The sequence below is a fragment of the Engystomops pustulosus genome, chromosome 4, assembly GCF_040894005.1.
Source record: "Engystomops pustulosus chromosome 4, aEngPut4.maternal, whole genome shotgun sequence".
Taxonomy (NCBI): domain Eukaryota; kingdom Metazoa; phylum Chordata; class Amphibia; order Anura; family Leptodactylidae; genus Engystomops; species Engystomops pustulosus.
This window is the reverse complement of record NC_092414.1, coordinates 225,374,820-225,490,090: the sequence shown is the minus strand read 5'-3', so window position 1 is coordinate 225,490,090 and position 115,271 is coordinate 225,374,820. Positions and strand designations below refer to the sequence as shown.

At 47.8% G+C, this 115,271-nt stretch overlaps 1 protein-coding gene across 6 annotated transcripts; it reads right to left on the bottom strand.

Moving 5' to 3' along the window:
• Positions 1-18,692: 18,692 nt before the first annotated feature.
• On the bottom strand, positions 18,693-105,667 carry TFR2 (transferrin receptor 2). 6 transcript variants are annotated; one of them, XR_011855141.1, is made up of 21 exons: positions 105,590-105,667; positions 100,451-100,491; positions 100,150-100,324; positions 99,884-100,070; positions 76,153-76,293; positions 75,969-76,077; positions 49,997-50,119; positions 48,530-48,607; positions 47,901-48,040; positions 47,077-47,252; positions 46,878-46,997; positions 46,724-46,806; positions 46,583-46,646; positions 45,206-45,273; positions 35,738-35,814; positions 35,452-35,536; positions 30,524-30,751; positions 29,689-29,829; positions 19,447-20,090; positions 19,323-19,405; positions 18,693-19,251 (listed from the first exon to the last, which is right to left on the bottom strand). XR_011855141.1 is itself a non-coding variant. In XM_072150059.1 (19 exons), the coding sequence occupies exons 2-19, from the start codon at positions 100,481-100,483 to the stop codon at positions 19,857-19,859; spliced, it is 2,262 nt and encodes a 753-aa protein (XP_072006160.1). In that variant the 5' UTR covers positions 100,484-100,491; positions 105,590-105,667; the 3' UTR covers positions 18,693-19,856. The 6 variants fall into 6 exon arrangements, 2 of the variants coding, with proteins under 2 accessions (XP_072006160.1, XP_072006161.1); XR_011855138.1 differs by having other exon boundaries at positions 18,693-19,180; positions 19,252-20,090; XR_011855139.1 differs by having other exon boundaries at positions 19,323-20,090.
• Between the last annotated feature and the right edge of the window lie 9,604 nt (positions 105,668-115,271).

The following is a 115,271-nucleotide window of genomic DNA, read 5'->3' as shown; positions in this document are numbered from 1 at the left end:
AGAGAGAGCAATGTATACACCCTGCCCTTATATACAGAGACATGTATATACACCCTGCCCTTATATACAGAGACATGTATACACCCTGCCCTTATATACAGAGACATGTATACACCCTGCCCTTATATACAGAGACATGTATATACACCTTGCCCTTATATACAGAGACATGTATACACCCTGCCCTTATATACAGAGAGCCATGTATACACCCTGCCCTTATATACAGAGAGCCATGTATACACCCTGCCCTTATATACAGAGAGCCATGTATACACCCTGCCCTTATATACAGAGAGCCATGTATACACCCTGCCCTTATATACAGAGAGCCATGTATACACCCTGCCCTTATATACAGAGACATTATACACCCTGCCCTTATATACAGAGACGTGTATACACCCTGCCCTTATATACAGAGAGACATGTATACACCCTGCCCTTATATACAGAGAGCCATGTATACACCCTGCCCTTATATACAGAGAGCCATGTATACACCCTGCCCTTATATACAGAGACATTATACACCCTGCCCTTATATACAGAGACGTGTATACACCCTGCCCTTATATACAGAGAGCCATGTATACACCCTGCCCTTATATACAGAGAGACGTGTATACACCCTGCCCTTATATACAGAGAGACGTGTATACACCCTGCCCTTATATACAGAGAGACGTGTATACACCCTGCCCTTATATACAGAGAGACGTGTATACACCCTGCCCTTATATACAGAGAGCCATGTATACACCCTGCCCTTATATACAGAGAGACGTGTATACACCCTGCCCTTATATACAGAGAGCCATGTATACACCCTGCCCTTATATACAGAGACGTGTATACACCCTGCCCTTATATACAGAGAGACATGTATACACCCTGCCCTTATATACAGAGAGCCATGTATACACCCTGCCCTTATATACAGAGAGCCATGTATACACCCTGCCCTTATATACAGAGAGCCATGTATACACCCTGCCCTTATATACAGAGACATTATACACCCTGCCCTTATATACAGAGAGACGTGTATACACCCTGCCCTTATATACAGAGAGACGTGTATACACCCTGCCCTTATATACAGAGAGCCATGTATACACCCTGCCCTTATATACAGAGAGACGTGTATACACCCTGCCCTTATATACAGAGAGCCATGTATACACCCTGCCCTTATATACAGAGAGACGTGTATACACCCTGCCCTTATATACAGAGAGACGTGTATACACCCTGCCCTTATATACAGAGAGACATGTATACACCCTGCCCTTATATACAGAGAGAGCAATGTATACACCCTGCCCTTATATACAGAGAGACATGTATACACCCTGCCCTTATATACAGAGACATGTATACACCCTGCCCTTATATACAGAGAGCAATGTATACACCCTGCCCTTATATACAGAGAGAGCAATGTATACACCCTGCCCTTATATACAGAGAGACGTGTATACACCCTGCCCTTATATACAGAGAGAGCAATGTATACTCCCTGCCCTTATATACAGAGAGACATGTATACACCCTGCCCTTATACACAGAGAGAGCAATGTATACACCCTGCTCTTATATACAGAGAGCAATGTATACACCCTGCCCTTATATACAGAGAGAGCAATGTATACACCCTGCCCTTATATACAGAGAGAGCAATGTATACACCCTGCCCTTATATACAGAGAGCAATGTATACACCCTGCCCTTATATACAGAGACATGTATATACACCCTGCCCTTATATACAGAGACATGTATACACCCTGCCCTTATATACAGAGACATGTATACACCCTGCCCTTATATACAGAGACATGTATATACACCTTGCCCTTATATACAGAGACATGTATACACCCTGCCCTTATATACAGAGAGCAATGTATACACCCTGCCCTTATATACAGAGAGAGCAATGTATACACCCTGCCCTTATATACAGAGAGAGCAATGTATACACCCTGCCCTTATATACAGAGAGAGCAATGTATACTCCCTGCCCTTATATACAGAGAGACATGTATACACCCTGCCCTTATATTCAGAGAGCAATGTATACACCCTGCCCTTATATACAGAGAGCAATGTATACACCCTGCCCTTATATACAGAGACGTGTATACACCCTGCCCTTATATACAGAGAGACGTGTATACACCCTGCCCTTATATACAGAGAGCCATGTATACACCCTGCCCTTATATACAGAGAGACGTGTATACACCCTGCCCTTATATACAGAGAGACGTGTATACACCCTGCCCTTATATACAGAGAGACGTGTATACACCCTGCCCTTATATACAGAGAGACGTGTATACACCCTGCCCTTATATACAGAGAGCCATGTATACACCCTGCCCTTATATACAGAGAGACGTGTATACACCCTGCCCTTATATACAGAGAGCCATGTATACACCCTGCCCTTATATACAGAGACGTGTATACACCCTGCCCTTATATACAGAGAGACATGTATACACCCTGCCCTTATATACAGAGAGCCATGTATACACCCTGCCCTTATATACAGAGAGCCATGTATACACCCTGCCCTTATATACAGAGAGCCATGTATACACCCTGCCCTTATATACAGAGACATTATACACCCTGCCCTTATATACAGAGAGACGTGTATACACCCTGCCCTTATATACAGAGAGACGTGTATACACCCTGCCCTTATATACAGAGAGCCATGTATACACCCTGCCCTTATATACAGAGAGACGTGTATACACCCTGCCCTTATATACAGAGAGCCATGTATACACCCTGCCCTTATATACAGAGAGACGTGTATACACCCTGCCCTTATATACAGAGAGACGTGTATACACCCTGCCCTTATATACAGAGAGACATGTATACACCCTGCCCTTATATACAGAGAGAGCAATGTATACACCCTGCCCTTATATACAGAGAGACATGTATACACCCTGCCCTTATATACAGAGACATGTATACACCCTGCCCTTATATACAGAGAGCAATGTATACACCCTGCCCTTATATACAGAGAGAGCAATGTATACACCCTGCCCTTATATACAGAGAGACGTGTATACACCCTGCCCTTATATACAGAGAGAGCAATGTATACTCCCTGCCCTTATATACAGAGAGACATGTATACACCCTGCCCTTATACACAGAGAGAGCAATGTATACACCCTGCTCTTATATACAGAGAGCAATGTATACACCCTGCCCTTATATACAGAGAGAGCAATGTATACACCCTGCCCTTATATACAGAGAGAGCAATGTATACACCCTGCCCTTATATACAGAGAGCAATGTATACACCCTGCCCTTATATACAGAGACATGTATATACACCCTGCCCTTATATACAGAGACATGTATACACCCTGCCCTTATATACAGAGACATGTATACACCCTGCCCTTATATACAGAGACATGTATATACACCTTGCCCTTATATACAGAGACATGTATACACCCTGCCCTTATATACAGAGAGCAATGTATACACCCTGCCCTTATATACAGAGAGAGCAATGTATACACCCTGCCCTTATATACAGAGAGAGCAATGTATACACCCTGCCCTTATATACAGAGAGAGCAATGTATACTCCCTGCCCTTATATACAGAGAGACATGTATACACCCTGCCCTTATATTCAGAGAGCAATGTATACACCCTGCCCTTATATACAGAGAGCAATGTATACACCCTGCCCTTATATACAGAGACGTGTATACACCCTGCCCTTATATACAGAGAGCCATGTATACACCCTGCCCTTATATACAGAGAGCCATGTATACACCCTGCCCTTATATACAGAGAGCAATGTATACACCCTGCCCTTATATACAGAGAGCCGTGTATACACCCTGCCCTTATATACAGAGAGACATGTATACACCCTGCCCTTATATACAGAGAGACGTGTATACACCCTGCCCTTATATACAGAGAGCCATGTATACACCCTGCCCTTATATACAGAGAGCCGTGTATACACCCTGCCCTTATATACAGAGAGACGTGTATACACCCTGACCTTATATACAGAGAGAGCAATGTATACTCCCTGCCCTTACATACAGAGAGACATACACTATGAGCGGCCCCTACGGCTTACACTATGAGTGGCCCCTACGGCTTACACTATGAGCGGCCCCTACGGCTTATACTATGAGTGGCCCCTACGGCTTACACTATGAGCGGCCCCTACGGCTTATACTATGAGCGGCCCCTACGGCTTATACTATGAGCGGCCCCTACGGCTTATACTATGAGCGGCCCCTACGGCTTATACTATGAGCGGCCCCTACGGCTTACACTATGAGTGGCCCCTACGGCTTATACTATGAGCGGCCCCTACGGCTTATACTATGAGTGGCCCCTACGGCTTATACTATGAGGGGCCCCTACGGCTTATACTATGAGCGGCCCCTACGGCTTATACTATGAGCGGCCCCTACGGCTTATACTATGAGCGGCCCCTACGGCTTATACTATGAGCGGCCCCTACGGCTTATACTATGAGCGGCCCCTACGGCTTACACTATGAGCGGCCCCTACGGCTTATACTATGAGCGGCCCCTACGGCTTATACTATGAGCGGCCCCTACGGCTTACACTATGAGTGGCCCCTACGGCTTATACTATGAGTGGCCCCTACGGCTTACACTATGAGCGGCCCCTACGGCTTATACTATGAGCGGCCCCTACGGCTTATACTATGAGCGGCCCCTACGGCTTATACTATGAGCGGCCCCTACGGCTTATACTATGAGCGGCCCCTACGGCTTACACTATGAGCGGCCCCTACGGCTTATACTATGAGCGGCCCCTACGGCTTATACTATGAGTGGCCCCTACGGCTTATACTATGAGTGGCCCCTACGGCTTACACTATGAGCGGCCCCTACGGCTTATACTATGAGCGGCCCCTACGGCTTATACTATGAGCGGCCCCTACGGCTTATACTATGAGCGGCCCCTACGGCTTATACTATGAGCGGCCCCTACGGCTTACACTATGAGCGGCCCCTACGGCTTATACTATGAGCGGCCCCTACGGCTTATACTATGAGCGGCCCCTACGGCTTATACTATGAGCGGCCCCTACGGCTTATACTATGAGCGGCCCCTACGGCTTACACTATGAGCGGCCCCTACGGCTTACACTATGAGCGGCCCCTACGGCTTATACTATGAGCGGCCCTACGGCTTATACTATGAGCGGCCCCTACGGCTTATACTATGAGCGGCCCCTACGGCTTACACTATGAGCGGCCCCTACGGCTTACACTATGAGCGGCCCCTACGGCTTATACTATGAGTGGCCCCTACGGCTTATACTATGAGCGGCCCCTACGGCTTACACTATGAGCGGCCCCTACGGCTTATACTATGAGCGGCCCCTACGGCTTACACTATGAGCGGCCCCTACGGCTTATACTATGAGCGGCCCCTACGGCTTACACTATGAGCGGCCCCTACGGCTTATACTATGAGCGGCCCCTACGGCTTACACTATGAGCGGCCCCTACGGCTTATACTATGAGCGGCCCCTACGGCTTATACTATGAGCGGCCCCTACGGCTTATACTATGAGCGGCCCCTACGGCTTACACTATGAGCGGCCCCTACGGCTTATACTATGAGCGGCCCCTACGGCTTACACTATGAGCGGCCCCTACGGCTTACACTATGAGCGGCCCCTACGGCTTATACTATGAGCGGCCCCTACGGCTTACACTATGAGCGGCCCCTACGGCTTACACTATGAGCGGCCCCTACGGCTTATACTATGAGCGGCCCCTACGGCTTATACTATGAGCGGCCCCTACGGCTTATACTATGAGCGGCCCCTACGGCTTATACTATGAGCGGCCCCTACGGCTTACACTATGAGCGGCCCCTACGGCTTATACTATGAGCGGCCCCTACGGCTTACACTATGAGCGGCCCCTACGGCTTATACTATGAGCGGCCCCTACGGCTTATACTATGAGCGGCCCCTACGGCTTATACTATGAGCGGCCCCTACGGCTTATACTATGAGCGGCCCCTACGGCTTATACTATGAGCGGCCCCTACGGCTTATACTATGAGCGGCCCCTACGGCTTACACTATGAGCGGCCCCTACGGCTTATACTATGAGCGGCCCCTACGGCTTATACTATGAGCGGCCCCTACGGCTTATACTATGAGCGGCCCCTACGGCTTACACTATGAGCGGCCCCTACGGCTTACACTATGAGCGGCCCCTACGGCTTATACTATGAGCGGCCCCTACGGCTTATACTATGAGCGGCCTCTCCGGCTTATACTATGAGCGGCCCCTACGGCTTATACTATGAGCGGCCCCTACGGCTTATACTATGAGCGGCCCCTACGGCTTATACTATGAGCGGCCTCTCCGGCTTATACTATGAGCGGCCCCTACGGCTTATACTATGAGCGGCCCCTACGGCTTATACTATGAGCGGCCCCTCCGGCTTATACTATGAGCGGCCCCTACGGCTTACACTATGAGCGGCCCCTACGGCTTACACTATGAGCGGCCCCTACGGCTTATACTATGAGCGGCCCCTACGGCTTATACTATGAGCGGCCCCTACGGCTTATACTATGAGCGGCCCCTCCGGCTTATACTATGAGCGGCCCCTACGGCTTATACTATGAGCGGCCCCTACGGCTTATACTATGAGTGGCCCCTACGGCTTATACTATGAGCGGCCCCTACGGCTTACACTATGAGCGGCCCCTACGGCTTACACTATGAGCGGCCCCTACGGCTTATACTATGAGTGGCCCCTACGGCTTATACTATGAGTGGCCCCTACGGCTTACACTATGAGCGGCCCCTACGGCTTACACTATGAGCGGCCCCTACGGCTTACACTATGAGCGGCCCCTACGGCTTATACTATGAGTGGCCCCTACGGCTTATACTATGAGTGGATCCTACGGCTTATACTATGAGCGGCCCCTACGGCTTACACTATGAGCGGCCCCTACGGCTCATACTATGAGCGGCCCCTACGGCTTATACTATGAGCGGCCCCTACGGCTTATACTATGAGCGGCCCCTACGGCTTATACTATGAGCGGCCCCTACGGCTTATACTATGAGCGGCCCCTACGGCTTACACTATGAGCGGCCCCTACGGCTTATACTATGAGCGGCCCCTACGGCTTACACTATGAGCGGCCCCTACGGCTTATACTATGAGCGGCCCCTACGGCTTATACTATGAGCGGCCCTACGGCTTATACTATGAGTGGCCCCTACGGCTTATACTATGAGTGGCCCCTACGGCTTATACTATGAGTGGCCCCTACGGCTTATACTATGAGTGGCCCCTACGGCTTACACTATGAGCGGCCCCTACACTCTCCGAGCCTCCTCTCCTTACAGGGACACGGTAAGACTATGAAGCTCCTCTAGGCAATTTATATGCATCCCAGCAGGTCTAAATGGGAACAAACTCTCAGATGAACCCAGTGATCCCCTGATGAGCCCCATGGGGCGAAGCAATCCTTGTCGGGATTTGGGATTCATACTCCATTCAGGACATGCATCTTATAACACAGAAGCCACAACTCCCCTTGTGACACCTCTATGACCCCATAACCTGACCTTACCTGCTGAATAGGTCTATAACGGGGCCAGCTATTGCAGGGTCAGGTGCCAGACGGGCCGGTGGCTGAATAGGAGCGCAGTCCCTAGGCTGGACTACCAGGGCCTATGTTCCATTTCACCCTCTCCTTTACGTATTCGGATCTCCCTACGGATCATTTATCTACCCCACTGTGACCATAAACTGCCTGACATTACTCTCACAGATACCACACTTGGAAGTTTTGGAGACGTACGCAGTGACGGAGCTGAGTCCATTTTTATTGTATTATATTGTATTCTATTTCATGTTTAGATCGCGCACCGGTGCCGAGGACTTGAATGCGTCAAGTAAAAGACCTCGACACACGTTTTGTAGTAATAAGTTGTAAATAAGCCCCATCATATCATCACATCAGGAGTTGTACCTTCCTCTATTGACATTTTCGTGATTTTCTGGGCTATCTTCGTAGAACCCCTGAGAAACACAACGCACGTTTTTTCCCGAGTCAATAAATAAACTTAGATACTCACCTTCCAGCGTTCCCTGACGCTCCTGTCCCTGCGGCTCCTCTTCTTTCTTCTCCCTGCTGTATTAGCCGACATGTGTTCTGCCGGCCGGCGCACACTACGATGGAATCAGCAGCGACACCTCCACATTGTAGCGTGTGACAGCTAATACAGCAGGGAGAAGAAAGAAGAGGAGCCGCAGGGACAGGAGCTTCGGGGGCACCGGAAGGTGAGTATGTAATTTTATTTATGTGCCGGGCAAACTGGGGGATGGCTGCGTACTACAGGGGGCTAGCAGGCTGCGTACTACAGGGGGCTAGCAGGCTGCGTACTACAGGGGGCTAGCAGGCTGCGTACTACAGGGGGCTAGCAGGCTGCGTACTACAGGGGGCTAGCAGGCTGCGTACTACAGGGGGCTAGCAGGCTGCGTACTACAGGGGGCTAGCAGGCTGCGTACTACAGGGGGCTAGCAGGCTGCGTACTACAGGGGGCTAGCAGGCTGCGTACTACAGGGGGCTAGCAGGCTGCGTACTAAAGGGGGCTAGCAGGCTGCGTACTACAGGGGGCTAGCAGGCTGCGTACTACAGGGGGCTAGCAGGCTGCGTACTACAGGGGGCTAGCAGGCTGCGTACTACAGGGGGCTAGCAGGCTGTGTATTACAGGGGGCTAGCAGGCTGTGTACTACAGGGGGCTAGCAGGCTGTGTACTACAGGGGGCTGGCAGGCTGTGTACTACAGGGGGCTAGCAGGCTGTGTACTACAGGGGGCTGGCAGGCTATACACCCCAGGGGGCTGGCAGGCTATACACCCCAGGGGACTTGCTGGCAGGCTATACATTACAGGGGACTTGCTGGCAGGCTATACATTACAGGGGACATGCTGGCAGGCTATACATTACAGGGGACTTGCTGGCAGGCTATACATTACAGGGGACTTGCTGGCAGGCTATACATTACAGGGGACTTGCTGGCTATACACTACAAGGGGCTGGCAGGCTATAAACTACAGGGGGCTGGCAGGCTATACACTACAGGGGGGTGGCAGACTATACACCAAAGGGGGCTGGCAGGCTATACACCCCAGGGGGCTGGCAGGCTATACACCCCAGGGGGCTGGCTGGCTATGTACCCCAGGGGGCTGGCTGGCTATGTACCCCAGGGGGCTGGCTGGCTATACACCCCAGGGGGCTGGCTGGCTATACACCCCAGGGGGCTGGCTTGCTATACACCCCAGGGGGCTGGCTTGCTATACACCCCAGGGGGCTGGCTTGCTATACACCCCAGGGGGCTGGCAGGCTATACACCCCAGGGGGCTGGCAGGCTATACACCCCAGGGGGCTGGCAGGCTATACACCCCAGGGGGCTGGCAGGCTATACACTACAGGGGACTTGCTGGCAGGCTATACATTACAGGGGACTTGCTGGCAGGCTATACATTACAGGGGACTTGCTGGCAGGCTATACATTACAGGGGACTTGCTGGCTATACACTACAAGGGGCTAGCAGGCTATACACCCTAGGGGGCTGGCTGGCTATAAACTACAGGGGGCTGGCAGGCTATACACTACAGGGGGCTGGCAGGCTATACACTACAGGGGGGTGGCAGACTATACACCAAAGGGGGCTGGCAGGCTATACACCCCAGGGGGCTTGCTGGCAGGCTATACACTACAGGGGACTTGCTGGCAGGCTTTACATTACAGGGGACTTGCTGGCAGGCTATACATTACAGGGGACTTGCTGGCAGGCTATACACTACAGGGGACTTGCTGGCAGGCTATACACTACAGGGGACTTGCTGGCAGGCTATACATTACAGGGGACTTGCTGGCTATACATTACAAGGGGCTGGCAGGCTATAAACTACAGGGGGCTGGCAGGCTATACACTACAGGGGGCTGGCAGACTATACACCAAAGGGGGCTGGCAGGCTATACACCCCAGGGGGCTGGCACGCTATACACCCCAGGGGGCTGGCAGGCTATACACCCCAGGGGGCTGGCTGGCTATGTACCCCAGGGGGCTGGCTGGCTATGTACCCCAGGGGGCTGGCTGGCTATGTACCCCAGGGGGCTGGCTGGCTATGTACCCCAGGGGGCTGGCTGGCTATGTACCCCAGGGGGCTGGCTGGCTATACACCCCAGGGGGCTGGCTGGCTATACACCCCAGGGGGCTGGCTGGCTATACACCCCAGGGGGCTGGCTTGCTATACACCCCTAGGGGCTGGCTTGCTATACACCCCAGGGGGCTGGCTTGCTATACACCCCAGGGGGCTGGCTTGCTATACACCCCAGGGGGCTGGCAGGCTATACACCCCAGGGGGCTGGCAGGCTATACACCCCAGGGGGCTGGCAGGCTATACACCCCAGGGGGCTGGCAGGCTATACACCCCAGGGGGCTGGCAGGCTATACACTACAGGGGACTTGCTGGCAGGCTATACATTACAGGGGACTTGCTGGCTATACACTACAAGGGGCTAGCAGGCTATACACCCTAGGGGGCTGGCTGGCTATAAACTACAGGGGGCTGGCAGGCTATACACTACAGGGGGGTGGCAGACTATACACCAAAGGGGGCTGGCAGGCTATACACCCCAGGGGGCTGGCAGGCTATACACCCCAGGGGGCTGGCTGGCTATGTACCCCAGGGGGCTGGCTGGCTATGTACCCCAGGGGGCTGGCAGGCTATACACCCCAGGGGGCTGGCAGGCTGTAAGTCAGACAAAACAAATTTATATATTTTTTATCTCATTTTAATTACAGGCGGTCCCCTACTTAAGAACACTCGACTTACATACGACCCCTAGTTACAAACGGACCTCTGGATAATGGTAATTTCTTGTACATTAGTCCTAGGCTACAATAATCAGCTGTAACAGTTATCACAGGCGTCTGTAATGAAGATTTAGTGTTAATATTGATTCTTATGACAACCCAACATTTTTAAAATCCAATTGTCACAGAGACCAAAAGAATTCTGTCTGGGATTACAGTGATAAAATATACAGTTCCGACTTACATACAAATTCAACTTAAGAACAAACCTACAGACCCTATCTTGTATGTAACCCGGGGACTGCCTGTATTTGGTTTTGTCTGACTTATATATTAGGCTTCTGAGTTTTTTTAACAATACCACTGCCGAGGTGCGCTCCATACCAGATCTTGTGCGCATGCGCAGGCAGAGCGGTGAACAGAGCGGAGGTGTTGCCTTGTGTCTGGCACCTCGTAACCCTGGGGACCCCCATGCTCGCCAGATCTCGGGCGTGCGCGGCACTTCCGGTTCTCGGAGCCGGATCTTGTCCTTGTTCGCATGCGCCACAAAACAGCGGCACGCTATTCTTCTGACACTCACCACCTGGCAGGTATCTTTCTATTAGCTTGTTACATGTACTTATATAACACCCGGGTCAGCCTTACATCACCCCCAGATGACGGCTTGACAGCTGAAACGTGCGTCGGGGTCAGCGTGGGGCTCATTCTCATTATGGGTGAGGACACTTGTACTCTGGATATTCTATGACTCCCAGTAGCACATGTTTATCTGTATACTCGCACGTACTTTTGTCCCTGTGTACTTTGTGTATGATGCCATATACTTTGGTTTTGTATTTATCTTTTACCCATGATTGCATGACAACATTGGGGGTCACTTACTAAGGGCCCGATTCGCGTTTTCCCGACGTGTTACTCGAATATTTCCGATTTGCGCCGATTTTCCCTGTATTGCCCCGGGATTTTGGCGCACGCGATCGGATTGTGGCGCATCGCACTGGCATGCACGCGATGGAAATCGGGGGGCGTGGCCGAACGAAATCCCGACGGATTCGGAAAAACCGCCGCATTTAAAAAAAAAAAAAGTGTCGCGGGACACGCGCTTACCTGCACCCGGCCCGGCTTGGTGAACTCCAGTGCATTCAGCGCAGCAGCGACACCTGGTGGACGTCGGAGGAACTACCTTAGTGAATCGCCGGAAGACCCGAATCCACCACAGAGAACGCGCCGCTGGATCGCGAATGCGCCGGGTAAGTAAATCTGCCCCCACGTGTTATTACTCTCATCCTGCAGCTTGGATGTTACCACGGTGTAAAATGATGCACATGGCTTCAGTCCACGCTGTTCAGAGCCGGGGCACATCCTTCCTGTGCACACTTGTCCATTAATAGTACGTATTTGACTACTTTTATGGGGGAGTCCCCCTTTTTTGGTTAGAGTGCTCTCTGTACATTCCTTCTATAACTCCAGCATTTCTATAGCAAGAATCTCTTTGTTTGGTTACAATGTATCATTGTTGTACTTCCTCTGTGTTGATCAGGATGTCGTCAACGTACTGGGCCCAGAATATGACCCGAATGGATGGGTGTATGAGGGTGCACAAGACACCCCGTGGCCCCGGAGCTGCAGGGAGAAGGACCCGTTTCATGCACATCGGGTCCATTTGGATCATGACGTGATATATTCTTCATGGTAATTTAGGGGCATGTAACACGGGATTGTGTATAAATACTCCACGGCTTCCGCTACTTCTCTTGTATCATCGGGGGGGAACTCCTCCCGTGTCCCATCACCTGTGGATTCCGAGCAATTTTTATCATATTTTTAAGGATAAAAATTGTATTTTCTATAAATGATTATAATGGACATTTCTTTGACTCTTTCATCCCATCATTTTAAATGATATAGGGTGTACCATGTGCAGGGGGGTGTACTATGTGCAGGAGGGGGTGTACCATGTGCAGGAGGGGGTGTACTATGTGCAGGGGGGTGTACTATGTGCAGGAGAGGGTGTACTATGTGCAGGAGGGGGTGTACCATGTGCAGGAGGGGGTGTACTATGTGCAGGGGGGTGTACTATGTGCAGGAGAGGGTGTACTATGTGCAGGAGAGGGTGTACTATGTGCAGGAGAGGGTGTACTATGTGCAGGAGGGGGTGTACCATGTGCAGGAGGGGGTGTACTATGTGCAGGGGGGTGTACTATGTGCAGGAGGGGGTGTACTATGTGCAGGGGGGTGTACTATGTGCAGGAGGGGGTGTACTATGTGCAGGAGGGGGTGTACCATGTGCAGGAGGGGGTGTACTATGTGCAGGGGGGTGTACTATGTGCAGGGGGGGTGTGTACTATGTGCAGGAGGGTGTGTACTATGTGCAGGGGGTGTACTATGTGCAGGAGAGGGTGTACTATGTGCAGGAGGGGGTGTACTATGTGCAGGAGGGGGTGTACTATGTGCAGGGGGTGTACTATGTGCAGGAGAGGGTGTACTATGTGCAGGAGAGGGTGTACTATGTGCAGGAGAGGGTGTACTATGTGCAGGAGGGGGTGTACTATGTGCAGGAGGGGGTGTACCAGGTGCAGGGGGGGTGTACCAGGTGCAGGGGGGGTGTACCAGGTGCAGGGGGGGTGTACTATGTGCAGGAGGGTGTGTACTATGTGCAGGAGGGTGTGTACTATGTGCAGGAGAGGGTGTACTATGTGCAGGAGAGGGTGTACCATGTGCAGGGGGGTGTACTATGTGCAGGGGGTGTACCATGTGCAGGAGGGGGTGTACTATGTGCAGGAGGGGGTGTACTATGTGCAGGAGGGGGTGTACTATGTGCAGGAGAGGGTGTACTATGTGCAGGAGAGGGTGTACTATGTGCAGGGGGGTGTACTATGTGCAGGGGGGTGTACTATGTGCAGGAGGGGGTGTACTATGTGCAGGAGGGGGTGTACTATGTGCAGGAGAGGGTGTACTATGTGCAGTGTGTACTATGTGCAGGGGGGTGTACTATGTGCAGGGGGGTGTACTATGTGCAGGGGGGTGTACTATGTGCAGGAGGGGGTGTACTATGTGCAGGAGAGGGTGTACTATGTGCACTATGTGCAGGGGGGTGTACTATGTGCAGGGGGGTGTACTATGTGCAGGAGGGGGTGTACTATGTGCAGGAGAGGGTGTACTATGTGCACTATGTGCAGGGGGTGTGTGCTATGTGCAGGGGGTGTGTACTGTGTGCAGTTACCTGTGTACTATGTGCAGGGGGTGTACCAGGTGCAGGGGGGGTGTACTATGTGCAGGGGGTGTGTACTATGTGCAGGGGGTGTGTACTATGTGCAGGGGGTGTGTACTATGTGCAGGAGGGGGTGTACTATGTGCAGGAGGGGGTGTACTATGTGCAGGAGGGGGTGTACTATGTGCAGGGGGTGTGTACTATGTGCAGGAGGGGGTGTACTATGTGCAGGAGAGGGTGTACTATGTGCAGGAGGGGGTGTACTATGTGCAGGAGGGGGTGTACTATGTGCAGGAGAGGGTGTACTATGTGCAGGAGGGGGTGTACTATGTGCAGGAGGGGGTGTACCAGGTGCAGGAGAGGGTGTACTATGTGCAGGAGAGGGTGTACTATGTGCAGGAGGGGGTGTACTATGTGCAGGAGGGAGTGTACTATGTGCAGGAGAGGGTGTACTATGTGCAGGGGGGATGTACTATGTGCAGTGTGTACTATGTGCAGGAGGGGGTGTACTATGTGCAGGAGGGGGTGTACTATGTGCAGGAGAGGGTGTACTATGTGCAGGAGAGGGTGTACTATGTGCAGGAGGGGGTGTACTATGTGCAGGAGGGGGTGTACTATGTGCAGGAGAGGGTGTACTGTGTGCAGGAGGGGGTGTACCAGGTGCAGGGGGTGTGTACTATGTGCAGGGGGTGTACCATGTGCAGGGGGGTGTGTACTATGTGCAGGGGTGTGTACCATGTGCAGGAGGGGGTGTACCAGGTGCAGGGGGGGGTGTACTATGTGCAGGGGGTGTGCTATGTGCAGGGGGTGTGTACTATGTGCAGTTACCTGTGTACTATGTGCAGGGGGTGTACCAGGTGCAGGGGGGGTGTACTATGTGCAGGGGGTGTGTACTATGTGCAGGGGGTGTGTACTATGTGCAGGAGGGGGTGTACTATGTGCAGGAGGGGGTGTACTATGTGCAGGAGGGGGTGTACTATGTGCAGGGGGTGTGTACTATGTGCGGGGGGGATGTACTATGTGCAGTGTGTACTATGTGCAGGAGAGGGTGTACTATGTGCAGGAGAGGGTGTACTATGTGCAGGAGAGGGTGTACTATGTGCAGGAGGGGGTGTACTATGTGCAGGAGGGGGTGTACTATGTGCAGGAGGGGGTGTACTATGTGCAGGAGAGGGTGTACTATGTGCAGGAGGGGGTGTACTATGTGCAGGAGGGGGTGTACCAGGTGCAGGAGAGGGTGTACTATGTGCAGGAGGGGGTGTACCAGGTGCAGGGGGCGTGTACTATGTGCAGGAGAGGGTGTACTATGTGCAGGAGGGGGTGTACTATGTGCAGGAGAGGGTGTACTATGTGCAGGAGGGGGTGTACTATGTGCAGTGTGTACTATGTGCAGGAGGGGGTGTACTATGTGCAGGAGGGGGTGTACTATGTGCAGGAGAGGGTGTACTATGTGCAGGAGGGGGTGTACTATGTGCAGGAGGGGGTGTACTATGTGCAGGAGAGGGTGTACTATGTGCAGGAGGGGGTGTACTATGTGCAGGAGGGGGTGTACCAGGTGCAGGGGGGGGGGTACCAGGTGCAGGAGGGGGTGTACCAGGTGGAGGGGGGGTGTACTATGTGCAGGGGGTGTACCATGTGCAGGGGGGTGTGTACTATGTGCAGGGGTGTGTACCATGTGCAGGAGGGGGTGTACCAGGTGCAGGGGGTGTACCATGTGCAGGGGGGTGTGTACTATGTGCAGGGGTGTGTACCATGTGCAGGAGGGGGTGTACCAGGTGCAGGGGGGTGTACTATGTGCAGGGGGTGTGTACTATGTGCAGGGGGTGTGTACCATGTGCAGGGGTGTGTACCATGTGCAGGAGGGGGTGTACCATGTGCAGGAGGGGGTGTACCAATTGCAGCGGGGGTGTACCATGTACATTGTTCTCTAATTTTGATCTCCAGTGAATAGTATCTGTCTATAGCTCATATATATATATATACATACAGTACTAGCTGTAGCTCCTGGCGTTGCCTGGGATAGAAAATAACTGCTCTTGGCTACAACAAAATCGAATGGCTTAACAAAAAATATATTAAATGTATCTATAGACTGTCTCTTACTGTCTGTGTGGCCGGCAGTCTCTTTCAGTGACTGTCTGTCTGTCTGTGTGGCCGGCAGTCTCTTTCAGTGACTGTCTGTCTGTCTGTCTGTCGCCGGCAGTCTCTTTCAGTGACTGTCTGTCTGTCTGTCTGTCGCCGGCAGTCTCTTTCAGTGACTGTCTGTCTGTCGCTGAGAGTCTCAGGAGTTTAATTTTCCCCTCAGATGTTTATAAAATGACAGCTGATCTCTGATTGGTTTCCATGGGGGGAACAATTTAACCACAGACATTTTTGATAAATCTCCCCCTATCCCCCTATCTTACACTCATTGCCTGTAGTAGCCAATCACAGCTCATATTTATGACCTGTGGCAGAACAGCAACCAATCACGGTTCAGCTTCCAAATGCCACAGCAGCAGCAGACAATGGCTCCTGTATATGGTTGGTAATAAGTCGGTTTTGGAAAGTGTGGGGTAAAACTGTGAAGATTCTTTTAGCGGACATTCAACACACACACACACAAACACACACACACACACACACATACATATACATATACACACATACACATACATATACATACACATACACACACACACATACATACATACATATACATACACACATATACATACACACACACAGGGCCGCATCTGCCATGAGGCGAGATGAAAATCTCGCATCAGGCGGCAGATGCCCGAGCCCTGATTAGAGCGGCACCCTGGGCGCTGCCCGGATCACCCACCATGAAATTAATTGCGTCTGTTTCTGTAAGAACACAGACGCGATTAATATACACAGCGGCGATGGGTTGGGATTGTGTGGTGCGTATGTACGCTGTGACCTGACAGCGTGCACTGAAAGCATCTCCCGCTTCCTGACAGGTTCTCCTGTCCTACCAGCCTCCATGTGCAGCTCACAGCAGTGAGGAGCCATGATTGAAGGTCCCGCTCTCCGGACCTTGTGCAGGGAGAGCGGAGGACAGGAGGAGCAGCAGGAGACTGCAGGTGGAGGAGCCCAGGACTGTGCCGAGTCTCAGGACCTGAAGAGTCACTGGATCGCAGCACACGTGCAGGCCGGGTGTCGGGTGTCACAGGTTTACAGACAGGAGCCGCTGAGTGAGGGGGGAGTCACTGAAATGCTGACTGTAACCCCTGCTCTGCCAGAGAGCAGTAAAGAACAGAGCTCAGGTACTGAGGGGCTGGAACTGTATGTGCTCCAATATCAGGTTGTTAACCCCTTGGTGTTTGCTTACCTACTGATTTTTGTTCAGCTTTGTATAGATAATTCAGCTACAAATAGTATACTTCATATACTGAACTAATCTGGTATCCACTATTGTATATTCCAGCTGTATAGAAACTATGTAGCCCCATGTGCATAAAGTGAACAAATTCTCTACCAAATACTGTATATTCCACCTGCATAGACTAAACTAATCCTTTATCAGCTACAAATAGTATTTTCAATTTGTAGCGACTGAACTAATCTGTGTCCACTGTATATTCTATCGGTATAGCAGTATGCTTCACATGCATAAGATCTTTTTATCAACTACAGGCGGTCCCCTATTTAACACCCGACTTACAGACGATCCCTAGTTACAAACGGACCTCTGGATGTTGGTAATTTATTGTACTTTAGCCTTAGACTACAATAATGAGCTATAACAGTTATCACAGGTGTCTGCAACTAAGCTTTATTGTTACTCCTGGTTCTTATGACAACCCAAAATTTTTAAAATGGGGGTTCGGGGGGGGGGGGCAGCATTTTCAATTTTCGCCTCGGGCAGCAAAAAAGCTAGAATCGGCCCTGCACACACACACACATATGCATACATACATACATACATATACACACAAATACATACACACACACACAAATACACACATACATACATACACATTCATACATATACATACGTACACACATACACATTCATACATATACATATGTACACATACACATACATACATATACATATGTACACATACATACACACATGCATACATATACATACGTACACACACACACATATAAACACACACACACACACATACATATACATACATACATACACACACACACACACACACACATACACACACACACATACATACACACACACACACACACACATACATACATGCATACACATACATACATACACATTCAAACACATACATGCATAAATACACACACACACACATACATACATACGTACACACACATACATACACACACACACATACATACATTGGTGACCACCACATAGAACTAGAACTGAGGTAATCTGGGTTTTGAACCTCAGAATTAGGTGAAGACCACTTGGCTTAATAGACCAGTCATCTCCAGCTGCCTCCATATTCGTTGGGTTCAGAATCTTAGCCAGAACCTTGTAGAATCCATGGCAAGAACAATTTTGACTGGTGAGAGAAATATCGAGGTATAATTCAGAGACCATACTGAGTTCTCAAAGCTCTCAACTTTTATTGGAAAGTAAGCCTTCAGATAAAAACCTGTGAACACGGAGGACATCAGCCACACAACAAGGTACAGTTCTACTGAGCACTGTCAGTGACAAACCGTCACGGCTGACCGAGGACATCACAAAGCGGCAGCGTGCAAGCAACAGGGGATCCTCCCACGTAGACATGACTTATTCACCATGATGGCAGGACCTTCACCATCTCCCACCATGATGGCAGGACCTTCACCATCTCCCACCATGATGGCAGGACCTTCACCATCTCCCACCATGATGGCAGGACCTTCACCATCTCCCACCATGATGGCAGGACCTTCACCATCTCCCACCATGATGGCAGGACCTTCACCATCTCCCACCATGATGGAAGCAATAAGACAGGACCTTCACCATCTCCCACCATGATGGAAGCAATAAGACAGGACCTTCACCATCTCCCACCATGATGGAAGCAATAAGACAGGACCTTCACCATCTCCCACCATGATGGAAGCAATAAGACAGGACCTTCACCATCTCCCACCATGATGGCAGGACCTTCACCATCTCCCACCATGATGGCAGGACCTTCACCATCTCCCACCATGATGGAAGCAATAAGACGGGACCTTCACCATCTCCCACCATGATGGCAAGCAATAAGACAGGACCTTCACCATCTCCCACCATGATGGAAGCAATAAGACGGGACCTTCACCATCTCCCACCATGATGGTAGCAATAAGACGGGACCTTCACCATCTCCTACCATGATGGCTGGACCTTCACCATCTGCCACCATGATGGAAGCAATAAGACGGGACCTTCACCATCTCCCACCATGATGGCTGGACCTTCACCATCTCCCACCATGATGGGCTGTTTAGCTCCATCGAAAGCCCAAACCTTACAGTTCCTGCTCCAAGAACTCCACCACTTAGCCCATTCTCGTGAACCTGAGTGTCAGAGATTTCCAAGCAGAACTTAAGGAATCAACATGTGTAGGACCCCCAGAAGAAAGGCATGGACATAGACACCAGACAATGAAGTAGTAACAGTAATTATAGCGAGCACTGTCGCTGATAGGTGATCTCTTCATAGCACAAACATATCAATAATACAAGAGGCTAAAGGTTCTTCATCATTGGGCCAATATCCGAGATCTAGAAACTTCTTTGGACCTCCCACACTTCCCCGCTCAAGGCGTTTGCTGCCCCCTCCACGGTCCATGTAAAGAGGGCGATCTGCTTCCTCAGCTCACTGTCATCTATAGCTCCCTGCTCGCGACTGAGGTGCTCCATCAACGTGTCCAGGGTGTGATCGCCCCGGCCGAGGAGGACATGGCGGTACGGAGAAATGATGGCGGATACATACTGAGACAAGAAGTAAAACTCCACCTGTGCAAGAGAAGAAGAAGACAAGTTCAGAGACAGACTGGCAACAAATCCCACCCAAGTAGTAGACTTAGGACCTGATCACAAGAGCTTACAGTCTATGAGGATGAGGGGGTGACACAAGAGCTTACAGTCTATGAGGATGAGGGGGTGACACAAGAGCTTACAGTCTATGAGGATGAGGAGGTGACAAAAGAGCTTACAGTCTATGAGGATGAGGGGGTGACACAAGAGCTTACAGTCTATGAGGATGAGGGGGTGACAAAAGAGCTTATAGTCTATGAGGATGAGGAGGTGACAAAAGAGCTTACAGTCTATGAGGATGAGGGGGTGACAAAAGAGCTTATAGTCTATGAGGATGAGGAGGTGACAAAAGAGCTTACAGTCTATGAGGATGAGGGGGTGACACAGGAGCTTACAGTCTATGAGGATGAGGAGAGGACACAAGAGCTTACAGTCTATGAGGATGAGGGGAGGACACAAGAGCTTACAGTCTATGAGGATGAGGGAGGACACAAGAGCTTACAGTCTATGAGGATGAGGGGGGACACAAGAGCTTATAGTCTATGAGGATGAGGGGGTGACACAAGAGCTTATAGTCTATGAGGATGAGGAGGTGACAAAAGAGCTTACAGTCTATGAGGATGAGGGGGTGACACAGGAGCTTACAGTCTATGAGGATGAGGGGAGGACACAAGAGCTTACAGTCTATGAGGATGAGGGGAGGACACAAGAGCTTACAGTCTATGAGGATGAGGGGGTGACACAAGAGCTTACAGTCTATGAGGATGTGGGGGTGACACAAGAGCTTACAGTCTATGAGGATGAGGGAGGACACAAGAGCTTACAGTCTATGAGGATGAGGGGGGACACAAGAGCTTATAGTCTATGAGGATGAGGGAGGACACAAGAGCTTACAGTCTATGAGGATGAGGGGGGACACAAGAGCTTATAGTCTATGAGGATGAGGGGGTGACACAAGAGCTTATAGTCTATGAGGATGAGGGGGTGACACAAGAGCTTACAGTCTATGAGGATGAGGGGGTGACACAAGAGCTTACAGTCTATGAGGATGAGGGGGTGACACAAGAGCTTACAGTCTATGAGGATGAGGGGGTGAAACAAGCGCTTACAGTCTATGAGGATGAGGGGGTGACACAAGAGCTTACAGTCTATGAGGATGAGGGGGTGACACAAGAACTTACAGTCTATGAGGATGAGGGGGTGACACAAGAGCTTACAGTCTATGAGGATGAGGGGGTGACACAAGAGCTTACAGTCTATATGGATTATGGGAGGACACAAGAGCTTACAGTCTATGAGGATTAGGGGGACACAAGAGCTTACAGTCTATGAGGATGAGGGGTGACACAAGAGCTTACAGTCTATGAGGATGAGGGGGGACACAAGAGCTTACAGTCTATGAGGATGAGGGGGGACACAAGAGCTTATAGTCTATGAGGATGAGGAGGACACAAGAGCTTACAGTCTATGAGGATGAGGGGAACACAAGAGCTTACAGTCTATGAGGATGAGGGAGGACACAAGAGCTTACAGTCTATGAGGATGAGGGGTGACACAAGAGCTTACAGTCTATGTGGATGATGGGGGACACAAGAGCTTACAGTCTATGAGGATGAGGGAGGACACAAGAGCTTACAGTCTATGAGGATGAGGGGTGACACAAGAGTTTACAGTCTATGTGGATGATGGGGGACACAAGAGGTAAAGAGCTTGGGGGGGGAACAGTATAAAATAATTTAATAAATAAAAATTCTGCTGCTTGAACCAGTCATCAGCCACATCTTACATACAAGGTCCAAGGTGAAAGTGGCTGCAGAGAAGCCTGGAACTTGGTGTCTGGTGGTTGTCGGATAACAGACGGGAGATTGGAGATAGGATGGATTAGTAAAGAGAGTTGACATTTCATGCAGTTAGCGAGTGCTATAGATCTGCCTAAAGAGATGGGTTTGAAGCTTTGAGCACGTTTGAAGCTTTGGGGTTGGGTATTTGTCTGATAGTCTGGGGAAGGGCATTCCAGAGATTTGCTGAAGCTCAGGAAAAGTCCTGGAGACGTACAGGAGAGATTCAAATTAAGGTGGAGAATAATCTAATATCACTGGCAGATCGAAGAGCACGGGAAGGGCGATAGACTGAGATGAGAGAAGAGAGATAGGGAGGGGTGCAGCATTGTGCAGAGCTTTGTGGATGAGGGTTATTATTTTAAACTGAATTCTGAAGGAGACTGGAGTCTGGTCGAGAGTGAATCAGCGCAACAATTACCATTTTAGTAGTTTCAATTGTCAGAAATGGTCGATTCTGGAGATGTTTCTGAGATGAGGCAAGAGCAAGCAAGACATTGAATATACGGTGAAAAGGAGAGGTCAGAGTCCAGGACATCCCCAAGACAGCGGCCTGTGCCCCAGTGCTATAGTCATCCCACAGACTGAGATGGAGAGGTCAGGGTTGGGTGTGTTAGTAGATGGTAGAAAACTATGGAGTTCAGTCTTAGATTGAGTTTCAAGAAGATCGAGGACAGAGAGACAGTCACTAGTGTTCTGGTTTAAGGCCGCGGTGATGTTACATACAGAAGTATATAGCTGGGGGACATCAGCAGAGAGATGATACTGGAAACCAAATCTGCTGATGGTTTGTCCAATGTGAGCAGTATAGAGGGAGAAGAGTAGAGGACCCAGGACTGAGCCCTGAGGACCCCGACACTGAGAGGAAGAGGAGAAGAGGACCCAGGTCTGAGCCCTGAGGACCCCGACACAGAGAGGAAGAGGAGAAGAGAAAGATCCAGAAAAGGAGACACTGAAAGTGCGGTGAGAGAGATGGGAAGAAAACCAAGAGAGCGCAGGGTCCTTCAGGCCAATGGAGAGAAGCCCCTGAGGAGGAGCTGGTGGTCCACAGTATCAGACGCTGCCGAGAGATCCAGGAGAATGAGGAGAGAAGAGTCACCTCTGGATTTAGCAGTGGGGAGATCATTGGAGACTTTATTAAGAGCAGTTTCAGTAGAGTGCACAGTACAAAAACCAGGTAGGGGAACGAGGAGGGAGTTAGCTGAGAGATAGCGGGTATAGAGAATAGACCGGGTGTTCCAGGAGTTTGGAGATGAAAGGGAGATTAGAGACTGGTCGGGAGGGAAGGGGATTGGAGGGGTGAGTGGATTGGGAAATTATTTCCTGTTGAATGCAATCAATTTTATCCTTAAAGTGCGCTGGATCTTCAGCCCCAAGATCTGTGACCGGTGGCTGCACCTTTGGTGTTGGGAGTGAAGAGTATCAAAGAGCCTTTTGGGGTTGTTAGAGATATGGCAGAGTTATAGGTTTTTAGCATAAATGTGAAGTGTAGAAAGCGCAGATTTGCACGATTTCCTCCACAGACGTTCGCCAATCCTGGAGCACTGCCGAAGGAGACAAGTTTGTTCGGTGTGCCAAGGTTATTCCAGATAGTGAGTGGTGCCATCTCATCTAGGGACAAGGGGAGAGGGGAGATGTGGGACAGGGGGAGAGAGGAGATGGGGGACAGGGGGAGAGGAGGTGGGGGACAGGGGAGGACAGGGGAGAGAGGAGATGGGGGACAGGTGAGGACAGGGGAGAAAGGAGATGGGGGACAGGTGAGGACGGGGAGAGAGGAGATGGGGGACAGGGGGAGAGAGGAGATGGGGGACAGGGGGAGAGAGGAGATGGGGGACAGGGGGAGAGAGGAGATGGGGGACAGGGGGAGACGAGATGGGGGACAGGGGGAGAGGAGATGGGGGACAGGTGAGGACAGGGGAGAAAGGAGATGGGGGACAGGTGAGGACAGGGGAGAAAGGAGATGGGGGACAGGTGAGGACGGGGAGAGAGGAGATGGGGGACAGGGGGAGAGAGGAGATGGGGGACAGGGGGAGAGAGGAGATGGGGGACAGGGGGAGAGAGGAGATGGGGGACAGGGGGAGAGAGGAGATGGGGGACAGGGGGAGAGAGGAGATGGGGGGCAGGGGAGAGGAGGAGATGGGGGGCAGGGGAGAGGAGGAGATGGGGGAGAGGAGGAGATGGGGGACGGGGGAGAGGAGGAGATGGGGGACAGGGGAGAGGAGGAGATGGGGGACAGGGGAGAGAGGAGATGGGGGACAGGGGGAGAGAGGAGATGGGGGACAGGGGGAGAGAGGAGATGGGGGACAGGGGGAGAGAGGAGATGGGGGACAGGGGGAGAGGAGGAGATGGGGGACAGGGGGAGAGAGGAGATGGGGGACAGGGGAGAGAGGAGATGGGGGACAGGGGGAGAGAGGAGATGGGGGACAGGGGGAGAGAGGAGATGGGGGACAGGGGGAGAGAGGAGATGGGGGGCAGGGGAGAGGAGGAGATGGGGGGCAGGGGAGAGGAGGAGATGGGGGGCAGGGGAGAGGAGGAGATGGGGGAGAGGAGGAGATGGGGGAGAGGAGGAGATGGGGGACAGGGGAGAGGAGGAGATGGGGGACAGGGGAGAGGAGGAGATGGGGGACAGGGGAGAGAGGAGATGGGGGACAGGGGGAGAGAGGAGATGGGGGACAGGGGGAGAGAGGAGATGGGGGACAGGGGGAGAGAGGAGATGGGGGACAGGGGGAGAGGAGGAGATGGGGGACAGGGGGAGAGAGGAGATGGGGGACAGGGGAGAGAGGAGATGGGGGACAGGGGGAGAGAGGAGATGGGGGACAGGGGAGAGAGGAGATGGGGGACAGGGGGAGAGAGGAGATGGGGGACAGGGGGAGAGAGGAGATGGGGGACAGGGGGAGAGAGGAGATGGGGGGCAGGGGAGAGGAGGAGATGGGGGGCAGGGGAGAGGAGGAGATGGGGGGCAGGGGAGAGGAGGAGATGGGGGGCAGGGGAGAGGAGGAGATGGGGGGCAGGGGAGAGGAGGAGATGGGGGGCAGGGGAGAGGAGGAGAGGGGAGAGGAGGAGATGGGGGACAGGGGAGAGGAGGAGATGGGGGACAGGGGAGAGGAGGAGATGGGGGACAGGGGAGAGGAGATGGGGGACAGGTGAGAGGAGGAGATGGGGGAGAGAGGAGATGGAGGACAGGTGAGAGGAGGAGATGGGGGACAGGGGAGAACGGGTGAGAGAGGAGATGGGGGACAGTGCAAACTGTAAGGTGTCTGTGAGGTATCTATTGCACTTGGGTTCCAATATGGGCGATGGGTGGTAGGATTCAGGAAAGATGAAGAATTATTGAAAGTATTATCTGAAAGTGGAAAGGAGGAATTGGTAAAATTAGATATTGCAGAAAGTCGGAAGAAGACCAAGTCTAAGATGTTTCCATCATTATGGGTGGGGGAATCGCAGAGTTGTGAGAGACCTAGAGAAGTACTTAGTGCTGAGAGGCCAGAGGGGAAATGGGAGTGTTAATAGGGATGTAAAATTCTCCCATGATGATGGTTGTGATGTCACAGGATAGAAAGTGAGAGAGCCAAGAGGCAAAGTGGTCCAGGAACTGATAGGGTGAGGCAGGACGGTATACTACAGCCACACGAAGAGAGAATGGGCGGAAAAGTCTGAGGGTGTGGACCTCAAAAGATGGTCAAGTAAGAGAGGGGACAGGAGGAATGACCTGGAAGTGGATTGTGGAGAGAGGAGTATGCCTACCCCTCCTCCATGCCTATTCTCAGGTCTGGAGCAGTGCGAAAAGTGTAAGCCGCCATAAGACAAAGCAGCAAGGGAGGCAGAGTCATCCTGCTGGATCCATGTTTCTGTGATGGCAGCAGGTCAAAGGATTTAGAAAGAAAGAGGTCATTACACACAGAGTGGGCGTTTCATAGGGCAAATTTACAAGGGGTTACAGGTGGAGGAGGAGAAGAGGGAATACAATGTATAACTGCAGCAGCATACCTGTCAGAATATCAAACTGCAATGTGTAACTGCAGCAGCATACTTGTCAGAATATTATACTGCAATGTATAACTGTAGCAGCATACTTGTCAGAATATTATACTGCAATGTATAACTGTAGCAGCACACTTGTCAGAATATTATACTACAATGTATAACTGCAGCAGCATACTTGTCAGAATATTATACTGCAATGTATAACTGTAGCAGCATACTTGTCAGAATATTATACTGCAATGTATAACTGTAGCAGCACACTTGTCAGAATATTATACTACAATGTATAACTGCAGCAGCATACTTGTCAGAATATCATACTGCAATGTATAACTGCAGCAGGATACTTGTCAGAATATTATACTGCAATGTATAACTGCAGCAGCATGCTTGTCAGAATATCATACTGCAATGTATAACTGCAGCAGGATACTTGTCAGAATATTATACTGCAATGTATAACTGCAGCAGCATACTTGTCAGAATATTATACTGCAATGTATAACTGTAGCAGTATACTTGTCAGAATATTATACTACAATGTATAACTGCAGCAGCATACTTGTCAGAATATTATACTGCAATGTATAACTGCCGCAGCATACTTGTCAGAATATTATACTGCAATGTGTTACTGCAGCAGCATACTTGTCAGAATATCATACTGCAATGTATAACTGCAGCAGGATACTTGTCAGAATATCATACTGCAATGTATAACTGCAGCAGCATACTTGTCAGAATATTATACTACAATGTATAACTGCAGCAGCATACTTGTCAGAATATTATACTGCAATGTATAACTGCCGCAGCATACTTGTCAGAATATTATACTACAATGTATAACTGCAGCAGCATACTTGTCAGAATATCATACTGCAATGTATAACTGCAGCAGTATACTTGTCAGAATATCAAACTGCAATGTATAACTGCAGCAGCATACTTGTCAGAATATCATACTGCAATGTGTAACTGCAGCAGTATACTTGTCAGAATATCATACTGCAATGTATAACTGCAGCAGTATACTTGTCAGAATATTATACTACAATGTATAACTGCAGCAGCATACTTGTCAGAATATTATACTACAATGTATAACTGCAGCAGCATACTTGTCAGAATATCATACTGCAATGTGTTACTGCAGCAGCATACTTGTCAGAATATCATACTGCAATGTATAACTGCAGCAGCATACTTGTCAGAATATTATTCTGCAATGTATAACTGCAGCAGCATACTTGTCAGAATATTATACTGCAATGTATAACTGCAGCAGCATACTTGTCAGAATATTATACTGCAATGTATAACTGCAGCAGCATACTTGTCAGAATATTATACTGCAATGTATAACTGCAGCAGGATACTTGTCAGAATATTATACTGCAATGTATAACTGCAGCAGCATACTTGTAAGAATATTATACTGCAATGTGTAACTGCAGCAGCATACTTGTCAGAATATTACAATGTAATGTATAACTGCAGCAGCATACTTGTCAGAATATTATACTACAATGTATAACTGCAGCAGCATACTTGTCAGAATATTATACTGCAATCTATAACTGTAGCAGCATACTTGTCAGAATATCATACTGCAATGTATAACTGCAGCAGCATACTTGTCAGAATATTATACTGCAATGTATAACTGCAGCAGCATACTTGTCAGAATATTATACTGCAATGTATAACTGTAGCAGCATACTTGTCAGAATATCATACTGCAATGTATAACTGCAGCAGCATACTTGTCAGAATATTATACTGCAATGTATAACTGCAGCAGCATACTTGTCAGAATATTATACTGCAATGTATAACTGCAGCAGCATACTTGTCAGAATATTATACTGCAATGTATAACTGCAGCAGCATACTTGTCAGAATATTATACTACAATGTATAACTGCAGCAGTATACTTGTCAGAATATCATACTGCAATGTATAACTGCAGCAGCATACTTGTCAGAATATTATACTACAATGTATAACTGCAGCAGGATACTTGTCAGAATATTATACTGCAATGTATAACTGCAGCAGCATACTTGTCAGAATATTATACTGCAATGTATAACTGCAGCAGTATACTTGTCAGAATATTATACTGCAATGTGTAACTGCAGCAGCATACTTGTCAGAATATTATACTGCAATGTATAACTGCAGCAGCATACTTGTCAGAATATTATACTGCAATGTATAACTGCAGCAGCATACTTGTCAGAATATCATACTGCAATGTGTAACTGCAGCAGCATACTTGTCAGAATATTATACTGCAATGTATAACTGCAGCAGCATACTTGTCAGAATATTATACTGCAATGTATCACTGCAGCAGCATACTTGTAAGAATATTATTCTGCAATGTGTAACTGCAGCAGCGTACTTGTAAGAATAGGGTCCCTGAGGAAATACAGCTCCATAATTAGGAACCCTCACAGAAATACAGCACCAGAACTAGAATCCCTACAGAAATACAGCACCAGAACTAGAATCCCTACAGAAATACAGCACCAGAACTAGGATCATTTCAGAAATACAGTTCCAGAACTAGAATCCCTACAGAAATACAGCACCAGAACTAGGATACCTACAGAAATACAGCTACACAACTAATGTCACTACAGAAATACAGCTCCAGAACTAGGGTTCCTACAGAAATACAGCTCCAGAACTAGGGTCCCTAAGGAAATACAGCTCCAGAACTAGGGTTCCTAGAGAAATACAGCTCCAGAACTAAAATCCCTACAGAAATACAGCTCTAGAACTAGAGTCACTACAGAAATACAGCTCCAGAACCAGGGTCCCTACAAAAATACAGCTCCAGAACTAGGGTCCCTACAAAAACAACACCAGAATTGGGATCCCTACAGGAATACAGCACAAGAACTGGGGTCCTTACAGGAATACAGCACCAGAACTGGGGTCCCTACAGAATACAGAACCAGAACTGGGGTCGCTACAGGAATACAGCAACAGAACTGGGGTCCTTACAGGAATACAGCACCAGAACTGGGGTCCCTACTGAATACAGCACCAGAACTGGGGTCCCTACAGGAATATAGCACCAGAACTGGGGTCCCTACTGAATATAGCACCAGAACTGGGGTCCCTACAGGAATTTAGCACCAGAACTGGGGTCCCTACAAAATACAGCACCAGAACTGGGGTCCCTACAGGAATACAGCACCAGAACTGGGGTCCCTACAGAAATACAGCAGCAGAGAATATAGTGCCCCCCCAAAAAAATCCAATGCTGATATTTCCCAGTAATTAGTGCATATAATGTCCCCCAATAATGAATCTTCTCATGCCACTCTTGTCTCTGACCCTTATAATGTCCCTATAGACATAAGTGACCCTCATAATTCTTATAAACAGGAGTCACCGATCCTCATAATGCCCCTGAGAATGTCACTTACCCTCATAATGGCCCTACTATAGTCTAGGTCATAATATAGTCATAATGCTCCTCCGAGAGCCACCTACCCTCATGATGCTCCCTCAAAAATCAGTGACCCTCTTAATGCCACCCTGTAAATATCACTGACCTGCCTTATGCCCCCACAGATATCACTGACCCTCATAAATGCTACTGTGATTGTTACCTTTAAAGGCCCTACGGGGCAATAATGACATCATGGGGCCTAATAATGCCCCTTCCCATCATCCTCGTGATGCCCCCACAGATATTACTGAACCTTCAAAGACCCCTGTGAATGTCACTCACCCTCATGATGCGCACGTTGAAAAACTGGATGACCTTCTCGTTGTGGCGATCGGATTGGGCGATGGCTTGCTTGAGTCGTTGTGTGGCCCTTGTGTAGTCACCCCGAGCAGAAAAAAGCCAATCCAGAGAAAGACCTCGCAACTGTAAGACAGAAGACTCCATGACCGGCTGTAAGTATCTCCTCCACCACCCAGGGGATGGACTGCATCACTCACCCTGGCCTAGAGCGTGAGGGACATGGCGGACTGAAAGGTGGAGGGAAGAAAACACTAACAAAGTGTCCTCCACTATCATAGGGACTGGGAAAGGGTAAGATTTATCAGCAGGACCCTCCGCTCATCGGCACGACCCTCCGCTCATCGGCACGACCCTCCGCTCATCGGCAGGACCCTCCGCTCATCGGCACGACCCTCCGCTCATCGGCACGACCCTCCGCTCATCGGCAGGACCCTCCGCTCTGCGGTAGGACTTTCCGCTCTTCGGCAGGACCCTCCGCTCTTCGGCAGGACCCTCCATTAATCCGCAGGACCCTCCATTAATCCGCAGGACCCTCCACTCATCAGCACCACCCTCCACTCATCAGCACCACCCTCCACTCATCAGCAGAACCCTCCACTCATCAGCAGGACCCTCCACTCATCAGCAGGACCCTCCACTCATCAGCACCACCCTCCACTCATCAGCACCACCCTCCACTCATCAGCACCACCCTCCACTCATCAGCACCACCCTCCACTCATCAGCAGAACCCTCCACTCATCAGAAGGACCCTCCACTCATCAGCAGGACCCTCCACTCATCAGCAGGACCCTCCACTCATCAGCAGGACCCTAACCTTCAGCTTGTGGTGATGAGTCTGCAGGTTCATCATGTGCTTCAGCAGGATGTCGTTGTATGCCGTGTAATCAAGAGGAAGGATGTGTTCATGAGAAAGCTTCATCAACGACAAACCCACCACCTGCGCCACACAAACCGCCACCGACGGGAGACGACCATTCACCACCTCGTTCAGCTTCTGATACGTGTCCTGCTGCGTGTCCAGGAATCTATAGGGCTGTGAGTTCTGGAGGACACATGAAGACAACCATTACTTCATTTTACAGAGCTGTGTGTGATGTAAAGGAGTAGTAGATACAGGGCGGAGGTGTGGTGTAGAGGAGTGTATGTAATGTTCATGAATAGTACATACAGGACAGGACTGAGCTGTGCATGATGTAGAGCTGTGTGTGGTGTAGAGCAGTGTGTGTGTGTAGTGTGCGTATGTGTGGTGTACAGTTGTGTGTATGTGTGCAGTGTGTGTATGTGTGGTGTAGAGCTGTGTGTAGTATGTGTATGTGTGATGTAGAGCTGTGTGTAGTGTGTGTATGTGTGGTGTAGAGCTGTGTGTATGTGTGCAGTGTGTGTATGTGTGGTGTAGAGCTGTGTGTAGTGTGTATGTGTGGTGTAGAGCTGTGTGTAGTGTATGTGTGGTGTAGAGCTGTGTGTAGTGTGTGTATGTGTGGTGTCGAGCTGTGTGCAGTGTGTGTATGTGTGGTGTAGAGCTGTGTGTAGTATGTGTGATGTAGAGCTGTGTAGTATGTGTGTAGTGTATGTGTATGTGTGGTGTAGAGCTGTGTGTATGTGTGCATTGTGTGTATGTGTGGTGTAGAGCTGTGTGTAGTGTGTGTATGTGTGGTGTAGAGCTGTGTGTAGTGTGTGTATGTGTGGTGTCGAGCTGTGTGCAGTGTGTGTATGTGTGGTGTAGAGCTGTGTGTAGTATGTGTGATGTAGAGCTGTGTAGTATGTGTTTAGTGTGTGTGTATGTGTATGTGTGGTGTAGAGCTGTGTGTATGTGTGCATTGTGTGTATGTGTGGTGTAGAGCTGTGTGTAGTGTGTGTATGTGTGGTGTAGAGCTGTGTGTAGTGTGTGTATGTGTGGTGTAGAGCTGTGTGCAGTGTGTGTATGTGTGGTGTAGAGCTGTGTGCAGTGTGTGTATGTGTGGTGTAGAGCTGTGTGCAGTGTGTGTATGTGTGGTATAGAGCTGTGTGTAGTGTGTATGTGTGGTGTAGAGCTGTGTGTAGTGTGTATGTGTGGTGTAGAGCTGTGTGTAGTGTGTGTATGTGTGGTGTACAGCTGTGTGCAGTGTGTGTATGTGTGGTGTAGAGCTGTGTGTAGTGTGTATGTGTGGTGTAGAGCTGTGTGTAGTGTGTATGTGTGGTGTAGAGCTGTGTGCAGTGTGTGTATGTGTGTAGTGTGTGTATGTGTGGTGTAGAGCTGTGTGTATGTGTGCATTGTGTGTATGTGTGGTGTAGAGCTGTGTGCAATGTGTGTATGTGTGTAGTATGTGTATGTGTGGTGTAGAGCTGTGTGTAGTATGTGTATGTGTGATGTAGAGCTGTGTAGTGTATGTGTGGTGTAGAGCTGTGTGTATGTGTGCAGTGTGTGTATGTGTGGTGTAGAGCTGTGTGTATGTGTGGTGCAGAGCTGTGTGTAGTGTGTGTATGTGTGGTGTAGAGCTGTGTGTAGTGTGTGTATGTGTGGTGTAGAGCTGTGTGTAGTGTGTGTATGTGTGGTGTAGAGCTGTGTGTAGTGTGTGTATGTGTGGTGTAGAGCTGTGTGCAGTGTGTGTATGTGTGGTGTAGAGCTGTGTGCAGTGTGTGTATGTGTGGTGTAGAGCTGTGTGCAGTGTGTGTATGTGTGGTGTAGAGCTGTGTGTAGTGTGTATGTGTGGTGTAGAGCTGTGTGTAGTGTATGTGTGGTGTAGAGCTGTGTGTAGTGTGTGTATGTGTGGTGTCGAGCTGTGTGCAGTGTGTGTATGTGTGGTGTAGAGCTGTGTGTAGTATGTGTGATGTAGAGCTGTGTAGTATGTGTTTAGTGTGTGTGTATGTGTATGTGTGGTGTAGAGCTGTGTGTATGTGTGCATTGTGTGTATGTGTGGTGTAGAGCTGTGTGTAGTGTGTGTATGTGTGGTGTAGAGCTGTGTGTAGTGTGTGTATGTGTGGTGTAGAGCTGTGTGCAGTGTGTGTATGTGTGGTGTAGAGCTGTGTGCAGTGTGTGTATGTGTGGTGTAGAGCTGTGTGCAGTGTGTGTATGTGTGGTATAGAGCTGTGTGTAGTGTGTATGTGTGGTGTAGAGCTGTGTGTAGTGTGTATGTGTGGTGTAGAGCTGTGTGTAGTGTGTGTATGTGTGGTGTACAGCTGTGTGCAGTGTGTGTATGTGTGGTGTAGAGCTGTGTGTAGTGTGTATGTGTGGTGTAGAGCTGTGTGTAGTGTGTATGTGTGGTGTAGAGCTGTGTGCAGTGTGTGTATGTGTGTAGTGTGTGTATGTGTGGTGTAGAGCTGTGTGTATGTGTGCATTGTGTGTATGTGTGGTGTAGAGCTGTGTGCAATGTGTGTATGTGTGTAGTATGTGTATGTGTGGTGTAGAGCTGTGTGTAGTATGTGTATGTGTGATGTAGAGCTGTGTAGTGTATGTGTGGTGTAGAGCTGTGTGTATGTGGGCAGTGTGTGTATGTGTGGTGTAGAGCTGTGTGTATGTGTGGTGCAGAGCTGTGTGTAGTGTGTGTATGTGTGGTGTAGAGCTGTGTGTAGTGTGTGTATGTGTGGTGTAGAGCTGTGTGTAGTGTGTGTATGTGTGGTGTAGAGCTGTGTGTAGTGTGTGTATGTGTGGTGTAGAGCTGTGTGCATGTGTGGTGTAGAGCTGTGTGCATGTGTGGTGTAGAGCTGTGTGCATGTGTGGTAAGAGCTGTGTGTAGTGTGTGTATGTGTGGTGTAGAGCTGTGTGTAGTGTGTGTATGTGTGGTGTAGAGCTGTGTGTAGTGTGTGCATGTGTGGTGTAGAGCTGTGTGTAGTGTGTGCATGTGTGGTGTAGAGCTGTGTGTAGTGTGTGTATGTGTGGTGTAGTGTGTGTATGTGTGGTGTAGAGCTGTGTGCATGTGTGGTGTAGAGCTGTGTGCATGTGTGGTGTAGAGCTGTGTGCATGTGTGGTGTAGAGCTGTGTGCATGTGTGGTGTAGAGCTGTGTGCATGTGTGGTGTAGAGCTGTGTGTAGTGTGTGTATGTGTGGTGTAGAGCTGTGTGTAGTGTGTGTATGTGTGGTGTAGAGCTGTGTGTATGTGTGGTGTAGAGCTGTGTGTAGTGTGTGTATGTGTGGTGTAGAGCTGTGTGTAGTGTGTGTATGTGTGGTGTAGAGCTGTGTGTATGTGTGGTGTAGAGCTGTGTGTAGTGTGTGTATGTGTGGTGTAGAGCTGTGTGTAGTGTGTATGTGTGGTGTAGAGCTGTGTGTAGTGTGTGTATGTGTGGTGTAGAGCTGTGTGTATGTGTGGTGTAGAGCTGTGTGTATGTGTGGTGTAGAGCTGTGTGTAGTGTGTGTATGTGTGGTGTAGAGCTGTGTGTAGTGTGTGTATGTGTGGTGTAGAGCTGTGTGCATGTGTGGTGTAGAGCTGTGTGCATGTGTGGTGTAGAGCTGTGTGCATGTGTGGTGTAGAGCTGTGTGCATGTGTGGTGTAGAGCTGTGTGCATGTGTGGTGTAGAGCTGTGTGTAGTGTGTGTATGTGTGGTGTAGAGCTGTGTGTAGTGTGTGTATGTGTGGTGTAGAGCTGTGTGTATGTGTGGTGTAGAGCTGTGTGTAGTGTGTGTATGTGTGGTGTAGAGCTGTGTGTAGTGTGTGTATGTGTGGTGTAGAGCTGTGTGTATGTGTGGTGTAGAGCTGTGTGTAGTGTGTGTATGTGTGGTGTAGAGCTGTGTGTAGTGTGTGTATGTGTGGTGTAGAGCTGTGTGTAGTGTGTGTATGTGTGGTGTAGAGCTGTGTGTATGTGTGGTGTAGAGCTGTGTGTATGTGTGGTGTAGAGCTGTGTGTAGTGTGTGTATGTGTGGTGTAGAGCTGTGTGTAGTGTGTGTATGTGTGGTGTAGAGCTGTGTGTATGTGTGGTGTAGAGCTGTGTGCATGTGTGGTGTAGAGCTGTGTGCATGTGTGGTGTAGAGCTGTGTGCATGTGTGGTGTAGAGCTGTGTGCATGTGTGGTGTAGAGCTGTGTGCATGTGTGGTGTAGAGCTGTGTGCATGTGTGGTGTAGAGCTGTGTGCATGTGTGGTGTAGAGCTGTGTGTAGTGTGTGTATGTGTGGTGTAGAGCTGTGTGTAGTGTGTGTATGTGTGGTGTAGAGCTGTGTGTATGTGTGGTGTAGAGCTGTGTGTAGTGTGTGTATGTGTGGTGTAGAGCTGTGTGTAGTGTGTGTATGTGTGGTGTAGAGCTGTGTGTATGTGTGGTGTAGAGCTGTGTGTATGTGTGGTGTAGAGCTGTGTGTAGTGTGTGTATGTGTGGTGTAGAGCTGTGTGTAGTGTGTGTATGTGTGGTGTAGAGCTGTGTGTATGTGTGGTGTAGAGCTGTGTGTATGTGTGGTGTAGAGCTGTGTGTAGTGTGTGTATGTGTGGTGTAGAGCTGTGTGTAGTGTGTGTATGTGTGGTGTAGAGCTGTGTGTAGTGTGTGTATGTGTGGTGTAGAGCTGTGTGTATGTGTGGTGTAGAGCTGTGTGTATGTGTGGTGTAGAGCTGTGTGTAGTGTAGTGCTATGTGTGGTGTAGAGCTGTGTGTATGTGTGGTGTAGAGCTGTGTGTATGTGTGGTGTAGAGCTGTGTGTAGTGTAGTGCTATGTGTGGTGTAGAGCTGTGTGTGGTGTAGTGCTATGTGTGGTGTAGAGCTGTGTGTATGTGTGGTGTAGAGCTGTGTGTAGTGTAGTGCTATGTGTGGTGTACAGTTGTGTGCAGTGTAGTGCTATGTGTACTTTTACCTCCACGTAGGAGAATTCCAGGGCTGGGACTCCGGCAGACGCAGTGAAAGCAAAGGCGCTCGAGTCTTTTTTGAGAGGAGCGATGCTGGAGATCGAAATAGAGACATTTTTATGAAGTAACTTTTGTATTCTAATTCCACCTTTTCTGAAGATTGTGAATATGTTTATTACTATCAGACATGTGAAGCGTTTACTAAAGCCCTTAATACCTGACAAGGTGGAGGGTAACCCCTGGTGCTGGGGGTCAGGGGTCAGCTCATACATAGTTATGTATCACAGTACTTACACGTCCGCTCTCCAGTTACCACTCCTCTGACTCATATAGTCATAGATTGATTGTTGACTTCGACGAGGATTATCTACCTGAAAAAGTAATGGGCAAAAAAAGGGGAGATGTATACAGAGACACAGAGACAAGAGATGTATACAGAGAGAAGAGATGTATACAGAGACACAGAGAAGAGATGTATACAGAGAGAAGAGATGTATACAGAGACACAGAGAAGAGATGTATACAGAGAGAAGAGATGTATACAGAGACACAGAGAAGAGATGTATACAGAGAGAAGAGATGTATACAGAGACACAGAGAGAAGAGATGTATACAGAGAGAAGAGATGTATACAGAGACACAGAGAGAAGAGATGTATACAGAGACACAGAGAAGAGATGTATACAGAGAGAAGAGATGTATACAGAGAGAAGAGATGTATACAGAGACACAGAGAAGAGATGTATACAGAGAGAAGAGATGTATACAGAGACACAGAGAAGAGATGTATACAGAGAGAAGAGATGTATACAGAGACACAGAGAGAAGAGATGTATACAGAGAGAAGAGATGTATACAGAGACACAGAGAGAAGAGATGTATACAGAGACACAGAGAAGAGATGTATACAGAGAGAAGAGATGTATACAGAGACACAGAGAGAAGAGATGTATACAGAGAGAAGAGATGTATACAGAGACACAGAGAGAAGAGATGTATACAGAGACACAGAGAAGAGATGTATACAGAGACACAGAGAAGAGATGTATACAGAGAGAAGAGATGTATAAAGAGACACAGAGAAGAGATGTATACAGAGACACAGAGAGAAGAGATGTATACAGAGACACAGAGAAGAGATGTATACAGAGACACAGAGAGAAGAGATGTATACAGAGACACAGAGAAGAGATGTATACAGAGAGAAGAGATGTATACAGAGACACAGAGAAGAGATGTATACAGAGAGAAGAGATGTATACAGAGACACAGAGAAGAGATTTATACAGAGAGAAGAGATGTATACAGAGACACAGAGAAGAGATGTATACAGAGAGAAGAGATGTATACAGAGACACAGAGAGAAGAGATGTATACAGAGAGAAGAGATGTATACAGAGAGAAGAGATGTATACAGAGACACAGAGAGAAGAGATGTATACAGAGAGAAGAGATGTATACAGAGACACAGAGAAGAGATGTATACAGAGAGAAGAGATGTATACAGAGACACAGAGATGAGATGTATACAGAGAGAAGAGATGTATACAGAGACACAGAGAGAATAGATGTATACAGAGACAAGAGATGTATACAGAGACACAGAGAAGAGATTTATACAGAGAGAAGAGATGTATACAGAGACACAGAGAAGAGATGTATACAGAGAGAAGAGATGTATACAGAGACACAGAGAGAATAGATGTATACAGAGACAAGAGATGTATACAGAGACACAGAGAAGAGATTTATACAGAGAGAAGAGATGTATACAGAGACACAGAGACGAGATGTATACAGAGAGAAGAGATGTATACAGAGACACAGAGAGAAGAGATGTATACAGAGAGAAGAGATGTATACAGAGACACAGAGAGAAGAGATGTATACAGAGAGAAGAGATGTATACAGAGACACAGAGAAGAGATGTATACAGAGAGAAGAGATGTATACAGAGACACAGAGAAGAGATGTATACAGAGAGAAGAGATGTATACAGAGACACAGAGAGAATAGATGTATACAGAGACAAGAGATGTATACAGAGACACAGAGACAAGAGATGTATACAGAGAGAATAGATGTATACAGAGACACAGAGACAAGAGATGTCTACAGAGACACGGAGAGAAGAGATGTCTACAGAGACATGGAGAGAGGAGATGTCTACAGAGATACGGAGAGAGGAAATGTCTACAGAGACACAGAGAGAAGAGATGTCTACAGAGACACGGAGAGAGGAGATGTCTACAGAGACACGGAGAGAGGAGATGTCTACAGAGACACGGAGAGAGGAGATGTCTACAGAGACACGGAGAGAAGAGATGTCTACAGAGACACGGAGAGAGGAGATGTCTACAGAGACACGGAGAGAGGAGATGTCTACAGAGACACGGAGAGAGGAGATGTCTACAGAGACACGGAGAGAGGAGATGTCTACAGAGACACGGAGAGAAGAGATGTATACAGAGACACGGAGAGAAGAGATGTATACAGAGACACGGAGAGAAGAGATGTATACAGAGACACGGAGAGAGGAGATGTATACAGAGACACGGAGAGAAGAGATGTATACAGAGACACGGAGAGAGGAGATGTCTACAGAGACACGGAGAGAAGAGATGTCTACAGAGACACGGAGAGAGGAAATGTCTACAGAGACACGGAGAGAGGAGATGTCTACAGAGACACGGAGAGAGGAGATGTCTACAGAGACACGGAGAGAGGAGATGTCTACAGAGACACGGAGAGAAGAGATGTCTACAGAGACACGGAGAGAAGAGATGTCTACAGAGACACGGAGAGAAGAGATGTCTACAGAGACACGGAGAGAAGAGATGTATACAGAGACACGGAGAGAGGAGATGTATACAGAGACACGGAGAGAAGAGGAGATGTATACAGAGACACGGAGAGAAGAGATGTATACAGAGACACGGAGAGAAGAGGAGATGTATACAGAGACACGGAGAGAAGAGGAGATGTATACAGAGACACGGAGAAAAGAGGAGGTGTATACAGAGACACGGAGAGAAGAGGAGATGTATACAGAGACACGGAGAGAAGAGGAGATGTATACAGAGACACGGAGAGAAGAGGAGATGTATACAGAGACACGGAGAGAAGAGGAGATGTATACAGAGACACGGAGAGAAGAGGAGATGTATACAGAGACACGGAGAGAAGAGGAGGTGTATACAGAGACACGGAGAGAAGAGGAGGTGTATACAGAGACACGGAGAGAAGAGGAGATGTATACAGAGACACGGAGAGAAGAGGAGGTGTATACAGAGACACGGAGAGAGGAGGAGGTGTATACAGAGACACGGAGAGAAGAGGAGATGTATACAGAGAGAAGAGATGTATACAGAGACACAGAGAAGAGATGTATACAGAGAGAAGAGATGTATACAGAGACACAGAGAAGAGATGTATACAGAGAGAAGAGATGTATACAGAGACACAGAGAAGAGATGTATACAGAGAGAAGAGATGTATACAGAGAGAAGAGATGTATACAGAGACACAGAGAGAAGAGATGTATACAGAGAGAAGAGATGTATACAGAGACACAGAGAGAAGAGATGTATACAGAGACACAGAGAAGAGATGTATACAGAGAGAAGAGATGTATACAGAGACACAGAGAGAAGAGATGTATACAGAGAGAAGAGATGTATACAGAGACACAGAGAGAAGAGATGTATACAGAGACACAGAGAAGAGATGTATACAGAGACACAGAGAAGAGATGTATACAGAGAGAAGAGATGTATAAAGAGACACAGAGAAGAGATGTATACAGAGACACAGAGAGAAGAGATGTATACAGAGACACAGAGAAGAGATGTATACAGAGACACAGAGAGAAGAGATGTATACAGAGACACAGAGAAGAGATGTATACAGAGAGAAGAGATGTATACAGAGACACAGAGAAGAGATGTATACAGAGAGAAGAGATGTATACAGAGACACAGAGAAGAGATGTATACAGAGAGAAGAGATGTATACAGAGACACAGAGAAGAGATGTATACAGAGAGAAGAGATGTATACAGAGACACAGAGAAGAGATGTATACAGAGAGAAGAGATGTATACAGAGACACAGAGAAGAGATGTATACAGAGAGAAGAGATGTATACAGAGACACAGAGAGAAGAGATGTATACAGAGAGAAGAGATGTATACAGAGACACAGAGAGAAGAGATGTATACAGAGACACAGAGAAGAGATGTATACAGAGAGAAGAGATGTATACAGAGAGAAGAGATGTATACAGAGACACAGAGAAGAGATGTATACAGAGAGAAGAGATGTATACAGAGACACAGAGAAGAGATGTATACAGAGAGAAGAGATGTATACAGAGACACAGAGAGAAGAGATGTATACAGAGAGAAGAGATGTATACAGAGACACAGAGAGAAGAGATGTATACAGAGACACAGAGAAGAGATGTATACAGAGAGAAGAGATGTATACAGAGACACAGAGAGAAGAGATGTATACAGAGAGAAGAGATGTATACAGAGACACAGAGAGAAGAGATGTATACAGAGACACAGAGAAGAGATGTATACAGAGACACAGAGAAGAGATGTATACAGAGAGAAGAGATGTATAAAGAGACACAGAGAAGAGATGTATACAGAGACACAGAGAGAAGAGATGTATACAGAGACACAGAGAAGAGATGTATACAGAGACACAGAGAGAAGAGATGTATACAGAGACACAGAGAAGAGATGTATACAGAGAGAAGAGATGTATACAGAGACACAGAGAAGAGATGTATACAGAGAGAAGAGATGTATACAGAGACACAGAGAAGAGATTTATACAGAGAGAAGAGATGTATACAGAGACACAGAGAAGAGATGTATACAGAGAGAAGAGATGTATACAGAGACACAGAGAGAAGAGATGTATACAGAGAGAAGAGATGTATACAGAGAGAAGAGATGTATACAGAGACACAGAGAGAAGAGATGTATACAGAGAGAAGAGATGTATACAGAGACACAGAGAAGAGATGTATACAGAGAGAAGAGATGTATACAGAGACACAGAGATGAGATGTATACAGAGAGAAGAGATGTATACAGAGACACAGAGAGAATAGATGTATACAGAGACAAGAGATGTATACAGAGACACAGAGAAGAGATTTATACAGAGAGAAGAGATGTATACAGAGACACAGAGAAGAGATGTATACAGAGAGAAGAGATGTATACAGAGACACAGAGAGAATAGATGTATACAGAGACAAGAGATGTATACAGAGACACAGAGAAGAGATTTATACAGAGAGAAGAGATGTATACAGAGACACAGAGACGAGATGTATACAGAGAGAAGAGATGTATACAGAGACACAGAGAGAAGAGATGTATACAGAGAGAAGAGATGTATACAGAGACACAGAGAGAAGAGATGTATACAGAGAGAAGAGATGTATACAGAGACACAGAGAAGAGATGTATACAGAGAGAAGAGATGTATACAGAGACACAGAGAAGAGATGTATACAGAGAGAAGAGATGTATACAGAGACACAGAGAGAATAGATGTATACAGAGACAAGAGATGTATACAGAGACACAGAGACAAGAGATGTATACAGAGAGAATAGATGTATACAGAGACACAGAGACAAGAGATGTCTACAGAGACACGGAGAGAAGAGATGTCTACAGAGACATGGAGAGAGGAGATGTCTACAGAGATACGGAGAGAGGAAATGTCTACAGAGACACAGAGAGAAGAGATGTCTACAGAGACACGGAGAGAGGAGATGTCTACAGAGACACGGAGAGAGGAGATGTCTACAGAGACACGGAGAGAGGAGATGTCTACAGAGACACGGAGAGAAGAGATGTCTACAGAGACACGGAGAGAGGAGATGTCTACAGAGACACGGAGAGAGGAGATGTCTACAGAGACACGGAGAGAGGAGATGTCTACAGAGACACGGAGAGAGGAGATGTCTACAGAGACACGGAGAGAAGAGATGTATACAGAGACACGGAGAGAAGAGATGTATACAGAGACACGGAGAGAAGAGATGTATACAGAGACACGGAGAGAGGAGATGTATACAGAGACACGGAGAGAAGAGATGTATACAGAGACACGGAGAGAGGAGATGTCTACAGAGACACGGAGAGAAGAGATGTCTACAGAGACACGGAGAGAGGAAATGTCTACAGAGACACGGAGAGAGGAGATGTCTACAGAGACACGGAGAGAGGAGATGTCTACAGAGACACGGAGAGAGGAGATGTCTACAGAGACACGGAGAGAAGAGATGTCTACAGAGACACGGAGAGAAGAGATGTCTACAGAGACACGGAGAGAAGAGATGTCTACAGAGACACGGAGAGAAGAGATGTATACAGAGACACGGAGAGAGGAGATGTATACAGAGACACGGAGAGAAGAGGAGATGTATACAGAGACACGGAGAGAAGAGATGTATACAGAGACACGGAGAGAAGAGGAGATGTATACAGAGACACGGAGAGAAGAGGAGATGTATACAGAGACACGGAGAAAAGAGGAGGTGTATACAGAGACACGGAGAGAAGAGGAGATGTATACAGAGACACGGAGAGAAGAGGAGATGTATACAGAGACACGGAGAGAAGAGGAGATGTATACAGAGACACGGAGAGAAGAGGAGATGTATACAGAGACACGGAGAGAAGAGGAGATGTATACAGAGACACGGAGAGAAGAGGAGGTGTATACAGAGACACGGAGAGAAGAGGAGGTGTATACAGAGACACGGAGAGAAGAGGAGATGTATACAGAGACACGGAGAGAAGAGGAGGTGTATACAGAGACACGGAGAGAGGAGGAGGTGTATACAGAGACACGGAGAGAAGAGGAGATGTATACAGAGAGAAGAGATGTATACAGAGACACAGAGAAGAGATGTATACAGAGAGAAGAGATGTATACAGAGACACAGAGAAGAGATGTATACAGAGAGAAGAGATGTATACAGAGACACAGAGAAGAGATGTATACAGAGAGAAGAGATGTATACAGAGAGAAGAGATGTATACAGAGACACAGAGAGAAGAGATGTATACAGAGAGAAGAGATGTATACAGAGACACAGAGAGAAGAGATGTATACAGAGACACAGAGAAGAGATGTATACAGAGAGAAGAGATGTATACAGAGACACAGAGAGAAGAGATGTATACAGAGAGAAGAGATGTATACAGAGACACAGAGAGAAGAGATGTATACAGAGACACAGAGAAGAGATGTATACAGAGACACAGAGAAGAGATGTATACAGAGAGAAGAGATGTATAAAGAGACACAGAGAAGAGATGTATACAGAGACACAGAGAGAAGAGATGTATACAGAGACACAGAGAAGAGATGTATACAGAGACACAGAGAGAAGAGATGTATACAGAGACACAGAGAAGAGATGTATACAGAGAGAAGAGATGTATACAGAGACACAGAGAAGAGATGTATACAGAGAGAAGAGATGTATACAGAGACACAGAGAAGAGATTTATACAGAGAGAAGAGATGTATACAGAGACACAGAGAAGAGATGTATACAGAGAGAAGAGATGTATACAGAGACACAGAGAGAAGAGATGTATACAGAGAGAAGAGTTGTATACAGAGAGAAGAGATGTATACAGAGACACAGAGAGAAGAGATGTATACAGAGAGAAGAGATGTATACAGAGACACAGAGAAGAGATGTATACAGAGAGAAGAGATGTATACAGAGACACAGAGATGAGATGTATACAGAGAGAAGAGATGTATACAGAGACACAGAGAGAATAGATGTATACAGAGACAAGAGATGTATACAGAGACACAGAGAAGAGATTTATACAGAGAGAAGAGATGTATACAGAGACACAGAGAAGAGATGTATACAGAGAGAAGAGATGTATACAGAGACACAGAGAGAATAGATGTATACAGAGACAAGAGATGTATACAGAGACACAGAGAAGAGATTTATACAGAGAGAAGAGATGTATACAGAGACACAGAGAAGAGATGTATACAGAGAGAAGAGATGTATACAGAGACACAGAGAGAAGAGATGTATACAGAGAGAAGAGATGTATACAGAGACACAGAGAGAAGAGATGTATACAGAGAGAAGAGATGTATACAGAGACACAGAGAAGAGATGTATACAGAGAGAAGAGATGTATACAGAGACACAGAGAAGAGATGTATACAGAGAGAAGAGATGTATACAGAGACACAGAGAGAATAGATGTATACAGAGACAAGAGATGTATACAGAGACACAGAGACAAGAGATGTATACAGAGAGAATAGATGTATACAGAGACACAGAGACAAGAGATGTCTACAGAGACACGGAGAGAAGAGATGTCTACAGAGACATGGAGAGAGGAGATGTCTACAGAGATACGGAGAGAGGAAATGTCTACAGAGACACAGAGAGAAGAGATGTCTACAGAGACACGGAGAGAGGAGATGTCTACAGAGACACGGAGAGAGGAGATGTCTACAGAGACACGGAGAGAGGAGATGTCTACAGAGACACGGAGAGAGGAGATGTCTACAGAGACACGGAGAGAGGAGATGTCTACAGAGACACGGAGAGAGGAGATGTCTACAGAGACACGGAGAGAGGAGATGTCTACAGAGACACGGAGAGAAGAGATGTATACAGAGACACGGAGAGAAGAGATGTATACAGAGACACGGAGAGAAGAGATGTATACAGAGACACGGAGAGAGGAGATGTATACAGAGACACGGAGAGAAGAGATGTATACAGAGACACGGAGAGAGGAGATGTCTACAGAGACACGGAGAGAAGAGATGTCTACAGAGACACGGAGAGAGGAAATGTCTACAGAGACACGGAGAGAGGAGATGTCTACAGAGACACGGAGAGAGGAGATGTCTACAGAGACACGGAGAGAGGAGATGTCTACAGAGACACGGAGAGAAGAGATGTCTACAGAGACACGGAGAGAAGAGATGTCTACAGAGACACGGAGAGAAGAGATGTCTACAGAGACACGGAGAGAAGAGATGTATACAGAGACACGGAGAGAGGAGATGTATACAGAGACACGGAGAGAAGAGGAGATGTATACAGAGACACGGAGAGAAGAGATGTATACAGAGACACGGAGAGAAGAGGAGATGTATACAGAGACACGGAGAGAAGAGGAGATGTATACAGAGACACAGAGAAAAGAGGAGGTGTATACAGAGACACGGAGAGAAGAGGAGATGTATACAGAGACACGGAGAGAAGAGGAGATGTATACAGAGACACGGAGAGAAGAGGAGATGTATACAGAGACACGGAGAGAAGAGGAGATGTATACAGAGACACGGAGAGAAGAGGAGATGTATACAGAGACACGGAGAGAAGAGGAGGTGTATACAGAGACACGGAGAGAAGAGGAGGTGTATACAGAGACACGGAGAGAAGAGGAGATGTATACAGAGACACGGAGAGAAGAGGAGGTGTATACAGAGACACGGAGAGAGGAGGAGGTGTATACAGAGACACGGAGAGAAGAGGAGATGTATACAGAGACACAGAGGACTTTCGGACGTCTCCTCCTGGTGCTTTACTCCTCTTAACCCCCTGATCTCCTGGAGCCACATATTAATAATCTGACTATTGCACTCCGCAGATCAGAAGAGGTTTTCAAGTAAGTTCTCCCTGATATCTGGGCCTCTTATTTACTTTGCGACCACTTACCTGCTTGATGACATTCTCTATCAGGTTAGTGAACAAAGGACTGGTTCTGGCAATAAAGTTTTCATCGCCTACAATGAAAGCACAGAATAAAACTCCAAGTTCTGCCCCAACCCTCTCCATGCTCATGTCCTCTACCCCCCTCACCATGGCCATGTCCTCTGCCCCACCCCTCACCGTGGCCAAGTCCACTGCCCCACCCCTCACTGTGGCCAAGACCTCTGCCCCACCCCTCACCGTGGCCAAGTCCTCTGCCCCACCCCTCACCTTGGCCAAGACCTCTGCCCCACCCCTCACCGTGGCCAAGACCTCTGCCCCACCCCTCACCGTGGCCAAGACCTCTGCCCCACCCCTCACCGTGGCCAAGACCTCTGCCCCACCCCTCACCGTGGCCAAGACCTCTGCCCCACCCCTCACCGTGGCAAAGACCTCTGCCCCACCCCTCACCGTGGCCAAGATCTCTGCACCACCCCTCACCGTGGCCAAGACCTCTGCCCCACCCCTCACCGTGGCCAAGACCTCTGCCCCACCCCTCACCGTGGTCAAGACCTCTGCCCCACCCCTCACCGTGGCCAAGATCTCTGCCCCACCCCACCCCTCACCATGACCAGGACCTCTCCCCCACCCCTCACCATGGCCAAGACCTCTGCCCCACCCCTCACCATGACCAGGACCTCTGCCCCACCCCTCACCATGACCAGGACCTCTTCCCCACCCCTCACCATGACCGGGACCTCTGCCCCACCCCTCACCATGACCAGGACCTCTGCCCCACCCCTCACCATGACCAGGACCTCTTTCCCTACCCCTCACCATGACCAGGACCTCTTTCCCCACTTCTCACCATGACCAGGACCTCTCCCCCACCCCTCACCATGAGCAGGACCTCTGCCCCACCCCTCACCATGACCAGGACCTCTCCCCCACCCCTCACCATGACCAGGACCTCTCCCCCACCCCTCACCATGACCAGGACCTCTGCCCCACCCCTTACCATGACCAGGACCTCTGCCCCACCCCTCACCATGACCAGGACCTCTGCCCCACCCCTCACCATGACCAGGACCTCTGCCCCACCCCTCACCATGACCAGGACCTCTGCCCCACCCCTCACCATGACCAGGACCTCTGCCCCACCCCTCACCATGACCAGGACCTCTGCCCCACCCCTCACCATGACCAGGACCTCTGCCCCACCCCTTACTGTGGCCAAGACCACTCTTTAACCTCTCCGGAGTGGTTGGAGGTCACAGGATCAGCACTTGTTCACAGAGACACCTGTAACAAACCCTCAGCTCTGAGCTGTATTAGGTCTGAATGTGTAGTAGAGTGTGTGTTCAGCAAGCAGAGATGGTGAGACATTAGACTTCATGGGGTTACCTAAAACTGGGGTGTCCAAGCTGATGTAGGCAGCAGCTTTGAGGTGCAGCATGCTGAGGTAGCCCTGGAATATAAAGCTGCAGTTACAAGTCACTTCCTGGGGTGTAGAGGGGGCAGTAGTCCAGTATAACAATATTTTACCTCCAGCCATTCTGTGGCGCCAATGCTGCCAAAGTCGCCTCCATCCCAGCTGACAAACAGGATACTGCGGCGGGGCTGGAAGCCTAAAGACAGACGGCAAACAGTGAGCCCTGCCATGCGGACCTCCAGACCGCCCTCGGCTGCTCCCACTCACCATTGTGAACCATCATGCTCATAGTCCTGGCCAGTTCCAGTAAGATGGCTGTGCCCACTCCAGATTTGGCGGCTCCGGGGCCCCAGGAATCTCGCTGGGCTCCTATCAGGATGTAGTGTTCTGGGGACATAGAGGCAGTACATGGGTCAGAGCAGGCACAGACAGGGGGCGCCACGAGGAGGGGCTGTCAAATGCTCACCAGGCTCAAAGCGACCCGTGATGCTCCCAAACACATTGTGCAGCTCCATGCTCACCGCCCCATTAGTCACCTCCAGCTGCACCTTGTGGCCCTCAGAGGACAGTGCGGGGCCCACACCATGGGACAGGAAGTCCGGTACCTTCCACTTCTCAGGGATAGAACGTCCCAACAGCTTCCTGCAAAGAGTGATGGAATACTACTGACTGATACTACACTCCCCTTCAGAGAGAGCAGCATTAATACTCCGTACCAGAGTATCATTTTTATATTGAATTATCCATGGGTCTCTGGGTGTGATTGTAATATACTCCAGTCACATCCAGAGCTGCGTTTGTAAACCTCTAAATACAGGGTCAGTCTAGAGCTCTGGGTCTGAGATTGTCGTAATGTTAGGACTTGGTTTTTGTGATTCCTGTGTCTCTGTGTGTTGCTGTTGCAGCAGAGCCCACCTGGCTCCATAGATAATTCCCCCCATCAAGCTAACCATTGGTCCATGTTGACATTCCTGCAAGCCCTGCTAGCCTCTAAAGGAAGGAGCCCCTAACTTCACGAGCCTCCCAAATATAATCTGCTAGGGAGATAGACACCTTAACCGTGAGTGTCCCAGGGGGAAACGTTATACACACGCGGCCTCCGCTTCTTCTTGCTTCTGACCTGCCGGCCCAGACAGGTGTGGATGAGGACTTCTTCAGAACCCAAGGCTTCTGTGACACCTGTGGCCTAGCTGCCATCATAGCCAGCTGCTTCGGGTTCTAGTAACTGCTACCAGCTCTGGTACATTGCAGAAGTGTGAATACAGCTCTGAGGTACATCTCATCACTTACCCCAGCAGTGTCTTTGCAGACGACAGACTGATCGGCTGAGCCAGGATTTTGGGGAGTCCAGAAGATTTGAAGGGAGGAAACTGAGTATGATTGAAAGACGGGAAACCGGGAGTACTGGGGTCTCCTGTGCCAAAGTGAACCTGGAAGGGGAGGCAAGGGTGTGAAAAGGTGCAGGAGAGATGCTCTGCAGAAGATAGTGTGAGAGGAGATACAGGAAAGAGAGCCTGCAAGGGCAATGGATAGAGGAGAGATGCTCTGTAGGGGCAACAAGAATGGGACCAAAAGGAATAATACTCTGCAAGGGTCAGACGAGCTAGAGCTAGAGCTGAGATGCTCTGCAGAGGGCTATGGGAAGAGGAGATACAGGAGAGATACTCTGCAAGGGACTATGAGAAGAAGAGCTGGAGGGGAGATGCTCTGCAGGGAGCTATAAGAAAGGAGAGATGATCTGCAGGGGGCCAACAGAATAGATACAGTAAAGATGCTCTGAAGGGGCTATGTGAAGAGGCGATACAGGAGAGAGGTGCTTTGAAGGACCTATGGGAAGATACAAGAGAGATGCTCTGCAGGGGCTATTAGAAGAGGAGATACAGGAGAGAAGCTCTGCAGGGACTGACCCCTTTACTTACATGTCCATATACAGGGACCTCTGCAAAGTCTGGAAATATTAGGACCCCCCTTGCTCCAGCACCCTCAGCATTGTGGACCTACAGGAGAAGAATGTGGAACAGTAATGGGGTCGACAAGTACCCCTGGCCACCAGAGTGAAGTTGGCCCCCCCCACTTTGTTTGTGCCACTATCATCAGAGGTCATCAGAGGTCAACCAGCCCCCCCACATTGCCCAAATCCAACAAAACTGGTGCCGAACAATTCTGCTACGTTTGTGCTGGTTTGTGCTGCGCAAATTTTTGTTTGTGCTGCTTTTGTTTTGAATATATGAACAAAAAATTAAAGTGCAAAAGTTCAAGCAGCCCCCCCCCCCACATTAACCGAATCAAACAAAACTGGTGTCAAACGTTAGTGCTATGTTTGTGCTAGTTTGTGCAGCAAAAATTTTCGTTTGTGCCGCTATAATTTTTAAGGTATGTTCAGGTGTTCAAGGTGTTTAGGATGAACTGGTAAAAAACAAACCTAGTGACACTTCGCCATCACCAGGGGGAGCTAGCAAACACATTGGGGCAAATTTACTTACCCGGCCCATTCGCGATCCAGCGGCGCGTTCTCTGCTCTGGATTCGGGTCCGGCCGGGATTTAAGAAGGTAGTTCCTCCGCCGTCCACCAGGTGGCGCTGCTGCGCTGAAAGTCATCTCATCGCGCCGGAATGCACCACCTCGGACCAGGTGAAGGTAAGCGCTCCCCAAGCGACACTTTTTCGGTTTTTAAATGCGGCGGTTTTTCCGAATACGTCGGGTTTTCGTTCAGCCACGCCCCCCAATTTCCGTCGCGCGCATGCCGGCGCCGATGCGCCACAATCCGATTGCGTGCGCCAAAATCCCGGGGCAATTCAGGTACAATCGGCGCAAATCGTAAATATTCGGGTAACACGTCGGGAAAACGCGAATCGGGCCCTTAGTAAATGACCCCCATTGTACTTTGGAAGAAATGAACTCTAATGACCTTTGCAAAAAAGTATAAATATATTAAAAATGATAGCGGCACAAATGAAAATTTTTGCTGCACAAACCAGCACAAACATAGCACTAATGTTTGACATCAGTTTTGTTTGATTCGGTTAATGTGGGGGGGCTGCTTGAACTTATGAACTTTAATTTTTTGTTCATTTATTCAAAACAAAAGCAGCACAAACAAAAATTTGAGCAGCACAAACCAGCACAAACGTAGCAGAATTGTTTGGTCCCAGTTTTGTTTGATTTGGGCAATGTGTGTGTGTGTGTGGGGGGGGGGGGGGCTGGTTGACCTCTGATGACCTCTGGAAACTTTCATTAAAATCTTAAAAACGATAGCGGCACAAACGAAAATTTCTGCTGCACAAACCAGCACAAACGTTTGACACCAATTTTGCTTGATTTGAACAAGGTGGGGGGGGGGGGGGCAACTTCACTCAGGTCCCCTGGCCCCATGTTGTGCTACTTACCTTCTCTGCAAAGCTTATTAACCCTGTGCGCACGATGACCAGAGATCCCGCCACCTGAATGTTCCATGATTTCAGCTCCTGGAAGTCTTCCTGTCGCCCGTAATTCACATACATCAGTCCCCCCTAGAAACAGAGAGGTAGGTGACCAGTGACATCCATAGCACCCCTATACAGTAATGATTGGATCCCGGGCTGATTTTGTAAGTTTTGCTACTGACACAGTTATGAACTGTCTATAATTTTAAGTGGAGGTTAATTTTAACATTGAGAGGTAGAATATCAAAAACCAAATCCAGAAAATCTCAATCAGAAATTATATCAATTTATTTGCATTTTTCTGAGAAATAAGTATATGATCCCTCTGGCACACAAGACGTGATACTTGGTAACGCGGATCTTCAGGTCCTCCATGACCTTAATGTCTTGTATGTTTTGGGTCAGTGTCTTGATGGAAGCCAAGACCCATTTTGAATGTTTTGGTGGAGGGAAGGAGGTTGTCACTTGGCACATGGCTCTGTTCATTCTCCCCTTGGTGCAGTGAAGTAGTCCTGTCACCTCCTCCATGTGCGACAGTTTTCTTTGGGTCATGTGCAGAATTTCTCCTCCTCCAAACAGGGGCACATGTGCCTTGTCTTCCTGAGCAGAGGGATCTTCAGACGGGGGCACATGTGCCTTCCTGAGCAGAGGAACCTTCAGATGGGGGCACCTGTGTCTTCCTGGGCAGAGGGATTTTCAGACGGGGGCACAAGTGCTTTCCTGAGAAGGAGGACCTTCAGATGGGGGCACCTGTGTCTTCCTGAGCAGAGGGATCTTCAGACGGGGGCACATGTGTCTTCCTGAGCAGAGGGACCTTCAGATGGGGGCACCTGTGTCTTCCAGGGCATACGGACCTGCAGATGGGGGCACCTGTGTCTTCCTGGGCATACGGACCTTCAGATGGGGGCACATTTTCCTTCCTGAGCAGAGGGATTTTCAGACGGGGGCACAAGTGCTTTCCTGAGAAGGAGGACCTTCAGACGGGGGCAACAAGTGCTTTCCTGAGAAGGAGGACCTTCAGACGGGGGCACTTGTGCCTTCCTGAGAAGGAGGACCTTAAGACGGGGGCACATGTGTCTTCCTGAGAAGGGGGACCTTCAGACGGGGGCACATGTGTCTTCCTGAGAAGGGGGACCTTCATACGGGACACATGTGTCTTCCTGAGCAGAGGGATTTTCAGACGGGGGCACATGTGTCTTCCTGAGCAGAGGGATCTTCAGACGGGGGCACATGTGTCTTCCTGTGAAGGGGGACCTTCAGATGGGGGCACCTGTGTCTTCCTGGGCATACGGACCTTCAGATGGGGGCACATTTTCCTTCCTGAGCAGAGGGATCTTCAGACGGGGGCACATGTGTCTTCCTGTGAAGGGGGACCTTCAGTTGGGGGCACCTGTGTCTTCCTGGGCATACGGACCTTCAGATGGGGGCACATTTTCCTTCCTGAGCAGGGGGACCTTCAGATGGGGCACATGTGTCTTCCTGAGAAGGGGGACCTTCATACGGGGCACATGTGTCTTCCTGAGAAGGGGGACCTTCAGACGGGGCACATGTGTCTTCCTGTGAAGGGGGACCTTCAGATGGGGGCACCTGTGTCTTCCTGGGCATATGGACCTTCAGATGGGGGCACATTTTCCTTCCTGAGCAGAGGGATCTTCAGACGGGGGCACATGTGTCTTCCTGTGAAGGGGGACTTTCAGACGGGGGCACTTGTGCCTTCCTGAGAAGGGGGACCTTCAGACGGGGGCACTTGTGCCTTCCTGAGAAGGGGACCTACAGATGGGGCACATGTGCGTTCCTGAGAAGGGTAACTTTCAGACGGGGGCACCTGTGTCTTCCTGAGCAGAGGGACCTCCAGAGAAGGGCATATGTGTCATCCTGAGAAGGAGGACCTTCAGACGGGGGCACATGTGCTTTCTTGAGAAGGGGGACCTTCAGACGGGGGCACTTGTGCCTTCCTGAGAAGGGGACCTACAGATGGGGCACATGTGCCTTCCTGAGAAGGGGAACCTTCAGACGGTGCACATGTGCGTTCCTGAGAAGGGTAACTTTCAGACGGGGGCACATGTGTCTTCCTGAGCAGAGGGACCTCCAGAGAAGGGCATATGTGTCATCCTGAGAAGGGGGACCTTCAGACGGGGGCACTTGTGCCTTCCTGAGAAGGGGACCTACAGATGGGGCACATGTGTCTTCCTGAGCAGGGGGACCTTCAGACGGTGCACATGTGCGTTCCTGAGAAGGTTAACTTTCAGACGGGGGCACCTGTGTCTTCCTGAGCAGAGGGATCTTCAGACGGGGGCACATGTACCTTCCTGAGCATAAAAGACCTTCAGACGGGGGCACATGTGCGTTCCTGAGCAGAGGGATCTTCAGACGGGGGCACATGTGTCTTCCTGAGCCGGGGGACCTTCAGATGGGGCACATGTGTCTTCCTGAGAAGGAGGACCTTCAGATGGGGCACATGTGTCTTCCTGAGAAGGGGGACCTTCAGATGGGGCACATGTGTCTTCCTGAGAAGGGGGACCTTCAGATGGGGCACATGTGTCTTCCTGAGAAGGGGGACCTTCAGATGGGGCACATGTGCCTTCCTGAGAAGGGGGACCTTCAGACGGGGGCACATGTGTCTTCCTGAGCAGAGGGATCTTCAGACCGGGGCACATGTGCCTTCCTGAGCATGGACGCCTTTGGATAGGGCTGCCTATATGAAGATCCGCCATTGTGCAGACGCTGTCTGTAATGCAGGGAACCAGGTGATTAGGAGCCAGAACTATTAATGGTTGGAAAGGGGTCACATACTTATTTCTTTTAATAGAATGCAAATACATTTATACAATGTGATTTTCTCAATATTAAAATTAACCTCCCCTTAAAATGATAGACTCTTCACGTCTTTGTCAGTGGGAAACTTACAAAATCAGCTCGGAATCCAATCATTAATTCCTTCACTTTACCTGCGCTATCTACAGTGTCCCCTATCAGTGACCTCCAATTCCCCCATAACAATGACCTCCACATTATTATTACTTATTTATAGAGCACCAGTAATACCATGAGGCTGTACAATCAGTGAAGGGGTCACATACATTTCATTAAGACAAGAACAAATGCAAATACAAAACTACAGTATCCTGGAGCCCAACGGAAGGAGGACCTTACCCGTGAGGGCTCACAATCTACATGGAGGGTAGATGGAGACACAAGGTGAGGACACAATCTATATGGAGGGTAGATGGAGACACGAGGTGAGGACACAATCTATATGGAGGGGAGATGGAGACACGAGGTGAGGACACAATCTATATGGAGGGTAGATGGAGACACGAGGTGAGGACACAATCTATATGGAGGGTAGATGGAGACACAAGGTGAGGACACAATCTATATGGAGGGAGGATGGAGACACGAGGTGAGGACATAATCTATATGGAGGGTAGATGGAGACACGAGGTGAGGACACAATCTATATGGAGGGTAGATGGAGACACGAGGTGAGGACACAATCTATATGGAGGGGAGATGGAGACACAAGGTGAGGACACAATCTATATGGAGGGTAGATGGAGACACGAGGTGAGGACACAATCTATATGGAGGGTAGATGGAGACACAAGGTGAGGACACAATCTATATGGAGGGTAGATGGAGACACGAGGTGAGGACACAATCTATATGGAGGGTAGATGGAGACACGAGGTGAGGACACAATCTATATGGAGGGTAGATGGAGACACGAGGTGAGGACACAATCTATATGGGGGGTAGATGGAGACACGAGGTGAGGACACAATCTATATGGAGGGTAGATGGAGACACGAGGTGAGGACACAATATATATGGAGGGTAGATGGAGACACGAGGTGAGGACACAATCTATATGGAGGGTAGATGGAGACACGAGGTGAGGACACAATCTATATGGAGGGTAGATGGAGACATGAGGTGAGGACACAATCTATATGGAGGGTAGATGGAGACACGAGGTGAGGACACAATCTATATGGAGGGTAGATGGAGACACGAGGTGAGGACACAATCTATATGGAGGGTAGATGGAGACACGAGGTGAGGACACAATCTATATGGAGGGTAGATGGAGACACGAGGTGAGGACACAATCTATATGGAGGGGACATGGAGACACGAGGTGAGGACACAATCTATATGGAGGGTAGATGGAGACATGAGGTGAGGACACAATCTATATGGAGGGTATGATGGAGACACGAGGTGAGGACACAATCTATATGGAGGGGAGATGGAGACACGAGGTGAGGACACAATCTATATGGAGGGGAGATGGAGACAGGAGGTGAGGACACAATCTATATGGAGGGGAGATGGAGACACGAGGTGAGGACACAATCTATATGGAGGGGAGATGGAGACACGAGGTGAGGACACAATCTATATGGAGGGTAGATGGAGACACAAGGTGAGGACACAATCTATATGGAGGGTAGACGGAGACACGAAGTGAGGACACAATCTATATGGAGGGGAGATGGAGACACGAGGCGAGGCCACAACCTATATGGAGGGTAGATGGAGACACGAGGTGAGGACACAATCTATATGGAGGGTAGATGGAGACACGAGGTGAGGACACAATCTATATGGAGGGGACATGGAGACACGAGGTGAGGACACAATCTATATGGAGGGTAGATGGAGACACGAGGTGAGGACACAATCTATATGGAGGGTAGATTGAGACACGAGGTGAGGACAGAATCTATATGGAGGGTAGATGGAGACACGAGGTGAGGACACAATCTATATGGAGGGTAGATGGAGACACGAGGTGAGGACACAATCTATATGGAGGGGAGATGGAGACACGAGGTGAAGACACAATCTATATGGAGGGGAGATGCAGACACGAGGCGAGGATACAATCTATATGGAGGGGAGATGGAGACACGAGTTGAGGACACAATCTATATGGAGGGGAGATGGAGACACGAGGTGAGGACACAATCTATATGGAGGGGAGATGGAGACACGAGGTGAGGACACAATCTATATGGAGGGGAGATGGAGACACGAGGTGAGGACACAATCTATATGGAGGGGAGATGGAGACACGAGGTGAGGACACAATCTATATGGAGGGGAGATGGAGACACGAGGTGAGGACACAATCTATATGGAGGGTAGATGGAGACACAAGGTGAGGACACAATCTTTATGGAGGGTAGATGCAGACACGAGGCGAGGACACAATCTATATGGAGGGGAGATGGAGACACGAGTTGAGGACACAATCTATATGGAGGGGAGATGGAGACACGAGGTGAGGACACAATCTATATGGAGGGGAGATGGAGACACGAGGTGAGGACACAATCTATATGGAGGGGAGATGGAGACACGAGGTGAGGACACAATCTGTATGGAGGGGAGATGGAGACACGAGGTGAGGACACAATCTATATGGAGGGGAGATGGAGACACAAGGTGAGGACATAATCTATATGGAGGGTAGATGGAGACACGAGGGGAGGACACAATCTATATGGAGGGGAGATGGAGACACGAGGTGAGGACACAATCTATACGGAGGGGGTAGATGTAGACACGAGGTGAGGACACAATCTATATGGAGGGGGTAGATGTAGACACGAGGTGAGGGCACAATCTATATGGAGGGTAGATGGAGACACGAGGTGAGGACACAGTCTATATGCAGGGTAGATGGAGACACGAGGTGAGGACACAATCTATATGGAGGGTAGATGGAGACACGAGGTGAGCACGCAATCTATATGGAGGGTAGATGGAGACACGAGGTGAGGACACAATCTATATGGAGGGGAGATGGAGACACGAGGTGAGGACACAATCTATATGGAGGGTAGATGGAGACACAAGGTGAGGACACAATCTTTATGGAGGGTAGATGCAGACACGAGGCGAGGACACAATCTATATGGAGGGGAGATGGAGACACGAGTTGAGGACACAATCTATATGGAGGGGAGATGGAGACACGAGGTGAGGACACAATCTATATGGAGGGGAGATGGAGACACGAGGTGAGGACACAATCTATATGGAGGGGAGATGGAGACACGAGGTGAGGACACAATCTGTATGGAGGGGAGATGGAGACACGAGGTGAGGACACAATCTATATGGAGGGGAGATGGAGACACAAGGTGAGGACATAATCTATATGGAGGGTAGATGGAGACACGAGGGGAGGACACAATCTATATGGAGGGGAGATGGAGACACGAGGTGAGGACACAATCTATACGGAGGGGGTAGATGTAGACACGAGGTGAGGACACAATCTATATGGAGGGGGTAGATGTAGACACGAGGTGAGGGCACAATCTATATGGAGGGTAGATGGAGACACGAGGTGAGGACACAGTCTATATGCAGGGTAGATGGAGACACGAGGTGAGGACACAATCTATATGGAGGGTAGATGGAGACACGAGGTGAGCACGCAATCTATATGGAGGGTAGATGGAGACATGAGGTGAGGACACAATCTATATGGAGGGTAGATGGAGACACGAGGTGAGGACACAGTCTATATGGAGGGTAGATGGAGACACGAGGTGAGGACACAATCTATACGGAGGGGAGATGGAGACACGTGGTGAGGACACAATCTATATGGAGGGGAGATGGAGACACGAGGTGAGGACGCAATCTATATGGAGGGGAGATGGAGACACGAGGTGAGGACACAATCTATATGGAGGGGAGATGGAGACACGAGGTGAGGACACAATCTATATGGGGGGGATGGAGACACGAGGTGAGGTCACAATCTATATGGAGGGTAGATGGAGACACGAGGGGAGGACACAATCTATATGGAGGGGAGATGAAGACGCAAGGTGAGGACACAATCTATATGGAGGAGGGTAGATGGAGACACGAGGTGAGGACACAATCTATATGGAGGGTAGATGGAGACACGAGGTGAGGACACAATCTATATGGAGGGGAGATGGAGACACGAGGTGAGGACACAATCTATATGGAGAGTAGATGGAGACACGAGGTGAGGACACAATCTATATGGAGGGGAGATGGAGACACGAGGTGAGGACACAATCTATATGGAGGGTAGATGGAGACACGAGGTGAGGACACAATCTATATGGAGGGTATGATGGAGACACGAGGTGAGGACACAATCTATATGGAGGGGAGATGGAGACACGAGGTGAGGACACTATCTATATGGAGTAGGGTAGATGGAGACACGAGATGAGGACACAATCTTTATGGAGTAGGGTAGATGGAGACACGAGGTGAGGGCACCATCTTTATGGAGTAGGGTAGATGGAGACACGAGGTGAGGACACAATCTATACGGAGGGGAGATGGAGACACGAGGTGAGGACACAATCTATATGGAGGGGAGATGGAGACACGAGTTGAGGACACAATCTATATGGAGGGTAGATGGAGAGAGGAGGTGAGGACACAATCTATATGGAGGGTAGATTAAGACGCAAGGTGAGGACACAATCTATATGGAGGGGAGATGGAGACGCAAGGTGAGGACACAATCTATATGGAGGGGAGATGGAGACACGAGGTGAGGACACAATCTATATGGAGGGTATATGGGGACACGAGGTGAGGACACAATCTAATTGGAGGGTAGATGGAGACACGAGGTGAGGACACAATCTATTTGGAGGGTAGATGGAGACATGAGGTGAGGTCACAATCTATATGGAGGGTAGATGGAGACACAAGGTGAGGACACAATCTATATGGAGGAGGGTAGATGGAGACACGAGGTGAGGTCACAATCTATATGGAGGGGAGATGGAGACACGAGGTGAGGACGCAATCTATATGGAGGGGAGATGGAGATAGGAGGTGAGGACACAATCTATATGGAGGGTAGAGGGAGACACTAGGTGAGAACACAATCTATATGGAGGGTAGATGGAGACACGAGGTGAGGACACAATCTATATGGAGGGGAGATGGAGACACGAGTTGAGGACACAATCTATATGGAGAGTAGAGGGAGACACGAGGTGAGGACACAATCTATATGGAGGGGAGATGGAGACACGAGGTGAGGACGCAATCTATATGGAGGGGAGATGGAGACACGAGGTGAGGACACTATCTATATGGAGGGGAGATGGAGAACTGAGGTGAGGACACAATCTATATGGAGGGGAGATGGAGACACGAGGTGAGGTCACAATTTATATGGAGGAGGGTAGATGGAGACACGAGGTGAGGTCACAATCTATATGGAGGGGAGATGGAGACACGAGGTGAGGACGCAATCTATATGGAGGGGAGATGGAGACACGAGGTGAGGACACTATCTATATGGAGGGGAGATGGAGAAATGAGGTGAGGACACAATCTATATGGAGGGGAGATGGAGACACGAGGTGAGGACACAATCTATATGGGGGGGATGGAGACACGAGGTGAGGGCACAATCTATATGGAGGGTAAATGGAGACACGAGGGGAGGACACAATCTATATGGAGGGGAGATGAAGACGCAAGGTGAGGACACAATCTATATGGAGGAGGGTAGATGGAGACACGAGGTGAGGACACAATCTATATGGAGGGTAGATGGAGACACGAGGTGAGGACACAATATATATGGAGGGGAGATGGAGACACGAGGTGAGGACACAATCTATATGGAGGGTAGATGGAGACATGAGGTGAGGACACAATCTACATGGAGGGGAGATGGAGACACGAGGTGAGGACACAATCTATATGGAGGGTAAATGGAGACACGAGGTGAGGACACAATCTATATGGAGGGTAGATGGAGACACGAGGTGAGGACACAGTCTATATGGAGGATAGATGGAGACACGAGGTGAGGACACAATCTATATGGAGGGGAGATGGAGGCACGAGGCGAGGACACAATCTATATGGAGGGGAGATGGAGACACGAGGCGACGACGCAATCTATATGGAGGGGAGATGGAGACACGAGGTGAGGACACTATCTATATGGAGGGTAGATGGAGACACGAGGTGAGGACATAATCTATATGGAGGGTAGATGGAGACACGAGGTGAGGACACAATCTATATGGAGGGTAGATGGAGACACGAGGTGAGGACACAATCTATATGGGGTGGGGATGGAGACACGAGGTGAGGTCACAAACTATATGGAGAGTAGATGGAGACACGAGGGGAGGACACAATCTATATGGAGGGGAGATGAAGACGCAAGGTGAGGACACAATCTATATGGAGGAGGGTAGATGGAGACATGAGGTGAGGACACAATCTATATGGAGGGTAGATGGAGACACGAGGTGAGGACACAATCTATATGGAGGGTAGATGGAGACACGAGGTGAGGACATAATCTATATGGAGGGTAGATGGAGACACGAGGTGAGGACACAATCTATATGAAGGGGAGATGGAGACACGAGGTGAGGACACAATCTATATGGAGGGTAGATGGAGACACGAGGTGAGGACAGAATCTATATGGAGGGTAGATGGAGACACGAGGTGAGGACATAATCTATTTGGAGGGTAGATGGAGACACGAGGTGAGGACACAATCTATATGGAAGGGAGATGGAGACACGAGGTGAGGACACAATCTTTATGGAGGGGAGATGGAGACACGAGGTGAGGACACAATCTATATGGAGGGTAGATGGAGACATGAGGTGAGGACACAATCTATATGGAGGGGAGATGGAGACACGAGGTGAGGACACAATCTATATGGAGGGTAGATGGAGACACGAGGTGAGGACACAATCTATATGGAGGGTAGATGGAGACACGAGGTGAGGACACAACCTATATGGAGTGTAGATGGAGACACAAGATAAAGACACAATCTATATGGAGGGTAGATGGAGACACGAGGTGAGGACACAATCTATATGGAGGGTAGATGGAGACATGAGGTGAGGACACAATCTATATGGAGGGTAGATGGAGACATGAGGTGAGGACACAATCTATATGGAGGGGAGATGGAGACACGAGGTGAGGACACAATCTATATGGAGGGTAGATAGAGACACGAGGTGAGGACACAATCTATATGGAGGGTAGATGGAGACATGAGGTGAGGACACAATCTATATGGAGGGGAGATGGAGACACGAGATGAGGACACAATCTATATGGAGGGTAGATGGAGACACGAGGTGAGGACACAATCTATATGGAGGGTAGATGGAGACACGAGGTGAGGACACAACCTATATGGAGTGTAGATGGAGACACAAGATAAAGACACAATCTATATGGAGGGTAGATGGAGACACGAGGTGAGGACACAATCTATATGGAGGGTATGATGGAGACAGGAGGTGAGGACACAATCTATATGGAGGGGAGATGGAGACACGAGGTGAGGACACTATCTATATGGAGTAGGGTATATGGAGACACGAGGTGAGGACACAATCTTTATGTAGTAGGGTAGATGGAGACACGAGGTGAGGGCACAATCTTTATGGAGTAGGGTAGATGGAGACACGAGGTGAGGACACAATCTATATGGAGGGGAGATGGAGACACGAGGTGAGGACACAATCTATATAGAGGGTAGATGGAGAGAGGAGGTGAGGACACAATCTATATGGAGGGTAGATTAAGACGCAAGGTGAGGACACAATCTATATTGAGGGTAGATGGAGACACGAGGTGAGGACACAATCTATATGGAGGGTAGATGGAGACACGAGGTGAGGACACAATCTACATGGAGGGTAGATGGAGACACGAGGTGAGGACACAATCTATTTGGAGGGTAGATGGAGACACGAGGTGAGGACACAATCTACATGGAGGGTAGATGGAGACACGAGGTGAGGACACAATCTATTTGGAGGGTAGATGGAGACATGAGGTGAGGTCACAATCTATATGGAGGGTAGATGGAGACACAAGGTGAGGACACAATCTATATGGAGGGTAGATGGAGACAGGAGGTGAGGACACAATCTATATGGAGGGGAGATGGAGACACGAGGTGAGGACACAATCTATATGGAGGGTAGATGGAGACAGGAGGTGAGGACACAATCTATATGGAGGGTAGATGGAGACACAAGGTGAGAACACAATCTATATGGAGGGTAGATGGAGACACGAGGTGAGGACACAATCTATATGGGGGGTAGATGGAGACACGAGGTGAGGACACAATCTATATGGAGGGTAGATGGAGACACGAGGTGAGGACACTAACTATATGGAGGGGAGATGGAGACACGAGGTGAGGACACAATCTATATGGAGGGTAGATGGAGACACGAGGTGAGGACATAATCTATATGGAGGGTAGATGGAGACACGAGGTGAGGACGCAATCTATATGGAGGGCAGATGGAGACACGAGGTGAGGACACAATCTATATGGAGGGGAGATGGAGACACGAGGTGAGGACACAATCTATATGGAGGGTAGATGGAGACACGAGGTGAGGACACAATCTATATGGAGGGTAGATGGAGACAGGAGGTGAGGACACAATCTATATGGAGGGGAGATGGAGACACGAGGTGAGGACACAATCTATATGGAGGGGAGATGGAGACACGAGGTGAGGACACAATATATATGGAGGGTAGATAGAGACACGAGGTGAGGACACAATCTATATGGAGGGTAGATGGAGACATGAGGTGAGAACACAATCTATATGGAGGGGAGATGGAGACACGAGGTGAGGACACAATCTATATGGATTGTAGATAGAGACATGAGGTGAGGTCACAATCTATATGGAGGGTAGATGGAGACATGAGGTGAGGACACAATCTATATGGAGGGGAGATGGAGACACGAGGTGAGGACACAATCTATATGGAGGGTAGATGGAGACACGAGGTGAGGACACAATCTCTATGGAGGGTAGATGGAGACAGGAGGTAAGGACACAATCTATATGTAGGGTAGATGGAGACACAAGGTGAGAACACAATCTATATGGAGGGTAGATGGAGACACGAGGTGAGGACACAATCTATATGGAGGGTAGATGGAGACAGGAGGTGAGGACACAATCTATATGGAGGGGAGATGGAGACACGATGGAGACACAAGGTGAGAACACAATCTATATGGAGGGTAGATGGAGACACGAGGTGAGGACACAATCTATATGGAGGGTAGATGGAGACACGAGGTGAGGTCACAATCTATATGGAGGAGGGTAGATGGAGACATGAGGTGAGGTCACAATCTATATGGAGGGGAGAAGGAGACACGAGGGGAGGACACAATCTATATGGAGGGGAGATGGAGACACGAGTTGAGGACACAATCTATATGGAGGGTAGATGGAGACACGAGGTGAGGTCACAATCTATATGGAGGGGAGATGGAGACACAAGGTGAGGACACAATCTATAAGGAGGGTAGATGGAGACACGAGGTGAGGACACAATCTATATGGAGGGGAGATGGAGACACGAGGTGAGTGCACAATCTATATGGAGGGGAGATTGAGACACGAGGTGAGGACACAATCTATATGGATGGTAGATGGAGACACGAGGTGAGGACACAATCTATATGGAGGGTAGATGGAGACACGAGGTGAGGACACAATCTATATGGAGGGTAGATGGAGACACGAGGTGAGGACACAACCTATATGGAGGGGAGATGGAGACACGAGATGAGGACACAATCTATATGGAGGGTAGATGGAGACACGAGGTGAGGACACAATCTATATGGAGGGTATGATGGAGACACGAGGTGAGGACACAATCTATATGGAGGGGAGATGGAGACACGAGGTGAGGACACTATCTATATGGAGTAGGGTAGATGGAGACACGAGGTGAGGGCACAATCTTTATGGAGTAGGGTAGATGGAGACACGAGGTGAGGACACAATCTATATGGAGGGTAGATGGATACATGAAGTGAGGACACAGTCTATACGGAGGGGAGATGGAGACACCAGGTGAGGACACAATCTATATGGAGGGGAGATGGAGACACGAGGTGAGGACACAATCTATATAGAGGGTAGATGGAGAGAGGAGGTGAGGACACAATCTATATGGAGGGTAGATTAAGACGCAAGGTGAGGACACAATCTATATTGAGGGTAGATGGAGACACGAGGTGAGGACACAATCTATATGGAGGGTAGATGGAGACACGAGGTGAGGACACAATCTATATGGAGGGTAGATGGAGACACGAGGTGAGGACACAATCTATTTGGAGGGTAGATGGAGACATGAGGTGAGGTCACAATCTATATGGAGGGTAGATGGAGACACGATGTGAGGACACAATCTATATGGAGGGTAGATGGAGACATGAGGTGAGGACACAATCTATATGGAGGGTAGATGGAGACACAAGGTGAGGACACAATCTATATGGAGGGTAGATGGAGACACGAGGTGAGGACACAATCCATATGGAGGGGAGATGGAGACACGAGGTGAGGACACAATCTATATGGAGGGTAGATGGAGACAGGAGGTGAGGACACAATCTATATGGAGGGTAGATGGAGACACAAGGTGAGAACACAATCTATATGGAGGGTAGATGGAGACACGAGGTGAGGACACAATCTATATGGGGGGTAGATGGAGACACGAGGTGAGGACACAATCTATATGGAGGGTAGATGGAGACACGAGGTGAGGACACTATCTATATGGAGGGGAGATGGAGACACGAGGTGAGGACACAATCTATATGGAGGGTAGATGGAGACACGAGGTGAGGACATAATCTATATGGAGGGTAGATGGAGACACGAGGTGAGGACGCAATCTATATGGAGGGTAGATGGAGACACGAGGTGAGGACACAATCTATATGGAGGGGAGATGGAGACACGAGGTGAGGTCACAATCTATATGGAGGGGAGATGGAGACACGAGGTGAGGTCACAATCTATATGGAGGAGGGTAGATAGAGACACGAGGTGAGATCACAATCTATATGGAGGGGAGATGGAGACAGGAGGTGAGGACACAATCTATATGTAGGGTAGATGGAGACAGGAGTTGAGGACACAATCTATATGGAGGGTAGATGGAGACACAAGGTGAGGTCACAATCTATATGGAGGGGAGATGGAGACACGAGGTGAGGACACAATCTATATGGATGGTAGATGGAGACACGAGGTGAGGACACAATCTATATGGAGGGTATATGGGGACACGAGGTGAGAGCACAATCTATATGGAGGGTAGATGGAGACAAGAGGTGAGGACACAATCTATATGGAGGGGAGATGGAGACACGAGGTGAGGACACAATCTATATGGAGGGTAGATGGAGACACGAGGTGAGGACACAATCTATATGGAGGGGAGATGGAGACACGAGGTGAGGACACAATCTATATGGAGGGTAGATGGAGACACGAGGTGAGGACACAAACCATATGGAGGGGAGATGGAGACACGAGGTGAGGACTCAATCTATATGGAGGGTATATGGGGACACAAGGTGAGAGCACAATCTATATGGAGGGGAGATGGAGACATGAGGTGAGGACACAATCTATATGGAGGGTAGATGGAGACACGAGGTGAGGACTCAATCTATATGGAGGGGAGATGGAGACACGAGGTGAGGACACAATCTATATGGATGTGAGATGGAGACACGAGGTGAGGACACAATCTATATGGAGGGTAGATGGAGACACAAGGTGAGGACACAATCTTTATGGAGGGTAGATGCAGACACGAGGCGAGGACACAATCTATATGGGGGGTAGATGGAGACACGAGGTGAGGACACAATCTATATGGAGGGGAGATGGAGACACAAGGTGAGGACACTATCTATATGGAGGGGAGATGGAGACACGAGGTGAGGACACAATCTATATGGAGGGTAGATGGAGACACGAGGTGAGGACATAATCTATATGGAGGGTAGTTTGAGACACGAGGTGAGGACGCAATCTATATGGAGGGTAGATGGAGACACGAGGTGAGGACACAATCTATATGGAGGGGAGATGGAGACACGAGGTGAGGTCACAATCTATATGGAGGGGAGATGGAGACACGAGGTGAGGTCACAATCTATATGGAGGAGGGTAGATAGAGACACGAGGTGAGATCACAATCTATATGGAGGGGAGATGGAGACAGGAGGTGAGGACACAATCTATATGTAGGGTAGATGGAGACAGGAGGTGAGGACACAATCTATATGGAGGGTAGATGGAGACACAAGGTGAGGTCACAATCTATATGGAGGGGAGATGGAGACACGAGGTGAGGACACAATCTATATGGATGGTAGATGGAGACACGAGGTGAGGACACAATCTATATGGAGGGTAGATGGAGACACGAGGTGAGGACACAACCTATATGGAGTGTAGATGGAGACACGAGATAAAGACACAATCTATATGGAGGGTAGATGGAGACACGAGGTGAGGACACAATCTATATGGAGGGTATGATGGAGACAGGAGGTGAGGACACAATCTATATGGAGGGGAGATGGAGACACGAGGTGAGGACACTATCTATATGGAGTAGGGTATATGGAGACACGAGGTGAGGACACAATGTTTATGAAGTAGGGTAGATGGAGACACGAGGTGAGGGCACAATCTTTATGGAGTAGGGTAGATGGAGACACGAGGTGAGGACACAATCTATATGGAGGGGAGATGGAGACAGGAGGTGAGGACACAATCTATATGTAGGGTAGATGGAGACAGGAGGTGAGGACACAATCTATATGGAGGGTAGATAGAGACACAAGGTGAGGACACTATCTATATGGAGGGGAGATGGAGACACGAGGTGAGGACACAATCTATATGGAGGGTAGATGGAGACACGAGGTGAGGACATAATCTATATGGAGGGTAGTTTGAGACACGAGGTGAGGACGCAATCTATATGGAGGGTAGATGGAGACACGAGGTGAGGACACAATCTATATGGAGGGGAGATGGAGACACGAGGTGAGGTCACAATCTATATGGAGGGGAGATGGAGACACGAGGTGAGGTCACAATCTATATGGAGGAGGGTAGATAGAGACACGAGGTGAGATCACAATCTATATGGAGGGGAGATGGAGACAGGAGGTGAGGACACAATCTATATGTAGGGTAGATGGAGACAGGAGGTGAGGACACAATCTATATGGAGGGTAGATGGAGACACAAGGTGAGGTCACAATCTATATGGAGGGGAGATGGAGACACGAGGTGAGGACACAATCTATATGGATGGTAGATGGAGACACGAGGTGAGGACACAATCTATATGGAGGGTAGATGGAGACACGAGGTGAGGACACAACCTATATGGAGTGTAGATGGAGACACGAGATAAAGACACAATCTATATGGAGGGTAGATGGAGACACGAGGTGAGGACACAATCTATATGGAGGGTATGATGGAGACAGGAGGTGAGGACACAATCTATATGGAGGGGAGATGGAGACACGAGGTGAGGACACTATCTATATGGAGTAGGGTATATGGAGACACGAGGTGAGGACACAATGTTTATGAAGTAGGGTAGATGGAGACACGAGGTGAGGGCACAATCTTTATGGAGTAGGGTAGATGGAGACACGAGGTGAGGACACAATCTATATGGAGGGGAGATGGAGACAGGAGGTGAGGACACAATCTATATGTAGGGTAGATGGAGACAGGAGGTGAGGACACAATCTATATGGAGGGTAGATGGAGACACAAGGTGAGGTCACAATCTATATGGAGGGGAGATGGAGACACGAGGTGAGGACACAATCTATATGGATGGTAGATGGAGACACGAGGTGAGGACACAATCTATATGGAGGGTATATGGGGACACGAGGTGAGAGCACAATCTATATGGAGGGTAGATGGAGACAAGAGGTGAGGACACAATCTATATGGAGGGGAGATGGAGACACGAGGTGAGGACACAATCTATATGGAGGGTAGATGGAGACACGAGGTGAGGACACAATCTATATGGAGGGGAGATGGAGACACGAGGTGAGGACACAATCTATATGGAGGGTAGATGGAGACACGAGGTGAGGACACAAACCATATGGAGGGGAGATGGAGACACGAGGTGAGGACTCAATCTATATGGAGGGTATATGGGGACACAAGGTGAGAGCACAATCTATATGGAGGGGAAATGGAGACACGAGGTGAGGACACAATCTATATGGAGGGTAGATGGAGACACGAGGTGAGGACACAATCTATATGGAGGGGAGATTGAGACACGAGGTGAGGACACAATCTATATGGAGGGGAGATGGAGACACGAGGTGAGGACACAATCTATATGGAGGGTAGATGGAGACACAAGGTGAGGACACAATCTTTATGGAGGGTAGATGCAGACACGAGGCGAGGACACAATCTATATGGGGGGTAGATGGAGACACGAGGTGAGGACACAATCTATATGGAGGGGAGATGGAGACACGAGGTGAGGACACTATCTATATGGAGGGGAGATGGAGACACGAGGTGAGGACACAATCTATATGGAGGGTAGATGGAAACACGAGGTGAGGACATAATCTATATGGAGGGTAGATTGAGACACGAGGTGAGGACGCAATCTATATGGAGGGTAGATGGAGACACGAGGTGAGGACACAATCTATATGGAGGGGAGATGGAGACACGAGGTGAGGTCACAATCTATATGGAGGGGAGATGGAGACACGAGGTGAGGTCACAATCTATATGGAGGAGGGTAGATAGAGACACGAGGTGAGATCACAATCTATATGGAGGGGAGATGGAGACAGGAGGTGAGGACACAATCTATATGTAGGGTAGATGGAGACAGGAGGTGAGGACACAATCTATATGGAGGGTAGATGGAGACACAAGGTGAGGTCACAATCTATATGGAGGGGAGATGGAGACACGAGGTGAGGACACAATCTATATGGATGGTAGATGGAGACACGAGGTGAGGACACAATCTATATGGAGGGTATATGGGGACACGAGGTGAGAGCACAATCTATATGGAGGGTAGATGGAGACAAGAGGTGAGGACACAATCTATATGGAGGGGAGATGGAGACACGAGGTGAGGACACAATCTATATGGAGGGTAGATGGAGACACGAGGTGAGGACACAATCTATATGGAGGGGAGATGGAGACACGAGGTGAGGACACAATCTATATGGAGGGTAGATGGAGACACGAGGTGAGGACACAAACCATATGGAGGGGAGATGGAGACACGAGGTGAGGACTCAATCTATATGGAGGGTATATGGGGACACAAGGTGAGAGCACAATCTATATGGAGGGGAGATGGAGACACGAGGTGAGGACACAATCTATATGGAGGGTAGATGGAGACACGAGGTGAGGACACAATCTATATGGAGGGGAGATGGAGACAGGAGGTGAGGACACAATCTATATGGAGGGTAGATGGAGACACGAGGTGAGGACACAATCCATATGGAGGGGAGATGGAGACACGAGGTGAGGGCACAATCTATATGGGGGGTAGATGGAGACACGAGGTGAGGACACAATCTATATGGATGGTATATGGAGACACGAGGTGAGGACACAATCTATATGGAGTGTAGATGGAGACACGAGGTGAGGACACAATCTATATGGAGGGTAGATGGAGACACGAGGTGAGGACACAATCTATATGGAGGGTAGATGGAGACATGAGGTGAGGACACTATCTATATGGAGTAGGGTAGATGGAGACACGAGGTGAGGACACAATCTTTATGGAGTAGGGTAGATGGAGACACGAGGTGAGGGCACAATCTTTATGGAGTAGGGTAGATGGAGACACGAGGTGAGGACACAATCTTTATAGAGTAGGGTAGATGGAGATAGGAGGTGAGGACACAATCTATATGGAGGGTATGATGGAGACACGAGGTGAGGACACAATCTATATGGAGGGTAGATGGAGACATGAGGTGAGGACACTATCTATATGGAGTAGGGTAGATGGAGACACGAGGTGAGGACACAATCTTTATGGAGTAGGGTAGATGGAGACACGAGGTGAGGACACAATCTTTATAGAGTAGGGTAGATGGAGATAGGAGGTGAGGACACAATCTATATGGAGTGTAGATGGAGACACGAGGTGAGGACACAATCTATATGGAGGGTAGATGGAGACACGATGTGAGGACACAATCTATATGGAGGGTATGATGGAGACACGAGGTGAGGACACAATCTATATGGAGGGTAGATGGAGACATGAGGTGAGGACACAATCTATATGGAGGGTAGATGGAGACACGAGGTGAGGACACAATCTATATGGAGGGTAGATGGAGACAGGAGGTGAGGACACAATCTATATGGAGTAGGGTAGATGGAGACACGAGGTGAGGACACAATCTTTATGGAGTAGGGTAGATGGAGACACGAGGTGAGGACACAATCTTTATGGAGTAGGGTAGATGGAGACACGAGGTGAGGACACAATCTTTATGGAGTAGGGTAGATGGAGACACGAGGTGAGGACACAATCTTTATGGAGTAGGGTAGATGGAGACACGAGGTGAGGACACAATCTTTATGGAGTAGGGTAGATGGAGATAGGAGGTAAGGTGACTGAGAGACCGGCAGAGGCAGAGGAGAAGACAGATGACAGATGGATGAGCGGGGCAGCAGAGTTTAGGATAGATTGGAGAGGTGTTTGAGAGTTAGCTGGGAGAGAACAATGGAGAAGAATGTGTTGCAGTAATCCAAGTGGGAGATGATGAGGGCAGGGACTAGTAGTTTCGTAGACTCTGGATTGAGGAAGGGTCAGATGCTAGAGAGATGTTTTTTGTGATGGAGGCAGCAGGTTGTAGTAAGGGCCTGGATGTGAGGCTTAAGGGATAAGGCAGAGCCAAAGATGGCTCCAAGCGGACTACAAGGACCGGGGAGTGCGTGGATGTGTACTATGTGTACTATGTGCAGTGTGTACTATGTGCAGTGTGTACTATGTGCAGTGTGTAGAGGGTGAAGAGCAGGGGTCCCAGAACAAAGGTGTAGAGGGGGAAGAGCGGGGGTCCCAGGACAGAGGTGTAGAGGGAGAAGAGCAGGGGTCCCAGGACAGAGGTGTAGAGGGAGAAGAGCAGGGGTCCCAGGACAGAGGTGTAGAGGGAGAAGAGCAGGGGTCCCAGGACAGAGGTGTAGAGGGAGAAGAGCAGGGGTCGCAGGACAGAGGTGTAGAGGGTGAGGAGCAGGGGTCCCAGGACAAAGGTGTAGAGGGGGAAGAGCGGGGGTCCCAGGACAGAGGTGTAGAGGGAGAAGAGCAGGGGTCCCAGGACAGAGGTGTAGAGGGAGAAGAGCAGGGGTCCCAGGACAGAGGTGTAGAGGGAGAAGAGCAGGGGTCCCAGGACAGAGGTGTAGAGGGAGAAGAGCAGGGTCCCAGGACAGAGGTGTAGAGGGTGAAGAGCAGGGGTCCCAGGACAGAGGTGTAGAGGGTGAGGAGCAGGGGTCCCAGGACAGAGGTGTAGAGGGAGAAGAGCAGGGGTCCCAGGACAGAGGTGTAGAGGGAGAAGAGCAGGGGTCCCAGGACAGAGGTGTAGAGGGAGAAGAGCAGGGGTCCCAGGACAGAGGTGTAGAGGGTGAAGAGCAGGGGTCCCAGGACAGAGGTGTAGAGGGTGAAGAGCAGGGGTCCCAGGACAGAGGTGTAGATGGAGAAGAGCAGGGGTCCCAGGACAGAGGTGTAGAGGGTGAAGAGCAGGGGTCCCAGGACAGAGGTGTAGATGGAGAAGAGCAGGGGTCCCAGGACAGAGGTGTAGATGGAGAAGAGCAGGGGTCCCAGGACAGAGGTGTAGAGGGTGAAGAGCAGGGGTCCCAGGACAGAGGTGTAGAGGGTGAAGAGCAGGGCTCCCAGGACAGAGGTGTAGATGGAGAAGAGCAGGGGTCCCAGGACAGAGGTGTAGAGGGAGAAGAGCAGGGGTCCCAGGACAGAGGTGTAGAGGGTGAAGAGCAGGGGTCCCAGGACAGAGGTGTAGATGGAGAAGAGCAGTGGTCCCAGGACAGAGGTGTAGAGGGTGAGGAGCAGGGGTCCCAGGACAGAGGTGTAGAGGGAGAAGAGCAGGGGTCCCAGGACAGAGGTGTAGAGGGAGAAGAGCAGCGGCCCCAGGACAGAGGTGTAGAGGGAGAAGAGCAGGGGTCCCAGGACAGAGGTGTAGTTGGAGAAGAGCAGGGGTCCCAGGACAGAGGTGTAGAGGGAGAAGAGCAGGGGTCCCAGGACAGAGGTGTAGAGGGAGAAGAGCAGGGGTCCCAGGACAGAGGTGTAGAGGGTGAAGAGCAGGGGCCCCAGGACAGAGGTGTAGAGGGAGAAGAGCAGGGGTCCCAGGACAGAGGTGTAGAGGGAGAAGAGCAGGGGTCCCAGGACAGAGGTGTAGAGGGGGAGAGCAGGTGTCCCAGGACAGAGGTGTAGAGGGAGAAGAGCAGGGTCCCAGGACAGAGGTGTAGAGGGGGAAGAGCGGGGGTCCCAGGACAGAGGTGTAGAGGGGGAAGAGCAGGGGTCCCAGGACAGAGGTGTAGAGGGAGAAGAGCAGGGGTCCCAGGACAGAGGTGTAGAGGGAGAAGAGCAGGGGCCCCAGGACAGAGGTGTAGAGGGAGAAGAGCAGGGGTCCCAGGACAGAGGTGTAGTTGGAGAAGAGCAGGGGTCCCAGGACAGAGGTGTAGAGGGAGAAGAGCAGGAGTCCCAGGACAGAGGTGTAGAGGGTGAAGAGCAGGGGTCCCAGGACAGAGGTGTAAAGGGAGAAGAGCAGGGGTCCCAGGACAGAGGTGTAGAGGGTGAGGAGCAGGGGTCCCAGGACAGAGGTGTAGATGGAGAAGAGCAGGGGTCCCAGGACAGAGGTGTAGAGGGAGAAGAGCAGGGGTCCCAGAACAGAGGTGTAGAGGGGGAGAGCAGGGGTCCCAGGACAGAGGTGTAGAGGGAGAAGAGCAGGGTCCCAGGACAGAGGTGTAGATGAAGAAGAGCAGGGGTCCCAGGACAGAGGTGTAGATGGAGAAGAGCAGGGGTCCCAGGACAGAGGTGTAGATGGAGAAGAGCAGGGCTCCCAGGACAGAGGTGTAGAGGGAGAAGAGCAGGGGTCCCAGAACAGAGGTGTACATGGAGAAGAGCATTGGTCCCGGGACAGAGGTGTAGATGGAGAAGAGTAGGGGTCCCAGGACAGAGGTGTAGAGGGTGAAGAGCAGGGGTCCCAGGACAGAGGTGTAGATGGAGAAGAGCAGGGGTCCCAGGACAGAGGTGTAGAGGGAGAAGAGCAGGGGTCCCAGGACAGAGGTGTAGATGGAGAAGAGCAGGGGTCCCAGGACAGAGGTGCAGAGGGGGAAGAGCAGGGGTCCCAGGACAGAGGTGTAGATGGAGAAGAGCAGGGGTCCCAGGACAGAGGTGTAGAGGGAGAAGAGCAAGGGTCCCAGGACAGAGGTGTAGAGGGTGAAGAGCAGGGGTCCCAGGACAGAGGTGTAGATGGAGAAGAGCAGGGGTCCCAGGACAGAGGTGTAGATGGAGAAGAGCATTGGTCCCAGGACAGAGGTGTAGAGGGTGAAGAGCAGGGGTCCCAGGACAGAGGTGTAGATGGAGAAGAGCAGGGGTCCCAGGACAGAGGTGTAGAGGGAGAAGAGCAGGGGTCCCAGGACAGAGGTGTAGAGGGTGAAGAGCAGGGGTCCCAGGACAGAGGTGTAGATGGAGAAGAGCAGGGGTCCCAGGACAGAGGTGTAGAGGGGGAAGAGCAGGGGTCCCAGGACAGAGGTGTAGAGGGTGAGGAGCAGGGGTCCCAGGACAGAGGTGTAGAGGGTGAAGAGCAGGGCTCCCAGGACAGAGGTGTAGATGGAGAAGAGCAGGGGTCCCAGGACAGAGGTGTTGAGGGAGAAGAGCAGGGGTCCCAGGACAGAGGTGTAGATGGAGAAGAGCAGTGGTCCCAGGACAGAGGTGTAGAGGGAGAAGAGCAGGGGTCCCAGGACAGAGGTGTAGAGGGTGAGGAGCAGGGGTCCCAGGACAGAGGTGTAGATGGAGAAGAGCAGGGGTCCCAGGACAGAGGTGTAGAGGGTGAGGAGCAGGGGTCCCAGGACAGAGGTGTAGAGGGTGAAGAGCAGGGGTCCCAGGACAGAGGTGTAGAGGGGGAAGAGCAGGGGTCCCAGGACAGAGGTGTAGAGGGGGAAGAGCAGGGGTCCCAGGACAGAGGTGTAGAGGGAGAAGAGCAGGGGTCCCAGGACAGAGGTGTAGAGGGAAAAGAGCAGGCGTCCCAGGACAGAGGTGTAGAGGGAGAAGAGCAGGAGTCCTAGGACAGAGGTGTAGATGGAGAAGAGCAGGGGTCCCAGGACAGAGGTGTAGAGGGTGAGGAGCAGGGGTCCCAGGACAGAGGTGTAGAGGGAGAAGAGCAGGGGTCCCAGGACAGAGGTGTAGAGGGAGAAGAGCAGGGGTCCCAGGACAGAGGTGTAGAGGGAGAAGAGCAGGGGTCCCAGGACAGAGGTGTAGAGGGAGAAGAGCAGGGGTCCCAGGACAGAGGTGTAGAGGGTGAAGAGCAGGGGTCCCAGGACAGAGGTGTAGATGGAGAAGAGCAGGGGTCCCAGGACAGAGGTGTAGAGGGAGAAGAGCAGGGGTCCCAGGACAGAGGTGTAGAGGGGGAGAGCAGGGGTCCCAGGACAGAGGTGTAGAGGGAGAAGAGCAGGGGTCCCAGGACAGAGGTGTAGAGGGTGAAGAGCAGGGGTCCCAGGACAGAGGTGTAGAGGGTGAAGAGCAGGGGTCCCAGGACAGAGGTGTAGAGGGGGAAGAGCAGGGGTCCCAGGACAGAGGTGTAGAGGGAGAAGAGCAGGGGTCCCAGGACAGAGGTGTAGAGGGAGAAGAGCAGGCGTCCCAGGACAGAGGTGTAGAGGGAGAAGAGCGGGGGTCCCAGGACAGAGGTGTAGAGGGGGAAGAGCGGAGGTCCCAGGACAGAGGTGTAGAGGGAGAAGAGCAGGGGTCCCAGGACAGAGGTGTAGAGGGAGAAGAGCGGGGGTCCCAGGACAGAGGTGTAGAGGGGGAAGAGCAGGGGTCCCAGGACAGAGGTGTAGAGGGTGAGGAGCAGGGGTCCCAGGACAGAGGTGTAGAGGGTGAAGAGCAGGGCTCCCAGGACAGAGGTGTAGAGGGAGAAGAGCAGGGGTCCCAGGACAGAGGTGTAGAGGGAGAAGAGCAGGGGCCCCAGGACAGAGGTGTAGAGGGAGAAGAGCAGGGCTCCCAGGACAGAGGTGTAGAGGGAGAAGAGCAGGAGTCCCAGGACAGAGGTGTAGAGGGGGAGAGCAGGGGTCCCAGGACAGAGGTGTAGAGGGAGAAGAGCAGGGTCCCAGGACAGAGGTGTAGATGGAGAAGAGCAGGGGTCCCAGGAGAGAGGTGTAGAGGGAGAAGAGCAGGGGTCCCAGGACAGAAGTGTAGATGGAGAAGAGCAGGGGTCCCAGGACAGAGGTGTAGATGGAGAAGAGCAGGGCTCCCAGGACAGAGGTGTAGAGGGAGAAGAGCAGGGGTCCCAGAACAGAGGTGTACATGGAGAAGAGCATTGGTCCCAGGACAGAGGTGTAGAGGGTGAAGAGCAGGGGTCCCAGGACAGAGGTGTAGAGGGTGAGGAGCAGGGGTCCCAGGACAGAGGTGTAGATGGAGAAGAGTAGGGGTCCCAGGACAGAGGTGTAGATAGAGAAGAGTAGGGGTCCCAGGACAGAGGTGTAGATGGAGAAGAGCAGGGGTCCCAGGACAGAGGTGTAGAGGGTGAAGAGCAGGGGTCCCAGGACAGAGGTGTAGAGGGTGAGGAGTAGGGGTCCCAGGACAGAGGTGTAGATGGAGAAGAGCAGGGGTCCCAGGACAGAGGTGTAGAGGGAGAAGAGCAGGGGTCCCTGGACAGAGGTGTAGAGGGAGAAGAGCAGGGGTCCCAGGACAGAGGTGTAGATGGAGAAGAGTAGGGGTCCCAGGACAGAGGTGTAGATGGAGAAGAGCAGGGGTCCCAGGACAGAGGTGTAGAGGGTGAAGAGCAGGGGTCCCAGGACAGTGGTGTAGATGGAGAAGAGCAGGAGTCCCAGGACAGAGGTGTAGAGGGAGAAGAGCAGGGGTCCCAGGACAGAGGTGTAGAGGGAGAAGAGCAGGGGTCCCAGGACAGAGGTGTAGAGGGTGAAGAGCAGGGGTCCCAGGACAGAGGTGTAGATGGAGAAGAGCAGGGGTCCCAGGACAGAGGTGTAGAGGGTGAAGAGCAGGGGTCCCAGGACAGAGGTGTAGAGGGTGAGGAGCAGGGGTCCCAGGACAGAGGTGTAGAGGGAGAAGAGCAGGGGTCCCAGGACAGAGGTGTAGATGGAGAAGAGCAGGGGTCCCAGGACAGAGGTGTAGATGGAGAAGAGCAGGGGTCCCAGGACAGAGGTGTAGAGGGGGAAGAGCAGGGGTCCCAGGACAGAGGTGTAGAGGGTGAAGAGCAGGGGTCCCAGGAGAGAGGTGTAGAGTGTGAAGAGAAGGGGTCCCCGGCCAGAGCCCTGAGGGACACCAACATAGAGGGGGCGTAGTGAAGAAGTGGTGTGAGAGTAATGGACACTGAACGTCCAGTTGGAGAGGCATGAGGAGATCCAGGACAGGTCAGTGATACCATCCCCCACAACACTGACCTCCACAGCCCCCACAACACTGACCTCCACAGCCCCCATAACAGTGACCTCCACAACCCCCCACAACACTGACCTCCACAGCCCCCACAACACTGACCTCCACAACCCCCCACAACACTGTCCTCCACAACCCCCCACAACACTGACCTCCACAGCCCCCCACAACACTGACCTCCACAGCCCCCATAACAGTGACCTCCACAACCCCCCACAACACTGTCCTCCACAACCCCCCACAACACTGACCTCCACAGCCCCCCACAACACTGACCTCCACAGCCCCCCACAACACTGACCTCCACAGCCCCCCACAACAGTGACCTCCATACAAGTTGGGGCCTTACCTCTACCTTCCCGGTGGCACTGTATGGACAGTATACATCCGGGTCACCTACTGGGATACGCTCCACAATTTTGCTGTCATTAACAATGTACAGACTATTGGGGTGAGACCTGTGGAAAGACACCAATGAGAACAGGTACAGAGGGCGAGACGGGCGAGGATGGGTCACTGCTTCATCTCTCTACCTGTTAGGAAACTGCAGCTCAGCAAAGAGGTTCTCAGCCCACGTGTGGTCCATGTTATACAGCTTGAAAGTCTGCAGGACGAGGTCTGCCAGGCCGCTGTTCTCCGCCGACCCCACTGGATGAGGGGCCCGTGACACCCTCCTGAAAACGAAATGACCACCACATGGGTGTTAATCACACAGTATGTTATATCCCATGCTGTGTATAGAGCAGTATGAGGTGTTATATACAGGATACATTGTATATCCTGGTGTCAGTATGTAATATCCCATGCTGTGTACAGAGCTGTATGAGGTTATATACAGGATACATTGTACGTCCTGGTGTCAGTATGTAATATCCCATGCTGTGTACAGAGGTGTATGAGGTGTTATATACAGGATACATTGTACATCCTGGTGTCAGTATGTAATATCCCATGCTGTGTACAGAGCTGTATGAGGTTATATACAGGACACATTGTACTTCCTGGTGTCAGTATGTAATATCCCATGCTGTGTACAGAGCTGTATGAGGTTATATACAGGATACATTTTACATCCTGGTGTCAGTATGTAATATCCCATGCTGTGTACAGAGCTGTATGAGGTTATATACAGGATACATTGTATATCCTGGTGTCAGTATGTAATATCCCATGCTGTGTACAGAGCTGTATGAGGTGTTATATACAGGATACATTGTACATCCCGGTGTCAGTATGTAATATCCCATGCTGTGTACAGAGGTGTATGAGGTTATATACAGGATACATTGTATATCCAGGTGTCAGTATGTAATATCCCATGCTGTGTACAGAGCTGTATGAGGTTATATACAGGATACTTTGTACGTCCTGGTGTCAGTATGTAATATCCCATGCTGTGTACAGAGCTGTATGAGGTTATATACAGGATACATTGTACAACCTGGTATCAGTATGTAATATCCCATGCTGTGTACAGAGCTGTATGAGGTTATATACAGGATACATTGTACAGTCTGGTGTCAGTATGTAATATCCCATGCTGTGTACAGAGCTGTATGAGGTTATATACAGGATACATTGTATGTCCTGGTGTCAGTATGTAATATCCCATGCTGTGTACAGAGCTGTATGAGGTTATATACAGGATACATTGTATATCCAGGTATCAGTATGTAATATCCCATGCTGTGTACAGAGCTGTATGAGGTTATATACAGGATACATTGTACATCCTGGTGTCAGTATGTAATATCCCATGCTGTGTACAGAGCTGTATGAGGTTATATACAGGATACATTGTATATTCTGGTGTCAGTATGTAATATCCCATGCTGTGTACAGAGCTGTATGAGGTGTTATATACAGGATACATTGTACATCCCGGTGTCAGTATGTAATATCCCATGCTGTGTACAGAGCTGTATGAGGTTATATACAGGATACTTTGTACGTCCTGGTGTCAGTATGTAATATCCCATGCTGTGTACAGAGCTGTATGAGGTTATATACAGGATACATTGTACAACCTGGTATCAGTATGTAATATCCCATGCTGTGTACAGAGCTGTATGAGGTTATATACAGGATACATTGTACGTCCTGGTGTCAGTATGTAATATCCCATGCTGTGTACATAGCTGTATGAGGTGTTATATACAGGATACATTGTATGTCCTGGTGTCAGTATGTAATATCCCATGCTGTGTACAGAGCTGTATGAGGTTATATACAGGATACATTGTACGTCCTGGTGTCAGTATGTAATATCCCATGCTGTGTACAGAGCTGTATGAGGTTATATACAGGATACATTGTATATCCTGGTGTCAGTATGTAATATCCCATGCTGTGTACAGAGCTGTATGAGGTTATATACAGGATACATTGTACCTCCTGGTGTCAGTATGTCATATCCCATGCTGTGTACAGAGCAGTATGAGGTGTTATATACAGGATACATTGTACGTTCTGGTGTCAGTATGTAATATCCCATGCTGTGTACAGAGCTGTATGAGGTTATATACAGGATACATTGTACGTCCTGGTGTCAGTATGTAATATCCCATGCTGTGTACAGAGCTGTATGAGGTGTTATATACAGGATACATTGTACCTCCTGGTGTCAGTATGTCATATCCCATGCTGTGTACAGAGCAGTATGAGGTGTTATATACTGGATACATTGTACGTTCTGGTGTCAGTATGTCATATCCCATGCTGTGTACAGAGCAGTATGAGGTGTTATATACAGGATACATTGTACGTCCTGGTGTCAGTATGTAATATCCCATGCTGTGTACAGAAGTGTATGAGGTGTTATATACAGGACACATTGTACATCTTGGTGTCAGTATGTAATATCCCATGCTGTGTATAGAGCAGTATGAGGTGTTATATACAGGATACATTGTACGTCCTGGTGTCAGTATGTAATATCCCATGCTGTGTACAGAGCTGTATGAGGTGTTATATACAGGATACATTGTACGTCCTGGTGTCAGTATGTAATATCCCATGCTGTGTATAGAGCAGTATGAGGTGTTATATACAGGATACATTGTACGTCCTGGTGTCAGTATGTAATATCCCATGCTGTGTATAGAGCAGTATGAGGTGTTATATACAGGATACATTGTACATCCTGGTGTCAGTATGTAATATCCCATGCTGTGTACAGAGCTGTATGAGGTGTTATATACAGGATACATTGTATGTCCTGGTGTCAGTATGTAATATCCCATGCTGTGTACAGAGCTGTATGAGGTTATATGCAGGATACATTGTACATCCTGGTGTCAGTATGTAATATCCAATGCTGTGTACAGAGCTGTATGAGGTTATATACAGGATACATTGTACATCCTGATGTCAGTATGTAATATCCCATGCTGTGTACAGAGCTGTAAGAGGTTATATACAGGATACATTGTACATCCTGGTGTCAGTATGTAATATCCCATGCTGTGTACAGAGCTGTATGAGGTGTTATATACAGGATACATTGTACATCCTGATGTCAGTATGTAATATCCCATGCTGTGTACAGAGCTGTATGAGGTTATATACAGGATACATTGTACATCCTGGTGTCAGTATGTAATATCCCATGCTGTGTACAGAGCTGTATGAGGTGTTATATACAGGATACATTGTACATCCTGATGTCAGTATGTAATATCCCATGCTGTGTACAGAGCTGTATGAGGTTATATACAGGATACATTGTACATCCTGATGTCAGTATGTAATATCCCATGCTGTGTACAGAGCTGTGTGAGGTTATATACAGGATACATTGTACATCCTGGTGTCAGTATGTAATATCCCATGCTGTGTACAGAGCTGTATGAGGTTATATACAGGATACATTGTACATCCTGGTGTCAGTATGTAATATCCCATGCTGTGTACAGAGCTGTATGAGGTTATATACAGGATACATTGTACATCCCGTTGTCAGTATGTAATATCCCATGCTGTGTACAGAGCTGTATGAGGTTATATACAGGATACATTGTACATCCTGGTGTCAGTATGTAATATCCCATGCTGTGTATAGAGCAGTATGAGGTGTTATATACAGGATACATTGTACATCCTGGTGTCAGTATGTAATATCCCATGCTGTGTACAGAGCTGTATGAGGTTATATACAGGATACATTGTACATCCTGGTGTCAGTATGTAATATCCCATGCTGTGTATAGAGCTGTATGAGGTGTTATATACAGGATACATTGTATGTCCTGGTGTCAGTATGTAATATCCCATGCTGTGTACAGAGCTGTATGAGGTTATATACAGGATACATTGTATGTCCTGGTGTCAGTATGTAATATCCCATGCTGTGTACAGAGGTGTATGAGGTTATATACAGGATACATTGTACATCCTGGTGTCAGTATGTAATATCCCATGCTGTGTACAGAGCTGTATGAGATTATATACAGGATACAATGTATATCCTGGTGTCAGTATGTAATATCCCATGCTGTGTACAGAGCTGTATGAGGTTATATACAGGATACATTGTACGTCCTGGTGTCAGTATGTAATATCCCATGCTGTGTACAGAGCTGTATGAGATTATATACAGGATACAATGTATATCCTGGTGTCAGTATGTAATATCCCATGCTGTGTACAGAGCTGTATGAGGTTATATACAGGATACATTGTACGTCCTGGTGTCAGAATGTAATATCCCATGCTGTGTACAGAGCTGTATGAGGTTATATACAGGATACATTGTACATCCTGGTGTCAGTATGTAATATCCCATGCTGTGTACAGAGCTGTATGAGGTGTTATACACAGGATACATTTTACATCCTGGTGTCAGTATGTAATATCCCATGCTGTGTACAGAGCTGTATAAGGTGTTATATACAGGATACATTGTACATCCTGGTGACAGTATGTAATATCCCATGCTGTGTACAGAGCTGTATGAGGTGTTATATACAGGATACATTGTACATCCTGGTGTCAGTATGTAATATCCCATGCTGTGTACAGAGCTGTATGAGGTGTTATACACAGGATACATTGTACATCCTGGTATCAGTATGTAATATCCCATGCTGTGTACAGAGCTGTATAAGGTGTTATATACAGGACACATTGTACATCCTGGTGTCAGTATGTAATATCCCATGCTGTGTACAGAGCTGTATGAGGTTATATACAGGATAAATTGTACGTCCTGGTGTCAGTATGTAATATCCCATGCTGTGTACAGAGCTGTATGAGGTTATATACAGGATACATTGTACATCCTGGTGTCAGTATGTAATATCCCATGCTGTGTACAGAGCTGTATGAGGTTATATACAGGATACATTGTACATCCTGGTGTCAGTATGTAATATCCCATGCTGTGTACAGAGCTGTATCAGGGGTTTTTTACAGGATACATTGCATGTCCTGGTGTCAGTATGTAATATCCCATGCTGTGTACAGAGCTGTATGAGGTTATATACAGGATACATTGTACATCCTGGTGTCAGTATGTAATATCCCATGCTGTGTACAGAGCTGTGTGAGGTTATATACAGGATACATTGTACATTCCGTTGTCAGTATGTAATATCCCATGCTGTGTACAGAGCTGTATGAGGTTATATACAGGATACATTGTACATCCTGGTGTCAGTATGTAATATCCCATGCTGTGTACAGAGCTGTATGAGGTTATATACAGGATACATTGTATGTCCTGGTGTCAGTATGTAATATCCCATGCTGTGTACAGAGCTGTATGAGGTTATATACAGGATACATTGTACATCCTGGTGTCAGTATGTAATATCCCATGCTGTGTACAGAGCTGTATGAGGTGTTATATACAGGATACATTGTACATCCTGGTATCAGTATGTAATATCCCATGCTGTGTACAGAGCTGTATGAGGTTATATACAGGATACATTGTACATCCTGGTGTCAGTATGTAATATCCCATGCTGTGTACAGAGCTGTATGAGGTTATATACAGGATACATTGTACATCCTGGTGTCAGTATGTAATATCCCAGGCTGTGTACAGAGCTGTATGAGGTATTATATACAGTATACATTGTACATCCTGGTGTCAGTATGTAATATCCCATGCTGTGTACAGAGCTGTATGAGGTTATATACAGGATAAATTGTATGTCCTGGTGTCAGTATGTAATATCCCATGCTGTGTACAGAGCTGTATCAGGGGTTATATACAGGATACATTGCATGTCCTGGTGTCAGTATGTAATATCCCATGCTGTGTACAGAGCTGTGTGAGGTTATATACAGGATACATTGTACATCCAGTTGTCAGTATGTAATATCCCATGCTGTGTACAGAGCTGTATGAGGTTATATACAGGATACATTGTACATCCTGGTGTCAGTATGTAATATCCCATGCTGTGTACAGAGCTGTATGAGGTTATATACAGGATACATTGTACATCCTGGTGTCAGTATGTAATATCCCATGCTGTGTACAGAGCTGTATGAGCTTATATACAGGATACATTGTATGTCCTGGTGTCAGTATGTAATATCCCATGCTGTGTACAGAGCTGTATGAGGTTATATACAGGATACATTGTACATCCTGGTGTCAGTATATAATATCCCATGCTGTGTACAGAGCTGTATGAGGTTATATACAGGATACATTGTACATCCTGGTGTCAGTATGTAATATCCCATGCTGTGTACAGAGCTGTATGAGGTTATATACAGGATACATTATACATCCTGGTGTCAGTATGTAATATCCTATGCTGTGTACAGAGCTGTATGAGGTTGTATACAGGATACATTGTATGTCCTGGTATCAGTATGTAATATCCCATGCTGTGTACAGAGCTGTATGGGTTATATACAGGATACATTGTACATCCTGGTGTCAGTATGTAATATCCCATGCTGTGTACAGAGCTGTATGAGTTTATATACAGGATACATTGTATGTCCTGGTATCAGTATGTAATATCCCATGCTGTGTACAGAGCTGTATGAGGTTATATACAGGATACATTGTACATCCTGGTGTCAGTATGTAATATCCCATGCTGTGTACAGAGCTGTATAAGGTGTTATATACAGGATACCTTGTACGTCCTGGTGTCAGTATGTAATATCCCATGCTGTGTACAGAGCTGTATGAGGTTATATACAGGATACATTGTACGTCCTGGTGTCAGTATGTAATATCCCATGCTGTGTACAGAGGTGTATGAGGTTATATACAGGATACATTGTACATCCTGGTGTCAGTATTTAATATCCCATGCTGTGTACAGAGCTGTATAAGGTGTTATAAACAGGATACCTTGTACGTCCTGGTGTCAGTATGTAATATCCCATGCTGTGTACAGAGCTGTATGAGGTTATATACAGGATACATTGTATATCCTGGTGTCAGTATGTAATATCCCATGCTGTGTACAGAGCTGTATGAGGTTATATACAGGATACATTGTACATCCTGGTGTCAGTATGTAATATCCCATGCTGTGTACAGAGCTGTATGAGGTGTTATATACAGGATACATTGTACATCCTGATGTCAGTATGTAATATCCCATGCTGTGTACAGAGCTGTAGGAGGTTATATACAGGATACATTGTATATCCTGGTGTCAGTATGTAATATCCCATGCTGTGTACAGAGCTGTATGAGGTTATATACAGGACACATTGTATATCCCGGTGTCAGTATGTAATATCCCATGCTGTGTACAGAGCTGTATGAGGTTATATACAGGATGCATTGTATATCCTGGTGTCAGTATGTAATATCCCATGCTGTGTACAGAGCTGTAGGAGGTTATATACAGGATACATTGTATATCCCGGTGTCAGTATGTAATATCCCATGCTGTGTACAGAGCTGTATGAGGTTATATACAGGATACATTGTACATCCTGGTGTCAGTATGTAATATCCCATGCTGTGTACAGAGCTGTATGAGGTGTTATATACAGGATACATTGTACAGTCTGGTGTCAGTATGTAATATCCCATGCTGTGTACAGAGCTGTATGAGGTGTTATATACAGGATACATTGTACAGTCTTGTGTCAGTATGTAATATCCCATGCTGTGTACAGAGCTGTATAAAGTGTTATATACAGGAGACCTTGTACGTCCCGGTGTCAGTATGTAATATCCCATGCTGTGTACAGAGCTGTATGAGGTTATATACAGGATACATTGTACATCCTGGTGTCAGTATGTAATATCCCATGCTGTGTACAGAGCTGTATGAGGTGTTATATACAGGATACATTGTACATCCTGGTGTCAGTATGTAATATCCCATGCTGTGTATAGAGCTGTATGAGGTTATATACAGGATACATTGTACACCCTGGTGTCAGTATGTAATATCCCATGCTGTGTACAGAGCTGTATGAGGTTATATACAGGATACATTGTACGTCTTGGTGTCAGTATGTAATATCCCATGCTGTGTACAGAGCTGTATGAGGTTATATACAGGATACATTGTACATCCTGGTGTCAGTATGTAATATCCCATGCTGTGTACAGAGCTGTATGAGGTTATATACAGGATACATTGTATGTCCTGGTATCAGTATGTAATATCCCATGCTGTGTACAGAGCTGTATGAGGTTATATACAGGATACATTGTACATCCTGGTGTCAGTATGTAATATCCCATGCTGTGTACAGAGCTGTATGAGGTGTCATATACAGGATACCTTGTACGTCCTGGTGTCAGTATGTAATATCCCATGCTGTGTACAGAGCTGTATGAGGTTATATACAGGATACATTGTATATCCTGGTGTCAGTATGTAATATCCCATGCTGTGTACAGAGGTGTATGAGGTTATATACAGGATTAATTGTATGTCCTGGTGTCAGTATGTAATATCCCATGCTGTGTACAGAGCTGTATGAGGTGTTATATACAGGATACCTTGTACGTCCTCGTGTCAGTATGTAATATCCCATGCTGTGTACAGAGCTGTATAAGGTGTTATATACAGGATACCTTGTACGTCCTGGGGTCAGTATGTAATATCCCATGCTGTGTACAGAGCTGTATGAGGTTATATACAGGATACATTGTACATCCTGGTGTCAGTATGTAATATCCCATGCTGTGTACAGAGCTGTATGAGGTTATATACAGGATACATTGTATATCCAGGTGTCAGTATGTAATATCCCATGCTGTGTACAGAGCTGTATGAGGTTATATACAGGATACATTGTACATCCTGGTGTCAGTATGTAATATCCCATGCTGTGTACAGAGCTGTATGAGGTTATATACAGGATACATTGTATGTCCTGGTGTCAGTATGTAATATCCCATGCTGTGTACAGAGCTGTATGAGGTTATATACAGGATACATTGTACAGTCTGGTGTCAGTATGTAATATCCCATGCTGTGTACATAGCTGTATGAGGTGTTATATACAGGATACATTGAACAGTCTGGTGTCAGTATGTAATATACCATGCTGTGTACAGAGCTGTATGAGTTGTTTTATACAGGATACATTGTACATCCTGGTGTCAGTATGTAATATCCCATGCTGTGTACAGAGCTGTATGAGGTTATATACAGGATACATTGTTCATCCTGGTGTCAGTATGTAATATCCCATGCTGTGTACAGAGCTGTATGAGGTTATATACAGGATACATTGTACGTCCTGGTGTCAGTATGTAATATCCCATGCTGTGTACAGAGCTGTTTGAGGTGTTATATACAGGATACATTGTACATCCTGGTGTCAGTATGTAATATCCCATGCTGTGTACAGAGCTGTATGAGGTAATATACAGGATACATTGTATATCCAGGTGTCAGTATGTAATATCCCATGCTGTGTACAGAGCTGTATGAGGTTATATACAGGATACATTGTACATCCTGGTGTCAGTATGTAATATCCCATGCTGTGTACAGAGCTGTATGAGGTGTTATACACAGGATACATTGTACATCCTGGTGTCAGTATGTAATATCCCATGCTGTGTACAGAGCTGTATGAGGTTATATACAGGATACATTGTACACCCTGGTGTCAGTATGTAATATCCCATGCTGTGTACAGAGGTGTATGAGGTTATATACAGGATACATTGTATGTCCTGGTGTCAGTATGTAATATCCCATGCTGTGTACAGAGCTGTATGAGGTGTTATATACAGGATACATTGTACAGTCTGGTGTCAGTATGTAATATCCCATGCTGTGTACAGAGCTGTATGAGGTTATATACAGGATACATTGTACAGTCTGGTGTCAGTATGTAATATCCCATGCTGTGTACATAGCTGTATGAGGTGTTATATACAGGATACATTGTACAGTCTGGTGTCAGTATGTAATATCCCATGCTGTGTACAGAGCTGTATGAGTTGTTATATACAGGATACATTGTACATCCTGGTGTCAGTATGTAATATCCCATGCTGTGTACAGAGCTGTATGAGGTTATATACAGGATACATTGTTCATCCTGGTGTCAGTATGTAATATCCCATGCTGTGTACAGAGATGTATGAGGTTATATGCAGGATACATTGTATATCCTGGTGTCAGTATGTAATATCCCATGCTGTGTACAGAGCTGTATGAGGTGTTATATACAGGATACATTGTACGTCCTGGTGTCAGTATGTAATATCCCATGCTGTGTACAGAGCTGTATGAGGTTATATACAGGACACATTGTACATCCTGGTGTCAGTATGTAATATCCCATGCTGTGTACAGAGCTGTATGAGGTTATATACAGGATACAGTGTACATCCTGGTGTCAGTATGTAATATCCCATGCTGTGTACAGAGCTGTATGAGGTTATATACAGGATACATTGTATGTCCTGGTATCAGTATGTAATATACCATGCTGTGTACAGAGCTGTATGAGGTTACATACAGGATACCTTGTACATCTTGGTGTCAGTATGTAATATCCCATGCTGTGTACAGAGCTGTATGAGGTGTTATATACAGGATACATTGTATGTCCTGGTGTCAGTATGTAATATCCCATGCTGTGTACAGAGCTGTATGAGGTGTTATATACAGGATACATTGTATGTCCTGGTATCAGTATGTAATATCCAATGCTGTGTACAGAGCTGTATGAGGTTATATACAGGATACATTGTATGTCCTGGTGTCAGTATGTAATAACCCATGCTGTGTACAGAGCTGTATGAGGTGTTATATACAGGATACATTGTACACCCTGGTGTCAGTATGTAATATCCCATGCTGTGTACAGAGCTGTATGAGGTCATATACAGGATACATTGTACATCCTGGTGTCAGTATGTAATATCCCATGCTGTGTATAGAGCTGTATGAGGTGTTATATATAGGATACCTTGTACGTCCTGGTGTCAGTATGTAATATCCCATGCTGTGTACAGAGCTGTATAAGGTGTTATATACAGGATACCTTGTACGTCCTGGTGTCAGTATGTAATATCCCATGCTGTGTACAGAGCTGTATGAGGTTATATACAGGATACATTGTATATCCTGGTGTCAGTATGTAATATCCCATGCTGTGTACAGAGGTGTATGAGGTTATATACAGGATACATTGTATGTCCTGGTGTCAGTATGTAATATCCCATGCTGTGTACAGAGCTGTATGAGGTGTTATATACAGGATACCTTGTACGTCCTGGTGTCAGTATGTAATATCCCATGCTGTGTACAGAGCTGTATAAGGTGTTATATACAGGATACCTTGTACGTCCTGGTGACAGTATGTAATATCCCATGCTGTGTACAGAGGTGTATGAGGTTATATACAGGATACTTTGTACGTCCTGGTGTCAGTATGTAATATCCCATGCTGTGTACAGAGCTGTATGAGGTTATATACAGGATACATTGTACATCCTGGTGTCAGTATGTAATATCCCATGCTGTGTACAGAGCTGTATGAGGTTATATACAGGATACATTGTACATCCTGGTGTCAGTATGTAATATCCCATGCTGTGTACAGAGCTGTATGAGGTTATATACAGGATACATTGTATATCCAGGTGTCAGTATGTGATATCCCATGCTTTGTACAGAGCTGTATGAGGTTATATACAGGACACATTGTATATCCCGGTGTCAGTATGTAATATCCCATGCTGTGTACAGAGCTGTATGAGGTTATATACAGGATACATTGTACATCCTGGTGTCAGTATGTAATATCCCATGCTGTGTACAGAGCTGTATGAGGTGTTATATACAGGATACATTGTACATCCTGGTGTCAGTATGTAATATCCCATGCTGTGTACAGAGCTGTATGAGGTGTTATATACAGGATACATTGTACATCCTGGTGTCAGTATGTAATATCCCATGCTGTGTACAGAGCTGTATGAGGTTATATACAGGATACATTGTACACCCTGGTGTCAGTATGTAATATCCCATGCTGTGTACAGAGGTGTATGAGGTTATATACAGGATACATTGTATGTCCTGGTGTCAGTATGTAATATCCAATGCTGTGTACAGAGCTGTATGAGGTTATATACAGGATACATTGTACGTTCTGGTGTCAGTATGTAATATCCCATGCTGTGTACAGAGCTGTATGGGGTTATATACAGGATACATTGTACATCCTGGTATCAGTATGTAATATCCCATGCTGTGTACAGAGCTGTATGGGGTTATATACAGGATACATTGTACATCCTGGTATCAGTATGTAATATCCCATGCTGTGTACAGAGCTGTATGAGGTTATATACAGGATACATTGTACGTTCTGGTGTCAGTATGTAATATCCCATGCTGTGTACAGAGCTGTATGGGGTTATATACAGGATACATTGTACATCCTGGTGTCAGTATGTAATATCCCATGCTGTGTACAGAGCTGTATGAGGTTATATACAGGATACATTTTATGTCCTGCTGTCAGTATGTAATATTCCATGCTGTGTACAGAGCTGTATGAGGTTATATACAGGATACATTGTACATCCTGGTGTCAGTATGTAATATCCCATGCTGTGTACAGAGGTGTATGAGGTTATATACAGGATACATTGTACATCCTGGTGTCAGTATGTTATATTCCATGCTGTGTACAGAGCTGTATGAGGTGTTATATACAGGATACATTGTACATCCTGGTGTCAGCATGTAATATCCCATGCTGTGTACAGAGCTGTATGAGGTTATATACAGGATACATTGTATGTCCTGGTGTCAGTATGTAATAACCCATGCTGTGTACAGAGCTGTATGAGGTGTTATATACAGGATACATTGTACGTCCTGGTGTCAGTATGTAATATCCCATGCTGTGTACAAAGCTGTATGAGGTTATATACAGGATACATTGTATATCCTGGTGTCAGTATGTAATATCCCATGCTGTGTACAGAGCTGTATGAGGTGTTATATACAGGATACATTGTACGTCCTGGTGTCAGTATGTAATATCCCATGCTGTGTACAAAGCTGTATGAGGTTATATACAGGATACATTGTATATCCTGGTGTCAGTATGTAATATCCCATGCTGTGTACAGAGCTGTATGAGGTTATATACAGGATACATTGTACAGTCTGGTGTCAGTATGTAATATCCCATGCTGTGTACAGAGCTGTATGAGGTGTTATATACAGGATACATTGTATATCCTGGTGTCAGTATGTAATATCCCATGCTGTGTACAGAGCTGTATGAGGTTATATACAGGATACATTGTACCTCCTTGTGTCAGTATGTAATATCCCATGCTGTGTACAGAGCTGTATGAGATTATATACAGGATACATTGTATATCCTGGTGTCAGTATGTAATATCCCATACTGTGCACAGAGCTGTATGAGGTTATATACAGGATACATTGTACATCCTGGTGTCAGTATGTAATATCCCATGCTGTGTACAGAGCTGTATGAGGTGTTATATACAGGATACATTGTACACCCTGGTGTCAGTATGTAATATCCCATGCTGTGTACAGAGCTGTATGAGATTATATACAGTATACATTGTATGTCCTGGTGTCAGTATGTAATATCCCATGCTGTGTACAGAGCTGTATGAGGTTATATACAGGATACATTATACATCCTGGTGTCAGTATGTAATATCCCATGCTGTGTACAGAGCTGTATGAGGTTATATACAGGATACATTGTACATCCTGGTGTCAGTATGTAATATCCCATGCTGTGTACAGAGCTGTATGAGGTTATATACAGGACACATTGTATATCCTGGTGTCAGTATTTAATATCCCATGCTGTGTACAGAGCTGTATGAGGTTATATACAGGACACATTGTATATCCTGGTGTCAGTATGTAATATCCCATGCTGTGTACAGAGCTGTATGAGGTTATATACAGGATACATTGTATGTCCTGGTGTCAGTATGTAATATCCCATACTGTGTACAGAGCTGTATGAGGTGTTATATACAGGATACCTTGTACGTCCTTGTGTCAGTATGTAATATCCCATGCTGTGTACAGAGCTGTATAAGGTGTTATATACAGGATACCTTGTACGTCCTGGTGTCAGTATGTAATATCCCATGCTGTGTACAGAGCTGTATGAGGTTATATACAGGATACATTGTATATCCTGGTGTCAGTATGTAATATCCCATGCTGTGTACAGAGCTGTATGAGGTTATATACAGGATACATTGTACATCCTGGTATCAGTATGTAATATCCCATGCTGTGTACAGAAGTGTATGAGGTTATATACAGGATACCTTGTACGTCCTGGTGTCAGTATGTAATATCCCATGCTGTGTACAGAGCTGTATGAGGTTATATACAAGATACATTGTATATCCTGGTGTCAGTATGTAATATCCCATGCTGTGTACAGAGGTGTATGAGGTTATATACAGGATACATTGTACATCCTGGTGTCAGTATGTAATATCCCATGCTGTGTACAGAGCTGTATAAGGTGTTATATACAGGATACCTTGTACGTCCTGGTGTCAGTATGTAATATCCCATGCTGTGTACAGAGCTGTATGAGGTTATATACAGGATACATTGTACGTCCTGGTATCAGTATGTAATATCCCATGCTGTGTACAGAGCTGTATGAGGTTATATACAGGACACATTGTACGTCCTGGTATCAGTATGTAATATCCCATGCTGTGTACAGAGCTGTATGAGATTATATACAGGATACATTGTACGTCCTGGTGTCAGTATGTAATATCCCATGTTGTGTACAGAGCTGTATGAGGTTATATACAGGATACTTTGTACATCCTGGTGTCAGTATGTAATATCCCATGCTGTGTACAGAGCTGTATGAGGTGTTATATACAGGATACATTGTACGTCCTGGTGTCAGTATGTAATATCCCATGCTGTGTACAGAGCTGTATGAGGTTATATGCAGGATACATTGTACATCCTGGTGTCAGTATGTAATATCCCATGCTGTGTACAGAGCTGTATGAGGTGTCATATACAGGATACCTTGTACGTCCTGGTGTCAGTATGTAATATCCCATGCTGTGTACAGAGCTGTATGAGGTTATATACAGGATACATTGTACACCCTGGTGTCAGTATGTAATATCCCATGCTGTGTACAGAGCTGTATGAGGTTATATACAGGATACATTGTACACCCTGGTGTCAGTATGTAATATCCCATGCTGTGTACAGAGCTGTATGAGGTTATATACAGGATACATTGTATATCCAGGTGTCAGTATGTAATATCCCATGCTGTGTACAGAGCTGTATGAGGTTATATACAGGATACATTGTACATCCTGGTGTCAGTATGTAATTTCCCATGCTGTGTACAGAGCTGTATGAGGTGTTATATACAGGATACATTGTACATCCTGGTGTCAGTATGTAATATCCCATGCTGTGTACAGAGCTGTATGAGGTTATATACAGGATACATTGTACACCCTGGTGTCAGTATGTAATATCCCATGCTGTGTACAGAGCTGTATAAGGTTATATACAGGATACATTGTACACCCTGGTGTCAGTATGTAATATCCCATGCTGTGTACAGAGGTGTATGAGGTTATATACAGGATACATTGTATGTCCTGGTGTCAGTATGTAATATCCCATGCTGTGTACAGAGCTGTATGGGGTTATATACAGGATACATTGTACATCCTGGTGTCAGTATGTAATATCCCATGCTGTGTACAGAGCTGTATGAGGTTATCTACAGGATACATTGTATGTCCTGGTGTCCGTATGTAATATCCCATGCTGTGTACAGAGCTGTATGAGGTGTTATATACAGGATACAGTGTACATCCTGGTGTCAGTATGTAATATCCCATGCTGTGTACAGAGCTGTATGAGGTTATATACAGGATACATTGTACATCCTGGTGTCAGTATGTAATATCCCATGCTGTGTTCCAAGCTGTATGAGGTTGTATACAGGATACATTGTACATCCTGGTGTCAGTATGTAATATCCCATGCTGTGTACAGAGCTGTATGAGGTTATATACAGGATACATTGTATATCCTGGTGTCAGTATGTAATATCCCATGCTGTGTACAGAGCTGTATGAGGTTATATACAGGATACATTGTACATCCTGGTGTCAGTATGTAATATCCCATGCTGTGTACAGAGGTGTATGAGGTTATATACAGGATACATTGTACATCCTGGTGTCAGTATGTAATATCCCATGCTGTGTACAGAGCTGTATGAGGTTATATACAGGATACATTGTACACCCTGGTGTCAGTATGTAATATCCCATGCTGTGTACAGAGCTGTATGAGGTTATATACAGGATACATTGTATGTCCTGGTGTCAGTATGTAATATCCCATGCTGTGTACAGAGCTGTATGAGGTTATCTACAGGATACATTGTATGTCCTGGTGTCCGTATGTAATATCCCATGCTGTGTACAGAGCTGTATGAGGTGTTATATACAGGATACAGTGTACATCCTGGTGTCAGTATGTAATATCCCATGCTGTGTACAGAGCTGTATGAGGTTATATACAGGATACATTGTACATCCTGGTGTCAGTATGTAATATCCCATGCTGTGTTCCAAGCTGTATGAGGTTGTATACAGGATACATTGTACATCCTGGTGTCAGTATGTAATATCCCATGCTGTGTACAGAGCTGTATGAGGTTATATACAGGATACATTGTATATCCTGGTGTCAGTATGTAATATCCCATGCTGTGTACAGAGCTGTATGAGGTTATATACAGGATACATTGTACATCCTGGTGTCAGTATGTAATATCCCATGCTGTGTACAGAGGTGTATGAGGTTATATACAGGATACATTGTACATCCTGGTGTCAGTATGTAATATCCCATGCTGTGTACAGAGCTGTATGAGGTTATATACAGGATACATTGTACACCCTGGTGTCAGTATGTAATATCCCATGCTGTGTACAGAGCTGTATGAGGTTATATACAGGATACATTGTATGTCCTGGTGTCAGTATGTAATATCCCATGCTGTGTACAGAGCTGTATGAGGTGTTATATACAGGATACATTGTATGTCCTGGTGTCAGTATGTAATATCCCATGCTGTGTACAGAGCTGTATGATGTGTTATATACAGGATACATTGTACATCCTGGTGTCAGTATGTAATATCCCATGCTGTGTACAGAGCTGTATGATGTGTTATATACAGGATACATTGTACGTCCTGGTGTCAGTATGTAATATCCCATGCTGTGTACAGAGCTGTATGAGGTGTTATATACAGGATACATTGTACGTCCTGGTGTCAGTATGTAATATCCCATGCTGTGTACAGAGCTGTATGAGGTTATATACAGGATACATTGTATATCCTGGTGTCAGTATGTAATATCCCATGCTGTGTACAGAGGTGTATGAGGTTATATACAGGATACATTGTACATCCTGGTGTCAGTATGCAATATGCCATGCTGTGTACAGAGCTGTATGAGGTTATATACAGGATACATTTTATGTCCTGCTGTCAGTATGTAATATTCCATGCTGTGTACAGAGCTGTATGAGGTTATATACAGGATACATTGTACATCCTGGTGTCAGTATGCAATATGCCATGCTGTGTACAGAGCTGTATGAGGTTATATACAGGATACATTTTATGTCCTGCTGTCAGTATGTAATATCCCATGCTGTGTACAGAGCAGTATGAGGTGTTATATACAGGATACATTGTACATCCTGGTGTCAGCATGTAATATCCCATGCTGTGTACAGATCTGTATGAGGTTATATACAGGATACATTGTATGTCCTGGTGTCAGTATGTAATAACCCATGCTGTGTACAGAGCTGTATGAGGTGTTATATACAGGATACATTGTACGTCCTGGTGTCAGTATGTAATATCCCATGCTGTGTACAGAGCTGTATGAGGTTATATACAGGATACATTGTATATCCTGGTGTCAGTATGTAATATCCCATGCTGTGTACAGAGCTGTATGAGGTTATATACAGGATACATTGTATATCCTGGTGTCAGTATGTTATATCCCATGCTGTGTACAGAGCTGTATGAGGTTATATACAGGATACATTGTACATCCTGGTGTCAGTATGTAATATCCCATGCTGTGTACAGAGCTGTATGATGTGTTATATACAGGATACATTGTACCTCCTTGTGTCAGTATGTAATATCCCATGCTGTGTACAGAGCTGTATGAGATTATATACAGGATACATTGTATATCCTGGTGTCAGTATGTAATATCCCATACTGTGCACAGAGCTGTATGAGGTTATATACAGGATACATTGTACATCCTGGTGTCAGTATGTAATATCCCATGCTGTGTACAGAGCTGTATGAGGTGTTATATACAGGATACATTGTACACCCTGGTGTCAGTATGTAATATCCCATGCTGTGTACAGAGCTGTATGAGATTATATACAGTATACATTGTATGTCCTGGTGTCAGTATGTAATATCCCATGCTGTGTACAGAGCTGTATGAGGTTATATACAGGATACATTATACATCCTGGTGTCAGTATGTAATATCCCATGCTGTGTACAGAGCTGTATGAGGTTATATACAGGATACATTGTACGTCCTGGTGTCAGTATGTAATATCCCATGCTGTGTACAGAGCTGTATGAGGTTATATACAGGACACATTGTATATCCTGGTGTCAGTATGTAATATCCCATGCTGTGTACAGAGCTGTATGAGATTATATACAGGATACATTGTATGTCCTGGTGTCAGTATGTAATATCCCATACTGTGTACAGAGCTGTATGAGGTGTTATATACAGGATACCTTGTACGTCCTTGTGTCAGTATGTAATATCCCATGCTGTGTACAGAGCTGTATAAGGTGTTATATACAGGATACCTTGTACGTCCTGGTGTCAGTATGTAATATCCCATGCTGTGTACAGAGCTGTATGAGGTTATATACAGGATACATTGTACAGTCTGGTGTCAGTATGTAATATCCCATGCTGTGTACAGAGCTGTATGAGGTTATATACAGGATACATTGTATATCCTGGTGTCAGTATGTAATATCCCATGCTGTGTACAGAGCTGTATAAGGTTATATACAGGATACATTGTATATCCTGGTGTCAGTATGTAATATCCCATGCTGTGTACAGAGCTGTATGAGGTTATATACAGGATACATTGTACATCCTGGTATCAGTATGTAATATCCCATGCTGTGTACAGAAGTGTATGAGGTTATATACAGGATACCTTGTACGTCCTGGTGTCAGTATGTAATATCCCATGCTGTGTATAGAGCTGTATGAGGTTATATACAAGATACATTGTATATCCTGGTGTCAGTATGTAATATCCCATGCTGTGTACAGAGGTGTATGAGGTTATATACAGGATACATTGTACATCCTGGTGTCAGTATGTAATATCCCATGCTGTGTACAGAGCTGTATAAGGTGTTATATACAGGATACCTTGTACGTCCTGGTGTCAGTATGTAATATCCCATGCTGTGTACAGAGCTGTATGAGGTTATATACAGGATACATTGTATATCCTGGTGTCAGTATGTAATATCCCATGCTGTGTACAGAGCTGTATGAGGTTATATACAGGATACATTGTACATCCTGGTGTCAGTATGTAATATCCCATGCTGTGTACAGAGCTGTATGAGGTTATATACAGGATACATTGTACATCCTGGTGTCAGTATGTAATATCCCATGCTGTGTACAGAGCTGTATGAGGTTATATACAGGATACATTGTACATCCGGGTGTCAGTATGTAATATCCCATGCTGTGTACAGAGCTGTATGAGGTTATATACAGGATACATTGTATATCCTGGTGTCAGTATGTAATATCCCATGCTGTGTACAGAGCTGTATGAGGTTATATACAGGATACATTGTATATCCCGGTGTCAGTATGTAATATCCCATGCTGTGTACAGAGCTGTATGAGGTTATATACAGGATACATTGTATATCCTGGTGTCAGTATGTAATATCCCATGCTGTGTACAGAGCTGTATGAGGTTATATACAGGATACATTGTACATCCTGGTGTCAGTATGTAATATCCCATGCTGTGTACAGAGCTGTATGAGGTTATATACAGGATACATTGTATTTCCTGGTGTCAGTATGTAATATCCCATGCTGTGTACAGAGCTGTATGAGGTTATATACAGGATACATTGTATGTCCTGGTGTCAGTATGTAATATCCCATGCTGTGTACAGAGCTGTATGAGGTTATATACAGGATACATTGTACATCCTGGTGTCAGTATGTAATATCCCATGCTGTGTACAGAGGTGTATGAGGTTATATACAGGATACATTGTACATCCTGGTGTCAGTATGTAATATCCCATGCTGTATACAGAGGTGTATGAGGTTATATACAGGATACATTGTACATCCGGGTGTCAGTATGTAATATCCCATGCTGTGTACAGAGCTGTATGAGGTTATATACAGGATACATTGTACATCCTGGTGTCAGTATGTAATATCCCATGCTGTGTACAGAGGTGTATGAGGTTATATACAGGATACATTGTACATCCTGGTGTCAGTATGTAATATCCCATGCTGTGTACAGAGGTGTATGAGGTTATATACAGGATACATTGTACATCCTGGTGTCAGTATGTAATTTCCCATGCTGTGTACAGAGCTGTATGAGGTGTTATATACAGGATACATTGTACGTCCTGGTGTCAGTATGTAATATCCCATGCTGTGTACAGAGCTGTATGAGGTTATATACAGGATACATTGTACACCCTGGTGTCAGTATGTAATATCCCATGCTGTGTACAGAGCTGTATGAGGTTATATACAGGATACATTGTACGTCCTGGTGTCAGTATGTAATATCCCATGCTGTGTACAGAGCTGTATGAGGTTATATACATTATACATTGTATATCCTGGTGTCAGTATGTAATATCCCATGCTGTGTACAGAGCTGTATGAGGTGTTATATACAGGATACATTGTATGTCCTGGTGTCAGTATGTAATATCCCATGCTGTGTACAGAGCTGTATGAGGTTATATATAGGATACATTGTATATCCTGGTGTCAGTACGTAATATCCCATGCTGTGTACAGAGGTGTATGAGGTTATATACAGGATACATTGTACATCCTGGTGTCAGTATGTAATATCCCATGCTGTGTACAGAGCTGTATGAGGTTATATACATTATACATTGTATATCCTGGTGTCAGTATGTAATATCCCATGCTGTGTATAGAGCAGTATGAGGTGTTATATACAGGATACATTGTACATCCTGGTGTCAGTATGTAATATCCCATGCTGTGTACAGAGCTGTATGAGGTTATATACAGGATACTTTGTATATCCTGGTGTCAGTATGTAATATCCCATGCTGTGTACAGAGCTGTATGAGGTTATATACAGGACACATTGTATATCCCGGTGTCAGTATGTAATATCCCATGCTGTGTACAGAGCTGTATGAGGTTATATACAGGATACAGTGTACATCCTGGTATCAGTATGTAAAATCCCATGCTGTGTACAGAGCTGTATGGGTTATATACAGGATACCTTGTACGTCCTGGGGTCAGTATGTAATATCCCATGCTGTGTACAGAGCTGTATGAGGTTATATACAGGATACATTGTACATCCGGGTGTCAGTATGTAATATCCCATGCTGTGTACAGAGCTGTATGAGGTTATATACATTATACATTGTATATCCTGGTGTCAGTATGTAATATCCCATGCTGTGTACAGAGCTGTATGAGGTGTTATATACAGGATACATTGTATGTCCTGGTGTCAGTATGTAATATCCCATGCTGTGTACAGAGCTGTATGAGGTTATATATAGGATACATTGTATATCCTGGTGTCAGTACGTAATATCCCATGCTGTGTACAGAGGTGTATGAGGTTATATACAGGATACATTGTACATCCTGGTGTCAGTATGTAATATCCCATGCTGTGTACAGAGCTGTATGAGGTGTTATATACAGGATACATTGTACATCCTGGTGTCAGTATGTAATATCCCATGCTGTGTACAGAGCTGTATGAGGTTATATACATTATACATTGTATATCCTGGTGTCAGTATGTAATATCCCATGCTGTGTATAGAGCAGTATGAGGTGTTATATACAGGATACATTGTACATCCTGGTGTCAGTATGTAATATCCCATGCTGTGTACAGAGCTGTATGAGGTGTTATATACAGGATACATTGTATATCCTGGTGTCAGTATGTAATATCCCATGCTGTGTACAGAGCTGTATGAGGTTATATACAGGACACATTGTATATCCCGGTGTCAGTATGTAATATCCCATGCTGTGTACAGAGCTGTATGAGGTTATATACAGGATACATTGTACATCCTGGTGTCAGTATGTAATATCCCATGCTGTGTACAGAGCTGTATGAGGTTATATACAGGACACATTGTATATCCTGGTGTCAGTATGTAATATCCCATGCTGTGTACAGAGGTGTATGAGGTTATATACAGGATACATTGTACATCCTGGTGTCAGTATGTAATATCCCATGCTGTGTACAGAGCTGTATGAGGTTATATACAGGATACAATGTACATCCTGGTGTCAGTATGTAATATCCCATGCTGTGTACAGAGCTGTATGAGGTTATATACAGGACACATTGTATATCCTGGTGTCAGTATGTAATATCCCATGCTGTGTACAGAGCTGTATGAGGTTATATACAGGACACATTGTATATCCTGGTGTCAGTATGTAATATCCCATGCTGTGTACAGAGCTGTATGAGGTTATATACAGGACACATTGTATATCCGGGTGTCAGTATGTAATATCCCATGCTGTGTACAGAGCTGTATGAGGTTATATACAGGACACATTGTATATCCCGGTGTCAGTATGTAATATCCCATACTGTGTACAGAGCTGTATGAGGTTATATACAGGACACATTGTATATCCCGGTGTCAGTATGTAATATCCCATGCTGTGTACAAGGAGATTTGCCTTTTGATCTCCAAATCATGTCAGAAACAACTACAAAGACTTATGTAGCAATAATAAACTTCCAGCAATGTCCTTCTATAGAGGTTGGAGCAGGAATGAGATTCTCTGATGAGGGATGATCAGGGAGATTGACTTAAATTCCCTCCCAGATCCTCCCGACTCACCTGACGCAAGTAGTGCACGGCGTAATAACGTACTGCACCTAGTAATAGCTTTACTCACTATTCATACGGCGCACTAAGCTATTGCTGGATTGGGGTTGGGTGAGAGCTTCTCCCAGGGCTCATGATGTGCTGTACTGTCTGTCTATAAACACAATATTCACTAATAAAATGATAAAATATCAGAAGTAAATTATAAAATTGAAATCTTGTGAATGGTTTGAGTATTGATAGAATAAGAGAACATGACATCCTGGTGGCTGGAAGAAGCTATCACGACGAGACTCAGGTTCGTCATATGTTCATATGCTTCCTTAAAGGGACTAAAATCCTTTAATAAGACCTTTTTAACTATTTGAAGTGTCAGTATAATAAAGCTCTAAAACCAGTGCGGGGAGTGCACGTTATTCTGAACGTAACCTTTATTTACCGGCATCGGGGGGGGGGAGGGGGTTGTCGGAATTTCAAGTACATTTTGAGTCAGAGCCCCTCTGCCTCTGCTCGTCAGGTGGTAATAACCCCCATTGATGGCCCCCATGAACGTGCACTTACCTGATATTCTCCTCCATCTTTGAGCCATCAGTTAGGTACTTGGTGAAGAGGTCCTTGAGCTCTGACCAGTCCATCCTTATGGGTTCAGATGCTTCCTGCTCATAAGACTCATCTGACACAATCTCAACGCTGTTCACGTCACAAGCTACACATGGGCGGCGAGTGCTGACATATCCCAGGATGAAGGCTGCCGGAGAAGAGACAAGCAGGGGGTCATGTAGGGCTTGTGTGGTGTTGACATTACGCAGGGTAGAGTGGCCACTTACCCACGAACGCAGCCACAATGACGGCAATGATGAGTTTCTGGTACTGGGGGGAGATCTGGAACCTGGAGCACTTAGGATGTGAGCTCTGGTCAACACGTGGAGCTTCCTCAATATGGAGCTCAGCCTCATCCTCCTCCTCAACCCCACGATAAATGGAATATGACTGGGACGGCATCTGTAAAAGATGGAGATTATATATACCGGCTGCATGGGGCCATCACATATATAAGGCAACATTACACATACCTTCCCCCCATATAGAAAGAAGATGGACATACATTGATCTCAAAAGCGCACTCACCGCAGCATGGAGTATCCGTCGTACTGATTCCATCTCACAACCTGCAAAGAGGAACAGCGAAATGTGATATCAGAACACCCCACACACGGAGCCGCCCAGGAGACACTCCCCACCACTATCAGACATGTGGGGCTTGTATCTGTCAACTCAGAACCCACCAGGTCTTTGTGGTGCCACCCAGGGAAGAGGAGAGCATCGTAGTGGCAAGGGATGAATAGCGGTAGTAGAGTCTATGACGGTGTTGACAGTGGTAGTGGAGGTTATGACGGTGTTGACAGTGGTAGTAGAGGCTATGACGGTGTTGACAGTGGTAGTAGAGGCTATGATGGTCGTGACAGTGGTAGTAGACTCTATGACGGAGGTGACAGTGGTAGTAGAGGCTATGACGGTGTTGACAGTGGTAGTAGAGGCTATGACGGTGATGACAGTGGTAGTAGAGGCTATGACAGTGATGACAGTAGTAGTAGAGGCTATGACGGTGTTGATAGTGGTAGTAGAGGCTTTGACGGTGATGACAGCGGTAGTGGAGGCTATGACGGTGGTGAAGGTGGTAGTAGAGGCTATGACGGTGGTGACAGTGGTAGTAGACTCTATGACGGTTATGACAGTGGTAGTAGAGGCTATGACGGTGGTGAAGGTGGTAGTAGAGGCTATGATGGTGGTAACAGTGGTAGTAGAGGCTATGACGGTGGTGACAGTGGTAGTAGAGGCTATGACGGTGGTGACAGTGGTAGTAGAGGCTATGACGGTGATGACAGTGGTAGTAGAGGCTATGATGGTAGTGACAGTGGTAGTAGAGGCTATGACAGTGGTGACGGTTGTAGTAGAGGCTATGACGGTGATGACAGTGGTAGTAGAGACTATGATGGTGGTGACAGTGGTAGTAGAGTCTATGGCAGAGGTGACAGTGGTAGTAGAGACTATGACAGTGATGACAGTGGTAGTAGAGGCTATGACAGTGATGACAGTAGTAGTAGAGGCTATGACAGTGATGACAGTAGTAGTAGAGGCTATGACGGTGTTGATAGTGGTAGTAGAGGCTTTGACGGTGATGACAGCGGTAGTGGAGGCTATGACGGTGGTGAAGGTGGTAGTAGAGGCTATGACGGTGGTGACAGTGGTAGTAGACTCTATGACGGTTATGACAGTGGTAGTAGAGGCTATGACGGTGGTGACAGTGGTAGTAGAGTCTATGGCGGAGGTGACAGTGGTAGTAGAGACTATGACAGTGATGACAGTGGTAGTAGAGGCTATGACAGTGGTGACGGTTGTAGTAGAGGCTATGACGGTGATGACAGTGGTAGTAGAGACTATGATGGTGGTGACAGTGGTAGTAGAGTCTATGGCGGAGGTGACAGTGGTAGTAGAGACTATGACAGTGATGACAGTGGTAGTAGAGGCTAAGACGGTGATGACAGTAGTAGTAGAGGCTATGACAGTGATGACAGTAGTAGTAGAGGCTATGACGGTGATGATAGTGGTAGTAGAGGCTATGACAGTGATGACAGTAGTAGTAGAGGCTATGACGGTGTTGACAGTGGTAGTAGAGGCTATGACGGTGATGACAGCGGTAGTGGAGGCTATGACGGTGGTGACAGTGGTAGTAGAGGCTATGATGGTGGTGACAGTGGTAGTAGAGGCTATAACGGTGATGACAGTGGAAGTAGAGGCTATGACGGTGGTGAAGGTGGTAGTAGAGGCTATGACGGTGGTGACAGTGGTAGTAGAAGCTATGACGGTTATGACAGTGGTAGTAGAGTCTATGGCGGAGGTGACAGTGGTAGTAGAGACTATGACAGTGATGACAGTGGTAGTAGAGGCTATGACGGTGGTGACGGTGGTAGTAGAGGCTATGACGGTGGTAACAGTGGTAGTAGAGGCTATGACGGTAGTGAAGGTGGTAGTAGAGGCTATGATGGTGGTAACAGTGGTAGTAGAGACTATGACAGTGATGACAGTGGTAGTAGAGGCTATGACGGTGGTGACGGTGGTAGTAGAGGCTATGACGGTGGTAACAGTGGTAGTAGAGGCTATGACGGTGGTGAAGGTGGTAGTAGAGGCTATGATGGTGGTAACAGTGGTAGTAGAGGCTATGATGGCGGTAACAGTGGTAGTAGAGGCTATGATGGTGGTGACAGTGGTAGTAGAGGCTATGACGGTGGTGACAGTGGTAGTAGAGGCTATGACGGTGTTGACAGTGGTAGTAGAGGCTAAGACGGTGATGACAGTAGTAGTGGAGGCTATGACAGTGATGACAGTAGTAGTAGAGGCTATGACGGTGATGATAGTGGTAGTAGAGGCTATGACAGTGATGACAGTAGTAGTAGAGGCTATGACGGTGTTGACAGTGGTACTAGAGGCTATGACGGTGATGACAGCGGTAGTGGAGGCTATGACGGTGGTGACAGTGGTAGTAGAGGCTATGATGGTGGTGACAGTGGTAGTAGAGGCTATAACGGTGATGACAGTGGAAGTAGAGGCTATGACGGTGGTGAAGGTGGTAGTAGAGGCTATGACGGTGGTGACAGTGGTAGTAGAAGCTATGACGGTTATGACAGTGGTAGTAGAGGCTATGATGGTGGTAACAGTGGTAGTAGAGGCTATGACGGTGGTGAAGGTGGTAGTAGAGGCTATGATGGTGGTAACAGTGGTAGTAGAGACTATGACAGTGATGACAGTGGTAGTAGAGGCTATGATGGTGGTGACGGTGGTAGTAGAGGCTATGACGGTGGTAACAGTGGTAGTAGAGGCTATGACGGTGGTGAAGGTGGTAGTAGAGGCTATGATGGTGGTAACAGTGGTAGTAGAGGCTATGATGGCGGTAACAGTGGTAGTAGAGGCTATGATGGTGGTGACAGTGGTAGTAGAGGCTATGACGGTGGTGACAGTGGTAGTAGAGGCTATGACAGTGGTGAAGGTGGTAGAAGAGGCTATGACGGTGGTGACAGTGGTAGTAGAGGCTATGACGGTGGTGACAGTGGTAGTAGAGGCTATGACGGTGGTGACAGTGGTAGTAGAGGCTATGACGCTGGTGACAGTGGTAGCAGAGGCTATGATGGTGGTTACAGTGGTAGTAGAGGCTATGACGGTGATGACAGTGGTAGTAGAGTCCATGGCGGAGGTGACAGTGGTAGTAGAGACTATGACAGTGGTAGTAGAGGCTATGACGGTGGTGACGGTTGTAGTAGAGGCTATGACAGTGATGACAGTGGTAGTAGAGACTATGATGGTGGTGACAGTGGTAGTAGAGGCTATGATGGTGGTATAGAGAGCTGGGCCCCGTGTATACAGCATATACAGAGCCCCATGCAGTGTATACTGTATCTTCAGAGCTCCAATCTGTGTATACAGTATATATAGAGCCCCATCCTGTGTATACTGTATATACAGAGCCCCATCCTGTGTATACTGTATATACAGAGCCCCATCCTGTGTATACTGTATATATAGAGCCCCATCCTGTGTATATTGTATGTACAGAGCCTCATCCTCTGCGCATTACCTTGTATATTTCTAAGGACCCGTATTTCTGCAGTGTCAGCAGATTCTCGGAGATGTATTAGTGGTTGATGTTCTCAGTAATATTCAGAGTATTTTCAATGAAGCTGCTGGTCCCTGTGATTGGCCAATGGACACGCCTATGATTAGACTATCTGCCCGCACAGATGTGTGATATGTGGCACCGTAATGGGGGCACACCCTCACCCCAGAATCTAAGGACTGCAGCCAATAACTTACTGCAACCTGAATAGTAAAAGGTCAATGAATCACTGGAAGAAATAAGAGCAGTGAGAATAGAGACACCTAATATAGTCCCTGGACCATCATATGGGGGGCACAAATATCATATAATTGTATACTCATCCAAATCCAGAGTGGGGGATACAGATGCTGAGCGAGCTTGTATCTAGGCTAGAGACGTATCTCATCTTGTATCCAAGCTAGAGGACCATTTGATTTTTTAGCCAGGCCTGAGGTGTATCTCAGCTTGTATTTAGTCTAAAGGAGTCTTTCATCTTGTATCCAGTTTAGAGATGTATCTCATTTTATATCCAGTTGGGAGGTGTATCTCATCTCATATCCAGGCTGGTGGTGTATCTCATCCTGTATCGGGCTGGAGGTGTATCTCATGATGTATCCAGGCTGGAGGTGTATCTCATCTTGTATCCGGGCTGGAGGTGTATCTAAGCCAGTATCGGGGCTGGAGGTGTATCTCATCCTGTATCCAAGCTGGAGGTGTATCTAAGCCTGTATCGGGGCTGGATGTGTATCTCATCCTGTATCCAAGCTGGAGGTGTATCTCATCCTGTACCAGGGCTGGAGGTGTATCTCATCCTGTATCCAGGCTGGAGGTGTATCTCATCTTGTATCCAGGCTGGAGATGTATCTCATGGTGTATCCAGGCTGGAGGTGTATCTCATCCTGTATCCAGGCTGGAGGTGTATCTCATGGTGTATCCAGGCTGGAGGTGTATCTCATGGTGTATCGAGGCTGGAGGTGTATCTCATGGTGTATCCAGGCTGGAGGTGTATCTCATGGTGTATCCAGGCTGGAGGTGTATCTCATCTTGTATCCAGGCTGGAGGTGTATCTCATGGTGTATCCAGGCTGGAGGTGTATCTCATCCTGTATCCAGGCTGGAGGTGTATCTCATCTTGTATCCAGGCTGGAGATGTATCTCATGGTGTATCCAGGCTGGAGGTGTATCTCATCCTGTATCGGGGCTGGAGGTGTATCTCATCCTGTACCAGGGCTGGAGGTGTATCTCATCCTGTATCGGGGCTGGAGGTGTATCTCATCCTGTACCAGGGCTGGAGGTGTATCTCATTCTGTATCGGGGCTGAAGATGTATCTCAGCTTGTATCCAGGCTGGAGATGTATCTCATGGTGTATCCAGGCTGGAGGTGTATCTCATCTTGTATCCAGGCTGGAGGTGTATCTCATCTTGTATCCAGGCTGGATGTGTATCTCATGGTGTATCCGAGCTGAGATGTTTCTCATCGTGTATCCAAGCTGGAGGTGTATCTCATCCTGTATCGGGGCTGGAGGTGTGTCTCATCCTGGGGTGCACACAGCGCTGGTGCCCCCAGTTACATACACAGATGCCCATGAGTACAATGTATAGTGAGGCTGCACTCACCTCGCTCCCCGCTCTCCTCGTTCGTCTACATGAAGCAAAGTCCACCCCGGCCGCCGCGTCCCAGACCTCGGTGTTGTGTAAGTGGGAGAGATGACGCCTGCATGTCCCCAAACCTCTAATAAACATGTGACCCGCTGTATCCAGCACCCCTGACCTCTGACCCCGGTCACCGCACAGCACTGGCGCCACAGCTGGGGTCATACACAGGGGACACGGCAGCCAAATATTGTCTGAGATCTGGGGCAGCATTGGCTCACGGGCTCCTCTGTGACAGGATCTACAAATATAGGACAAAAAATCACGCTGTGTGTTCCACAAAATTCTGTTCTGTTTGACAAAACAACATTCTGTGAGACGAAACTCCATGTGACCAAGAAACACTGTGTGTGAGGCCCTGGTGTTAGCGACAACAGCCGGGGATCACAATAACTTACAGTCTCCTTAAAGATTAGCAGAAGGTCTGGCTAGTTGGAGCCAGATGGGCTCTGCTGCTTGGGTAGCAAGCTACACTAAGATCAGAGAACAACTTGGTGCTGTTTCCACACAGGAGCTCAGAGAAAGATAGACAAGTACTGACTGACCCAGAGCATTGGATTAGTAGAACTAATTCCAACACATGCAGAGCTACCAACCAATCAGCAGCCTGGGAATCTGCAGGATGGATAACAAATACTTCAACATAACATAAACAACACATCTTAACTAGAGATGAGCGAACATACTCGTCCGAGCTTGATGCTGGTTGGAGCATTAGCGTACTCGAAACTGCTCGTTGCTCGGACGAGTATTTCGCCAGCTCCAGAAAATGGCATCTCCCGCCGTTTTGCTTTTTGGTGGCCAGAAACAGAGCCAATCACAAGCCAGGAGACTCTGCAGTACACCCAGCATGACGTGGTACCCTTACACGTCGATAGCAGTGGTTGGCTGGCCAGATCAGGTGACCCTGGGATAGACTAGCCGCTGGCCGCGCTGCTCGGATCATTCTGTGTCTGGATGCCGCTAGGGAGAGAGCTGCTGCTGCTCAGGGAAAGCGTTAGGGTGTTCTATTAGAATAGTGTTAGGCAGGAGTGATTCTACAAGAACCCAACAGCCCTTCTTAGGGCTACAATAATGTTTTATTTTCCTTTTTTTTTTGGTTTGCTTGTGGCTGGGCTTGCTGGCATTAGTAGTGCAGCTAGTACCATATTGTGAGGAATTTGCTGGGAGACCTGCGACCGTTGTGTTTAGCTCTTAGTGACACGCATATCCACCTCAAACACCGAAGTGGGACAATTTATTAGGGGTTTGATTAGAATTAGGCAGAGTCTGCTGATTTATTTTTTTTTTTACCTTTATTTCTTTTTATAGCTCAAAGTCATCAGGCACAGCACAAAATCCAGTTGTGTGCTGTCAGTGTAGGTTAGAAACTGGCCATAGCAATAGGATAGCATCGTTTTGTTTAAAAAAAACCACAAAAAACACAAAAAAAAAAAATTGAAGTTTACACTTTAATTTTGAAAATGTTTAACCCGAGGGCTAGGGGTAGAGGACAAGGGCGGGGACGTGGGCGTCCAACTACTGCAGGGGTCAGAGGCCGTGGTCCTGGGCGGGGTGAGACACCACCTGCTTATGTGGGAGCAGGGGAACGCCGCAGAGCTACACTCCCTAGGTTCATCATGTCTCAAGTTACTGGGACTCGTGGTAGAGCACTGTTGAGGCCAGAACAGTGCGAACAGGTGATGTCGTGGATTGCCGACAATGCTTCGAGCAATTTGTCCACCAGTCAGTCTTCCACGCAGTCCACCCATGTCACCGAAATCAGCACTCCTCCAGCTCCTGCACCTCAGCCTCCTCCCCCCCAGTCTGCCCCCTCCCAGGAAAATTTGGCATTTGAACCGGCATACTCTGAGGAACTGTTTTCTGGACCCTTCCCACTGTCACAAACCACTTGTCCGGTTGCTGCTGAGCAATTTTCCGATGCCCAGGTTTTCCACCGGTCGCAGTCTGTGGGTGATGATGACCTTCTTGACGTAGTGGAAGAAGTGTGTAAAGAGGTGTCCGACGATGAGGAGACACGGTTGTCAGACAGTGGTGAAGTTGTTGTCAGGGCAGGAAGTCCGAGGGGGGAGCAGACTGAGGGATCGGAGGATGATGAGGTGACAGACCCAAGCTGGGTTGATAGGCCAGGTGAACACAGTGCTTCTGAGACGGAGGAGAGTCCTATAGCAGAACAGGTTGGAAGAGGCAGTGGTGGGGCCAGACGGAGAGGCAGGGCCAGAGCTGGTGCATCAGCGTCAAATGTTGCCCGTAGTCAAGCTCCCGTGGCGAGGGCTCCCGCGGCGAGGGCTAGATTTTCAGAAGTCTGGAGGTTCTTTAAGGAAACACCGGATGACCGACGGACTGTGGTGTGCAACCTTTGCCAAACCAGGATCAGCAGGGGTTCCACCACTACTAGCTTAACTACCACCAGTATGCGCAGGCATATGAATGCTAAACACCCCACTCAGTGGCACCAAGCCCGTTCACCTCCGGCCGTGCACACCCCTGCTCCTTCCCCTGTGTCAGCTGATAGTCAGCCCCCTGCCCAGGACCCTGGCCCAAAAACCCCATCGTCGCCTCCACGATCCTCCACAGCATCCACCAGCGTTCAGCTCTCCATACCCCAGACGCTGGAGCGCAAAAGGAAGTATAGCGCAACCCACCCACACGCTCAAGCCCTCAACATCCACATCTCCAAGTTGCTTAGCCTGGAGATGCTGCCCTATAGACTGGTAGAGACCGAGGCCTTTCGAAACCTCATGGCGGCGGCCGCCCCTCGGTATTCGGTTCCCAGCCGCCACTACTTTTCCCGATGTGCCGTCCCAGCCCTGCACAAGCACGTGTCAGACAACATCATCCGTGCCCTGACCAACGCCGTTTCTGACAAGGTCCACCTGACCACGGACACGTGGACGAGTGCTGCCGGGCAGGGCCACTATATATCGCTGACGGCACATTGGGTTAACTTGGTGGAGGCTGGGACCGAGTCTGACCCTGGGGCTGGTCATATACTGCCGACACCGAGGATTGCGGGGCCTACCTCGGTCCAGGTCTCAAAGGCCTACTATGCCTCCTCCTCCTCCCACCCCTCCTCCACCTCCGAATTACCATCCGTGGGCATGGCGACAATCAGTCGCTAGCTCTAGGCACAGCAGCAGTGCCATCATCGCTAAGCGACAGCAGGCGGTGCTCAAACTGCTGAGCCTAGGCCATAAAAGGCACATTGCCCAAGAGCTATTACAGGGCATCACGGCGCAGACTGATCTGTGGCTGGCACCGCTGAACCTGAAGCCAGGCATGGTTGTGTGTGACAACGGCCGTAACCTGGTGGCGGCTTTGCAACTCGGCAGACTGACACATGTGCCATGCCTGGCCCATGTGTTAAATCTCATAGTTCAGCGTTTCCTCAAGACATACCCCAATCTGTCTGATTTGCTCACGAAGCTGCGCCGCATCTGTGCGCATTTCAGGAAGTCCAGCACAGATGCTGCCACTCTCAGGGCAGCGCAGCGCCGCCTCCAACTGCCCGCTCACCGACTGTTGTGCGACGTGTCCACGAGGTGGAATTCAACATTAACCATGTTATCCAGAGTTTACCAGCAGCGCAGAGCGATTGTAGACTGCCAGATGTCAACTTCCACCAGAACTGGTAGTCAGGTCAGTCAGCTTCCTCAAGTCTACAATGAGGAGTGGACGTGGATGTCTGATATCTGTCAGGTGCTGAGTAACTTCGAGGAGTCAACACAGATGGTCAGTGGTGATGCTGCCATCATCAGCCTCACCATCCCGCTGCTTGGCCTGGTCTCTGGTCAGCATGAAGTCGGAAGCTTTGCGCTCGTCACAAGAGACGGGGGAAGAAGATTCCCTTGTTGATAGCCAAAGCACCCTCAGGTCTGTTTCTCAGCGCATATCGGAGGAGGTGGAGGAGGATGAGGAGGAAGAGGAGGAGAATGTTGGCGAGACACAAGAGGGGAGCATTGCTCAGACCTTCACTGTTCAGCGTGTATGGGCAGAAGAAGAGGAGTTGGAGGAGGAGGAAATGGACAGTCAGGCCAGTGAGGGGAGTGAATTCTTACGCGTTGGTACTCTGGCGCATATGGCAGATTTCATGCTAGGCTGCCTATCCCGTGACCCTCGCGTTCAAAGAATTTATTCCAGCTCCGATTACTGGGTATTCACTCTCCTGGACCCACGGTACAAGCAAAATCTTTACACTCTCATCCCTGGAGAGGAAAGGAGTGTGAGAATGCATGAATACCAGCAGGCCCTGGTGCACAAGCTGAAACAGTATTTCCCTTCTGACAGCGCTAGCGGCAGAGGGCGTACTTCTGCGGGACAAGTAGCGAGGGAGAGTAGGCGAGCAGGCAGCTTGTCCAGCACTGGCAGGGGTACGCTTTACAAGGCCTTTGCCAGTTTTATGTCACCCCAGCAAGACACTGTCACCTGTCCCCAGTCTCGGCAGAGTAGGGCTGATCTTTACAGAAAGATGGTGAGGGAGTACGTAGCTGACCATACCATCGTCCTAAATGATCACACAGCTCCCTACAACTACTGGGTTTCAAAGCTGGACATGTGGCACGAACTGGCGCTGTACGCCTTGGAGGTTCTTGCCTGCCCTGCCGCTAGCGTCTTGTCCGAGCGGGTTTTCAGTGCAGCTGGTGGCATCATCACCGATAAGCGTACACGCCTGTCGACTGACAGCGCTGACAGGCTGACGCTTATTAAGATGAATAAAGGCTGGATTTCTCTCCATTTCCATTCTCCACCAGGTGAAAGAAGCTGAACCTGAATAATGTATGCACTCCTCCTCCTCCTCATTGTCCTCCTTCTCCTCCTCTTTGTACACTAAAGCAGAGGAAACTGGCTAATTTTTGCCAGGGCCAACTGGCTCTAGCTATAGTACTCTATGCATTTAATTTTTCTGGAGAGCCACCTACCTGCTCCTCTGTTTTAAGCAATTTTTGGGACTGCCACATACAGGCACTCAATTTATTTAATTTTTCTGGAGGACCACCTACCTGCTCCTCTGGTTTGAAAACTTTTTTGGACTGCCACATACAGGCACTCAATCTATTCCATTTTTCTGGAGGGACACCTACCTGCTCCTCTGGTTTGAAAACTTTTTGGGACTGCCACATACAGGCACTATCCAAATTAAATTGTCTCCATAGCAGCCTCCACATGTCGTCTTTTTATATGGCTCCACACGTTGTCTCCATTGCTACCTCCCCACGTCATCGCCATAGCTGCCTCCAAAAGTCGTCCATATAGCTGCCTCCATACATGGTCTCCTTATCAAACGAGCTGTGTCAGGCAGAATTTTGGGTTGTTTTCATGGCTTCCACATCAAACTTGTTAACTTTGTCGCCACCCTGCTGTGTAATCCACAAAAAATACTGGCAAACTTTTATCATTTACCAATATTATTTCAGCGCTTCTTGCGCATCCGTTTACATTCCCCTCACCCGCCATAACCCAAACTTATAAGAACGCTACTACACTTGATCTTATACAAAAGGTTCTTAGAAGTGCTGTTTGGGGAGTAGCCTAGAGACAGGGGCTTGGATAAGTGAAAGCTCGCCTGGCAGCGGAGCGCCAGCTCCATCCCAAGATCCAACTAACATAGTTTTAACTGCAGCACCTTTAATCTACTACTAGTTCACTGCCTCCATACATGGTCCCCTTATCAAACGAGCTGTGTCAGGCAGAATTTTCAGGTGTTTCACCAGATACATAGTGGAACTCGGCCCATCTGTCGCCGCCATGCTGGAGACCTGAAGTTGCAATCATAGCAGCGCAATATGGATGCCCCATACTGTCGCTCTTAATCATGGAAGTCCTCTCCATGGCTGCCTCCAAATGTCGTCCCCTTATCAAACGAGCTGTGTCAGGCTCATTTTTCGGGTGTTTCACCAGATACGTTATGGAACTTGGTCACTATGTCGCCGCCATGCTGTGTTATCGACTAAATATACCGTCAACCTTTTGTTCACATAGGAAATCATTTCACCTCCTTCGGTGAAACCTGAGTCCATTTCGGGTATGTCGCCATGAGACTCTCTAGCCTGCCGCTGCCTCTGCATGCCGTCCCCTATAGTGTCAGGGTCAATTATTGGATGTTTTAGATGCTATCTAGCCTCATTCTGTCACTCTGTCATGGCCATGCTGTTGCCCATAATTTTGGCATAATGGTGCGATTAGGCAGCCTCAGAGGCATCCATGCATGCTGCCCCTGCTGTTTCCTGTCCATTTCCGTGGTGTTTCCATCCTTTTCTGAGGTTCCCAGGTGTTTGGCCAAGCTTCCCTGTGCAGAGCCTTGGTCCCCTTGAAAAATGCTCGAGTCTCCCATTGACTTCAATGGGGTTCGTTATTCGAGACGAGCACTCGAGCATCGGGAAAAGTTTGTCTCGAATAACGAGTACCCAAGCATTTTAGTGCTCGCTCATCTCTAATCTTAACCCTTAAGTAGTAGGCATATTGTACTGCAGGTGTCAATACTATATTTGGGCAGTGGGCGGCAGCAAAGTGCAGCTATTGGATAGATATAGCACGTCACGGGTCGGCCGCTGGTGCATGGAGAGGGCTCCTAGGGAGTCTGAAAAGTACTAAAAATAAAAATAAAAAAAAGTTAAAAAAAAAAAAAATTATAATAAAAAACCCTAAAAACTCAAATCACCCCCCTTTCCCTAGTACTGATATAAATATAAATAAACAGTAAAAATCATAAACACATCCGGTATCACCGCGTCCGAAAATGCCCGATCTATCAAAATATGATAACGGTTTTTCACTGCGTTTAATCCCGTAACGGAAAATCGCGCCCAAAGTCGAAAATGGCACTTTTTTTGTCATTTAAAAAAATTAAAAAATTCTATAAAAAGTGATCACAAGGTCGAACAGTCCTAAAATTGATAATATTGTAAACGTCATCAAAATCCGCAAAAAACGACGTCACCCACAGCTCAGTACAACAAAGTATAAAAAAGTTATTAGCGCCAGAAGATGGCAAAATCCCCCAAAAATTTTTTGTACAGGAGGTTTTAATTTTTTTAAATGTATGAAAACATTATAAAACCTATACAAATTTGGTATCCCCGTAATCGCACAGACCCAAAGAATAAAGTAGACATGTAATTTGGGGCGCACAGTGAAATCCGTAAGATCCAAGCCCACAAGAAGACGGCACAAATGCGTTTTTTTTACCAATTTCACTGCATTTGGAATTTTTTTCCCGCTTCCTAGTACACGGCGTGGAATATTCAATACCATCTCTATGAAGTGCAATTTGTTACACAGAAAATAAGCTGTCACACAGCTCTGTACATGGAAAAATAAAAAAGTTATGGATTTTTGATCATGGGGAGTAAAAAATGAAAATACAAAAAGGGCCAGGTCCTGAAAGGGTTAAAATAAGGAGAAGACAAGATTCTTTAATATACTCAGGAGCAGAGCTGGATTATCATTGGCGCTTTTGGAGTACTACCACCAGGCCCCATGCTGTGTACAGACTCTAACAGGGGGTGCTAGTTCCAGCACACAGAATCCAGCTGGGGGCACTAGTTCCAGCACACAGAATCCAGCTGGGGGCACTAGTTCCAGCACACAGAATCCAGCTGGGGGCACTAGTTCCAGCACACAGAATCCAGCTGGGGGCACTAGTTCCAGCACGCAGCTGTGGGTGGTATTTCTGCTAAACAACTGTCGGGGTCACGTAGATCAAATGCCCAGAGTAACATCTAACAGTGAAAGACCACAGAGATTATTCTCTAGTGTGACAAACCCCACACCCCAGAGAATAAATGCAGTGCGGATCAGGTACATCAGTCCTGAGGAGGGGATCCCCACACCCCAGAGGAGGAATGCAATGCGGATCAGGTACATCAGTCCTGAGGAGGGGATCCCCACACCCCAGAGAATGAATGCAGTGCTAATGAGGGACATTAGTGCTTAGGAGGGGATCCCCACACCCCAGAGAATGAATGCAGTGTGGATCAGGGACATCAGTCCTGAGGAGGGGATCCCCACACCCCAGAGAATGAATGCAGTGTGGATCAGGTACATCAGTCCTGAGGAGGAGATCCCCACACCCCAGAGAATGAATGCAGTGCTAATAAGGGACATCAGTCCTGAGGAGGGGATCCCCACACCCCATAGAAGGAAAGCAGTGCGGATCAGGGACATCAGTCCTGAGGAGGGGATCCCCACACCCCAGAGAATGAATGCAATGCGGATCAGGGACATCAGTCCTGAGGAGGGGATCCTCACACCCCAGAGAATGAATGCAGTGTGGATCATGGACATCAGTCCTGAGGAGGGGATCCCCACACCCCAGAGAATGAATGCAGTGCTAATAAGGGACATCAGTCCTGAGGAGGGGATCCCCACACCCCAGAGAAGGAAAGCAGTGCGGATTATGGACATCAGTCCTGAGGAGGGGATCCCCACACCCCAGAGAATGAATGCTGTGCGGATCAGGTACATCAGTCCTGAGGAGGGGATCCCCACACCCCAGAGGAGGAATGCAATGCGGATCAGGTACATCAGTCCTGAGGAGGGGATCCCCACACCCCAGAGAATGAATGCAGTGTGGATCAGGGACATCAGTCCTGAGGAGGGGATCCCAACACCCCAGAGGAGGAATGCAATGCGGATCAGGGACATCAGTCCTGAGGAGGGGATCCCCACACCCCAGAGAATGAATGCAGTGTGGATCAGGTACATCAGTCCTGAGGAGGAGATCCCCACACCCCAGAGAATGAATGCAGTGCTAATAAGGGACATCAGTCCTGAGGAGGGGATCCCCACACCCCATAGAAGGAAAGCAGTGCGGATCAGGGACATCAGTCCTGAGGAGGGGATCCCAACACCCCAGAGGAGTAATGCAATGGGGATCAGGGACATCAGTCCTGAGGAGGGGATCCCCACACCCCAGAGAATGAATGCAGTGCGGATCAGGGACATCAGTCCTGAGGAGGGGATCCCCACACCCCAGAGAATGAGTGCAGTGCGGATCAGGTACATCAGTCCTGAGGAGGGGATCCCCACACCCCAGAGGAGGAATGCAATGTGGATCAGGTACATCAGTCCTGAGGAGGGGATCCCAACACCCCAGAGGAGGAATGCAATGCGGATCAGGGACATCAGTCCTGAGGAGGGGATCCCCACACCCCAGAGAATGAATGCAGTGCGGATCAGGGACATCAGTCCTGAGGAGGGGATCCCCACACCCCAGAGAATGAATGCAGTGCGGATCAGGTACATCAGTCCTGAGGAGGGGATCCCCACACCCCAGAGGAGGAATGCAATGTGGATCAGGTACATCAGTCCTGAGGAGGGGATCCCCACACCCCAGAGAATGAATGCAGTGCTAATAAGGGACATCAGTCCTGAGGAGGGGATCCCCACACCCCAGAGAATGAATGCAAATGCGGATCAGGGACATCAGTCCTGAGGAGGGGATCCCCACACCCCAGAGAATGAATGCAGTGCGGATCAGGTACATCAGTCCTGAGGAGGGGATCCCCACACCCCAGAGGAGGAATGCAATGTGGATCAGGTACATCAGTCCTGAGGAGGGGATCCCCACACCCCAGAGAATGAATGCAGTGCTAATAAGGGACATCAGTCCTGAGGAGGGGATCCCCACACCCCAGAGAATGAATGC

Bases quoted from the DNA above. Each gene is read 5' to 3' on its own strand.
- TFR2 (XM_072150059.1), bottom strand. From the start codon at position 100,483: ATGGAATCAGTACGACGGATACTCCATGCTGCG. The intron at 46,998-47,076 runs GTGAGCATTTGA...CTATGTCCCCAG, and splicing joins CACGGGTCGCTTTGAGCCTG to AACACTACATCCTGATAGGA. The intron at 35,537-35,737 runs GTAAGTACTGTG...TTCGATCTCCAG, and splicing joins GGTAACTGGAGAGCGGACGT to CATCGCTCCTCTCAAAAAAG.